Here is a 144,179-nt window from a genome sequence, read left to right as displayed (position 1 = left end):
CTAACTGCACATGATTTTGTTTCCTGAGAGTGTTCCCACTGAGACTGTGGTGACACTGTACTAAGGTTTGGGTGGATTGTAATAAAAATAGTAACATCCCATTAGTTACTATAAGCAATCATAAGATGGAGCTTAGTTCAAGTGGAACCATTAGGGAATGTCATGAAGTGTGAAGTTAGAGACTTGGAAGGCATACCTGTAGATATTAAACTGGGCAAATATACAGGTAGCAATATGACATAAGGGAATTGAACCATCAGTTTCATTAGGCTACAGTTACACACTCTTGCACCAGTCTGAAGCAGTTCCTCATGCATGTCAGTACAAATATGAGCAGTATAGTTTAGGGGTTCATTTGACATCAATCACACTCAAGTGAAGTAGCATGAGACTTCCTTACGTCTATTCTACTGAGCACTGTCCAGTGTAATGATCCATTTTACAAGGGTGTAAACTGTGCATTGCATTTCAGTCAGCTGCAATGTAACAATGGTCTGAAGACTGCCCATACCACTAGCAGCCATGGCTCACAGAAGACTGCAGAGTTGAAACGCTCTAGGAACTACCAACGCACTCAGATAGTTGCAATATAACAAGGGTTCGTGGATGTCAGTGCTAGATGGCAGATACTCGGGTAGCTGCAATACCTATTTTTTCCCTTATCTTTTAACTGAAAGATATTATCAATAAAATGGCAATCATCCAGAAGGTATGAACACAGTTTGTACCAATGATGGCAAAATTAACATTTCAACACTACAATTTGAATTTCCTTTTTAGGGAATGTGTCTGTAATCAGATCAGGTTTAGGGTAAAGGGGAAGAAGATTTTGAGGGGATTTGAGGAAGAAATTTTTCACCTAAGGGCTGGTTGAAACCTGGAATGCACTGCCTCAGTGGGTGATGGTGGCAGGTCCTCTCACAAAATGTAAGAAATGTTTAGATGAACATTTGAAACTCCATGACATAGAAGCTATGGGCAGAGTGCTGAGAAATAGGGTTAGTGATGGAAGGAACTTGATGGCCAGCAGAAACACGGTGGACCAAAAGGCCTGATCTTGTGCTATATGACTCTATGACTTTGGTTTCAAATTAACCTCTGCACCAAATAATAAAAACAACCACCACCACTGGGTTTGCTTTCAATTTTGTGAAATTGTGTAGCTTATGGTACATAAAAAAATGAACATAAATCTTCATTGAACAGTTTATTTAACTAAAACCAGGAAAAAAATCATCATATATAAAGGGAAAATTAGAGAAATAAATAACAGAAATATGTATAACTTGTGGTATAATGGTTCAAAAGTTTGGTGGCTCTTCTGCGGAAGTAGCATAACCCTGCTCAGCTCTCCCTCAGGTATCAGAATGGTCTATGAAGAAGAGCAATATCACCTCACTCTCCCATGTGGTGCAATGTATCATATTATGCCAAATAATAAGTGGCATGAAGTATATAGATATTGTTTAAATGCAGTGGCAATTGTGGCTCAATTACAACTTTCATCTCCAGTTCAGAAAGTTATGAGTTTATGTTTGGAGACTTCAGCAAAAAAATCAAGGCTGGCATGAAGTGCTGTAGAAAAGAAGTACTTTAGAGTTGTCCTCTATGAGATGAGACATTAAACCTTCCACTCTTGGGTGGTTATAAAAGGTTCAATTGTTCTATTTCGGTATTATCTCAGTACATGTGACAATAATAAGTCAATACCATCCTGAAGCCATTACATCCAAGGTCCTGCCTATATTTATCTCTTAGTCATTGCTGTTTGTTGGAGCTTGCCTCATGCACATTAACTACCATAAATCCTACATTACCGAAGCATAAAGCAAACAGGACCAAGGGGCCCCATAATAATCACCTAAAAAATGTGAGGATATGGACGTGTATATGCATTTGCCTCTAACATAAACGCATGAGTGTATAACCCCCAAAAGCAGGTAAATTTGAAACTTTGCACATGCCTCTATCACATTACACCCATCTTTACGTTGTAAAAGTACCTCATTGGTTACAAAGTTTTCTGAGACTTCCTGAGGTCATATAAACTGTAATATTGAAGCCAATCCTTTTTTTCGTTTTTTCAACCCACTTACTAAAATTGGTAAATTTAAAATTTGTAAATTGGTAAATTTGTAAGAGTTGTCAAATTAATAATGAAGAAAGGTTAAGGGTGATAGTTCATCACATGAATTCCCCCTTAGTTGGTCATATTATTTCTGAATCACAGTTCTGTGTTAAATGACAGGAGAAACAACCCTGCTGATCAGAATCCAGCTTTCAGCTGAAATCTGATCATGTGGGCCAAACCATTCTTCAGCCGCAAATTTAAAGCATTGTGCATTCTGTGCTCACATCTTCGCTATACGTGCCAAATAAGCAGTATTATGTGTTTTATATTGAAATAAATGAACTGCCTGGAAAGCAACAAAGTTACACATTATATTAATGTATCAGTGGGAAGCTAAGTGATTAACTCTTACAGTGCATATGATTAGGTATCAGCAGGTAGTGTAGTGGTTAGCGTAACGCTATTACAGCGCCAGCGACCCAGGTTCAATTCCGGCCGCAGTCTGTAAGGAGTTTGTACGTTCTCCCAGTGTCTGCGTGGGTTTCCTCTGGGTGCTCTGGTTTCCTCCGGGTGCTCTGGTTTCCTCCCACATTCCAAAGACGTATGGGTTAGGAAGTTGTGGGCATGCTATGTTGGCACCAGAAGCATGGCGACACTTGTGGGCTGCCCCCAGATCACGGTACACAAAAGGTGTATTTCACTGTATGCTTCGATGTACACGTGACTAACAAAGATATCTTTTATATATTATCTTATTCTGAAGTGGACAAAATCTAACACAAAGTATCCTGACTGTGGTTCTAAATCTTGTGGCAGACAGTATTGGAACATATAGCCTGCTTATCTAGGTGAGTTGCCATGTGAATACACTGTCTGCACCTGTTGTACAGAACACATACTGTTAGATATAATCAGGTTCATTAACAGGAATCATTGGAGATGAATTGGTCACGTGCTTGGATCATTTGTTTTTTTCAGATGTTCAAAGAAGCAGGTGCCCTGTGAACCGTAAATATTTTGGCCTCCCCATGTCTTGGCAGTAGAGACGCTAAAGAATTATTTTCAATCAAATAGACTGCAATACTTAAAAAATGCCAACATCTTTATGAACCGTAAATATTTTGGCCTCCCCATGTCTTGGCAGTAGAGACGCTAAAGAGTTGTTTTCAATCAAATAGACTGCAATACTTAAAACATGCCAACATCTTTAATTATTGCCAGGTCACTACATCTGGCAACAAGTAAAGGTGTTGGCATTGCTGAGCTTACCAGGTTATTGCAAATGCTGTTAACTAAAGGGCTGCTCCTCTTGAAAAGGTCATCAAATGAAACTACAATTCACAGTGGTAATGAAGTTTTGCATGTGATTCTTTTAACCCTTGGACACAGATCTGGAACTTTTTCTGAGGAGTTGTTCTCTTTCTGTTGTCACTGTGGCCTTGTTTTTAGTGCTCTTCCCTCACAGTCAGAAAGTTCTGTGTTCAGGCTAACAGTTGAAGTCAATTCTGTAACTAGAATAGTAATAAGATGGACAACTGAAGGTAAATGAAAATGAAACCGTCCTGAAACAACATGGCCAAGAGCTGTGAAAAACCTGGAGCACTGCTGAGAAACCACTTAAAGACTCATCAGAAATAGATAAGGATGGAAGAGCTTCACTGGTGTCTGAAGACTTTTGCGAATGATTGTATAGTGTTCAATTCCATTAGTAACTCATCAGCAAATGAAACAACCCATTCCAGCATGCAGCAACAATTCAGGCATGGGCTAATAAGTGGTAAATCACATTCATGTCCCAAACTGCTGGGCAATGACAATCCCCATTAGGAGAGAGTCTAACCATTCATCCTTGACATTCAATGGCAATGGCCTGGCATTAACCTCCTGGGGGTCATCGTTGACAAGAGTGTCAGTAGAACCAGCCAAATAAATACCATGGATACAAGAGGAGGTCAGAGGCTGAGTATCCTGCAGCAAGTGATTCACCTCCAGCTCTTTGTACCCAAAGGCATTTCCACCATCTACAAGGTTCAAGTCATTAATGTGGATGGAACACTCTCCTCCTGCCAGGAAAGAGCAGATCCAGAACTCTCAAAAGCTCAACACGATCCAAGCCAAAGCAACCTGATTCATCTGTAGCCCATACCATCTTAAACATTCATTCCTTCCACCATCAATGAACTGTGGCTGCAATATTTACCATCTACAAAAATCACTGTGGTTACTTGCCCAGACTACTCTTACAGTACCTTCCAAGCCCATGATTTCCACCACCAAGAAGGACAAAGGCATGAGCTTCACGCGAATACCATCACCTCCTAGTTCTGCTCCAACTCGCACACCATATTGACTTGGAAACATACTTCCAGTCTTCATCATTGGTGAGTCTAAATCCTGGGACTCCCTACCCAAAGACACAGTGGGAGTACTTTTGCCGAAGGACTACAGTAGTTCATTGACGGAGCTCACGACCGTCATCTCAAGGACGATTATAGGGATAGGCAATAAACACTGGTCTTGCCAGTGAAGTCCACATTCTGAAAATGAATTTAAAAAAAGACACCAGAGGCATTAATGGGTAGCATGTAAATGTAAAAATGCTCTTAGTGGTAATAACAAACTTGTTCTTAGAGACTTGCTGGCTCCTCCAACAAAATCAACCAACAAGACAAGGGACTACCTAAAACACTTGAATAAGGATCCCACTGTGCATCCCTTACTGTGAATCCAGCATATAACTCTTCTCAAACTCTGCAGTCATAAATACTAAGCATCCATCCAAGTATCAAAGGATGCATTTCCTGCCCAGCAGTTGCTCTTGAGGTACCATCTAAATTTAAAATCTTTCTAGTTCCAAAGGCCTAGTGAAAAGAGAACTAAATCCACAGGGAATTCTGGAAAAGTTAAACAACTTCAATATTCTGCCTGATATTTTTGCACTCTCAGGTAATCCTGCAATGGATTGGATTATTGATTATTCCAAGATATTTCACTTTGGGCTTCAGCTAAATGAAAAGAAAAACTTAATAACTCAAATAAAGAAGGTATTCACATTCCATACAACCTTCTAATAATGAGGTACAAGGACAGTTTTCCTAACTTTGCTTACTCATACCTTTGATCATTCAAATGCAAAAAGTAACCTTTGCATTGGTACAAAGGCTAAAAGAAGCAGAATGGAGATAATATCACTATGTATATATCTATCTAGGAACATTGCAAGGGAACTGAAGCCGTCAAGGTGTTAACATCTTGAAATAGTGAAAGTGAAAGAAAGGGAGAAGTGTAGTCAAACTTTAATCATTGGAGGAGAATTAAATCATAATCTAATTGATTTATGACTTTATCAGATGTGTCAAGGAGTGAGCTATTACTTCCACTGAAGTAATTACATTTCACCTTTGAAACAACTTTAATTGATTGTAACTTGTTTCAGAGCCAGTTATTTATCAGTATGTTGGCCATAGGTTTTGGACTTCACAGCAGTAACTAGGCTTCAAAACACTAGATTGTAAAATACTTTGGAAGGTCCTGTACTCATAAAAGAAACTATAGGATGCAAATTTCATTCATTTTCTGGTGTGTGTTAATCTAAATTTTCTTTATTAGCTGATGTTGTTTTGTACAATCATAATCTTTACCAGTAGATGTAGTATTTGTATTGTGTTGCTTCAGAACCTGCAGGGATATCAAAGCAGTTACACATTAGCTAGCATTTGGAAGTCCCATTTAATGCCAGACTTTCCCAGATGCTCTCTATATTTGGACTCCTCATGGAGCCCAGCAGCAGAGACTGAAGTTGCTGCAATTGCACTGGAGAATTTACCCAGAAAATCTTGGTTTAAAAAAAAACAGTTCATCCATTCATTTGAATGGAGTGGAATGGCTGAAAGAGGAATGATGTGTATTAACCAATTTATTTTTTTTATTTAATCTAATTGAGTTAATTGTTTTAAATAAATGACTTTGTGCCTTAATTGTGAAGCTTTTTACAAGAATGTAAGACAACATAACTAACAATGTTCACAGCAATGGATTATTAACTGGATGGAAATGTTCAGATATAATTTCAGATATGGTAAATATTTCTTTCACAGTTTCTAATTTCTTTGTGTACTATTTCTTAGTTTAAAATTTAGAATGAATAGATTTCCAAATGCTTTTTAGAAAGAAATGGTTTCACTTATCAGCAAAGGTATAGTTTAATTTCCATTGACACTGGGACCAGTGGCTTGGTTTTATCAGGTCTTGGGATTTACTGGTGTGAATGACCGATCTTTATAGCCTTATCCAAAACATTGCATCAGAGGAAGAGCCAAAACACAGCCTTCAAATGTATTCATTTACATCTTATGTTGTAAGATCATTTCAAAAATGTGCTTTAATTCTGTCACTTACAAAAGATAAACTCCTGAAGATGAACTCCATTTAATGATTTTCACAAAATTGTTATAAAGCCATGTGGTGATGCACATCAGTGAGTCAAACATGCCAAACTGTTGATGGTATAGTGATTTGGCTTGTTATTGACACCTTGCCAGATGGAACACAGTCTATAGTGCATTCCTTCAAATTAAAATACTGGGCTATACAACTCAGTTGATCTATCCTATTTAGGTTCCTTTGTTGCATCCTTTTGCAGTTATGCTTTAAGTTACTTCATAAATAATTCCATTCACTGGGATTGCTGCCCATTCTTTCTATTGTACCACTTTCTGAAATCAACAGAATAAAATCTGATTAAGTAATTTATGGAATGAATAACTCAACACACCTCTCAAATATAAGACTATAATTTACAACATAAGGTGTGTACCAGGTTTAAAATGTACTTTTCGATATTTATTATTATTGAGAATTTTTGGAATGGGATTTTTAAAAATATATAATTTGCGAATGTGAATAAAAGATACTAATATAGTGCTGCAGCAAGTATTTCACCAGTGTCTTGTGCCCACTAATAAATGTAACACAGCACATGACAAATTCAGGATTTTTCAGTACATTAAGGGAAATCTGATAGCAGTTTGTTGTCCTTAGTAAACAGGGAGAGATTGCAGGGTGAGTTATTCTTGCCCTTTTGATGCACCCCTTATCACATTTATGAGTCAGAGAGTGTGTGGGAAAACTAATAAGAGTGGGAAGATAATTGAGTAATGAAAGGAAAGGGATCATGGAAATAACACTACAAAGAAAACAAAATTTTGCATGAGATTCATAAAAGTAAATTTGGGTCATTAGTGCATTCAGAGCAGCATTCAGATGCTGATTTTGATTTCTGAAGCTTCAAATTTGGTAACTTCTATTTGGGACTATGGTGTTCTATCATCCACTACTACCAATAAAAAGTGGTCAAGCCAAGGTGGGAGGGAACACCAAACTACATTCATGACAACATTTTAGCCTCAGCAATATTAGCTGATTCTCTCACTGTTCCTGCATTTTTGATGTAAACATCCTGGTTTTGCCTTAGAAAAAAAAAATTTGCAATTCTAGTCCCTTTTATTTGGTTTGCAATAATTATACTGACAGGTGCAGAAAATAATTTTGCTATTGACCTTTCATTATTGAAGCATCAATAATGTGTTTTTAAAATATTACTTTATTCATAAAATTTGCATATGTATGACATTGAATATTCACATATCATCATTTTTAGTACAAGCCATGTCATTCCATTTAAGTCGGTGTGATATCAATTTTTCCTTTACATAAATTCCTTGAGAGTTTTTGTAGTTTCCAGCCCCTCAGTATGTAGTGGCAGTAGGGGCTTAAACTGTGGTCCTTCCACACAGAACCTTTGCAGCAGAAAGACCAGTGAGGTATGGGCAGCCCAAAGGGAATCTTTCACTGAGCTGCTGATCTTCAGGCTGCAGTTGGTATCTGTCTCCATATGTTCACCTTGGAACAGCCTATAGAGCACAGAGTCCTATGTAAGGCCTCTGTTTGGGATGAATCTTGACAAAGACTATAGCATATCTTTGCAGATCTTCTTGGCAAATGCACAATCCAGGATGTCTTCGACAGCCTACTTGGGACATCATTTGACTTGATCCATCATCATTTTTTTCTTTGAGAACATTCCGTACAGACCCTGATTGACTTGAAGTCCAAAGTATTCTTCTCAATGGAAACAGTCCACATGAAAGGAATGTTGCATGACACCATGGCCAAACCCATTCCTTCCACCATCAGGGACATAATAGTACCTTAGGATGTTGTGACACTAAGTGCTAGTATACTCAGGGTCTATGCATTACTTGACAAAGATAGCAATCAGGATGAAGGCCATATTGGGTACATGTTTCCCCACTTCCTCCAGAAATGTGTACATCATGATTTGTGTGCACAATCTAATTTCAATCTCCAGATAAAACTGGAAAATGGCTTGAGTGAACACTGCAGTGCAAGCACAAGGTATGAACCACGCCTGCACCACACACAGCAACTGTGAGATAACCTCACACCTGACGACCAGGAGGAAGTGTTGCTGCCAGAATCTCAATTTCTGGTTCACCATATCTATATACCCCACCCCCTGTTGGGTTCATGCTGAGTCAAGAGATATGGGATGAGTGCAGGGAAGTGGAACTGAAGTAAACAATCAGCCATGGTGTTATTGAACAGCAGAGCAGGTGAAAAGGCCTTCTTATTCTTCTATTTCTTTGTTCATATTTAAAATGTACACCCAGCAACCTCAGGTAATTGAACCTTAAGTTGAGAGGGGAGAGGTTTAGTAGGAAATTGAGGGAAAACTTTTTCACCTAGAGAGTGGTCATTATACGGAATGAGCTGCCAGAGGAAGTGGTTGAGGCAGGTACATTAACAACATTTAAAAGGTACTTGGATAGGTACATGGATAGGAGCGGTTTAGAGGGATATGGGCCAAATGTGGGCAAATGGGACTAGTTTAGATGGGAATCTTGGTCAGCATGGACCAGTTGGACCAAAGGGCCTGTTTCTGTGCTCTGTGACTCTATGACGGTGGTGGTAACATAGATTCGATAGGACCAGTTGCCCAAAGACACAGTCTTGGTTTCACTCTGGCTCCTGAGACCAGTTTGGACTAGTCACAGATGCTTATCAATCTGCAGACCGACAGTGGGTCCAAGCAGAAGACGTTGCCCATGTAAAGTGGGGCATTTACCTGAGCACCTCTGCTGCCAGGAATCATCACCCCATTTATGCTTGTACCCTTCCTGATGAACTTGGAACGTTCTGTAACTACAACACAAGAACAAGACATAAAAGAGGGAGTAACTTTGCATAACTCCATATTTGATTGGGATGATTTTTGTTTCATAATCATTAATTTGGACTGTCTTACTGATGTCTGTGTAGAGCAGTCATATCCAATTGCAGATCCCTTTCACAAACCCCATCATATACAAGTGTGATATTCTATCAAATATTTTCTCCTAGACCAAACTAATTAAGCAAAGATCCATCCCCATGTCTTGTCTCCTGTGCAGCTTCAGTTCTGGTGAGGTCTTCCCGCTGTGTGCAGTGCAGGTCTGATCTGGGTTAATCACCAGTTCCAGAGCCAAGTGAAGTCAATAAAATGACTTGCGTGCACAGAATGTTTCTTGGTGGTTAAGTGATGCCAGAAGACTAAACAATTGGAGAGCAAATAGATCAGCCAACATTCTTGTCACACACCCTGTGAGACCCTGTCATGCAGAGCCAGTCCTAGTTAGTACTTGGATAAAGGAATGCCTGCAGTAGGCTCTCTACTTGGGAAATAAAAGATCGAACCATCAGATCAATTCATCATTAAATCATCAAGTATTTAAAAAGTAAATGATCCGGAGTGTTAGAAAAGATGTGCCTAAACACAAAATTAACCTGGGTGGGATAGTTGAAGGTTTTCAAAGGTTTTCATGTAGTGAATCCCATTAGTTCCAATTCATTTCCAGCAAATATGCATTAACATATTTCACACACATTTTGAAATAATAAATAAATCTGGAATTTTTTAAAAATAGTTTCAGTAACTGTAACCATGAAATTACAATATTATTGCAAAAACACATCTAGTTCTCTAATGTCCTTTAGTGAAGGAAATCTGCTGTCCTTACCAAGCCTGTGAGTCCAAACCCACCAACATGTCCCCTCAGTACAGGTTCAGTCAGGGGTGAACAATAAATGCCACGTTACCAACGCCATCCACATCCCGTGAATGAATAAAAAATAATAATTTTATTCATACTTACCCAGTAGTGAATTTTTTGTAATTACTGAATAATTCTAATATTATTCCTATTGTAAATTGAATAATCAGGGCCAGTGATTTCTGATGCTGGGAGCTAACTTCTGAGACTTGTAAGTTTTCTAAACACTTTAAGTACTTTCTTCCACAGACTAAATGCGTCAGTAAAATGACTAAGTATGAAGTCCTCATGAATATATGTCAGTTTGTTATTACTCAATCACAAACAAAAGCAATCCACATTTGTAACCTCTGACACGTCAGTGGTAATACCATACAGTGTTGCCGTGTTGCACAGGACACAACAGAAAACAATCACAGCTGTCCTCAGCTGCAGAATGTGCTTTGACCTTCCATGGCCCGAACATTCTCTTCTCAGAATGCTTCATTTATAATTGCTCTCCATGTGGTAGTGCGTGCACTATTATGTTTCTTAGCTGGATTGAGAAGTTGAAACAAATAGTGTCTATTAAATGTCAAAGGGGGGTTGTTTTGTTTTCCAAAGAACCAGACACAGATTCACAACTTGATTTATTCATCAACCGTCCTCCAGTTATTTTTCAAATTCATTGCCTGGTTCAGAATTACAAGATGAAATAATGATGGTTACTGTCAAAGTAACTGATGGCTATGTATTTGACGAAGTTCCCTGCATTAAGATCCACCTGTACATTAACATTTCTTCAGTCCAGCTAACTGTTAAAACTGATATACCATTTACAACTGTTTTGAAAGTACCTGTAAATATTCAGACATTATTAAATTAACTTTCAGTCCTGAAGGCTACTTTCACCAAAGGAAATACCCATGGGTGTCAATCTATCAATCAATCAGTAATCTTCAGGCAACATTTCTACCACTTTACTCCGTGTTATGTCAGGTTCCCAATCTCCTCGCAACAGTCACAAGCAACAACTGCTCCATCAAAGCTCAGGACATTTATCCAGTGAGGTACCAACATGCCTAGTGCATTTAACATGGTAAAACATCTCAAGGAGTCCCATCAGGCTAAAACTGAGGGTGAATAAAAGCTGGTCACAGATGTGGGTTTTAAAATGTATCATAAAGGAGGGGGACAGGTGGAAAGGTTTGGGAGGGGAGTTGGGGGGTGGGGGGAGTCAGGAAGCCAGTATCTACACTGCAAACAATTGAAGACATGACCTTCAATTACTGAGGGGGCAGGGGTGAGGAAGTCAGGGATCTACTGACAGCCAGAAAAGATTTCTGGGAGATTATGTGCCTGGAGGTAATTAAAGAGATAGAAAGAAGTGAGGGTATAGAGGGATTTGAGCATAAGAACAGGAATTTACATTAATGCAGTTTGAGCAGGCATGGTGAACAGAACTTGGTGCCAACTAGTATGCATAGAGCAGAGTTTTGGATTAGTTCAAGTTTCAGAGGTTGGAAAATGAGAGGTCATTCATTAAACGTTATAGTAATTGAGTGTGGAGGTATTGAGTATATGGATGAGGGTTTCATCATCAGAGAGCAAGGGAATACTTTTGATCTAGAACCATTAATGAATGAAGAGATTTCGGCTGCAAATATGGCAGTAATGTTCCAAGTCCCATTACTAATAACCAGGACTATTTGGCTTGAATGGCTGCAAGTCCATACCCTGGAATTAATGCATATGCCTACTATAGCAATCGAAAACTTCCATCTAATTAATAGATGGTATTTGTAAGCAGATGTTCAGCTTCTGAAAGCAAAATCTTGTTCAAACAATTTCCAGCCCAAGTCAAAATTCTGCCTGCTTTCAATTTTGCCAATTGTTTTTTTGTGTGGAACTTAGTACAAGATCTTCTGGAAGCCAATAGAAGGGGCAGAATAAGTACAGATAGGAACAGAAAATGCAAAGGGATACAGACAGTCGAAGGGTGAGGGAAAATAATTGGAGATAGATTTTAAGGTGGGAAGGTGTGTGTGTACCCATAGGGGAGCCATTCACACCCTCAGTCACAAAAGATAAATTTGAAAAGTTGTTAAATAATGAGAGAGCAGATCAAAGAGATTTGTGAATACAAATACACAAGTCATTTAAAGCTAGTACACAGGTCAGAAATCAATCAAACATTTTACTGAAATGTGACCTTTATCTCCAGAGCACAGAAAGAAAGAGTTGGAATCTATGGCTCTCTTGCTTGAGCTGTGTAAACCCCAACTCGGGCTACTGGATGCAGCTCAGAGAGGCGTTGTTGGCCTTGGCTAATGTACCATGTCTCTGGCACTGAGGGTGTTAAATTATGTGACTAAAATAGTTCACATTCCTTTCAATGGAAAAGGTTGAAGCATTTAAAATATTAAAAGATTCAGGAATGAGGGAATGTAATGTTGGTTATTAGCAAGCCATTTGGAAGGAAATCAGGAAGTACCTTTTCTACACAAACAAAAGTAGAAATCTCCACACCTCGACCTGACAGGTTGTGGATGTTGGAACAACTGAGTTTTCAAGACTTTTGTTGAGTAACAGTACTAAGCTAGGCAAGGTAAATGGAGTTGACGGACAGATATCTGTAACCAGATGGAGTTGTGGAGGATGACTCACTCCATTTTCAAAAGGATTGGATTTTAGTTCTAAGGCGGGAGGTAGTAAGGAACTCTTTTGAAGCTGGGTAATCTGGAGTTAATGTTTCCCAAATGTCCTGAATTTGGATCCCACTGGGGTTCACTTGCTTGGCCAAGAGGAAACATATCCTCTCGTCCTGACCCTGATGCACAGCTGTAGAGGTGTTTGCTTAAAGGACTTAACCCTTCTCAACAAGGCCAGAAAAAAACAAAAATCGGATCACTGCAAATAAGATCGTGCACTCCCAATAAAATACACAATGACCTGCTGCCTTCTGTAACTGGATTCATTACCCAGCTTTTTCCTGCGTCAGCTAAAACCAGACATGGGGAATCCAAAGCAGGTTTAGTGTCTGTTTCAGATGTTTTGTTTTTTAACCTCCCCACCAAACCAAACCCAGCTATTTCTTGAGAATTAAAGCTCCTCCCTAGTTTACATTCTATCAGAGCAATACAACATAGATTCAATCCCTGATTTTCTCTTCTTCCCCCCTTCCCATCAGGCAGAAGATACAAAAAACCTGAAAGCATTTACATCAGACTCAAGGACAGCTTCTATCCAACTGTTATAAGACTATTGAATCAACCTCTCGTATGATAAACTGGGCTCTTGACCTCACAATCTACCTCATCGTGACCCTCCACCTTATTGTCTGCCTGCACTGCATTTTTCCTGTAACTGTAACACTTTGTTCTGCATTCTGTTATTGCTTTTCCCTTCTACTACCTCGATGTACTGATGTGGTGAAATGATCTGTATGGATGGCATGCAAGACAAAGTTTCTCACTGCACCTTGGTACATGTGACAATAATAAACCAATTACCAATTTTTAAGAACAAGTGACGTTACTTTAAAGTAAAAACTCTTTGCATTAAGCTTAATGCAATTTTATTGCAAGACTATTTTGAGAGGGCAGACACATCAATAGATCAATAAGAGTGAAATCACAGTAGAAAGTACTCATGAGGAGAGGGAAGAGATAATTGGGTGAAATCATTAGAGAAGAAAACATTTTACACTGGTGTAGATTCAACAGGGACAGGGATTTCACTGACATGGATTTGCCTGTGATATGCCAGATTAGAGGAATGGATTGATTTTACAATAAGAAAAGATGATGATGGGCCCAGTAACCCACTGAATTTCCCTTCATTCCCTCTCATACTAGGGAGTACATTGAGAGATAGCAGTGATCATGGGACAAGCTCACTCACCTAAAATTTCGATCATGGGTTCCTTTTCCTCACTCACACCTTTATTGAAGCCCTTGATATTTAAGGGTTCTCCTGTCCCCATTTAAATGAGACATATATTCCTGAATGTCTTGCTGGAAATACTATCTGTACTGTTCTGCTCCCCTTCCTAGACAATGGCTTGTGGAGATGTGACCTAGAGCCCACCCTAAATAAATAATCAACCCCACACAATCACAGCAGCCAGAATCCTATTCTGACATTCCTCCAGTGATGCAACCACCCCACAAATAAATTCACCCCTGTATCTCATAATCACCTGTTGTTACCCTATAATATGCTTTAAAAATGCTGGTACAGGCAACTTGACAGCCTTTTTGTACCAAATGTCTCCTCCTCTGAGTTTCATAAAAAGTTCCATCCCATTAACATCATGAATGGAAAATGCATTGTGGGTAGAATCTTCCATTCATGATGTCACAGGAAGGGAGAGCTCCACACAAAATGTCTGCTTCCAGCAATTCTAAAGTGTAAACCAGTTTACAAGAAGAGATTGTGGAACACCAGGAAGTGTACAGGTATTTTACAGAATTATAGTTAGCACTATGAGATATTTTAGGATGATAGAGTTTAAATAAAGCAAGTAATAATGGTAAAGAATTACTAAGGAAATTTATTTAACAGACCAATCTGTGAGAGCTATAATAATCCTGTTCTATTCAGTTAGAAGTAACAACTGGAGGATTAGATCAATATTAAAATATAAAAGTTAGCAATTTAGTTTGCTGTAATATGAGCTCTTAAGCTAGGTTTTTTTTTATTTCTTTAATGTTTTTTTTACATCTGTGGACTGCAAACTTACTCTGAGACACCAAAATCCACTCTGTGAGTTGGTTTAAACTCTGCCCCAGTCCAAAAGTTTAAGACGAATATGACTGGGTTCTTTTATCATATCTTCACATTCTTAGGGTGAACTTTATAACATGTAATGCTGCTTTATTAGGTTAAATCATCTTTAACCTGCTCCCTCACAACTCAGGGCTCTCCGAATGCTGTTGTATTGCTCTGAATATCTAGTGCTTTCCTCTATTCTTCCATGCCAATCATTCCATAGACTCACAGAAGAAGCCTGATGAAACCATTGCTCTTGACATTAGACACTTAAGCACTGCATTTCCCATGGCAGGCAGGCTAATGTTCTTTTTGGAGCAGGGGGTTGTGGGAAGTTAATTTTTTAAATGTGAAAAATACATCATATATCAGCCCACAGCATTTCATGGCAGTGGATATTGTGACATCTGAATGTTCTGCCATGAAGAGGCAAGAGATATCATTATCGTATTTAAACTGGCTTTTGCAGGGTAATTGGGAACCTGATTTAAAATTTACCACAGAGAAATGGGATGATGTAATAGAAAGGGTCCAGTGTGGGGGTAGGGGTTGAGGGAGTGGGTAGATGAAAAGCACTAGGAGTTAGTGGTTAGTGGCCAGGAGGAGCAGGGGTGCCACCTGCACCTTCTCATGCTAGGTTTTGGCTTTTCCCCACTCCTTTCATCAAGAGTTTTGTTTTCTACCTGTTGCAATCTCCAAATCCCCATTTTCCTCCTCCCATTTGCCAGGGACCATCCTCAATAACCCATGATAGCTCTAAGCTTGAGCAATGCCCTCTCTTGAGATCTTGTACTTCTACTCATGGCCTTGCACTCATTACTCTTGGCAAAATACTTTGATTTGAACTTTAAAAAAAAATAATAACTTGAAATAACCAATATAAATACATGTGGAAAGCAACAATTTAGTGCAAAAAGTTTAAAATATCAAATAATTTCTGTTGATTGGTATTAATATTTTTAATATGCGAGTGTTATGAGCCAATTTTTATTTTCTGTTACCTTTGAGAAAAGTGGAGCTGAGCATTCACTTTGGTACTCCCACTATGTTCTTAGGTCAAGAGTTGCCACTATTTCACCCAACGACAAAGAAACATCAGTGAAAAATGTCCAATCCCTCAGCTGTGTGACTTAAACAGGAACTTGTACATGATGTTGTTCCCATGCACTTGCTGTCCTTGTCCTTTTTAAGTTGTAGTGATTGCAGGTTTGGAATATACTATCAAACAAGCCTTTCCAAATTCCCAAGGGTAGTAAACACTGTTCTAAAAGCACAATATTTAAATGATTTGCCCAGAGAAGGATATTTTTTGATCAGGACCTTTTCTGTATTTGAAAAGCTTTCCATCTTCATGATGTTGATGCAGGCAGGTTTCAGTTCCTCATTGTTCCCCCTTCCCCTCATTTTAGGTGATAAGACATAAGTTTGCAATGGATTCTTTCCAGCTGATTCAACTTCTCTATGTTAGGGAACCATCCACTCTCTTGTATTGTATTGCTTTAAGTCTTGAGTTCTCTGACATCATTTTACCTGCAGCTTGCTAAGTTGATACAGAAGGGATTGCCATTCCAATTATTGATCATAAATATTTTTCAATGTTTAAAACCAATGCAAAGAAATAGGTATCAGGGGAGCATAAAAATTCTCCTTCAATGCAATAAATTAGACTACAAGCTGACCTCTCAATGTTTGTGCCATATTGAAGGTTATGCTGTGATGTGGGATTGGAAGATGTTTGCATGAAATTTGTTGGGAAAGAACTGATGGACAAAACTGAAATGAGTAGAAAACTGATGAAGAGGCACAAAACAGGGGTAGGGATGGTTCAGCTGAGGACCTGTCTCTGATGAATTTGCATGTGGTATTCATTGAGATTATGTCAAGGTATAAAGACTGCATACACAATACTTCTGTTGGGTGTCATCACCTTCATCCAAAGAGGAAAAATATCAGGGTATTTTCATAGGGTTGGGAGAATGTTGGAGAGGGGGTGTTGGTAGGAAACAATTTATGCAATTATTATTCCCATTGACAAGGAAGTAACCACGATCCATTAAATTGTTCAAATTGTCTCCTGACCACCGTAAGTCAGAACAGCAGGAAAATAAAGAAAATAGTCTGAGATCCCCAGGCAGAGATTTTGTAGTCACACTGTGTATATATGCATATCTACCCTTATGGTACAAACATAAATTTATCAGAAATTAGTGCTTTGTTCGCAAGAACTCTGGAAAATTGTCTAAATAGTACAATGAAAACTTAATTTCAAGATTAATATTAAGTTCTACCTATTTCTAGCAGAGACAATAAATGTGAATAAAGCTTAAAATGAGAATTGGAGAAAATCTAACCTTGTATTGTGAAATAGTCCTACCTACATAAAAATGTTAAAATTCAGGACTTCTAACTTGAATGACGGTACAGTTCTTTCAAGTGTAGGTTAATCATTAAAATAATTAAATCATTAAAATAATTAAAATTCAACAAAATCAATTTTGATTACATTCTAAAATTAAATGGATATTAAAGGCAAAATTTCAAACAGAAAAGTGTTACACACTTGATGAATGAAGACATTCAGTTTTAAACATGTAGATAGATAATGCTCTATTTATTAAACAAATGTAATCACTTAAATTATAATTTAAAAGATTAAGAAACTCATCTTTTGATTGTGCTGCTGCCATACAGAAAACATAGCCTGCAATTACTTAACTTAAAAAAAATTTCTCACTGGGTTTTTGTCAGCAGTGCTCAGTCCTCAGTTATTTCCATCAATGTCCAGGAATTTAGAAATGATGCAGGTTCACTAACAATTTGTTCCAGCTTGCAATGTAAACAAGTAAATAAATAACCGCAGGGCAGTTCAGTGGAGTTCTTGAAGGAAGTCATCTGTTTCACAGCTTTTTTAAATAAGAGATGTTATATATTATTCTGCGAATGTTCAATCACTGTGAAGTAATTTCAGACCCACTGGTCAGTCAGAGTTGTTTAGCCAGGTTGGAAAATGGTTGGCAGTTCTGAATATGGCTGAGAAGCACAGGGATTTTAATATAGCACCCACAGACATTGTGACATTCAAAAAGAGAGCTTCAATGAGGTGACTGCACATTGCAATCATATTATTTTTTTTATTAATATGAAGACAGACAGGTAATTTCATCCTGTATTAATTAAAGATCACATTCCCCAGCATCTCTCATATAATAGAGATATTGCTTTTCAATTTAGTGTGGTTAATTTCTACAATTCAGGCTTTTGCCCTTAAAGTGAGTTACTATTTGTATAATTAAATATTTCTTGCATATTGCCTTTGTAATTTGATGTCTGACACTTGCCATTACAGTCAGATCAACTGCCAGCAAGAAAATGATGGTATACAAGAAGTACCATTGGTACAGCCAGTGACTGTATCAACTAACAAAAAAAGTGAAAAAAATTAATTTATGTGGGAGCTTATCATTTCTCTCCAAATGGATGAAATTTCTTCATGTACAGCAAATAAGCCTGAAATTTGAAACAATAATGAAATTAGCCCTGTTAATTTAGTTTCACTTGTATGTATTTAGGAAGGCAAGTTTGGTGGGACACCAGAAGAATACCTCTGATTGTTGTCATGGGATTTCTGACATCTGCTTAGATCAGTGTAACAGGTGGCACATTAACGCACAGGTTAATCTCTCATTCAAAGCAAAGCATCTTTACATCCAAATTCAATTACCTCATCCAGATATAGTGCAACCGTGCACTCAACCAACCACCCTTAACCATATGATACTCTAATGAGGAAGAAAAAATACATCTGAAATAGTATGAAATGCAGAGCAATAAATTTGCATTGTGCTCTGTCTTCATTAGGGATTTAAGGCTTACCAAAATGTCTAATGTTGCTGATTATATTTTTCACGAGGATTACCATTTTCATTAAGTGACAAATGATAACTACAAGTAATTTACATATTCCAGTGTATAAATGTATTACCTACAGCAACCATCTTGATCCAAACTCCTACAAAATAATTTTCTTCAGATAGGATCTGTTGCCAATGATAGCTCCTTTTCTCAACCATCTTTAACAGATTTTATCTGAATTAGTGCTGCTGTGAATAAGCCATGATGGTGTAATATTCCATATCTTTGTTACTTATACGGATCATCCATCTTTAAATCTTATTTTCCATGTTTTTCTATCATTGACAAGGCTTCTCTTTTCATAGCACAAGCATGTCAATTTCCCCAATAAATGTCCTTCATGTTACAACTTTGACCCCCATCTCAATCAACTGCAATTTACGTGAGGTGATTTATTTTTTCTTTGCTTATGAGTTAATGTTAGCATGTGATGTATTAAAGGAGTATACATCAAAAGGAAACAAAGTACTAATGCACATAACATCTATAATCAGTGCACTGCACTAATATCTCAATAACTATTTGTCAAAAAATAGAACTATTGCAAAATAGAACAGAAATGCAATCAACCAAAAGCACCAGATTTGTACAATTACATTTTTGAAGTTGGTATAGTACAATTGTATGTGTCACCATACTTTGAAACAATTACTCACTGGGCAAAAAAAAAAGTTTGAACGTAGTAGCTACATTTTTTAAAATTTTCAGTGCAAATATATTTGAGAGGGTCTGTGTGAATCTCAATCAATTTAAAATCTACATTGCAAACAGCAGACATGGGATACTAGAATCTGGAGTAACAAATAATCTGCTGGAGGAACTCGGGTCAAACAGAATCTGTTGGGGGGGAAGCGGTCAAAACTCTACATCAAGACTGAGAGTGGAGAGGGAAGATGGCTGGTATAAAGAGGAGAGAGGGAGTGATGAGATGGGCTAGTAAGTGTTTGGTTGACCGAGGAGGGGTGAAGGATGATGGGCAGATGGAGCCAGGTAGGGGAGGGGGAGGAGTGGAGTTAGGAGACAGGAAAAGAGGCTGGTGGAGCTAGGTAGGAGGCAGGCAACAAAAAAAGTTAGATGGAGCTAGGTGGGGGAAGGGGAGGGTGAAGGTGCTGGAGGGTGATACTGGGAACACAAACGCTACCAGTGCTGGAATCTGATAAGTAAGGAAGTTGATAATGGGATCCATTGGTGGGGAGGGGATCTGGTGGGTGAAATGTGTGGGTCGTAGGTGGATGGAACCAGGGAGGGGAATGAAGATGGGGTGGTGGGGGGGGGGAAAAGGGGACAAAAATAGGACAAAAATAGGAGGACCAGAGGTGAATTGGAAGAAGAGAGAAAGGGGTGGGACATAGGAGATGCTCGTTACCAGAAATTGGAAAATTCAATGTTCATACCTTTGGGTTGTAGACTGCCCAGGAGAAAAATGAGCTGTTGTTCCTCTTGTTTGCATTGGGCCTCACCCTGGCAGTGGAGAAGGCAGATGGATAGATAGGTCAGTTTGGGAATGGGAAGGGTAACTGAAATGGCGCGCAACCGAAAGCTCGCGATAAAGAAGGCAGGGTGCAGGTGCTTGGCAAATCAGTCACCTCGTCTGCACTTGGTCTCAGTGATGTACATAAGGCCACATCAGGAACACTGAATGCAGTAGACGAGGTTGGGGGAGGTACATGTAAATTTTTGCCTCACCTGGAAGGGCTGTTTAGGTCCTTGGATGTTGTTGAGGGAGGAGGTGTAAGGACAAGTATTGCACTTCCTGTGGATGCAGGGGAAAGTGCCAGGGGTCAGGGAGGGGTGGGTGGGGAGGAATGAGCGGACCAGACAGTAATAGAGGGAGTGGTCCCTGCGGAAGGCAGAAAGGGGTGGGAGGAGATGATGTGGCTGGCGGTGGGATCTTGATGCATCTGGTAGAAATGACGAATGATGATGTGCTGGATGCAGAGGCCAGTCGGGTGAAAGGTGAGGGCTAGGGAAACTCTATCTCTGTTCTGTTTGGACAGAGATAAAGTGAGAGCAGAATACTTGGAAATGGAGAAAATTCAAGAGAGGGCTCCATCAACCACAGTAGAAGGGAAGCCACATTTCCTGAAAATTCCGATATCCTGTAATGGAAGGCCTCATCTGGAGAACAGATGCAGTTGAGACAGTGAGACTGAGGGAAAATAATGGCATCCTTTCAAGAGATGGTATGGAAGGCGGTTTAGTCTAGGGAGCTATGGAAGTCCGTGGGTTTATAGTAAATGTCAGTGGATAGTTTGTCTCCTGAGGTGGAGATGGAGAGATCCAGAAAAGGGAGTCAGAAATGGTCTGTGTGAATTTGAGAGCAGGGTTAATGTTAGTAGTGAAGGTGAGAAAATTGATGAGTTCCACACAGGTGCAGGAGGCAACATCTTTGCAATTATCAGATTGACATTAAGAATAATGTGTTAATATTATTAGAATAGTAATTGTAATAATTTCTAACTGCTCATGGTTTGGTTTTATTTAAATATGCTAGCATTTATGAAATTTTAATCAAATAGTGTTAAAAGTGCTTGTAAATTTTATGTGTTTGGTCAATGATTGGCATTTCTTCCTTTTCAAGATTCTGGTACATTCATAACATCTGTTATAAGTTCTAAAGTATCCTATATCTTTTACAAAATTTACAATTGTACATTTTTACCTAATAATACATTTGTAATGCAGCAAGACCTCTTCCAATAGAGAGACGTTATTTCAATGCAAGTTGTTATTTTTCTATTGCCCACTATTAGAATAGAAAGACAGTTATGAATCTGCAATTTCATCCTTCTCGCAATACAGTTGTTGTGTCCAACAAAGTTATTTTTCACGTTTTTTCAGAGGAGGATTCAAATTTAAAATATTTAAGCCATGGTCACAGTACTGAAGGAAGTGCCTAACTTTTTATGGAGAGACAAGAAAGACTGCAGATGCTGGAAATCCCAGTCCTGATGAAGGGTCTCGACCCAAAACGTTGACTGTCCACTTCCCTCTGTAGATGCTGCTTGACTTCCTCCAGCATGTTGTGTGTTGCACCTGACTTTTTTATGTTTTGTTTCAACATGATTGCAATTTACAGAAATTCTGAAGCCTTTGGATGTTTCCTATTAATAGTGGAGTAATTAATTCTTAGTGAAGGATGGACTTTTCAAAATAAGTTGTCAAAGCATAACAGAGGAATTTGCATATAGAGAAGTGCAATGAACAAAGCCTGTGCTAGACAGTTAATGCATCTCCACGTTAACAGTCAAGAACCGGAGGAGCTAATTGTTAGTTTCCATGATGTTATCCTAATGATGATCTCTTAAGTTTATTGAGTTTTGCATGGGTCAAGGGTCCCATTTCAGCTTTGCTTCTATATTTTCTATAGCAAATATGATGAAATAGCTAATCATCAATAGTATTCAAATATGTGAAATTAGAATGCAGAAAAATACAAAAGTAAATGAAAAATATCTTAGTAACTTTGACAATGATGAAATGTTCTGTTTGTAATAGGAATAGATTTTAGAAAGGTGTCTGGATTACATCATTTCTTGGCCAGGAAAATGAGAACTAACTCCAGTGGCACATAACTTGTATCTTAGTTACAGTTAAGATCAGATTTCTGGTCAGCAAAATATCAATAACAGTATGAACACTGGAATTAAAAAATGATTTTGATATGAATATTTCTGCTCTACTACACTGAGCTGTCTTTTAACTTTTATCAAAGAGGGAGGTAGCATGGGACTTTTACATAGAAAAACCTTCATTAACATGCATATGAATCATTTTCTCAATTCTTTGTACTTAAATCATTTGTGGACTTCCATGGTACTGTATTATCAGGAGGTTTATGTGCATTTTTTTTGCATTGTAAAGTATATTACATAATCAGCATCTTAGATTGGATTTTTATAAAGAGTATTATAAGATTCTTGTTTGATTCTTTTTTTCAGATTCATTTAGAATAGAGACGTGCATTTATTTAGTGTCTTTTCAGGATTTTTCAAAGTGCTTTGAAGTGAATGAAGAGCTTATGATTTGTATAGGAGATGCTGCAGCCAATTTGCACACAGCCTACATGTTTTAAACATGTCAAACAACATTTTAGTAATGTGGAATGAGGGATAAGTAATAGTCAGACCACAAGGGATAAGTAATAGTTGGTGTTCATCAAAATCATGCCAAGGGATCTTATAATGTGTGGAGTTTAATGCGCCACCTCCAACAGGGCAATACTGGAGTGCCACGGTAGATTTTTCTGCTCGAGTCTTGGAAGTGGGACTTCAACCCACAACATGCTGACTTAGAAGTGAAAGCACTACCCATTAAGCATGACAAATTTAAATCACACTAGGAGAGAGTGCATATTTAACAGAAACTGTTAAAAAGCCCTTGATTACCAAAAAACGCAGTTTATTTAGCAACTTAGATAATTTTATCTCCGTTTCTTTGAAAAGCAAAGCTTTAGGCTGGTCCTGGAAAACACTGTTCTAGTGTTTAGAATGAGGTTATGAGGTGCAGTTACAATTGGGGTTGGTGTGAGGGATCTGGAAAACCAGGAGGGGGTTTGTGGGAGGTGGGGTAAATGGAGAGGCAATTATGATAATTGAAAGCACTAGGAAGGGAAAGAGGTGGGGGAAGGATGCCTGTGTACCGTAGCATCTGAAGGTACTGTGTTGGGGTCTGGGGATCTAGCAACACTGGGAAGAGAGAGCTGAAATGGAGGACCATTGGAGAGATGGAGTTCCAGATTTGGAAGGATGATGCATGATACTATTGACAAAATTCTGTCAGTAAACATTTCCTCAGGCAAGACGCCAGGTGTGGGGTAAAAGACATCAATGTTGATGTACAGGGGGATCTTGGGGGTCCAAGTCCATAGCTCCCTGAAAGTAGCAACACAAATAGATAAGGTGGTAAAGAAGGTCTATGGCTCTGTTGTCTTCATCTGTTAGGGCATTGAGTACAAGAGTCAGGAAGTCATGTTGCAGCTGCATAAAACTTTGGTTACACCGCATTTGGAGTATTGTGTGCAGTTCTGGCCACCCCATTACAGGGTGTGGAGGCTTTGGTAAGAAGAGGTTTACCAGGATGCTGCCTGGATTAGAGGGTATGAGCTATGAGGAAAGGCTGGACAAACTTGGAGTGTTTTCTCTGGAGTGTTGGAGGTTGAGGGAGATCTGATCGAGGTTAATGAGAAGCATAGGGTAGACAGTCAGAGTCTTTTTCCCGGGGTAGTAATGTCAAATAGCAGAGGACATTGCTTTAAGGTAAGAGGGGGAAAGTTTAAAGGAGATGTGTGGGCTAAGTTTTTTTTACGCAGAGTAGTAAGTATCTGTAACATGCTGCCTGGTGTGGTGGTGGTGGAAGCAAACATGATAGTGGCGTTTAAAAGGCATTTAGACAGGCAGATAAACATGCAGGGAATGAAGGAATATGGATCATGTGCAGGCAGATGGGTTTAGTTTAATTTGGTATTCAGTATGAGTCAAAGGCCCTGTTCCTGTGCTGTACTGTACTGTACTGTGTTCTATGTTAGGTATAGGAGGATTGGAGAAATGGCAGATGACAGTAACTGATAGAACTGTGGTGAGTGAAAGTCAGTTGCAATAGAAGGGTGGAGTGGTATTTGATAATAGCTGAGGAGGTCTGAGTACATTCTTGAAGGGGTTTGGCTAGCAATAGTTAGGGAAAGCCTTCATTAAAGATAAATGTTGCTGATATCTCCACTCCCACTGCGGCCTGACCTGACCACAATCCCACAACAGATATCATCCATCATTTTCCCCTGCTCTTTACATAACTACTGCAGAATTCCTGCAAGCAAATCCCAACTCATTACTCTGAGCCTGTACCCCAAAGGCACTCAAGTACATTTCTTAACATATTTCTTAAAAAGTCTTACCAGATGCTGGCAGGATACAGCTTTCAATGTATTTGTGATGCCTTTAGTTTTCTGGAAAGACAAGAATCTTGGTTCTTGGGATTGTTAGTTGGTGCTTGGTAACTTGAAGCTTGGAATAGGGTCTGGCGCTCTGGGGAAAGGATCAGTTCACAGTGGACTGGCAATATCAGCTGGAGAAAATAACAAGCACGTCTTCTTGTGTGGGACACAGGAGCCATGAGATGTGGCAGCCAGGAGAGGGCAGTCATCACTGGGTCATAGGCCTGATGTTTAATTGCTTTAAAACATACAACATGTGGACCATTGGACCATAATACAATCTGACTTGGAAATGTAGAGAAGTAGCTTTCAGGTGAAAGCTACATCACCAGCTGCCTTGGAGGTCATGATAGAAATTCATGGCAGGAATATGAATGACAGCAAAGTGTTACACAAGATACATGTGACGATACTGAATATACAACTGCAACACATTAAATGATTCAGGCATCCCTTGTGTCTGCTACAAAAGCACTACCCCTCCTCAGCCATTCGTGGCACGTTTACTCATGAAACCACAAAGGGAAATCATTATATATTAAAAGCTATGTTTAGAAAAATATTTCATTTATCTCACTTTGTCATGCGTGATTCCTCATACTTCATTCATGTGGTCAGAGCTTTCTGGAAAGGCCAGCATTTATTACTGATTCCTACAGTCCCTTTGAACTAAGTGAGTTGCTCAGCCACTTCAAAGGATAGTTAGGGTAACGACAATGTTTCCTTCCTTAAAGTGTGTTGATGGACTAGATGGTTATCACTGCATATGGGTGGTTACCTGGCTGCCATTACTTATTCCAGACTTTTATTCCAGATTTACTAATTCAACTGAATTTAAGTTACCCAGTGGATTTGAACTTGTGTCCCTGGATCATTAGTTCTTGTCTCTGGATTACAACTTCAGTAACAAAACTGTTCTGTTACCCTAACTATAATATTGTGTGTTCAGAACCATTATATTAACAACAAAATTTAAATGTGCACTTCAATTGGTAACACCAAGAATAGACACTAAATAAATAGGTGTAAACTACTATAATTATTATTACCATGTAATAAATATGAGCAGTATGGCAAGAAGTTTTGATAAATATGACCACAGCAGAGGACAGGTAGGTCCGGTTAACCTCATATGCAACATGACCCTATTTCAGAAGAATCGTGCTGGATATTCAAAGCTTCCAGTTTAGGTGGATACAAGAGATTCTATAGTAGCATATTGCTCCCATGTCCAACGTGTTTGCTTTACCAATGCCATCAAAACCAGGTTCATTTGGTCTTTGTGGAAACTTTGAGTGCTTTTAACACAAAATAATTGCCAATACACCCAATCCACTGTAAACCACTTTGAGATCACCTGGGGATTTAATGAAAGTCCTCTTTAAATACAAGTCCTTTCCTTATCTGCTTTCATCACCTGCTAGGTAAAATGATCCTGTTTGATTTTTTTTCCAGTGCTGCCCAAAGCTGAGCCTATCATAATCCACTGCAACCAGTTGGAACAGACAACAAAATTCTTCTCTCTGTGACTGCAAAGGGGAACTGCTTTCTGGACACTTTCCTTGGTTGAACCCTTGGTATTCTCGCTACTTTAACTCTTGCATTTAATTAAATTCTGTTGCTATTTTTGTGGGGTCAATTGCGATCAATATGTGGATAATTTGTTTTTATTTTGCTCCTACTGAGACTGACTCCTTATCCTTCTTTCTGGTTTATGCATACGTATGACCTTTTCTTTTTATTGGAAAGTAAAACAATGAAAGCATATAGCCTTTAGCCATAAGAACACCGGCTTAGTTTCATCAATCAGATCTATAGAGGTCGTAAAAATTCAGACAAAATTGCACGTTGAAGTATTCTTATCATTATGAGGTTGTTTCAGGGGAGATATTATTTCTATTCCTCTGTCCTTTCTGCACATGACTGTTGAGGATTTGAAGCAATATTGGTCGTACAATATTTTCTTTTATGGATATTGCTATCAACAGTAAAATCACAAGAATTTGGAAGGTTATATAATAATTCATCATGAGGATTATGTCATCAAAATGAACAAATAATAGTACAAATAAATAAGTTATTTATTAAAACACTGAGTGGTCTTCAGATTTAAAGGGTATTTTACCCATATGTAGCTCTGTAAATGAAACATAACATGACATGCTGAGTTTAAAGGGGCAGCAATCAATACTAAATCATTCTAAACACTAATAATCCAAAAGCTAAAAAAAACACACAGTACTGGCTCCAGGTTAAGTACAATCAAATAGAATCTATTAAATGTGGCAGGTTCATAAATTCCAAGGCTTCTGATGAGAGGTCAGCAAATGTTTACTGAATATAAAAGCATAGTAGAGAAGATGATGGCTCCTAAATCATGTCAGGAAAGTTGGATGGCGGTACGTTCTTTAAAACTGTCTTAGAAGATTTGTAGTAAGATAAGAAAGTGGTATTCGAAAAACACTCCTTATCCCTCTTAAACTGCCAACTCTTCACCTGGTGGCCAGGCTGGCTGGCACATTTATAGTAAAACTCTTTGGCATACAGAGAGGCTAATCCATGTAAATCAAGTATTTCAATGGAGCAACATGATTATAATATAAACTAGACAAATATATGTTATCTTTCTGTTACTGAATCTTATATAAATTGTTATTTGTTGAATATACTTCCCATGTTTTATGTAAATTCAGCATTAAGTACGGTTATATGGGACAAATGAAGTGCTCTAAATGAAAAGATTTGGTTAGAAAATACTTGGCATCATGGAATTAGCCATAGTTTAGAAATTTTGGTAGTACGAGTCAAACTGTAAAATGATAACCTTGAAATTATGCTGTGCAAATATTACTTTAAAAATCATATTACAATTCCTTATCTAATCACTTAGTCAAAATATACAATTGCTTAATTTAAAACCAAACAGGAATGTCACACAGATGTATTTAGTATTTGCCCAAAGACTGTATTGTATTATAGAAGAATTTTAATTGTTTAATGCAAACAAAACATTCCAAAATGAAATGCAAATGGTGAAATTTCTATTTCATTTCACCTTTGAGTAAATCCTGGGTTGAACTTTCCTTGACTTGTAGCATATTTGAAAATATGTCACTGTTCCTTCTTTGTTGCTAGGTCAAACTCCTTGAAACTCCCTCCCTAAAGTATTGTTGGAGGACTTTATCACAAGGATTACAGTACATCAGTAAAGTGTCTCATCACCACCTTAAAGGGAATTGGGAATAGGCATTCAATGCTGCCTAGTCAGTACGATTGCTTCCTGTGGCTGAATAAAAACCACTCACGGGTACTCTTCACGTTTCCAAGCACTGACTTATTTCCATGACTAAGAAACAAATCTGCACAGGCCCTCTCTGTGGACTGCTGTGTAGGTGTGGAGCTGAAATGTTGACCACTGCTCCAGATCAGAAGGTCTTATGTAGAAATCTCAGTGAGAGATGGGGCTATGTGGCTGATGCTCTTTAATAAGAAGAGTACTGTGATAGATGCTTGACTGAGATCCTAGACAAAACGCAGGGTAAGGTGTCAGTCATTTAGGACAGAGAAGATGAGGAGCTTCTTTACTCAGAAGGTTCAGAACCCTTGAGATTCTCTACCACAGAGCTGATTGGTTAGTCATTGAATGCATTCGATTTCTGGCTACCAAAGGAATCAAGAAATTTGGGAAATTGGGCAAGAAAAATAGATGAGGAAGATGATCAATGAACAGATATATTAGTCCTAAAGTCATTCTGGCTGGGGCAAGGGAAACAACATAATTATTCAGAGGATCTATCCTGAGCCCAGTGCATTGATGCAATCACAAAGAAGGAATGCCAGCAGCTCTACTTCATTAGGAGTTTGAGGAGATTTGGTATGTCGCCAAAGACTCTTGCAAATTTCTACAGATAGACAGTGGGGAGCATTCTGATTGGTTGCGTCGCTGCCTGGCATGGAGGCTCCAATGTGCAGGATCAAAAGAGGTTGCAGAGGGTTGTAGACTCAGCCAGCCCCATCATGGACATAACCCTCCCCACCGTCAAGGACATCATCAAGAGGCGGTGCCTCTAGAAGGCAGCATCCATCATTAAGGACCTTCACCATCCAGGACCTGCTCTCTTTTCATTACTACCATCAGGGAGGAGATACAGGAGCCTGAAGCCACACACTCAACATTTTAGGAACAGCTTCTTCCCCTCCGCCATCAGATTTCTGAACGGTCCATGAACACTACCTCATTATTCCTCTTTTGCACTGTTTACTTATTTATAACTTATAGTAATTTTTGTCTTGCACTGTACTGCTGCCGCTGAACAACAAATTTCATGGCACATGTCAGTGATAATATATCTGATTCTGGTTGTTCTGTAGATATCTATGACATAGGAGGCCATTAATCCCATTATGTTGTCCAGATCAAACCTGAATTTTAAGTTAATTCTGCTTTCTAACTCTTTGTCCAAAAAAAAAGAAATAAATTGGTCTAAGAAATAACTTGTATAATACCAAGTGTTACCAATGTGTTGCATGGGACAGGGTGGAGCAGGGTGGGTGATGCGGAAGGCTAACCATGCTGCTGGCTGCTGGGTTCTTCTAACTTTCTGTCATGACGCACATATGAGGTGCTTCTAAAATATGAGGTGGCAAAACAACAAAGAAATCAGTGTAAGAAAAGCTTAGAAACTTGTTAGGAGTACTTCCAGTTTCCATCCATTCACAAAAGAAAATGTTAACAATAATTGTAAAACGTGGAATTAGCCTGATAAAGATCAGTAAATGAAAATCAGAAAAACTGGATGATAAAAATCTGAAATAAAAACACAAAATGCTGTAAAAACTCAGCAGGTCAAGTGGAAAAAAGAAGCAATTAACATTTTAGGGTCATAATTGTTGTAGATCCTAATAGCGTGGCCACATTAAAAAGCAGAGGTGATATTTTGGAAATATAGGCATCACCTTCAAATAAGGGCATGTTGCAAGCTCTACAATAACGTCATGTAAAAAAACCTACCCATATCTTAAATTTTGAAACAACGTCCAACAGTTTGTTTAATGAAATAGTTTGCTAAATGCTTTTCTAAACAAAGGGTCTTGCATGCATATTTGTTCAACACCAGGAAGCCACTTTTGGATCAGATATGTAAATTGGATGTAAAATGTCAGAGCAGTAAATTATTTGTAATTTCATTACAATAAAATTATTCCTATTCAGTGTTAGAATTCAATTTAATGGTGCTCAAAAGGGCACTTTTTAAAATCTCAAAACCCTGGCCTACGGTTTAATGCACAACCTGCGTACGTGGAAGCCCATGCATGCCTCCAAGTCAATGCACCTCCCTAATAAGCCTCAACCAAACCTTGCTCCTGCAAATTCACCCTTCCTGCCTCTGTTCGTTGCTCATTGGTTCCACGCTGATGATTGACACCAATTAGAATTAAACTCAAGGCAATGATTGTACAGAACCAAAGCAAATCATGCCGAGTAAGCTTGTGTGGCCCCTTTGCCACCAACACGCCTGCGTGATATCTCGGCCCAACTTGACGTCCCAAAGTGTCCGCCCTTTAGTCCGTCTATTGGGTCATCCTGGATGATGGACATCTACCTGATGCGGGAGTCTCCAGCGTTTATAGGTTGTTGGACGTGGCAATCATGGAAACCGGGCTATTATTGGGCAGCCGGTGATGTTAATCACAGTGATTAAGGTAGACAAGCGCAGCAAGTCCCCCCCCCTCGGCCAGCCTGGAGCCCAAAGACAGAGAGAATATTGGTTTGAACCGAGAGGGGTTGGTTTCATTTGATTTAATTCTTTGTTTGAAAGAAGAAGAAGAAGAAGAAAAACGGAGGGAGAGGAGAAAAATAATATTTCCAGAATTTTAAATAATCTCAAATTAATTTTTCCCATTTTTTGTGTGAAATTATATTTAAAAAAAGGAGGGAACAGTTTTGAAGAAGGGAAAGGCAGCGAAGGACAATGAAGAGGCGCAATGCTGATTGCAGCAAGATCAGGAGGCCGTTAAAACGGAACAGGATCACCGAAGGGATATACGGCAGGTAAAAGCAAAATGCAACACGCCAGGCATTGTTTATATAATTTAAATAAATCATTTGGCCCGGTTCGGGAGAGGGAAATGCCTGAGGGGCCGGCTGGGTGTGTTTCTGGTGGGCCTAGGCCGCAGAGAAGCCTGGGGCTCGCGTAGGGGGAAGTGTGTGTGGTGGTGATTGGGGGCTGGTGGTGTGATGAACAGCATTTTGAGGAGGGTTTCTGGAAACCTTTTTAATTAAAGAATTAAAATGTTTTTATATCTAAAAATAAAGATCTTTGCAAAGTGAATTGAGTGTCACTCTTTCTAATGACATTGTAATGAAAGCAGAGTGAGGCTGCTGCTCAGAGATACTTCAGGGAGAGCTGTCATAACGTGCTCTCAGAATTCCAGGGCGTCAGGTAAAGTTACTACCAGACGCTGCTGCGCTGAATTTTAGAATATTCTCAAACGATGTTATTTATATTCGGATGACTTTGGTTTTGGGAATTGCTTTGGGAAATATTCTGTATTTCTCCTTTTGTTTTGGAAGTAATAATATCCAGTAAAGGCGTAACAGAAAGGATTTGACAGGAAGGTAGGGAAGGAATGTCTTTGTTGTTAGAACCAATTTGCTTCCTTTCTGCTTGTTCTTTCTCCCTAGTTTTTGTTATGTTGTCACTTTCTCCAGCACCAAGTCGGGTTCTCTTTCACATAGGTTTGCATATAATTAATGATGTAGAATGTGTGTCATTGTTTATAATTGTCGGTGTTGTTAAATACTATAACTTTATGGAATTTTAATCTTTTGTTTGTGCAAAAGCATTTTTGTTTTAGTTTCTTTGGAATCTGCTCTTGTTTTCTTTAGTGGAGATGTGAAATGGAAAGTGTACCAAGAAATTTAGTCTATCTATGTAGATACTTGTTCAAATTAATAATTTTGTGAAGTTAAATCTTATAGCCATATTATGTTGGCTAAAGCATATGTTATTGTTCTATGTGTCTTGTAAAATTTAAGTTAATGCGTGGATTGAGAAATCCAGATTCTTTATCTTCTTGCATATCAAACAGAATAGTTATAATCAAACACATTTATACCTGGCTAACATGTAATGCCCCAAGGCTACATTATTGAATTTAAATAATTTAAATCCAATCAAGTACTGTTTAAACATTGTCATTGTTAAAATGCAATGAAACCAAATGAAACCAATTTGTTCACAGCTGATGTCTCTCCCCTCCCCGCCCCCCCCCCCCCACCAAGAGCAAACAGCATTAAGTAAATAACCAGATAATATATTTGTTTATATTGTGACATTATTTGAAAGAGAAATGTTGGGCTGACTACCAGAACTCTGTGTTTGTATTAGTACCATAGGCTCTTTTTATGTACAGCTAAGAGGGCTCATTGGAAAGGTGGTAGCTCTGATGTGTAATACTGCCTCAGAGTTACACTAGAATGTCAGTTTAGAAAAAAAACTTTCAGACTGAGGCTTAAAAAGGCATCCTTCTGTCTCAGGAGAGATTGCTACCACCAAGCTTAGCAAAACTTGCATTCTTTGAAACTGATTTGCACTTGTGGGGTAAGGCTTGAGGGGCTGTTATCAACAGAAAAAAGAATCTTCAGTTCATAACTTTTAATTGTGTTTCCTGTAGTTTAATATTTACAATACACATCTGATGTTCATGGTTGAGCCTTGAAAAGTCTTTGGTAATAGTAGTATGCAATTGTTGAAAGTGTGGGCTAATTACTTGATAATCTAGGAAGAAAGAAATTGTGTTAATGAGAAGCAAGTTTTACTTGGGGTCAGTAGAAACTGCAGCAAAGTATTGATACAGAAATTGGAAAGTTACTGTTAATCTTTCAGTGGCCCATTTTGATGCTTGAAAATAGCACTGAAAGTTTGACCTGTAGTTTAATAAGGTTCAAAGTGGTTCATGTTGAAAGTTGAAAATGTGCATACCTTTGTCATATGAGTGGTGGTCCAGTCCACTGGATCATTAGCATTCTCCAAATGGGAACAAACATGTCATCTCAAACTAGTATCAGAAAAGCTGTTCTTTCACACCCTGTGCCTGAACTATAGTCGATTATTTTTACTTTATGATCGCCATTGAGTGCTTGGTGCCCTGAGTTTCAAATGTGGGCTGGATTGAACTTTGATGTGGGCGGTGGTTCCATTGGGAACCCCAGCCAGTCTGACCTCTAATGTTTGACTTCTGTGACTAAGCGGCTGTTCTGGATCATACTGAATTGAGAGACTGGTTACAAGTTTGACCAAAATACTTGTGTGATGGCAGTAGTGTATAATTGTATAAACATTGTTTACATTTTTCCAAGTGTTTGCATTGAAAAACATTTATTAGATTGATTTACAAGTTCCTGAGAAAGTTGTAGTAAATTAGATATTTTTAATAAAGCTTGAAGCTAAAGTTAGCCAAAAGGAAACTCGATTCTAATTTTGGGAGAGAAAAAACAAGATTCCGAAAGCTTTCTAATTCTGTACTGATGACAAAGTGGTCAACTACTCTATATTGTTATTGTAATGCAGCTTTGGTTACTTTTAAAATTGAAACTCTGTGGTATGTATTGATGAAAAACATAATGCTGGAGGAACTCAGCAGGCCAGGCAGCATCTGTGGAGAAAAGCAGGCGGTCGATGTTTCAGGCCAGGACCCTTCTTCAGGACTGAAGACAGGAAAAGGGGAAGCCCAATATATAGGAGGGAAAAGCAGAGCAGTGATAGGTGGACAAAAGAGGGGAGGCAGGGTGGGCACAAGGTGATGATGGGCAGGGGCAGGGGAGGAGGGGAGACCAGATACACCGGGGGATGAGTCAGAGGTACGGAGGAAAAAAGGGGAGGTAGAAAAAAGAGAGGGGCTAGGAAAGGGAAGAAAAGAAGAGGCATAGTTTGGGGGTGGGGGTGGGGGGGAGAGTTGTGGGGATTACTTAGTGGGAGAATTCAATGTTCATGCCGTTAGGCTGCAAGGTTCCAAGACGGAAAATGAGGTGCTGTTCCTCCAGTTTGCACTTTGAATTCTCCTGGCAGTGGAGGAGGCCGAGGACTGACATATCTGTGATGGAGTGGGAGGGGGAGTTGAAGTGGCTGGCAACGGGAAGATGCAGGTTGCAGTTATGGGCGGAGCACAGGTGTTCTGCGAAACAGTTACCCAGTCTGCGTTTGAGTGCAGTAGATGATATTAAGGGAGGTGCAGGTAAATCTGTCTCACCTGACAGGACAGTTTGAATCCCTGGATGGAGGTGGTGTAGGGGCAGATGTTGCACATGTGACGGGGTATGTATTGACTTGTAAATTCACCTTCTAACAATGTTCTAACATTTTTAAATACAAAGGTGTTTAACTATTTTCATTGTAACAATTCTTATTTGACATTCTTATTCAAGCTATTTAACAATTGCATTTTCTGGGATTTCATGGCACTAGACTACTTACCTGCTTCATCTGTTAGTGAAAAAGTGTAAGTAGAGAAAAAAGCGATTTATTCCATGGTACATACTGTCATTCAGCACCAGTACAGATCATTTTCATTTTCCTCATGTCATGGCACAGATTTCATATTGTTACACTATTGGATCTTTGTTGATATTTAGCCTTCCTGAACTTCAATGTAAACATATGTTGAAACTTTTAACTTTGTAACATCACGCTGAAGTGAATTTCAATCGGTTGTGCTTCATGCTTGTAATGCTTTTGCATTCTGTTATGAATGTGAATTTTATGAAGGAATGTATGACAAAAATGTGGCCTATAGGCTGAATTTTGATTTATTCTCTGTGTAAATTTAAAAAATTAATTCCTGCTTATTTGGTCAATAGAAACACACCAGGATAGGAGTTCTTGTGATGACAAGCTGTTAGGAAAATTAGGTATATACATTTAGGCTAGCAAAAGATAACCATGTTAATGATGCATGCTTTTATTCACAAGCAAATCGGTTAGCAAATTCAGTGGATTACGAAATACAGCAAATGCTGTGAATTTCTTGAAGCTAGCAGCTGATATCTGCTGCTTCACCATAAACTTTGTGCAGATGATGTTTTGTCATGGACTCTTAATTTCAGGAACTTGCTGGGCTTATTGCACAAATGAGTGTAGTTTACTATGGAATTTCGAAAGAAAAGTAGTAATTTGATTAAAATTTTCATTATATTAAGGGTAACTGGTTAATTAGCAAGAAACTATTTCTGTTGGTTGGGGTAGAGAACAAGGTCTAAAATTCATTGGCAGACCTCTCAAGGGTGAAGTTAGGAAACATATTTGTACCTGGAGGGCAAAAGAAATTTGGAACTGTACTGCAAAGGGTGACTGGGTCAATTGTTTACTTTAAATTTGAGATTGATAGATTGTTAACTAAAGGTATTAAGGGATGTGAGGGAAAAGCCAGGAGGAGTTGGGTCACAGATCATATCCTGGTGTGATCTCAATCTTATGGCATGGCACAATAGGCTTGAGGGGTTACATGACGTGTTCCTGTTCACATGATTTGCACATTAATTTAACAATAAACATATCACAAAGTTAGAGTTGGAACTTTGCATAATTAGCTTTTATAACAATATAGTCAATGCATTGCCTAGAATAGTCTTTTTTTTAAACCCCTCTCTATCTGCTTTCACCCGGTGTCTTTCACAGTTTTTAAATGTTGTTAGTTGATAGGTACATCGTTGGTCAGCCATTCACTGAAACCCCAAATGCCTTGCCTGACATTTATAAATATGTACTTCCAGAGGAGATCAATAGACTTTTTGATATTAGAGGAGTCAAGAGTATGCAGATAGGGCAAATAAATGGTGTTGAGATTGAAGATTAGCTGTAACATTGTTGAATGGCAGAGTGAACTCAAAAGACCAAATAGCTCACTCTCTTATCTTCAGGATACGGGTAAACTTTTAACACTAACATCACCATGTTGTGAGGACACAGGTCCAGTAGCCTGAGTGGACATCTGGTCCAACATCTGAACTTCTGGATTGAATGTTTAAAGCTGTGAGAGAAGAGGGACACAATCTCAACCAGTCAGTTCAGCTGAATTACATGTCAGTATTCTTCTTTAAAAGTTGTAATACAACGTCTGAAGTGCATTTCATTCATGCATGAATATCACTGTTTTTCTCAGACCAACTGTTGAAAAAATACTGTGATTCTTTTTAAATTTGCACCGATACCTATTTTTAAAGTCCCTTGTATTTTTTTGACTTCTCTCACCCAAGTTCTCAAGCACATCATGAGATTTTTCATTTGTGAACCTACTGAGTGATGAACATCTGAACCATGAGAGAGATAGTTAACTCATTCCTGACATCACCAATCTTTCCAATTTGTTCATCTCTACAGATGTTGGCCTTCAACCAGTAAAGTGAATGATGTGACTTTCAGCTGACCATACAGTATAGAACAACTTCTGTGGTCCATAACACCATTGTGGCTCTGGCATGAAGATTTGTGGACTAAATGCATGTTCAAGTTCCCTGTCAAGTTATTCTATTGTAGTAGTGACGCTGGTCCCTACCCAACAATATATCACACACACAAAAAAAAGTTGTTGATCTTCAATTGGACAATTACTTTCTGGTTTCTTCGAAATCAACAGAATTATGAGAGGGAGCTTCAATAATCTAGCAAGATATTTAGTCACCAGTAACCTGGTAGTGCACAGTTTAGGGTTCCACGTGGACCTTTTTGGTCCAAACCTTTTCACAGCCTTAAATGAAACAGCTCTACTGGGCTCAGCACCCAGCACAAAGATGAAGAAAGCATGCCAGCATCTCTACATTATTAAGAGATTCAGGGTATCATTGAAGGCTCTAGAAAAAGTTCTGCAGATGTACGGTGGAAAGCATTCTGACTGGTTGCATCACAGTAGTATGGAAACTCCAATGCAAAGGAATGCAAGAGTCTACAGGGAGTGGTGGACTAGCTTAGTTGCATCACAGGTACAGCTCTCCCCACTGTCGAAGACATCTACAAGAGGTGATGTCTCAGGAAGGTGGCATCCATCATCAGGTACCCCCATCATCTGGGCTATGCCCTCTTTTTGCTTCCATCAGGGAGGAGGTACAGGAGCCTGAAGACCAAGGTTCAACAACAACTTCCTCCCCACTGCCATCAGGTTCTTGAATTGACCTGAAAAACCTTGACGCTACCTCAGACTATATAATTTTTTCTTTCTCTCAATCTTGCACTAGTGCTATTGTCATTATTTATTTTGCACACATAAATTATGTATAATTTATGTTAACTTCTGTCTGTCCCCATCTCGTACCTTGCTGTTGCTGCAAAAAGCTAGTTTTCATGGCATTTATCCCCTGCGTATGTATGCCTGTGATGATAATAAACTTGAACAATGCACATGAGGTTGAGATGAGTGACTGTCCACGGTATCAGTATAGCACTTAATTATGTACCAAGAAGATTAAGCATAATGAGATCAAGGGGGAATATTCTCCAGTCGTATTTGCCACAGCAAGTTTGCTGTGGTGTTTGGTGCCAAATGCTTGTGATCCCATTGGTGGTCATCCTTTGGGCAGTGCCTTCAGTCCAGTCATCATGAAATCCTTTTAGGACGCCAGGAACGAGCTATTTGTTCATGATTCCGTGACCCCATTGATAGCTCCTGAGGTAATTAAGTTAATCATCCCAACTTGCATCAAGTTTTGGCCAAAAGTCAAAGAAGGGTGAGTTGCAGATGAATTTTGTGTCACTTGAATGCCCATTGACTTTTTTTCTCTACTATAAGAGAGGCTGAGTAAACTCTGATGTTGAACGTTCTGAATCTGGCAGAGTCAGGTGTACTCAGCATTGCTCAAAAACAGAACTTTTACAAATTAAGTCAACATTGTGGAGATGTAGGAAAACGAGTTCTCCTGCCTGACCCAGCCCTCCCCACCCCCACCTCCACAAGATCTCTCCACTATTTACAAGGCCCAAGTCAGAAATGTTAAACAGTACTTGGGCATTCACCTGTTGGAATCCAACTGCAACAATAGTTTGTAAGCTTAACATCAATCAAGACTAACTGTCTGCTTCACTATTTTCCTTGCTAGTTGCCATTAACAGCAAATATGTTTTTCTAGCCTGTACCCCTTTTCTTAGGCCAGGGGATGCTAAATATACAAATGTTAGTTTGCAGCCCTAACATCTGCAAGACAAGTGTCCTCTACCAACTTGCCCCTGCTGTGCTGCGCTGTCCTACGATAATAAAGGTTTATGGTGAGACCCTGGGAAATGTGGACCATTTCGTCTCCCAGGAGCTACCTTTGGTATCATTCACCACTGTCCTCAATGTGCCAGTGCAGAGTTCTGGTTTATTTGAGGTAGAGAATATTAGAAGCTGAAGACCTCAGACATGACTCAAAACTCATCTTACCAAGCAGCACTGAGCCCTACCCTCTGAGATCTTTTGAGACCATCTACAGCTGGCATCTCAAAACATTGGAAAAATACTGCCAACAATGTCTTCACAGAATCCTTAAGTTACTGGAAGGAGAAATGAACAAATATCAGAGTCCCCTTCCAGGCCAACGTGCTCGTATTAATGCGTTTGTTACACTCAATCAACTACGAAGAATAGGCTATGTTCTCATTCCAGGCGTCTGACTTCTGTAACACACTCCCATGACAGCTGAGAATATATTATCAGGTGCCTGAAGGAGATGATTCAGTTCTGTGCTCAAAGCTTCCTTGAAGAAATGCAACATCCCCAATGGGAATCTGGCTGGCCCATGGCTGATCAAAGTGAGGAAGCAGCATTTGGAATGGTATTTAGAACTTTGAGGCCTTGCATCAGGAGCACACAGAGGCCCTGCGTAAGTAGCAGAGTGAGTGGACCACTTTCCAAGTACCCACCTGCCTGCCTGACCGACCATCACCTGTCCCATCTGTGGAAGAGCCTGTGGTTCCCATGTTAGCCTCATTAAGCACATCATAACCCACAAAATCAGAGTGGGAATAAGTCATCCTTGACCTTGAGGGATTGCCTAAAGAAGATTTTCAATGTATTTAAAAACTACTTAAAAGGGATAACTCCAGAAGCTGCAAATTTTTACAGCTGCAAGGTAGGCCTATTAATATTTCATCGTGGTTGTAATTTGAGAAGCTAATTGAAACAAAATATTATTAGCTGACTTTGCTGCTCTTGAAGCTCAAAGCTTTCCTTGACATTGTTTCGATACAAATGAATCCTTGTCTTGTTCCTTGATCTTTTAAATGCAAACTATGTGAATTTTCAGAGACATAATGGAGTTTTATTTTTACAAACCCCTGTTACTTAATTAGCTTCTATGAACAGCCAAATAAACTGGCGTTCTCTCCAAAATACACTTTAAAAGTGAGATAAATGTTCCCTTTCAAACTGGCTTTCAAGAAATTCAATTGTTGCATATTTGCATTTGTTCTTTACTGCCCCAGATGAAATGTGCCCCAGCTCTTCTCTCAGTTCTTTCATGTTTCCTTTTGATATTCATAAATAACTCTGCATTGCAATCCTTTTAGATTATGAAGATAAATTTGAGTTGTTTTTTTAATGACTGACTCATAGCTGTTAAATCCATCAAATATTGGCCAAACGTTTGAGTTGAGAATTTGGTTTTGATCCTCTTAAGTCAGCAACTTTTTTCATTCTATTGACTGTCCAGTATTTTAAATTGGTGAGAATTAAAATATATTGCTCTCCTGTAAGCATATCTATCTTTTGTGATTATATTGCATTTCAGTGCAAGACTTGTCCAAAACACAAATTTTGTCCTGTTGTACAGAACTTGATCAGAGGTATTGCCATCTATCCAGCCATGTCCTATTCATTAGCTGAGTTGTGCTCTTCTCTGTAGTTTTTGCTGTTTGTCCACTTTTTGTCACGTTGCATTTGATTTAGGTTGTCACTTGATTTATGTTAAAATAGCACAGCTGAAAATTGCCAAGCTCTTTGACTTGGCATAAGTTGTAGTACCAGTTTCACAACCATGAAAGCTTGAGCTTCCAGATGTCTGGCAGATTTTTAATTTTACCTTTGCAGACTGATACCTGACTTAATTCTTGGCCGACTGAAAGAGTGAATACTTAAGTCTAAACTAGTAATTATCCATTGCCCTGGCAAATCCATGCACCTGATTTTTTTTTAGATTTTTTTGGGTGTCGCTTCAAGTGTGGTCATCTGACTTTGACCAGTCCATTAATTGTAGGCAAGTCAGATAGCTTCTTTAATATAGCATAAACTATTTTGGAGATCTGATGCAAAGGTTTGCTTTGATTTAAAACTAAAATCCTAAAAGCTGAGTGCTTATAATTTTCCTTTCTATATATGATCAGAATATCGCTACAAATAATCAAACTCAACCATTACATCCGCATAGTAAGCAAATCATCCTGGATTGGATAAAGTATTGAGCCGGGCTGCACAACACTACCTAACGTGAATCTGCATGCTTTTCCAGAATATCTACCTCGCCTGAACCTGATGTATACCTCAGGAAGCAAATAAACCGTAGTTGTTGGCAGTCAAAAATAAAAACAAAGTGCTGAGGATACTCAATAAATCAGAAAGCATTTAAGGAGAACTCAGTCCTGACGAAGGGTCGTTGACCTGAAATGTTAACTGTTCTCTCTTCACAAATGCTGACTAATTTGCTGAGTATCCCCAGCATTTTCTGTTTTTATTATGTACAGTTGTGATTTGTTGGGTAGCAGGCTCTCAGCTGGAACTCCTGTAAAGATTGAGTACATTGCATTGGTCAACACTTGGTCTGAACCATCTTAGCAAGTTGTTGTGACACAATTTAAACATTCAGTTATGATTAATGAAGATGTTCACGTGTAATCCCTGGCTTTTCAAGGTGATAAATTGCTGTTTCTGCATCATTATCAGCCATTCCTGATGCTCTCTCTAGAATTATAGCCCACAGTCTTCTGCAGATTATTAAAGTGTATTAAATGATCCACTTCGCTTCATCAGTTCTTTCTTATCTGGCTTCATTAGGTAGTTTATTACAGTAGTATATGTTACAGAGCTCATTTTTGATGTTTTGGATCTCGGATACATTAGTGTCTAGCTATTTAGTTGGTTTAAAGAATGTTTCTTGTTGGGCTTGTTTCAATGGCAATCAGGCTAACTATTGTGCACTATGTTTCTTGCTGCTTGAACTATTGCATTGTCCCAATGTCAACGTTGTTCAGATGCCTGTAACCAAAGTATCCATTACAGGATAGACTTTGGTTATAATGTTTTCATACTTTGGCTTCTGAGAAAATATCTATTAGTAATATTGAAGTAGGAGGAAGTCACACTATATCTATTCTTTGCCATACTGATTCTATACCTCACGTTTGTGTTCCTGCGCAATTCCTGTATCTCTTGATCTCCTGTTGATCTCAGTCTTCAATATGTTCAACAATTCAGCATTTGCAGCTCTCCAGAGTTGAGAATTCCGTGGCAGCCATCTCCCTTCTTTTCACACTTCATTTCCCCATCATGCATTCTATTTCTTCTGGTGCACTGGAAGTGATGATGACTTTCATCATTAGCTGCCTTTGTTGAGGGTGTACCTCCCAGGGTATGGGAAATTTTCCATGTTTTCCGCAGACCTTAATGTCGGCAAGTGTTATTGTACAGTGGGGAAAGATTATTAGAGGACATTTGTTTAGTGAGCCTAAAGTGTAAGTAAAGCCCTTTCTCTCGCATGCTTTAGTGAATGAGTCAATAATATCTTGGAGTTTAGCCTTTGAATTTGAACATATGCAGCCATCATCTGTGTTTAAAGTTGGCATGCCCTTGGTTGTGGAATGGGGATGATGTCAGTTGAATGGTTTCCCATTTGTCTTACAGATTAGTCCCACTGAAAAGGGAAGCTTTTTGAGGTGAGATGTAGTGTGGCAGCGAGAAAGATTGAGAAAAATGTTAGGGATTGACACAGCTTTGCTCGAAACCAGTGTGCACTGAGATCTGATTTCTTGTGCACCAATTGACTCATTGCAGCCTGCATGCTATCATGTAGCAGATGTAAAGTGGATGTGAATTTATGTGCAGAGCCAATTTTGAGAAGGATGCTCTACAATCCCTCTTGATTGACTAAATCAAAGACTTTTGTGAAGTCAGGAAAAAAATCATGTATAGTAGTGGTTGCCACTTTCTGTATTTCTCGGAGTTGATGCGTGGCACAGATTGTCCATTTTGCCTCGGGATGGACAGAAAGATCTCTGATTCCAGGAGCGGTTTTGCAGGCACTGGAAGGACATGGTTGAGGGGGTTTTGCCATGATCTAGGGGATTTATCAGCTTTTAATCTCCTCTCATACTTCTATATTAGTTGTGAACAATTGCTGGTGTACTCTGTGTCTTTTACTGGAGAAATGGATGCAAAATATTTGGTTTGCATGTCAACCAATTCTCAAACTTTCTTTTGCCTCCTGCCTCCAAGGGCAGGGTAGTTACTTGTCTTGTTCTCTTTTTACACTGCTGAAACTTTACTCTCATTCGCTCAGTCTGCCATCTTTTGCCTATCAATTTAAGGCATCCCAATACTATCCTCCTCGGCAACGTTATAAGATTTTGTTAATCTAATGGTGTCCAGAGACATTACCGCTGACCATTTTGGCAGATGGAAAGCCAGTTCAGCTTGCTGTCAAATCATTTCTGGATCTGGCTATGGAAAGTTAGTCAGGGTAAAACGATGGGTGAGTGGGGAGGGAGCAAGTCAGTTTGCCAAGGCAGACTGGCCATAAACATCCCGCAGGCTGGATTTTTGTAACAGTTTTGGAGATCTCCTCCTCTCCAGGGATAAACTGTCTTTCTCTTCTGTTGCATGATGTCTCCTGTCGATATGTTGTAAAGGGGTCACAAGAGTCTTTGGAGGAAAATGAAAAAAATTCTGCACCTTTGGCAGACGCTTCATGTCCAGGATTTATGCACTCCACAGCTTGAGTTGTGCTGATCAGATTCAAACATTCTCAGTGTTTATACCATACATTTTCTTAGTGATTGAGCACATGATGAAGAGTCAGATGCTCTAGGATTTGAATATCTCTCTAACAGCTCAATTCCAGTGTTTGTTTTGAGGGTGTTTTAAGTACAAGGTTTTGTTTTGCAGTGTTGCCATTAAGATTTCAACATAATGTGTTTGTAACATCCTTGTGCTCAATATAAACTGGAACAAATATGCATTCATACTTTTAGATATATTTGCCAATGCATTTTTATCCCAGTGCTTTGGTTTGGGGACATGTCGACGATGAAAAATTCTACACTTCACTCTTTTCCCCATCCCACCTGTGCTCTTTTCCATGTCTCTCTGCTCGTTTCCATTCTAAAACATGAGAGGATGTGCCAAGTTGATATGTATGTGCAAACTGCCTAAGGCTGTGTATCATTAGCATCTTTGTTTTGCTATTTCAAGATCTCAATCGGGTGGGAATGTGTTTGCACTTCAGTGATGAAGGTTGTTTCTGAATCCATTTAGTCCATCTCATTGGGCTATAGTAATTACTTTTTTTTAAAAAAGTAATCTCTTTTCCAGCTGTTAGAAGGGATGGAGGGATTTCTGAAAGAGATCACCCTTTCAGTGCCTGCCTCACAAAATGAATGTTTAGCTGTTTTGTATGTTTGCAATAAACCTATAATATGCTTTACTATAAAATGGGAGCTATAATAGTTTTTTTTTGGAAGAGATTTTGATTTGCAAAAAAGCATTTAGTCCTATTCTATTGATCAGAACTGGATTTAGTAGCAACAAATATTGGTGTTTTAGTGTTCACATCTGGTTCTTGGCAGTAAAGATCTTGGAAAAGAGTACTGTCTGAATTAATGTTTGTCTGATACAAACTTCCTATTTGGCATAAAAAGCCTAGTTATTAATAATTGACTGTACAAACCTGATTGGAGCTTTGAGCATAAAGGCATTTGCCAAATGTCTTGGTATTTGACCTTTTCAGAAGGTTCAAGCTGGAATCATGAAAAGAGAATTTGCTGATCTCTTTCATGATTTCAAAAATAAATTGAAAAAAGCACTTCTCTGCCAATTTTTTTGCTTTCATTTCAATATTTATTTTTGACAATGTAACTCTTAACCCTTAACAATGTACAGTAAAACTCCATTAATTTGGCACACAGGACTTTGGTGCCAGACTGGCAGATTTTCCAGACCCTTGGATATAACTTCGATTAGTACTTCACACACTTTTAGTTCACTTTTCAAAAAAAAGTTTTATTTATGTAATAAATTCTCCAGTGAACCCAGCGAAAGGGACTGTGGGAACCAGGGCCCAGTGTATTCAGATACCAAGCCATCAGGATTGCAAACAATAGGATAATATTTTATTCAAGTTTTACTGTAGTTTTTGAGTAAGGTTGTTTCAGCCATTGATTATTGGAGTATCTTTAAACACTTTCCCTGCAGATTTAAAATTGTTTTATTGCCACAAGAGGTGATTTAGAACATAACAGCACAGTACAGGCCCTTCAGCCCACGATGTTGTACTGACCTTTTAGCCTACTCTAAGATCAATCTAACCATGCCCTCCCACCTACCCCTCCATTTTTTCTATTGTCTATGTGACCATCTTTGAGTCTCTTAAATCTCCCTAATATATCTGCCTCTACAGCACACCCTGGCAATGTGTTTCCACACACCCCCACTCTCTATGTGGAAAAAAAAAAAAAACTTGCCTCTGATATTCCCCCCCGCCCCCCCCCCCCCCCATACCTTCCTCCAATCACCTTAAAATTATGCCCCCTCGTATAAGCCATTTATGCCCTGGGAAAAAGTCCTCTGGCTGTCCCACTCGATTTATGTCTCTTATCATCTTGTACACCTCTATGAGGTCACCTCTCATCCTCTTCCGCTCCAAAGAGAAAAGCCCTAGCTCGCTCAACCTGTCCTCGTAAGACATGCTCTCCAATCCAGATAGCATCCTGGTAAATCTCCTCTGCACCCTTTCTAAAGCTTCCACATCCTTCCTATAGTGAGGCGACCAGAACTGAACACAATATTCTAAGTATGGTCTAACTTGGGTTTTATAGAGCTGCAGCATTACCTTGTGGCTCTTGAACTCAATCCCCCGACTATTGAAGGCCAATACGCCATACGCTTTCTTAACAACCCTGTCAACTTGTGTAGCATCTTTGAGGGATCTATGGACTTGGACCCCAAGATCCCTCTGTTCTTCCATACTGCTAAGAATCCTGCCCTAAACCCTGTATTCTGCCTTCAAATTCGACCTTCCAATGTGAATTGCTTCACACTCTTCCAGGTTGAACTCCATCTGCCACTTCTCTGCCCAGTTTTGCATTCTATCAATGTCCTGTTGTAACCCTCAACAACTTCCCTCAGTATCCACAACACCTCCAACCTTCATGTCATCTGCAAAACTTACCCACCCTTCCACTTCCTCATCCAAGTTAGTTATAAAAATCACAGAGCAGGGATCTCAGAACAGATCCCTGCGGAACACCACTGATCACCAGCCTCCAGGCAGAATACGCTCCATCTACAACCACCCTCTGCCTTCTATGGGCAGCCAATTCTGAATCCACACAGCCATGTTTCCCTGGATCCCATGCCTCCTGACCTTCTGAATGAGCCTATCATGGGGACCCTTATCAAACATCTTACTAAAGTCCACATACACCACATCCACTGCTTTACCCTCATCAGTGTGTTTTGTCACATCCTCAATTCAGTCAGGCTCATGAGGCATGACCTGCCCCTCACAAAGCTTCTCCAAATGCTCATAAATCCTGTCCCTAAGAATCTTTTCCAATAAGTAAGACTCACTGGTCTATAATTCCCAGGGTTATCCCTGCTCCCTTTCTTGAACAAAGGAATAACATTTGCTACCCTCCAATCATCTAGTACTACTCCTGTGGCTAGTGAGGACGGAAAGATCATCGCCAAGGGCTCGGAAATCTCTTCCCTTTCTTCCCATAGTATCCTGGGATATATCCCGTCCAGCCCTGGGGACTTATCCTAATGTTTTTCAAAAGTTCCAGCACAACTTTCTTCCTTATAACATCGACATGTTCTAATTTATCAGTCTGTTTTACGCTGTCTTCACAAACATCAAGGTCTCCTTCGCAGGTGAATACTGAAGCAAAGTATTCATTAAAGACCTCCCCTAACTCTTCCGACTCCAGGCACATGTTTCCTCTTTTATCCCTGATCTGTCCTACTTTCACTCTGGTCATCCTCCTATTCTTCACATACATGTAGAACACCTTGCGGTTTTCCTTAATCTGACTTGCCAAGGCCGCCTCATACCCCCTTCTAGCTCTCCTAAGTCCATTCTTAAGCTCCTTCCTGGCTACCTTGTAATTCTCTAGAGCCCTGTCTGATCCTTGCTTCCTGAACCTTAAGCTTTTTTTTCTGCCTCTTCACTAGATATTCCATATCTCTTGTCAACCATGGTTCCTTCACTCTACCATCCTTTTCCTGCCTCAGTGGGACAATCCTATCCAGAACCCTCGCAAATGATCTCTAAACAACCTCCATATTCCATTGTGCATTTACCTTGCATCTGCTCCCAATTTACGCTCCCAATTTACACTCTCAAGTTCCTGCCTAATAGCATCATAATTCCCCCTTCCCCCACTGTCTGCTCCTATCCCTCTCCAAGGTCACTGTCTCCGAAATGCTCACGCACCGAGAGATCCGACACCTGAACAGGTTCATTGCCTAGTACCAGATCCAGAATGGCCTCTCTAGTTAGCCTGTTGACGTATTGGGTCAGGAAGCCTTCCTGTACGCGCCTAACAAACTCCGTCCCATCTATTCCCTTTACACTAAGGAGGTGCCAATTAATATTAGGGAAGTTGAAATCACCCATGACAACAACCCTGTTATTTTTGCACCTCTCCAAAATCTGCCTCCCGATCTGCTCCTCAGCATCTCTGCTGCTATTGGGGGGTCTGTAGAATGCTCCCAATAGAGTGATTGCTCCCTTCCTGTTTCTTCCACCCACACTGACTCAGTGGATGATTCCTCTAGGACATCCTCCCTTTCTACAGCTGTGACACTATCCCTGATCAGCAATGTCACTCCCCCAGTTCTTTTACCTCCGCCCCTGTCCCTTTTGAAACATCTAAACCCTGGAACATCCAGTAGCCATTCCTGCCCTTGTGACAGCCAAGTATCTGTAATGGCCACAACATCGTAGTTCCATGTACTGCTCCATGCTCGAAGTTCATCACCCTTGTTCCTGATGCTTCTTGCGTTTAAAATAAACACACTTCAACCCATCCAACTGACTGCAATTTTGCCCAGTCAAATGCCTATCTTTGCTCACAGTCTCTCTACACGTTGCATCACCAACTGCCCCATCCTCTGACCTGTTACTTGGGTTCCCATCATCCTGGCAAACTAGATTAAACCCTCCCCAACAGCTGCTACAAACCTGCCCGCAAGGATATTGGTCGCCCTCCAGTTCAGGTGTTACCTGTCCCTTTTGTACAAGTCATACCTTCCCCAGAAGAGATCCCAATGATCCACACCTTTGAACCCCTGTCCCCCTGCACCAATTTCTCAGCCAGACATTCATCTGCCAAATCAACCTATTCTTGCCCTCGCTGGCATGTGGCACAGGCAGCAATCCAGAGATGACTACCCTTGAAGTCCTGCTTTTCAGCTTCCTATTTAGTTCCCCATATTCACTTTTCAGGAACTCATCCATTTTAGTTTAGTTAGTTATTTGTCACATGTACATCGCAACACACAGTGAAATGCGTCTTTTTGCGTTACTGAGAACGTGCTGGGGGCAGCCCGCAAGTGTTGCCATGCTTCCAGCGCTAATGTACCATGCCACAGCTCCTAACCTACGTATTTGGAATGTGGGAGGAAACCAGAGCACCCGGAGGAAACCCACACAGACACTGGGGGAATGTACAAACTCCTTACAGTGGTGGGAATTGAACCCGGGTCGCTGGCGCTGTAATAGTGTCACGCTAACTGCTGCACTACCGTGCTGCTACTGCCCTACCTACGTCATTGGTACCATGACTTCTGGCTGCTCACCCTCCCCCTTTTAGAATGCTGTGGACCTGACCTGAGACATCCCTGATCCTGGCACCTGGGAGGCAACATACTATCTGAGAGTCTCTTTCACGTCCACAGAATCTCCTGTCTGCTCCTATAACTACAGAGTCCCCTGTTACTATTGCTCTCTTCTTCTCCCTGCTCCCTGCTTCTCTTCTGAGCCACAGAGCCAGACTCAGTGCCAGCAACCTGACTGCTGTGGCTTTCCCTTGGTAGGTCGTTTTTCCTCTTCACCTCCCACCTCCCACCTCTTCCCCCCCCCCCCCCCCCCACCAAAAACAGTATCCAAAGCAGTATTATTTTGATGTTTTTGTTACTTGAAACTCATGGGAGGGGTGGGGAAAGTTTTATAATTATAGGTTTGAAAGAGTGGATTGTGTAGGCTGGTGGGGTGAAGATGGAAGAAAGACTTGAAGAAATGAGGTAATGTAGTCCAATTCCTGGTGGCATTATCCTTTAGCTGCTTGAGGGAAATACTTAAAAATGCAAAAACCACAGCATCATTTCTTTTATTTAAAAAAAATGACCTGTAAGCATTTTAGTATTATTAGTAGAACCACATCAATGTAATAACATACATTTCCGTTTATGGCAAGCTTTGGTAATCAACATTTGGGTGAGATATCTTCGATAGAGATGTTCTGAGACCTCTGTTGTTTGTGAACAGCGTACGCACGTTTATGTAGAGCATTGTAAACAGCTGGCAGAAATTAGCCTTGTTGGGTAAAGCCTTGAACTACTTTGGCCATTGACATCCAACTGTTTGTATTGTTTGATGTCATACTCACTCAAGACATTGTATAAATATTTATTTTCACAATTTTTGGTACTTCGAAAGTAGAATAGCTTAATAATTGCATGTCTATTAAAATAATTGTGGAAGAATTGTTTTAATAACTTGTTAATTCCTAGGTCTGAATTTTAGAATATTATTTTTATTGCTATCTTATTGAAATATCTACAACATATGGAATTGCAGGTATTTGGTGTGGGCATTTGGGCAGTGCAGTGAATTGTATATATTTGAAATTCTTGTCAACATTATATTGGTATAGGTTAATTGCAATGTAAATTATTACAGGCAAAATGTTCCCATCTTTTATTTTATCCCATCTTTTATTTTGTATTGCTTGTGTATTTTTTCTTTGTTGCAATATGTTTGTAATGACCCACATATTCTCTAACTTTTTCTTTTAACCATTGTTCCATGTTATTTCTCTTCAATTTTTTCAAAGACAGACTGTTTTATTAACTTAAGTAATCTGGTGATTAGGATAGACTAAGAAACTGAAAATGTAGAAAATCTTTGACCAAATTATCAATTAAGCTTTGATGTTTGAAGTAGTGTCCATGTGTCTAATTTGGTGCACTACTCATGTCCAATGATAATCAAATTAAGCCTGAAATGGTTAGCTAGTTTGATGCATTAGCTAAAAACCCTAATCTGAGAAGTTTGCGATTTAGTAAATTGAATGAATAGAGCAACTTCATAGGACCCAAATTCCAAACGTAACTTACCTATTAATACATTTTCAAAATAAGTATTCTAACTTCGACATTTTCAGAAAGAGATGTCAAGCAGATGAAATATCATTGTGTACTGGAGTAAGCTCCATTTGCTGGCCCTGAAAAGTTAATTTAAAATGGTATCTTATGAAACGTATTTGCATGTATTGTTGAAATTGGAAAATAGGCTGGTTTACAATACTGGCAAATTGGTCATATAAAGGAAACTGCTAATGCCAACTTTCCACATCTGAGGAAGGAGTTACATACATAATCTATATTTCAGGTACTAATGCAGCTAATATGTGTTTCAGAATATTTTATTTTTCTTGTGTACATCAGTTCCCCAAAAATACTAGAAAGCTCAAATACTGTGGCACATTAAGTTGAAATTTAAGGTTTCTGCACCAAAGCTAGACACAAGGCATTGGCACATAGAATGGCAAAGGATATGTGGTAAATATCCAAAACTTGCAATGCGTTTTAAATCTGATGTTTACAGAAGCTGCAATGTTATGTAAACTAAACCTTGTGTCTATGTATTTTCATCTTTCCAGAGTAGATATTTTGACATGAATATTAAAATGCAATATATTCATATTTTTCAGAATTACCGGTCTTTTTATAAAAAAAACCATTTTAAATGTAGACATATTGTAATTCTCAAACTACATAATAGTATGAAATACTAAACCCAGATGTTGAGAAATATTATCTTAATCAAAAGCTGCTTGTCTACATGTGAGTGCATTTATGTGTGCATACAAAATTTCTCAATTTTCAGTAATCAAGTACACGACCTCTGTACCAGGCAATCTATGTTGTCATTACTGGTTGAAATTAAAATACTGACATGATGGTATTGATTTTAGCTGTAACTGAAGTGCTTACAGGACATGATTAATCACATAACTTAGAAGGTATAGCTGCAGATGGGAAGTTAGAAAGCAAGTTTTGGATATGATGTCTTTGTAACTTGTAACAAAATTTGACCAACTTTTTTTAAGAGGTTGGAAATGACCTATTGTTAGTCAAAAGGTAAATGCTTTTCGTAGTCTCCGGTCTCCAAGTAGTTTCTCACTTCATGTCCAGAGACAAGTTAAGGACTTTGGACATGATTTTATGACTGAAATTGAGGATCTTTCACCACAGTCTAAAGTTTAGAAGAGTAAAAGTTCTGTTGGGAGCCTTTGACTTTTCAGAATGCATAAAATCTGACCGTTATTTATAAAAGCAAAAAAAACCCAACTTAAATCCATTTGAAAACTCAATTGATTAAGACCATTAGCAACTGGAATGTGAAAACTTAGGTCTTGTGTACATTTAGAATTAAAGTACAAGTGTGTAGAGGTTACAGAGTTCCTGATTGAATCACGTGTAGAGTACAGCATGCAGTTCTAGGCACTACGTGTTATATTGACCTTGTATCGTTTTTTTTTGAAGGATATGGGTTGGTAATTAAATTTTTCAAGATATTAAAAGGAATTAATAGCATAGATGTGGATAGATGCACATAAACTATTTCCATTGTTTAGCGAGTTGAAGGGGTATATTCTAAGCATTAGCACTGGGATTTCGGGAGTGAAGGTAAGGACTTCTGAACACAAAGGGTAGCAGAAGTTTAGAAATTAGAGTCTATTGTTAATTTTAAATCTGAGGTTGGTAGATTTTTGTAAACTAACTATAGAAGGAAGGACTATGTGGAGAAGGCAAAGAAAATTGATTTACTGAATGGTGGAATATTGTGTGTCCTGGAACACGCCAGCATGGGTTGATCAGTTTTAGTGAGTGGAGAGGGATGTTGAAAGATAATGTGCAGACTGGGAAGTTTTATCAATTAAATATGTGGAGAAATGAGGGAAATCAGTGTTTTCAAATTTTTGGAAGAGGCTAATGGCTATGATTTGTGTTGAAATGTATTAAGTTTATATTTGGTTCCGGTTATAACATTTTATATTTTGTCTTTGGCTTGGTAAGGGGGATGATGTGATGAAAGGAGTTAAGTTGTTCCCCTCGTACCTATTTTTTCAAACTGGATACACAGAGCATGCATTTATTTAAAAAAAACGCAAGATTCAATTTTTAAAAGTAGAGTGGAAAATGAGAAGTGGGCAGAAAAGAATTTGTTTTGGAACCAACTTCTCTCCTGGTAATTGGGTAACTACAATAAAATTCCACTTAATCTGATATCCGATTGTTCAGAAATCCTAGTTGTTCAGCATCTGACTTGCTGACTACACTCCCTTTGAACTTGGTCTGTCTAAAAAAAAATTCTAAAGTGTTAACAAAAAAAAATGATTTAAAAGTGCATTCGAGTATTAATAGAATAACACCTGATGATCTGGAAAATCTGCTTGTCCACCAACACTAAAGTCTTGAACATCCTAGATTAACAGAATTTTGCTGCATATGAAATTGTTTCTGAGTGAAGTAAATCCTCTTGCATAGAGCTTCAATAAAACTTTGTTCATGGGGTGAATTACTATTTTAAGCAGTCTCTAAAAGATGCATGGAAGCATTTGAGTGGCCAAACTGAAGTTTTATTAAGGTTTTTCTGCTTCATAGATGAAAAATAACTTGTTACTTCCTTGGTTCCGTTGGGAATGGAATTGATTTTTGTTCTAATGATGTAATGCGCTACAATTACATCTTGACTTTCCAGTGAAATGTTTTGCTTTTGGGTCCTGATGAACCTGTGCATATCATTTTTCTTGCTCAGTTATGTTATTCAATAACTGAAGTGTGTTGCCTAACCACTGGTTATCTGTAGGCTGCGTATGTGAAAACACTGGTTTAAGTAATTTGTTTACCTTGACGTGTTTTGTAAGAGAGAACTCTTTTTGACTGTTGTGGTTGCTTAAATCTCTAATTATTTCATTTGCTTTTCTTGTACCACATTAAGTTTGATGTGTTCTTGAATTTGTTTTAAGAATCTAGCGTTGATGTGAAAAATTAGTCATTAACTGGGAATTGGCTGAAAAATGTAATATACATGTTAAAACGTGTAATCACATTGGTAATCCTGTTTAAGGAGTTGCTTAATGTCTTGGCAGCTGCTAATCTCGTTTAACTCCCAATGGCTGACTATTTTAATAATTACATGAAGTAGTTGGGGATTGGCACAAAGAGTGGCATTTTTACTGGTGAAATAATTCTGATAGAAATCTGGTCGGCTTGTATGATATATTCTTCAATCTGCCTTGCTTCTGTGAAATTATTCAATCTTGTTAACTACAAAATTAAATTCACAGCATTGGAATCATGGCTCCAAATGTGAGAATCTTTACACCTTAACACAATTTTCTGACTACACTAGTTGCTCCTGTCACATTGACTAATGTAATTTAAAGTTTTTGCCTTGAACTATATAAATGCAAATACTTTCTTTTCATATCTAACTGGCATTCTAATATGGTTTGCAACCTAATAGACTACGGATATGAGCCAGATTTTTGTAGAGAAAAGTTCCACAAATGGAAATTTTCAGCATGCCTTATCAGTACAGCATAGCATTCATGGTTCATTGCTTTTAGCCAATTTTAAAATTGACCATTTGCGTTATGTAGCCCCTTTTAATACAATTAAACCCCCAAGGCATTTCATAGGAATATTATCAGTCTTTTGACACCAAATGTTAGGCGATACAGATGACTAGAATCTTGGTCAAAGAGGTAGCTCTAAAGGACAAGTGAGGCAGAGAATTTGAGGGAAGTTCCAGATCTTAGGACCTTTGCAGGATGAGGCACAGTTACTTGCAGTGGAGCAAATAGAATCAAAGATTAAGAGCCCAGTTATGGAGAAGGATTAGTAGTCTAAAATATAAGACTGTAATTGCAAAAGTGGAGAAACACAATGTCACAAGGGGATTTCAAAACTATGCTGAATTTTTAAAATTAATATACGTGTCAATAGTGTGGAGCCGGACTAAGGTTAGGTTCAGTTCAAACTCTGACATTTTAGCTACTGGGAGAGATGATGGGAAATTTTTATTTGTACATTTTCAGACTGCTTGTCCAACAGTAAATAATTTGCTGACAGTCTATGGATTGATAGAGATAGCCAGGAGGTGGAACTGAGTTCAGGTATTACTGAGGGCATTATGTAAATGAGAAAGGGCCAAGGATGAACCCTAGTAAGATACTTGAGTTAAGGGTTAAAGTTTAGGTAAGTACGTGTTGCAGGTGGTTCTCAAGCCACAATTGAATATTTATGAATGGAGCAAGTCTACAAAGTTCGAGAATGGTGGAAATGTGTTCAAGGAGGATGGTGCAGCTAACCTTGTCAAAAGCAGCAAATGGACCAAGGAAATGTGAATGGGAGGGATTTTTTTATTTGGAATTCTGTAAAACAGAATTGAGGTGGATTTGGGAAGTGACAGCATGTATAAAGACCTATGCAGTGGAAAAGGATGTTTGGGGATCATCAAGGGTCAAGTTCTTCTTTTCAAGGGAAGGGTTGAAGGAGTAGGGGATAATACCTGAGGAGAGATAATTGATGACTGATAATGTGGGACCGACAAAGGTATGTTGTGGCCAGCAATTTGATAGGTATGGAAGGAGGGTCGCATGGCGAAGAAGAGTTCAGAAGACTTGAGGGGAGATGGAGAAAGTAGAAGTCAGACAAAAGCAAAATTTTGGAAATCTGAAGTCAAAATAGGCAGGAAATACCTGGATCAACGGCATATGTGGAGAGGGAATAAATGATTTGGGTCAATGTTTCTTCTTTGCAGGCTGGGATTGAAGTCTAACCTTAAGAATTTCTGCCTGTGGGTTAGGGGAAAGGTTGGAAGCACTTGGAGGCAGCTGCCTAGATGTTCTAAGTCTTAATGGGGAAAAAAATCTCCATAAACTGTTTGCTTGTGGCCCTTTGTTTGACCTCCTAGGGGTAAAAAGTGACTATTCATATAATGTGAAGATTTTATTCTTCAACTACCACCTTCCACCCCCCCCCCCCCCACCCAAAGATGTTGCCCGATCTGCTGAGTTCCTCCAGCAGTCTCTGCTAAAATCTTTTCTCTGTTGTAATGCAGTCTTTCTTAGTGAAAACTGAATTGATATTTTGGACCTCTGTGTAAATCAAGCTAAAGTTTAAAGGTTTAATTTCTCCACTTATATTGTTTTCAGTGTGCTGGGGGTGAAGCTGGTGAATGCAGGTCAGGTATTATCAAGGTTGCATGTAGTATTTAGTTCAGCTGTGATAACCCTCTATCCTGTACTTTGGTAACTGGATTTTTGAATACATCTTGAATTGAACATTCAAGTTGCTTAAGTTTTATTTAATAAAATTAGCCAATTGAAATATTTAAACCTGTTTTCATTATTTAGGGTTTTGAACAGTGTAAGCTTATATGGCTGAATGGCCTAACCCTGCTCTTATTTCTCATGGACTTAATTCATTGAAGCATGCAAATCATCATGTTGATGAGGTAAAATGTAGGAAAAGGGAGCTGATCTCTCCAACTGTTGCAGGAAGATGCATCCACTTTCCTCATTGAAACAGTGTTCAAGTCTTCCTGTAACAATCTTAGATTTCTGATTCTGGCTGGGGAAGAACATTTCCATAATCTTTATTATTCCATCTTTGTCAACGTTTCAGGTGATTTGCTAATTCTTTTCATAGTTGAATGAAAAACCATGTATGATTCCAGAAGAATGGATTTTCAATGAATTGGAAGTTGTATGGCACGTTGAAGACATGCTGTCAAGGGCCTATGCCTGTTCTGTGTGGGGCTCCCGGTACCAATTCTGTTGTGCACAAGGACCAAAGCACCATTCGTGACAGATCGAACTTTGGGCACAAAGACCTTTCCTCCTCTATCTGCTTGACCAACTAAAATGGGATTACGGACTAAAGCTGAGGCTACCCAAGCTAAATCCTAATGCAACCAAATGAAGCTGTTTGAAAAACAAAGGCAAAATATAGATGCTAGAAATCTGAAATAAAAACAAGATGTTGGAAATAATCAGCAGATCAGGTAGCAATGGTGGAGAAAAAAATACAGTTAACATGAGATTGATCTTCAGATCCAGCAATGTCTGAATTCGAACTCTGCTTATACCACCACCTTTTGTCACTTGGCCTCTACCCAATCATTGACATTTCCTCTGTTCTTCCACCCCTTTCCCTCCCTGCAACTTAGAATATGTCTGATTTCAAACTTTCCCTAATTATGATGAAAGATGGTTAACCTGAAAACTTTTTCTTGTTCCACAGTCATTGCCTGATCTGCATTAAATATTAATTATTTTGTCTTTCTATGAGCACTTATTTAAAATTAGCTGAGGTAAATGGCAATTACAAAAAAATGACATTATGTGAATGGAAAGTTGATGGTTGTGGTATGCTAGAAAAGGATTTAACTGTGCCATTTTAATGTCTGTTTCTTCCATTGTGTTATAAGAAAATAGAAGCAGAAGGTGTTCTTGCCCCTCAAGCCTGCCCCATCATTCAATGTGATCATGGCTGAACTGCCCTAGGTCTTATCTCCTCTTCTGTGCCAGTTCCCCATGGCCCTCAATTCCCTGATCTTTCAAAAATGTATCTACTTCCTCTTTAAATACTTCCAATGATCTACCTTTCACAACCCTCCACAGTAGAGAATTCCAGAAATTCACTAATTTCTGTGAGAAGGTTCTCTCGTAACTCTCGGGGTCAAGAAATGCTCTCAGGCAGTTTCTTCACTGTGACAATGAAAACCTTTTGACATCAGTGTACAAAAAATGGACCCCTAATTACCCCGCAGTTTAAGACGATGAGTTGTATGAATAGTAAGATCTTGAATTTGATCCTAACCTTTGAGTTAATTTACTCAGCCGAAGCAGTAGTCATTTGCCCTTAGCAGTGCTGAACTGAAGAAAGGATTCCATTGGAATTGTGCATATTTGCAAATTTTGTCTTATTGATTATTTCTTGAAGTACAAACGTGGAAATTTTTTTGACGAAGAGATGGGGATCAATTACACAAGCATACAAGAGTAGGAGTAGGCTATACGGCCCCTCAAACCTGCTCTGCTCTTCCATTAAAGAAGGTCACAACTAATCATTAGTTTAATTGTAACCTTAACTCTGCAGTCTTGCCTGCCCCCAATAACCTTTCAGCCATTTGCTTATCAAGAATCTGTCTCTCTCCGCCTTGAGAAATATTCAGTGATTTTATTTCCCCCATCCCTTGACATAAATAACTCCAAAGGATCATAACTACCTTAAAATATGGGCAACAACGGTTTTTAACGGCAGTGATTACTATTCAAGTTGCTTAATGACTTTGGATACTTATTTTAAAACTAGTTTCTTTCCTACGTTGTCATTCTCTTCAAAATATTTAAATTCCAAGTTTATGATATTTCAGCTATTTTAATCATAGTTATATTGTCTTTATTTTGTGATTTGTAAAAATATTTAAAAAGTTAGTTTAAAATTGTCCTTTTGACTACTTGGTTTACTGCCTGAGAATGTCAATTTGATTGGCTGCTTTACGTGCTGGATGCCAAAGATTCCTAGAGCTAATGATTAGTTACAGCTATTGTAGAAAGAGATGAAATATATGCCGCACTGATTGTTATACCTTTGTGGACAGCTTTCTAAATGTTTAATAACCTTATTTTTTTAAAAAGTGAACCCTAGTTCTAGATTTTCACACGAGGAAGCATCCTTTCACAATCCATCAAGACCCTTTGTTCTTCTGTTACTTAGCTACACTAAGGGATATTTTACTAGCCCATTAACCCACTAGCACATCTTTGGGCTATGGAAGGATACAGGGGCACCCACGCAGTCACAAGAAGAAAGTGGAAATTCTACACAGACAGCAGCTAAGGTCAGGATTGAACCTGGGTCGCTGGGCCTTTGAGGCAGCAACACTGACTATGAACACTGCTTAGTACAAGCCCATCTGCCCAATGTCACACCACGTTACAACTTGCCAACCAGAAAAAGACCCATTAATACCTATTGCCAATCTTCTATATATGCTAATGTGTTACCTCCTGCACTGAGCATTTATTTTCCTCAATATCCACTGTTGTAGCACCTTATCAAATGCTTGCTAGAGTTAAAATACATTTCTTGTTGAGATTTGAAGTTTCCTTGTAAAATGGCAACAAGGGTGACCCGTGCTGGTTGAATTCTACTTAATGAAGAATATGTAACTTTTAAGAAATGAAGAAAAAGGCAGGGAAGTATCAAGAGGAAATACTGAATATTAAATGTTATTGTAATTCTTCAAAATTATTTGACTAATGAGAAATGATTTCCGGATTCGCATTTTACCTGAAGACCTGCCTATATCAGTTTTTGAGCTTAATCCTGTACTGCAGAGAGTTTAACTGGCTTATTAGTTTTTAACGTTTACCAACTAAATTACAATCTATCCCAAGAGAGAAATGTCAATGGTAATGTTTTTTTAAATATAAACAGTTGGAAAACTCAGTTTTATAGCAAGAGATATAAAACATAAAGATTAATGTTTGGAATGAGACCTTGAATGCAATATAATGTTGTTGGAAGGAGGTTAAGTCAAAGGAGATGGGACAGTGCAGATGCTTCCTTATGTAACTAGGAAGAATTAGCTGAATTTTGTGGTTATTTTCCTTCGAGTGTATGAAGAAATTATTGGTTTAGAAAGATTGTGTAGAAGGATTTATAAGTTTTACATTGACATGGCAAAATGGGGAGAGGTTGTCAAATTCCAGTAATTGAATGGTTGAGAACAGAGGCAAAACAAAACAAAAATATTATTTGTAATAAACTTAATAAAGGGAGCAGAAAAAGCTCCCTTTATTAAGTTTATTACAAATAGTGGTTATTTCACTGTAACCACTATTTCCTAATTATCAGAGACCATGCCCAGAATTTAAGAAAAAATTAGATGGGTAGTTGAAGGCAAGGGGATAGAGGAACAGGTTAGGCACCTGGGATAAAGCAATCACTTATGTAAATGATGAATGCCAAAGAAAACTGAGTGGACTAAATTTCTTAATTTTTATGTAATTCCATCATCTGGTCTGATTAAATGGATGACTTTCTAAGTTCTGAGTACTTGATAACAAAATCAAATTATGTAATTTGCAATTCAATGTCTAAATTGTTTTCTTTTTCCCATTTTGCAGCACTTTCTTGTACCTTAAATTCCTTGTTGTGTGGGCACTGGTGTTGCTGGCAGATTTTGTCCTCGAATTCCGCTTTGAATATCTTTGGCCTTTCTGGCTCTTCATCAGGAGTGTTTATGATTCCTTCAGATACCAGGGTCTGGTAAGTTGGTTAGAGAATTCTGATGGTTTATAAAATATACTAGTTTGGTCTGTTGTATGTTTGATACCCACTACTGCACTAATCTTCTGATTTAAGAAGCTGTGGTCAAAGCCCATTTTATCTTTAAATGATACATTTTTAATCAGTGTTAGAGAAGCCAGTGGGGATGGCAAGTCACGTAGAGAAGGTTGTTTTTTCAAAAGATGTGCAATGTCCTTTGCTTAATAAGGATAAACGTGCATTGGTTTGTCCTCACTGAAATTTAGACTGAGTGTTCATTGAGATGTATACAAGTCTGAGAAGGATCAATAGGATAATTGCTGAGAGGCTGGTTCAGCCATTTAGGACTGAGGTAAGTCATTTCTTTGTGTAGAGGAGTGTAAATTTTTGCAATTCCCTACCACAGCACTGCGGACATTTCAGTTGTTGAATATGTCCAATGCCAAGACATTAAATTTTTGGACATTAAGAATTGGTGGTGGCTGGGGGCTTTGTGGGGGGAGGGAAGGGAAATGTGGGTGTACAGGGATCGGGTCAGAAAGTGGTCTAGAGGTATATGATCAGCCATTATCTTTTTGAATGGCAGAGCAGGCTTGAGAGGCTGTACAGCCTACTCACTTTATTGCTAATGTCCTTAAGTTTTGCTAATAGAAGTGTACAGCACTAATTATGGCCCATTTAGAGTTGTCGACTCTGAGGGGGGCGGGGTTCAAGGCTTAAGAGACAATACAGAAAAAAATTATTAAAATAGTACTAGTTTAGCTGGTGCTATTTCCAAATTTTTGTGCCAGTTAGAGAATTGGTGGGAAGGGAAGGATGTGTGGGGTTGTTCTCCTTTTAGCCAAGAGATTTGCTGGAAGAATATCAAAATTCTGAATGGCTTTGATAAGAAAAGATCATTTTCTGTTCAGTTATGGAATGATCTATATCATGAGGACACAGAATTAGGCAATTGGCCAGAGAGGTGGTATGAGGAAGTAAACTTTGCAGAATGTTACAATTGTGAATGCATCAATAGGATAGTGGAATCAGACTGATTATTTTCAAAAAGGCATTGAGAAAGTAAGATTTGTGGAACCAATTGGCTGTCTCTTTTAAAGAGCCAGTGCAGACATCTTCCTCTATGCTGTGTCATTTGGAATGGATTTTTCTTAAAGTTTGAGGCAAGTTTTCTTAGTTTTTTATTGAAGAATTTCCAGTTAAAGCATTGTCTCATTTGTTTAGATTTTATAGTTAAATCTAGTGTGACTTTAAAATATGCAAATTGGTAAAGCAGGATCCACTATTGTTTCTTTCCTCGTATTCTACATTAATAACATGTTAAATTCAAATGTAAGTTTATTAAATTTGGACAAAAAAGATCATCATAGAATGACAGAAAGAGGACATTTGGCCTATTGTGCCCCTTTTGTGATTCTAGTGTCAATTGGAAGCATACACTGATTTTACTTCACTTCTGCATTTGTTTATATTATTTTCAAATTGTGATCAAGTCTTCTAGCAGTGCCATAATAGCCATTTGTTGTACAGGCATTCCAAGTCCACAAAAATATTTGGAAAATGTTCTTGATTATCTTTCGTTTATTTTTACTTGTTCTGTGTCTTGCCTCCTTGCTACCAAATTGGAAGCTTTCTTTCACTAATTATCCTTTCAGAACTTTGAAAAGCTTCTTTGGGTCCCATTTAATTCTATCTACTTTAGTAAAAGTCTTCTGTTTTTGAGACTTGCTTGAGAACTATTATATTCCTAACCATAATTCAAGCAAGTCTTTCTGTGCCTTCTCCCTCATTCTTGTCTCCTTAAAGTGTTATGCTAAGAGTGCTTATGACCACTATTAAGTCTTTATTTTATCCACATAATACCCATTTCCATACAAATTTTTCCACCTTCAAGTTTCACAAATCTTTGTTTTTGCCTGTTTAATTATGTCTTTCACAGATTCTGGTCACTTTTCTGTGGTCACTTCCCCTTCCACCCCACCCAGGTATGCTGAAGCTGTATTTCCAAAGTTTCTAAAGAACTAGAGAACTAGTCTGAACATATTGAACTTCATTAGTTCTTAATATGAAGATCAGGATCTGTTATGATTCATGGCTAGGGAAAATTGGTATAAATTTCTCTGTGCCTTTCAAATTCGCAAGTATGCACTTAAGTGGCATATGAAAATTAAAAAAAATATGGAAACTGGCATATACACATAGGCAATAAAAAAAATTACTTCGTAGGACAACGAGAGGATATGATTTTAAATGTGGAGTAAATTGAAATTCCATTAGAAAGAAGAAATTTGTAGAATAATTTCTCACAAACGTGCATGTAATCTCCAAAATGGGAATATCAGCATAACTGAGGAATAAATTTAAGCCTTGTATGCTTGTAATTTATGGTTGAGAATTTATAGTGGGGAAATAACATGCTATTAACACTCATCGTTATAATGGAGGAAATCTGGTGGCAGCTTCTGGAGTATACAAATTATAACCACAAAAAAAAGTCCACAGTTTTCCATCTGTAATCAATTGTCCTCTACAGAATCTACTGCTCTGCAAACTTTTCCAACATAATTTACTGGAAAAAAATAAACAAAACAGGATTCGGGTATTTGCAAACAATTCTCTCTTGGGGGAGAAAAACCCTAAACATTCAGTTTCATGAGGTGTAAGTAAGGTTTTTTAACAGCAGTGATTACAATTCAAGTCGCTTAATGACTTTGGACACTTATTTTAAAACTAGTTTCTTTCCTATGTTGTCATTCTCTTCATAATATCTAAATTCCAAGTTTATGATATTTCAGCTATTTTAATCATGGTTATATTGTCTTTATTTTGTGATTTGTAAAAATATTTAAAAAGTTAGTTTAAAATTGTCCTTTTGACTACTTGGTTTACTGCCTGAGAATGTCAATTTGATTGGCTGCTTTAAGTGCTGGATGCCAAAGATTCCTAGAGCTGATGATTAGTTACAGCTATTGTAGAAAGAGATGAAATATATGCCACACCGATTGTTATACCTTTGTGGACAGCTTTCTTTAAGAATAGTGGCAAATGCCATTTATTTCTGTGGATTTGCTACAGCCAAAATCTGAGCCATTGCATTTGCAGTTACATGAATAACACTTGAGGGCAGGTGCATTGAAATCCAGAGGGTTCAGGTTAGACAGTGTCAAGACAGTGTCAGTGTCAACTTGCTGATTGGACGAAGCAATTACAAAAGCTATGACACAGAAGTTTCTGCCAGAATTGGTTGAGTCCTGATGAAAATGGATGTTAGATTTTGCAAGTGCCAAATGGTGACATAACTGATGTGGAGCTGATCTGTCCAATGTCTTCTTTACCATCTTGGTATTACAGACCTTTTCCCATCAAAGCATAACGTGGGAATGACTGCCACACAGCCATTTTGAAAGCATAATATTTTTACTATAAAGCTACCCTCCAATGTGCACATCCATATTATCACTGTTAAATGGAGCAGATTAGACAGGACATTAGCTGCCTTGTGGGTCTTAAAGCTGTGATTCGTATGCTGTTAAAATCTGTAATCTCCTAGCCTGACCCAAAGCTTGTTGATGATAAAAGTAAATAGTAACACCAATTGAACATTTAGACTGTACAATTGGACTCTTCTAGCAGCAGGATCACATGTGAGCATGAGGTCCTAGCACAGTGCTCCTTGCATGTGGAGCATGAACTAGACACCTGAGCTGTGTTGTAATCAACCAAAGACCTATAAGTGTCAACATATCCTTTTGAAGGAAAGAAATTAGGCCAAAGTAACTCGCCTATAAGCATTTTAATCCAAAAGTGCCAGATAGATGAAACCACAACTCCATGCTGTGATTTCCACCACTATCATTGTCACTTTCTTGTTAGTTAATCTCATTCTATCTGCGTGGTATTAAAGCATGAAGAATTGGCTGTGGCAAATGAAATGGGCTACAAAATATCACTATTGTTATGTTCAAGACCTCTGTACCAGATCTTGGAGCTTTTCCAACAGAGCTGTTTCGTTGACATTGATGTCTTCCCAGCATTGCGGAAAATTGTCAGTTTTTCATAAATCTAGACAATATTTGTTCATCCAGCCAACTTTTCCCTTAATGCTCTTCCTGATTATTTATTGAAAGGTTGAAGGGATCACTTTACCAAACCTGTTCATTGGCTCTACCAGAATCACCCAGCTCCTGAATTTATCTTGATTCAAGTATGCACATTAGTTTGAAAGCCAAACAATGTATGAATAACTATCCTTGAAATCAAGGCAGAATTTCACTGAGTGAGACAATGACGGATGTTAAGATCAATTGATTCAATTGATAGAGCTATGCAACAAGAGGATAGCTGCTGGAAGCCTGTTGTTGTAGCATACTTATTACAAAGATTTCTCAGGGTGATGAGTTTAGACTATTTGCAATATTTTCTGCTGCAGGATTGGCTGCAACAAATCATCCAAGCTTATTTTGACAGTGCTTCCTAATCTTGCATCCTCTGCCATCAAAGCATGGAGTGGCAAGAAGATCCTAGAAACGGGTGAAAATCGAAGAATATTGCAGGTGCTGGAAATCTGAAATAAAAACAGAAAATGTTGGGGGGGGGGGGGGGAAATAAGCTCCAGGTCAGGCAGTTGAGAAATAGTTAATATTTCAGGTTAAAGATTTCAGAACTAAGAAAGAGAGGGTGAGTCTAAGTAGCAGAGGTGGGGGAAGGCAATGGGTGGAACAAAGGGAATGTCTATAACGAGGGTGAAATAACATGTCCATTAAATGGACATTTAAGCTTTCTTTGTGCATTGTGTTTCTAATGTTGTGCAGTCTGGGTGATATCTAGTCTGGCATAATGGCATGTGCCCAGCAGAACAAAATATATCATCTATTTCCTGCACCTCTGCTCTCACCCCTTTTTGACATTTTGACATCTTCACCTTCCACCCCACCAGCCTGTGCATTTCAAAGGACCGTCTTTCGCAATTTCCACCAGCTCAACCAAGATTCCACCATGAGAAACATATTCCCTTCCTCTCTCTCAGCATTTCGAAGAGATCAATCCCTTTGCATCTCCCTAGTCCACTCTTCCAACCCCATCTATTATCCTGTGTCATAGGCATAGGAGGTCCAATTACCTGTCCTTTCACCTCTTCCCTTCCCATCATCCAAGGACCCAAACAATTTTTCCACGTAGGCCATTTCTTCCAATGTGGAAACTTCTTCCAATGTGTTCACAATGTGACCTCTACACTGGAGAAACCAAATGTAGTTTGTGTGATCACTTTGTGGAGCAACTGCACTCATTCTGCAGGAGTGACCCTGAGCTTCTGTTTGCCTGCTGCTTTAATTCACTATCCCAATCTGACCTCTCTGTCAGTGGCCTCCTACGCTGTCTCAGAAATGACCAACATAACCTCAAGGAACAACATCTCAGTTTTCTTCTGGGCATGTTGCAGCCTGATGGACTTGATGTTGAATTCTACAACTGCAGATAATTTGCTCCTTTCGGATTGGTCATTTGTGTTGTCATTCCTCACTACCTTTCATTTGTATATTCTGGTCTGCTGGGCACATCCCAGTAGGCCAGACTGTACAGTATTGCCCAGACTTCACAACGTTAGCAATGCATTACACAGACAAAATACCTTAACTGTCCATTTAATGGCAACATTCTTTCAGCCAATTGCAGATATCCCCTTTATGCTCTTTGCCCCTCCCCCCTCATCTTATCTGCTACTTAGACTAACTTGCTTTCTCTCTCACTCTCAGTTCTGATGAAGGATTCTTCAACCTGAAACATTAACTGTTTCTCTTTACACAGATGCTGCCTGACCTGCTGAGTTTTTCCAACATCTTGCTTTTATTATAGAAACATGGGAGCAGGAGTAGGCCATTTGGTCTTTGGGGCCTGCTCCACCTTTCAACATCATCCTCTTCAATACTCTGTTCTTCCCTTTTCTCTGTATCCTTTGATATTTTTAACTTAAAGGAATATATCTACCTCCTTTTTGAATTTATACTTGTGCTGTACTACCTTCTGTATTAGTAAATGCCAGAAGTTCACAACTCGCTGGGTGAAGAAATATCTCCTAATCTTGTTTTTAAATGGCATACCTCACATCCTGAAGTTGTGACCCTTGATTCTGGACTCTTGCCATCTAGAATATTCTCCCTGTATCAAGTCTGTCTTGTCCTTTTAGAATTTGACAGGTTTCTGAAATCAAGATCTCTTTCCTATTCCCCTCCAAGTCATGTACTGTATTACCTAAGATATGACTTTAGCTGTTCATTGTCAGTAGTTCAAAATACAGAATTGCCAATATGTCAGTATGAGAATTGCAACACCTCCAAGAAAAGGTCTATAACCACCCATGAGTAGAAATGAACAAAACTTTATTCATGCAGGGATTATGCATATTTTAACCAACTGTAACATGAATATTTATTTTGCAAATTGTACATCAGGAAAATTATAAACAGGAATTTGCATCCAAACTATGTCCTTAAGATTTACTTCCCTGTCCATTTTTTATTTACTTGATCCAATAAATGGGCTGAGAGAGAGAGAGCGACATGCCTTAAGAGAAACTGGTCTTAAAATAGAAGAAATTACAAAGCTTCCTGAATGTACTTTTTCAAAAAAAAATTTAGAAAAATATTTCTTGCTGAAACTCTATACTTTTGACCAAACTACTTGTACATATTTTGTGCTGCTCTTGTGCTAATGCAACACTATTTTTATTTTTTGTTTGCTTCCATTGTTCCTTCACTGCTTGGGTATTATAGGATTTGACACTAACCATTTCAATTCCTTAAACAAAATAACTCAATATAGACTTGGAAATTGAGTGGATGAGTGTGCTACATCTCATTGCTCTATATATTAAAGTCTTCTGCAAAATATGGCAATAGTTCTGTAGTTTTGAAATATTTTAGGAACAGCAAAAGAAATAGAAGTAGCATTGGGCCTTGCAGTTTTTCAAACCTGCTCTGCCATTCAATAAGATGGTGGATGATCCCCTTAGTCTGTATTCCCATATCCCTTGTTTTGGTTGATATCCAAAAATCGATTGATTGCTGTCTTGAATAAACTAGAAGCAATAGCTTCTGGGATAATGTATTGCAAAAATTTTGCAAACTTCTACATAGAAGAAATTTCTTCATTTCTCAACTTAAACTGTCAACTACTTATCCTGAAACTTTGTCTAGTTTAATTCTCCAGCCGGAGGAAACTACATTTCAGTATCTATTCTGTCAGAACCTCGTACATTTAGTACATCTATGCTTCATTACTTCATGGAAACCAAAACTGCATAGTAGTGCAGATGTGGTTTCACTAAAGCCCTTTACAACTACAACCAGGCTTGTTTAATTTTACACCCTAACTTCCTTGCAACATTCACCATTCTATTTGCTGTATTTGCTTAACCAAAACACTACTGTATATCAACATTTTCTAATTTCTTACTATTTTTTTATTCTTTCTACAAAAGTGAAAATTGGTACTATAACTTATTAGTACTGGAAAATCTGATGTACAATTTGCACAATTACATTTACAAATACAGTTGAGACCTGCATATGGGTGACTGTGAAATCAGCTTGTATGGTAATTGCACTGCTTGTACATTGTATTTCTGTTGATTTTTGCAATCTAATCCAGATGTACTTTGCCTTAACTTTCTGGCCAGAATAGTTGGTTGTTGCAGGTATTTGTTGCTAGGAAAGTAAAGGAAAATGGTGGAATGTTTGTTAAATTCTGTAATCTTTCTGCTTTCAATTAAATTTAGGAATTGAGTGTTCTATTTTAAAATTCCACAATAGATATGTGTAAAATTTTGCTTGTGGGATCTTTGTCCAGTTTTATTCCATACCCAACTTTGCAAACCCATCTTGAATATGTATTTTGCAGTTGCATACTAATTGCAACAGTAGTATTGGTTTATTATTGTCACTTGTACCGAGGTATGGTGAAAAGCTTGTCTTACAACTCGATCGTACAGGTCAATTCATTACACAGTGCAGTTACATTGAGTCAGTACAGAGTGCATTGATGTAGTACAGGTTAAAAACAATAACAGTACAGAGTAAAGTGTCACAGCTACAGAGAAAGTGCAGTGCAATAAGGTGCAATGTCACAACAAGGTAGATCGTGAGGTCATAGTCCGTCTCATTGTACGAGGGAACTGTTCAATAATCTTATCACAGTGGGGTAGAAGCTGTCCTTAAGTCTGGTGGTACATGCCTTCAGGCTCCTGTATCTTCTACCTGATGGAAGAGGAGAGAAGAGAGAATGTCCCGGGTGGGTGGGGTCTTTGATTATGCTGGCTGCTTCACCAAGACACTGAGAGGTAAAGACAGAGTCCAAGGAGGGGGGGCTGGTGTCCATAATGTGCTCGGCTGTGTCCACAACTCTCTGCAGTTTCTTGCAGTCCTGGGCAGAGCAGTTGCCATACCAAGCCGTGATACATCCAGATAGGATGCTTTCTGTGGTGCATCGGTAAAAGTTGGTGAGAGTCAAAGGGGACAAACCAAATTTCTTTAGCCTCCTGAGGAAGTAGAGGTGCTGGTGAGCTTTCTTGGCCGTGGCTTCTATGTGATTTGACCAGGACAGGCTGTTGGTGATGTTTACTCCCAGGAACTTGAAGCTCTCAACCCTCTCGACTTCAGCATCATTGATGGAGACAGGTGCATGTACACTGCCCCCTTTCCTGAAGTCAATGACCAGCTCTTTTGTTTGAGAATAATCGTGCCAGAGGTACTGCTGCCTATCCTCACTGATTGCGGTCTGTTTGTTAGAAAGTCAAGGATCAAGTTACAGAGGGAGGTGTTGAGTCCTAGGTGTCGGAGTTTGGTGACAAGCTTACTTGGGATTATTGTATTGAAGGCAGAGCTGTAGTCAATAAACAATAGTCTAACATAGGTGTCTTTACTGTCCAGATGCTCCACAGCTGAGTGTAGGGCCAGGGAGATGGCATCCGCTGTAGACCTGTTTCAGCGATAGGCGAATTACAATGGGTCCAGATTGTCTGGTAGGCTCAACACAAGTAATGAATAAATTGAAAAATCTTGCAGTCAGTTGCAAATTGACTGCACTACTTGCCTTGAAAGCTGCCCACAATAGAACAATTTCTTTTGCCTTTGCCAATTTAAAATTACCTTTTGTCATCAATAATAAAGGATCTATGATGTCCAGCAATGATGATCTCATCAAGTAGGCTATGCAGAAAGTTATATTTAAGAATTCCCTCATGGCAAACTTGGAAGTAAAGTGCTGTAATTTTTAAATAACTTTTTCCATGTTTTACAGAGAACAAAAATAAGCAATTGTTTTTATTATTTGTTCATTTTTCAGGATCTGAGCAAGGCTGACAAGGCCAACATTTATTACTTATACTTAATTGCCCTTGAGAAGGTTATGTTGAACTGATGTATTGGGGCATGCACGTGGCAATTGAGATATTAATGTTAAAAAAAATTAATAAACATGGTATTTTAAAATAATTAAAGCAATTAGATTCTGCACATAAAATTTTATTTCAAGGCCAGAGGGCTTGTTCAGTAATTATATCTTGGCATGCCACTTAAAATCTCAGTTGCATTTTGTTCAACAAGGCTTAACTTGTTGAGGAGATTTTTGTTAAATCACAACAAGAGCATTGCATCAAATGTTGAAGTAGTTGTCAGTTAAGTTTAAAAGATTTCTTATCTGCAAAGACTTCAGCTGGGCACCCTTTAGAGGAGCTGGATCTCACATCAATTTTGGGGTTTTCATGTTTCAGTATGCAACTGTTGACAATTTTACCATCACATCTGTAAAATCAGGCCCAGTAGTTCAAGGGTTTCATAAATCTGTGCAGTCAGGCCCATTATAGCCTTTTGGAACTGATCTGCACTTAGCAGTGTAGAGTTGTATGTCAGCTGTGCTAGGGAATCTTCTCGGTAACAGTTGCATTGGAATGATTCCAGGTACAGTGTTGCTGTATATATGATTGCAGAGTGCTGTAAAATTTACTTAAACTGTAGGAAATTTGACAGAGAGATGCTTGTTTTAAAATGAGGACAGTGTTGCTCTTTGGAAGAGAATGTTTGAGGCAGGCACTTGACTAGTCCTTCATTGAGTTGAACAAAAAAACCTTGCTAGTTGCAAAATTTGGCCAGCTCTACCATCTTGCAAGGCATGTAAATTTCTCACTGTCACCTTACTTCATGGGTCCCCTGCTTCTTTCAAAGTTGTGCTTTTGGAGCCTGAACTCATTCTGCAGTCATATAAACTGTACCTTCAGTGAGATTAATTTTAGCAGGATATTCATCTGCTGTAAAGATCTGTAATAATTTAGTTAATCACAGTTTAGAATGAAGGGAGTGTAACAACTAGCCTCTCCCCTCAGCACACTCTGCCATGGAATAATTAAAGGTATACTTCTGAAACCTTTCCTTTAATTCTGGGGCTGTGGTCAGGACAATTTGGCAAACAGAACTTTGTGGTAGCCTTATTTGATGAGAAATTTGGTAAAAATATAAGTTGGGAAAACATTTATAGCAATTAAATTAAATATTGTCATGTATTACAGTAATTCCAAGTCCAATATATAAAGGTGCAAAGAAGAAATAGTGAAACTAAATGGGAACATTTCTAATATTTGATTGAACAAATATAATTTACAGTGTAAAATAGCCAAAGTGGTGAAATCTACTTTTGAATACATTCCTTGAAGGAAATGGCATCTTTTGTGATAAATACCTGCTTCCTTCTATTTTAAATTTCATATGAATCCTCTTTGGGAACAAACTGTCACTAGAAATATCTTGTGAGACATTTCACTCACCACCTTGTTTTCATCTGACTCAAGGGAAAGTGTATGTGAAAATGATTCATTGTAAATCAAACCATAATCATTTTCATTGGAAAATTTGTCTGATAAAATATCTTTAATCCTTTATTGGTTTCTTCCACTCTAGCCATTTCAAATGAAGGTATTTGTCTAAATTAATGACAGGCCCTCATGAAGTCCACGTACTTTGCTGTTCAACAAGGACACATTGTTGATTAATGTACAGCTGTCATGTTTTAGTATTTGGCTGAGGTATTAATTTCTTCTAAACTGCACCCATTTCCAAGAAAATGTCCATTTTTGACACTTTTAACTAAATGCTCAAACCTAAAGCAGCAATTTACCTTGTGAAATTGCTTTATGAAGGTTCTATCGGCTTGTATCGACATAAAGTATATGATCCCATGAAATGTCACTTTGCTACAGAGAATCTGCTCTGAAAGTGATTTAATGATTTCATCTATTGAATAGAAAAATGGAAGGGGGAAATGAATACTACCCTTTTCAACCTACATTACTTTACTTTATATTGCAGGTACCTTTTTACCATCCCTCTTTGTAATGATCTCCTTTGATACAAAATCCTGTTTAACAATTTCCTTTGTCCCTAGGAAATTAGAATTGGTCTTCAGGAAGCTCAATGTATTAATTTGAAAGACTTCATGGATTGAGCTTGTAATGCATTCCTTTGCTCTGTTTTTCTTGCAGGCTTTTTCAGTATTTTTTGTTTGTGTAGCATTCACATCAGATATAATATGCCTACTCTTCATACCAGTGCAGTGGCTTTTCTTTGCTGCCAGTACTTATGTATGGGTTCAGTACGTCTGGCACACAGGTATGTTCAAGTTTTTTCCAACAGATGTTGTCTTTATACTTAAAGAAAAGTAACCTGTAGGATTATAAAACTTAAGACTTGATTTAAATCAATGTTGAATGATTGAAATATATAAGTTTTTCTTTAACCTTACTGCCATGGTGATCCATTGCCATATTTCTGCATTGTCATGAGAAGGAAGGTCCCTCCCAAGAGAAAAATAGAATAACTCCATTTTGCATTTACAATACACTTTTTCTCAAAAAAATTAACTTTAACTATTGGATTGATTATGTAAGTAAGAATCAGCATTCTTGCAATATTGATCCTGCTTAAGATGAGTGACATCTTGGTGGCTTTGACTTAAATGCTAACGAACTTATCAATTCATTTTTTTCTTCCCTGTTCTGATTGCATGTCTTTGCAGAACTGAATGAACATACAAATATATTGTCATTAGCCATTTAAGATGTGCTTATAACCCTAATGTTCCATGCAAACCAATATTATATATGTGTTGGACCATTAACTACAGCAATTCATGCAAAATGGGAATAAAACCATTACTGCTGTGAACTGAAAAGAACACTTTTTAAGATTTATGCTTGATCAGATAGTAATAATTTTAAAAACGTGCTGCATAGGGTTTTGGTATTACATGTTAGAGCGTGAAAAGCAAGCTTTTTGTATAGACAATGTATTTTGCTTTATCAGTGTAAAGCCATAGCCTTGCCTGAATGCTGCCAATTGGAGCTTTGATATTCATTGACAATTTTTGTGAAAAATGTCAACTTTGAAAACTGCTTCATTATTCAAACTGAAGCACAATGTTAATATTTTTCAGCTTTGAATTTCAAATTCAAAACCACATAGAAACATTTTGAAATGTGCAAAAGTTTTCTGGCTTTTTTTATATTTCTTCCATTTTTCTTCCTGCCCCGCGCCCACCCCCTCCCCCTTCTACTCTCAATTCCTTTTGTGGATTGCCTCCCCGCAAGACATTTTCTTCTTCAGTCAAAAGTGGGTTGAGTTGTTTAGGGCGTGTCCTGGCTGAAACAAAAGCATAAAATGCCAGAAGTACTGAACAGATCAGGCAACATCTGTGAAGAGAGAAATGGTGGAGGGTTATTGACCTGAAATGTAGATTCTCTTTCTGCACAGATGCTGCCTGACTTGCTGAGTACTTATGTTTTCTGTTTCTACTTTGGATTTGCATTTTCTGAATTGTTACCTCTGAGCTCTTGGTTAACTTCCTTCCTGTGTGGAAGAATTTAATTCCCCTTGTTATCTTTTTCCATTTACTTTTGCACAGTGCCACTAATAGTCTTAAATTTTCTGTTAGTGTTTTAAAATAGTGATCTGTAAAAGAGCAGCCATTTTTCCAACTGATGGACTAAGTGGTCACTCATTCATAAATGTCAGTGATGTAGATGTAGTTTTACACGTTTGCTGCTCTGTACCTTGCAATCCACTTCATTGAATCACAGCAGAAGATCACAGTGTTGACAACCTTCAGTCATAATGTCCAATCACAACTTGAAGGATTTACTGGGCTTACTGGGTTAATGCTGTAGCGTGAACTTTGATTCATTGTCCTGGTTAACTTGGGTCGGCTGTCCAGTTTATTCCATGTGTTTCTGTATTTCATGGTTTTGCTCGTTCTGTTGTAACTGGGGTATCAAAATTGTGTTTCACTGATATTTTGGGATATATTCTAGTCCCTATTACTATAACAGTAATACATAGGTTTAGTGTTTGATAATGAAACCTGGGCTCCTTAGTTTAGTTCCTTACGAATGTGAAGGTGAAATATAAAAGGCAATTAACTTGAATGGATTGTATAACCTTGGAAGTGATGCCAATTTGTCCTCAACAGCAATTATTTAATAATTTATAAAATCCATTGTTATTTTAGTCACTTGCATTGATAAAATCATGAGGGGCATAGGGCGAATGTACACAATCATTTTCCCAGGAAAAGGGAATCAAAAACTGGAGGGCATAGGTTTAAGATGAGAGGGAAAAGACTTAAAAGGGACCCAAGGATGACAACTTCACACAGGGTGTGTATGGAACGAGCTGCCAGCGAAGTTGGTTGAGGCAGGTCTAAAAACATTTAAAAGACATTTAGACAGGTACATGGATGGGAAAGGTTTTAGAGGGATATGGACCAAACACTGGCAAATGAGACTAGCTTAGATGGGCATTTTAGTTGGAAGTGGGCCCTGCGGAGTTGGGCTGTGGGATCTGTTTCCATGCTGTATTACTCTATGACTCTATCATAAAATGCTAACTTTTAATGGAACAAAAACCTATTAGATGTGCTGAATTTCATTGACACAGGTTTTCTGGCTAACCAGGTAAGTTCTTCCTTCAGCTTGTGAAATGAGTTGCTAGCTCTAGCTTGGACATGGAATACTAAAAATACTAAACATTTCAGTTAACATCAGAGAAATTTATTGTAGGGCAAAGCTTTACCAATTGAATACACAATTTGCAATCCAAAACAGATTTTGAATAACATTTTTGCCATACAAGAAAAAGGATCTAATATTGTGTTATCCACCTTTTACTTCATTTAATGCCACAATATTGGATCCCTTATTCTGTATTGTCCAGTAACAGCTTTCCATTGAGGCAAGGGTCCCTGATTAAGAAATTTTAATTTACAAATTGGGTTTGGGCTGAATGGAAAAAGGCAAAACAAAAATGGAAGGTAGGTTTTAAATTTATGATTGGCACAGCTTCTTTCCTGAGCACCTGAATGCACTGTTTAAAATGTTGCTTATTCCCCCCCATCATTTTAGCAAGTTGTATGCCCAGTGCAATGCTAGAATGTGATAAAGCCTTAGGTTGTCCCAAGGTTCTGTGATTATAAGGCTGTTAATTTCAACTAATTCACCTGGGAAAACACTGCACTGAGGCAAGCTGTTACTCCTGAAAGGATCACGAAGGATAAATCCGGCTGAATCACTTTTAATCTTTTCACTTTTTTGACTGCTAGGGAAATTAAGTTTTGTGCATAGATTGCCGGGTGTATATAAGGGTAGGTAATACAAAGGAGGAGTATAAATTTCCAAAGTTGTGATGTGAACTAAATAATTTCACACTTGCTTATAACTTATTAATTACAGATGTATCTGCAATAAAAAATAAGAACATGAGAGAATAGTCAGTTTTGAACTTTGACCGTATGTCATATTACATTTCCCCATTTAAGCCCCTTTGAGTGAGTAGGCTAATTTGTGCTGAATGGCTTGCAGATTAATTCACAAATATCAGAGTTAAGATCGAACCTTCTTAAAACAAAACAATTAAAATAGAAACGATACAACCTACATAGAGAAAAGGCTTCAGTATCATCTCAACAATCACAACTGAGATGTATTGATATATGGTCTTTCTTTATATCATCCATTACCTTTTATTTGATTTTTAATGAACTTCGGCAAGTTGCCTAAAAAAAAGGATAGGTAATTTTCTTTACTTCCCTTAACTTGTTTGCTGTGCACTAGAATAACAGTGCCTTTTGCAATTTTTCACATTCTAATTGCTGAATTCCGAGATAGATGTCATCTTAGGAATCATACTATTAGAGGAAATGGGAACAAATAAAAGTTTATTAAAAGTAAATGTCCTAATGTGTGAAGAATTGAAACTGTTCACAACTCCTTTATTTGATGCCTTCAGTTTCTGAAATTTAAATTCAGATTTTCATCTGTTGCTGTTAATCTGATCCAAACTCATTTTGGCGTGGAGCACATCAAGAAACACCTTTTTAAGACATGCTGCAAATTCAGATTTTCCTACATTGGAATCTAATTTTCCAACTTGCATCAAGTTGTGGTTGATATATTTTGTAAATAAGTGGAAGCTACCTTTATTCCTTTTTGCTTTTATTTGTATGTTGATAGACCATTGTTTTATAGTTAATTTTTGGTGATGAGATGATACTTTTTTTCTTTTTCAGAAAGGGGAGTTTGTTTACCAACTGTATCACTATGGATATTATTTGTTTATATAGAAGCAGCAATCAGATTTAAAGATTTAAAAAATTTTCATGTGGACCTTTGTCGTCCTTTTGCTGCACACTGGTAAGTTGTCATTTTTCATAGCATCCACTGATGAAGGTATTTTTAATTTGCGATCTTTTCAGGATCTATGATTCATTCAGTAATGTGAACCCAATATCCCTGAATGATTGATTTGCGTAAGCTTGTCATTTATTACTGTTTATTCTAGCACCACCTCCCCTGCCATTATATACCACAAAAGCAAGCACTACAATACAAATGTTGGTTCCTTTAAGCAAAATAACACTGTCTGAAACACTTGGGATTCCATCAGCTTTCACAACTGCAGCACTGGTTATGATATTTGTAATGCCACAACATCTAGGTGTGCTACTCTATGTAAGGTATTTGTTTCTACCATTGTGATAGTTCCAGCAAATTATGATTTTTACACACAAGTATTTTGTTCTTGCTTGAGCGTGGTATGTTATTCATATTATCCAGATTGGTAGGAGAATCAATTTATTTGAGAATTGGGCGAAAGAGATATTAAAATTTCCAATGGTAACTCGAGCTCAAATAACACTTGCATGTTTATTTGGGAGATGAGTAAATTAACGCTAATTACTCCACAGGAGAAATAAAGCTATCATTTGGCATAGTAGTTGAGAGTACCTCAAACCAGTCTCCTAGCAAAAGTTAGTAATTAATTCAAAATGAGGATAGTAAACGTCTGGGTGGAAATGGAATTGGAGACAAAATATCAAAGACTGGGCTGATAAAATTCCAAATGGACACAGTAAGGGCAATAAATCAGATTTGGTTAGTGGAGGAAAATCAAAATAAGTTCTGATGGAGAGTAATCCATGCAGACCAAGATTCCCATCTAAGCTAGTCCCATTTGCCCATGTTTGGCCCATATCCCTCTAAACCTTTCCTATCCATGTACCTGCCCAAGTACCTTTTTTAAGTGTTGATGTACCTGCCTCAACCACTTCCTCCGGCAGCTCATTCCATATACTGACCACTCTGGGTGAAAAGGTTGCCCCTCAGGTTCCTATTAAATCTCTCCCCTCTCACCTTAAACCTATGCCCTCTAGTTCTTGATTTCCCCAACCCTGGGAAAAAGACTATACATTCACCTTATCTATGCCTCTCATGATTTTATACACCTCTAAAAGATCACCCCTCATTCTCCAACGGTCCAATGGAAAATGTCCCAACTGCTCAATCTCTCTTCATAGCTCAGTTCCTCAAGTTTGGGCAACATCCTTGTAAATCTCCTCTACTCTTTTCAGCTTAATAGCATCTTTCCTATAGCAAGGCTAATTCCAAATGTGGCCTCGCCAACATCTTGTACAACTGCAACATAACATCCCTACTTCTATACTCGATCCCCTGACTGATGAAGGCCAGCATGCCAAAAGCCTTCACTACCCTGTCTACTGGCAATGCCACTTTTGGGGAACCATGTACTTGTACTCTCTCGTCCCTTCTGTTCTCCAACACTCCCCAGGGCCCTACCATTGGCTGTGAATGTCCTACCCTGAGTTGTCTTCCCAAAATGCAACACCCTGCACTTATCCAAATTAAACTCCATTTGCCATTCATCGGCCCACTTGCCCAGCTGATCAAGATCCCTATATAAATCTGATAACCATCCTCACTGTCAACACCACCACCTATTTTAGTGTCATCTACAAATTTATTAATTATGCCTTGTACATTCTCATCCAAATCATTGATATTGATGGCAAGTAGTAATGGGCACTGACCCCTGGGGAACACCACTAGTCACAGGCTTCAGTGTAGAGAATTTTTAAAAAAATGGGATTAGTGTAAATGGATGTTTGATGGTTGGCATAGACTTGGCAGGCAGATTAATTTTGTAACTTCGTAATGTTGTAGCTTGGGTGTATTCTGAGTGGTGATAACTTTAGTTTTAACAAAACTCCTGGAGCTATTTAAGTTCCTAATACTATCATTTGATTATTTTTCCAAAAGTCTATGATATTGGACTTAATTTGAGGGATCAAACAAATATATTTTGTGTGACATGGTGAACCACACAGTCCAAAAAATTGTCAAGCTAAATCTTATTCGTAGTTAATATAGTGCTGATGACTTCAGTATCTTCAGAGAAGGCAGAAGCTGGAGAAGGATTCTCTCTTGCCATAACCTATTAACTCCTACTGAAAAGTACATATGAGAATGATTGCTTGTGGTATTTCTTGTGGATGTGCAAGTATACCCCAGGAAGAATTGGTATCTTTAGTAGAGGAGAAATTGGAGGATGGTGGAAAATTACTTCATAGATCCTAGATTTATTTATTATCCAGCTCTGCTTCTGTACTTGCTGGATTGCATAATTAGTTCTAAGTAGCTTCCCTGCATTGCTGAGATGTGTATCTTACAAGGTTTTAATAAAAAGGAGTTTGAGATGTACTCTTCACAGATTTCTTATGCTGAAAAAGTAATAGAAATTTAAATCCATTCCATCAATTTTATGGAAAAGTGAATAGAAGTAAGTGAAAATTGTTTTCACTGATCTGATTTTAAAAGATGATAACTTACCTGCTTGATGATTGAGATTTCAGAATTTATTTGTTTAGATAATTGACTTCTTCTTATCCTATAAATAAAGCATTGGCTATCCTGTGGTGACGCTGGGATTTGGCTTCAAAAGTTATGTAAGCTACAAAATGCGATTAAGAAAACAGAAGGAAGTCCAGAAGGAGAATGAGTTCTACATGCAGCTCCTGCAGCAGGCCTTGCCGCCAGAGCAACAGATGCTACAGAGGCAAGAAAGAGAAGCTGAAGAAGGTAAGCATTTATTGAGGTAATGCTTGTGGACAGTGTATTAATTAATACTGAAGTTCTTTGGAATTGTGTGCACTATAAAACGGGTTAGCAAGCTTTCTAGTTCAGTGACCTTAAGGAGGCAAGGTTAAAAGATGCCTCTTTCCAATTCCATCACGCAGAAGTGGCATATCAGCTGTATAAACCCCTATTTAGCCAAAACACCACTCCTCATCATCTCGCCTCTCCAGCCTCTGATTCCTAGTACAATGAATTACATGTTTTTATTTCTTTGAGAAAAAGTAATCTGTTAGTGTTCTTGGGAGCATAGATGTGTCATTGAACTTCCAAACAATACTACAAATTTGAGGGGATAAGCTAAGTGAGTGTTTACTGAAATTGTGAAAAGTATTGTGAAAGCCTGCAGTACTTAATGAAAAAGAATTGAAACCATGGCAGAAATTCTTTAATTATTTATCATTGAAATCAGTAAAGGGTATCCTCTCAAACAATTTAAATCTGTCATTTGACACATTAGAAAGAGTGGATGAGGGTACTCCATAAATAGTATCCTAGCAAAAGTTACGAATTAATTTACAGTGAAGATGGCAGAGATTTTTGTTGTTCATTAGTGATACAAGTTATTTATTAGCAAAAGTCATTAAACCAGAATTGGTCCCAAAAATTCATCTTGTTTTGCATCTACATTAACTGAGAAATTTTGGTCAGGAGCATGTTGCAGTGTCCTGATGTTTTTTTTAGTAAACTGCAATATGCTCCTGACCAACTTGTTGTTTTGTGCATTTAAAATGAAAGTATGATTAAAGCTATTATTTTACTACCACTTATCTTGGCACAAGAATGAATGAACTGTGTGACGTCTTCAGATTTTTTATTATTGGCTTGAGTGTAGGCTAGTTATTAGGTTATTTTCTAATTGTATTCTTTTCAATTATTGTACCAGAATTTCGTCCTTTTCAGTTTTGTCATTGCAAAGCTTTGAAGTGGTTTCTATCTCGCTGGCAATTACAGAAAGCCACACATGGCCTGGTTGATGGTGTAAAGTTCTCCTTATGAAAACTTGGGCACTTGTGACTGGCCTTGTAATTAAAGCTCACAGCCTAACATAGTCATACTCACCAACAGAATCTCATCTTTCAAGCAGTGTTCCAGAATCCTGTACTGAGATCTCCAGATGTATTTTATCTTACCAGCAGGGTCAACCTTTCATAGGGGATTTCAGCTGTATACACTAGAGTAGGAATGTCTCTGGGAGTCCGCAATGTTGCCTCTGGAGCACATGAAGTTAGGCATAGACATGGAAATCTCCTGCTAATTACCAGTATACAACTAGCTCAAGAAACTGTACTCCATGTTGAGCACTACTTGGGTTGAGGGTAGCAGTGACATAAAATGTATTCTGTGTGGAGGGGCACCAAGTGTCTCAGTGTATAACTGCTGGCTCTTTCTTGAAGGCTGTAACTGTTGAACAGAGTCTAGATCTGCTGTAAGTGGTAGGAGAATTGAGCCAATTAATCTACCTGCACAAATGCATCTGCCCATCATTTATATTGCTCAAAGTGATCCTTTCACCGCCTTGTCTGCGCACTCAGGGCACCCTCCATTATGTTGTATGGCACTAACACCGTGCTAATTGGGATAATTTCAAAGCAGATGTAGCAGCTCAAAACTGGGCAACCATGAACGGCTTTGAGTCACCAGGACCGTAATCAACTACAGATTGTAACCTCTCAGCATGGCATATTTGTCACTCTGTCATTAATATCTTACTGGAGGACCAATCCTGTTCAGTGAAAGCACGCCAGCAACAGTATCAGACATACCAAAAAATAAGGTGCCAACCTAGTGAAACTGCAGTGAGGAGCTGTGGCGATAGAATGCTGTAGATAGAACTAAGTGCTCCCACACCAATAAACAGTCTTGGTTGATGTATAGTTATGTGATATATGTTGCTTCCCCTATGAGTGCCAAGAAATATTTGCCCCACCAAGAGAGAGGCTTGCCATCTCTGGCTAGGTTTCATTAGCACAGTGTTACTGAATCTCACGCTATCATCCTGGGGTAATCATTAACAGAAGCCTAGAATAAAATAATGTGACTGCAGGAGTTCTTCAGAAGTTCGTTATTCTGTGGTGATTGACTCCCTAAAGTTGGTTTGCTATCTGCAAGGTACAAGGCAGGAGACTGATTAATTGACTCCCTTCCAGTCCTCTGAGCTTCATACCAAACAGGACAAAACACTCCCTTACAAGTATGCTAAGGTAATGTCTTGCACCGTGTGCAAGATGTTTTTGTAGTGACTCACCAAGACTTAGTTGATAGCACCTCCTAAGCATGTGACTGATACCACATAGAAGAGCGAGAACAGCAGACACATTGGAACGTCACCACCTGCAAATTCCTATCTCAAGAAACATGCAATCCTGATGCATTGATTCCTCATTGTTGGTGGATCAAATTCCTGCAGCATTCCACCTGACAGTGCTCTTGAAGTACCTTCACAATTAGGACTGCAGTAATTGAAGAAGATGGTGAACAATCTTTGGGGATTCGCTCACCACTGTCTTCTCAGTAGCGATTGGAAATGACTAATAATAGCTGGTTTTGCTAATAGTGATATCCACATCCTGTAAATGAATTAAAAAAGAAAATGGACTGAAGTAATTTGCAATTAATTTCTGAAATAAGCTACATATTAAACACATTTCTAAGTGGATGGTAGAGAATTCACTGTCATTTGTGTACTGTACCAGAATAATATTGGCGCTTCAGTTTAAATTACGAGCATGGATTGCACGAACTTGTGTGCTTGAGGACTGAAGATAGAGAAATGATCTGATTGCAGTGTTTAAAATGTTGAAAGGGTGTTCATGAACTGTTTGTGGGGAAATTATATTCTCAGTTCCCTCAAAAGATAGAGGGTATAAAGTTATAATTGGGCTTTATTCAAATATCAAATACCCCTTATTGAACATGCAATAATTTGCAATTTGTTTTTGTTTTAAACATAGCTGGAATGGCAGTAAAATTTTTAACTAATAGTAATAGCTGTTGTGGTAAACATTTTAAAAGTTTCCTCAATTAGGGTTGAAAGAACATAATGTTTCACTTATTAGAAATGAGATGGGTCTCATGCAAGCTTGCTTTTCTTTCGTTGGTGCCCTCACTTTTTTTTTCTCCCTCTCAGCTGCTACAGCCAAAGGAATCACAGATATGGATTCTGCACAACTCCCTCAACACAATGGAGGAATTCCAGCAGGTAGAAAATTGGCGACAGCTTTACCAGAACTAGAATACAAAGAAAAAGGGAAAGATAAGGACAAAGAAGCCAAAAAACCCAACCTTGGGATTAACAATAATATTTTGCAACCTGTAGACTCAAAAATACAAGAAATTGAGTACATGGAAAATCATATCAATAAAAGATTGAATAATGAGCTTGTAGGAAGCACAGAGAATCTCTTGAAAGAGGACTCATTTACGGCTTCTTCAAAAAATTACAAGAACGCTACTGGGGGAGTAAATTCTTCACCCAGAAGTCACTGCACGTCCAATGGCAGCATTCCTTCCTCCTCTTCTGCTAAGAATGAAAAGAAGCAAAAATGCACTAGCAAGAGCATGAGTACACACAAGGAAATAATGGAAAATTGTATACCTAATAATCAGCTCAGCAAGCCAGACACATTATTAAGGTAATATCTTTATTTTAATATTTGGAACTTATTTATGTTCTCTTTGTGTGACTGTATTACTTATTCAAAGAATAGTTGGTATCACAATTTGCTAGATGTATGTCAGACTACTATTGCAAAACAGCACAAATGATAATCAAAATAAAGCAAGGGTGTGCATGGACATTACTTATATTTTTTGGTATCGGCCATCAAGTGATTTTTGTTTTCAGATTGTCTATTGCTACTAAAGTGGTTATTTTATTTGTAGCAGATATTTAACATATATTGTTTTGTGACCAGGTATCATTGAGGTTAAGCAGAGCCATGTTTGTAATTGGGTATTTCTTAAGATATCTTCTACATCTTAATTGTGATGGATTAGATTTGAGTTCTTTGGAAGGACCTTATCAAATAAGCCATTAAATAAACTGTTCAAGACCATCAATATTTCTTTCATGTCTATTTTCCTTTTTTTCCCAGAAAAAAAGGAAGTTTTAAGCTAATAACCATTTCCTGATTTTTGTTATTAGTAAATTGATATTCTCAATGATTTGCATAATGTTGAAATAATGTTTCTGGTTGCTGGTGTAAAATTGTCAGCCATTTGTTTTGTTTTGAAATATCTTTTTTTCCCATTTAAAGCTGACAAATGTCTTCATAATCTGTCCTTTTGAATGTGAAATGTCTTATACAAAAATCAAAATAGATGCTGCTGAGTGAAATAGTTTCAAAGAGTTTCATAAATGTGTTCTGATCCAAAGGTACTGCTGGGAACAACCTCCTACTTTAAGTATTAATATCTCCCTTGAATTCGGAATTTATCTGTTACGGAGGACTTTATCAAATTTTCTGCTTTAGCAGACATGTAGCATGCTGAAGTTTTTCAAGTAAGTTTGTCTGGTTTGAGGGCAGTTGGCTCTGGTTTATTTTTCTGCTGAACTGATCAAAAGACAATGACGGTACTGCATATGGTTTTAAGATAAATGATTCTATGTTTTCTGTTCATTTCAAACAATGTAAACTTGTTAACATGCATTCTTTTTTTGCCTTGCTTTTTAAAGGTCTGTTGTCATACTGTTTCCAGCTACTGAATAGTGAAATGCAATTGTTCCATTGTGCTTTTGTACTTGGAGATTAGAAATGGCAAAGTTTGTGACCATTAATACTGGAAATTTACCTAATACCACTTTGGCATGGTGCTTATATACCAGTTATCTTTTTTGGAAATAAAATGAGAAGATCAGCTGCCGGCCATTTAAAATATTTCAATGTTAGACTTTATCCTTCGTAATTTTTGGCTCCTTTTATGTATGTTTAGATCATGTAAATTTAAAAAAAATTAAAAGAATGCGCTCTTAATGGATAAGTGGCAAAGGGAAGTGACATTATATACAAAGGTATGCAAGAGACTGGGCATGATTGGGGATTTAAAGAGTTGAAAATCTTTTTAAGTGGAAGTAAAAAGTTCTCAAGGGAGAAGGAAACAAAAGAATAGGTAGTTCATGACTTGGAATTGATGCATGCCTCTGTGTTTAGAGATGGTGTTTTTGTTAAAAATTATTGTGATTATATTTGGACAGAAGCTATACAAAGTAGTGTATGTTGGATTTTACTATTTTATTTGTTTTGCCGCTAAATTTGATTGCAAAATTGTAGATGTTTGGCAAACTGTTTTTTCAGTAAATTGCATTGCTAATAAATGTTAAAGCTCTGATGCAGTTCATCCAGACTTCCATTAAGTCATCTTAAAACTTCACATGAAATCTTTCTATAGTGGATATATGGAAATATTTTAAAACCAGTAAGGAATTGGCTGAAAGATACGAGAACGGATACAATTTATTGCTGCTGAACACTGTTCCTTCACTGATCAATCTATTCTTGTACCTATAATGCAACTTTGCCAGATATGTAGATGAAACTAACCTTGCGGAGAAGAGATTGCAATTCATCCTAATACAGGTAAAGAACTGTAGAAGAATGTGGTCAAAATTAACATGGTAAGAATTACAAACTGCAAAGCTCTTCCAAGCTGAATGCAAACTGTTGCACTTCATAAGAAGTAATTGGGAGATCTTTTTCAATGAAATGAAATAGCTGGGACTGAATGGAGGATTTGTTTCGTATTGGATTTGACCTTTTTTTCGTATTCTTCAAATACTGAGCTTTGCAATCCTTCTTATTTTGGTATAAAATGGTAGAAATTGGAAGTCAATGGTAGAAAGAAAATGAATTCAATAATTTGATTTAAGCAACGTGGCTAAAATGGTAAGTTTTGCTCCAAATACAAATTAACAGATATTTGAGTTAGGCAGATTTGGCTTCAGAGTTTTGTCCCATTTGATTCCATATTCTAAAGCTCCTATAGTGCTCTGTCAGGTAGACTTAAGTACTGTGATGTGCAAAACTTTAATGTGGAAGTGGTACAAAATAGAGGCATTATGATGCTCTACATTGCTGGAAGACTGACTTTTGTCCTTTGAAAGGAAGTAAATGAGTTGACCTTTTTGTCAGAGGTTTATTATAACTAAAGTTCTTAATGTAAACTGCTCATCACTGCATAATCAAATGTGTTATCCTGTGAGTGAGAAATTATGAAGGTTTCATCTTGCTGTCTATTGGATGTAAAGGATTTGAAAATGCTCAACAGGGAAAAGCAGTTCGCCACAGTCACAGGGAGAACATGCAAACTCCACACAGCACATGAAATGTGGATCAAACACAGATCTCTGGCACTGTGAAGCAGCACCACTACAAACCGCACCACTGTGTCACCCTAATGGATCAAATTGCATCCTTTAGTTTAAGAACTTGAATGGATGCAAAATTTGCAAAGATGCTTAGTGGATATTCATAGTAGATATATTGGTTGATCAAGAGCAACGCCAATGAATCAGTAGCTCCTGTCCAATATTAACTGGCTTTACAACTCTTCTTGTCAGCAATTTTAGAAATCCAAACAGCATTTGTAGCCTCCTTCACAATATTGAAAAATATTGACTTTTGGTTACATTTAGGAAAATAATAGCAAAATGTAAATTCAAGGCATGTGTGGTGAACTTATAACAATAGCTTGCATTTATATAGTGCCTCAGGTAATTCACACAATGAAGGTAGAACAATGGAGCCAATGAAGATAACGTGAAGGGTGGTTAAAAGATATAAGGACCTTACAGAAGAAAGAAACTGGAGAGGCTTAACCACTTAGAGGGAATTGCAGAAGTTTCTGAAAGGATGGTAAGATGGAGGAATTTGAACAGAAGGCTGAAACATTTAAATTTCCAAGTGTGGCGAGTTACAGAAATGGAATGAAAACATCAAAGTTTTTGAATATGGTGTGTTTAAAAGAACTAAAGGGTAGTGATTGGTCAGGAAAACATTTGAATAATTGAGTGTGGGAAAGAAGTTTCTGCAGTAGTTTGGCTGAGTTGGAGCAGCTTTAGGTCTTTGCTAGTTTTTTTTTGTTTAGTATAGAATAAGTTTTCCTTGTCCTTTAGGATGTTTCTGTGTTAAAGGCAAAATGTTAATGCATATGTGGTTGATCTGGTCATATACCCTTGATTTTGTAATGTCAGTGGCTATTTTAAATCTGTGCTCTGACATTTATATAACTATATGTAATCTGAAACTGCATGTCCTACTATATATTAGTTATTTAGGTATACTTCAATTGCTTTTGTTCCCAAAATATATTTTACATTTATCTCTAGCTAGTATTTCCCCACTTGTTTCCTCTAGGCTATTGATGTCAAGTTGTAACCTGTGTTTTTGAACATGTATGTACAGTGCTCCAGTGCCCATAGTTAGGAATACCAGATTTTTTTCTTTTTTCTCTCACTAGTCCTTGACAATAGGGATGTTGTACCATGCAGTTACATTTTATTATATTTAAGAATGACAGTGAGACATCACAGAACAATGCTAATAAACTAAGCCATTTAATATCCTAACCAGCTGGTTCCCAACTTTGGGTGTTCAGCCCCCTCATGATTCTGTGTTTATTATGATAGAAATGCAGGTTTTGTTGAATCAAGCTGAGACAATTTTAATCAGTTCTTGAAATGGCATTCATGTGGCACAATAGTCTCTGTACCAAAGCACTGTATCTCTTAGTGTTTGTGTTCTTGTTTGTGATTCCATATGTCATCTATGGTTCTGCTGGTAGCACTGAGTCAGAGCTTCTAGGGTGATCCACAGCTACTCCAAAGATTTGAGCGCACAAATCTAGGTGTTACTGAGGAAGTGCTGTTTTCAAAGGTGCTATCTCCCCATCTGCGTTCTTGGCTGGGGACAAAAAGATTCCATTTTCCTATTTTGAAAATGAGTAGGGGGTTCATTAACAATCCCCTTGCCAATATTTATTCCTCATTCAGATTCCTAAATATTGTGCAAATTGGCAGATGTGTTTCCTGCATTACAAAAGTTTCTATTTTTCAAAAGTGCTACATTGTCAATTGTTTTTAAAGTCCTGACAAATCATAAGATTCTTATGGAAAGTTCTTGCTCTTGGTAATGTTATCATGGAATCCTGGAAAATTGAAGCCCAAATAGTTTCAATAGCAAGGGCCTTCACTTGCCATAATCAAAATATTATATGAATTACTCATGTATGAAGGGTGCAGACAAATGTAACATCTTTTGAAATGTGGAATGAAAAATTCACCACCAGTGTGAAAAATGAGTTTCTTATGGTATCATCGATTTTTCTGATGCAGCATTTCTCCATTCTACTTTACTGTGTTCAATGTCAGGAGTAGAGACCAAGCTTTTGAAGTTAATAGATATTGGAAATGCACTGCTAACTGATCATTACTTGAATGCTACTGTAACCTTATCTTGTGGAAAGTATTTGCTGAATTTGCTAACATGTAACACAGCCTATACAGACAAACATTGTGTACTTGAGATGTGAAAAGTGATAAGCAATCATTAACCTAGCAACAATTTGCTTAAGCTTCTCTCCCTGTCTCTTGTGTCTTGCTTTCACCAGCAAGTACAAGAAGGTTACAGCAATTATATTGATAAAGTTTTTGTTGCTTCACTTCCCTCCCATGGTTCACTGGGCCAACTTCCTCATTGCCTTGGACTTGCAACTTTCTCTAGTATCTCATCTATGTCTGTCTTTAAATAGCTGAACATGCCCATGAGACGTGACAAGTGTTTCTCTAAGGCTATACCCAGAAAACTGACCACTCACTTTCCATTTCTTATATCCTGGTTAGCTAATGTTTATTAGTACCCTCTCCTTGGAAAATTTTATTTTCATCCACTTCTCACACATTTACCCCAGCCCTATCCTTCAAACCTGGATGCGTTTCAGCTCCACCAATCTTCCACCTTCCATGCCGGCCTGGTTCCATTCTTTTCTGTCCAAAAGTCTTGCCTGTCTATGATGACTTCTCTTCCAGAAGTAGTTCCATCACCTCTGCCATCCCCAGGGATCTATCTTTGACTCTATCTACATTCTACATTTCCATATGAAAACAGGATATCAGTTTCCATACATGTTGACAATGCGCAGCTCTGCCACATCACCACCTCTTTAGACTTCTCTCCTGTGTCTCAGTTGGCAGACCATTTGTCCATCATCCAGTACTGGATGTACAAAAACTTCCCATGTATTGGGAAGACTAGCCACTTCCACAAGCTCTTCCCTGGAACGCAACTCCATTCCTTTACTTGCCATGTCTGCGAGGTTGAACCACTTTGCTACCTTGCCGAGATGAGCATCTGATCTTTAATTCACTAAGGTGGTCTTGTAACACCTTTCTTTAAAAAAAACAAAAAAATTACCCAGATCTACCCCTGCTTCAGCTAGTTTCTTCTTATGCATTTGAGTGTTGCTGGCAAGGCAAATGTTCCTTGCACATCCATAATCGTCCTGGAAAGAGGAAAAAGTAGGAAAGATGGTGGGAAATCTACATCTTCAACTGCTTCTGTCCATCTGTTGAAGGTGTATTATCACAATGCTCAATGTAAGAAGTCCCAAGACTTGGATCCAGCAGAAATCTGAAACCCTCAGAAATGCCTTTTGTTATCATTTAGACTTGACTATTTCTATGCAATTCTAGCCTCCTAAAATTGATTTCATCCCAAAACTTTCCTGATTGTATAAAGTTCTGCTCACTCATCACTACTTTGCTCATTGACTTACATTTGGTTCTAGTTTTAAAAAAAACTTTATATTAAAATTTTCAGTTCTGTTTTCAAATTCTTCCATTGCTTTTGGCCTTTCCTGTTTCTAGCTCTACACCATTGGTGTCCCTACCCAACTGCCTCCTAGAATTTCATGTTCCTTCAACTGTGGCATTCCTTGTTTCTTTTTTTGCTCTGCCTTTGGTAGCTCACTCTCTAGTTGCCTTGGTCCTAAGGACCCTAGAGTTATCTCCCTAAACCTTTGTGCCTCTGCTCTTTCCTCCTGCAATATTTTCCTCATAACCTATCTTGTTGCGCCTAATTTCTCAAAAGCAGCCTTTCTTCTTTAACAATGCTTCATAAAAGAAAGTTGTTGCTAACAGTTCATACTCAATATTTGAGAAATTTCTTAAGGGCATATTCAACAAGCACAAGGTTCTACCAGTAAGCAGAAAAGGTTCCTATTGATTCCTATGGACTTCTAATACCTGAAATTTCTAACAGTGTGTAATTACTCTTTGATGAAAGCCGGCTGAATATCTTAGCTGAACGATGTGTTGCACATGTACTTATTGTAGTAGGCACAATTTACAAATTGTTTCTGTGCAGATATCTTTTCATACTCCCATTGTCGAACTGCTGTATTTGCATGGATGCTGTCAGCCTTGAACTTTAACTCTGCACGTTCCTCCCCATACGCAACAGTTTTGGTGTAATTTGTTAGAATGATTAAAAGAAAATACTTTGCATGCCATTTTAATAACTTATGGCTGCAGTACCTTGTCCTAGAAGAGTGTTACAAACTATATGTTGTTCTGCATTTTGTTGAAGTATTTTGATGGCTGTTGATGTATTTGCAAGAGCAATCTGATTTTTAATCTTGATTATGGATGCTGAAGAGCAAAGTCACTAGCTTTCTTTAATATAAAAGATTGTATTTTGAACTCTTAAACTCGTGGGAGGATGATGAAAGCTCCAGTTGGGTCACAAAAATCAGCTTGAACAGTGTCTGTTATAGGTGAGCTTGCAGCAGCCATGGTCAGCTGTGGGGCCTGGTGGTATTAATAGCAACAGGGAATTAGAACCAGTTAAAGCAGTGGGCCTTTCAAAAAAAATATATATTTTAAATCCACTTGGTTAACAGTAGCACATGAGAACTAAGTTATGCACAGACAAAAAAAATAAGTGTGAAATATTTTGGAAACGAATTGATTCTAGCACCATCACTTGATTAGTAATCTGGAGCTTTAAAGTTTCTTTAAAGCAAGCCAAATGTAGACACTGGTTTACATGAGGAAATGGGATGGCAAAGTGAGTTGCCAAACCAACTCATTATCCAGCATTTTGGTTTGAATACAATTGGACCTGACAAGCTTAAAACTTGTCCAGCCATTTATGGGCGTATGGTGGATGTGAGCAGTTCGGTATGTGTGCTTTTACTCTGGTGTCTTCCTGCTGATAGAGAAGAAGGATCACCACTTTCTTAAAAGGCAAGGTTTTGCTTGTGCACTCCAGTGTATGTGTTTGGAATATTAAAGAGCTCTACTTATGATCTAAGTAAATAGAATTATATTTATGTAAAAATAGTTAATCCTTAGGAATGATTTCTGGCTAAGTAATTGCCAGAAACAATGCATTTAATTTCTTGCTGAATTTAAAGGGACAAATTTAAAAAAAAATTGACTCTGAAATTTTGCAAATATTTTGTGTTGATCACTCATTGGCACATTTTGTACTGTGTGGAGTTGGGGGGGAGGGGGGGGAAATTAATGAATGTAATCCAGTGCAGAACATGGCTGATATCAGGTGAATGGGGAAATATCCACCTTTTCTGAAAATGTTCTTCTGTTCAATGTTCTTATTCGTTCTTCGGGTTGCAGGTGTCACTGGCATTGCCAGCACTTATTGTCCTTGAGAGCGGTCATAAACCACCTTGAACTGCTGTAGTCTTTCTGGTGAAGGTACCCCCACGATACTATTTGGTAGGGAGTTCCAGCATTTTGACCCAGAGTTGAAGAAGGGATGATAATTTATTTCCAAGTCGAGATGGTGTGTGACTTGAAGAGAACCTGTAGGTGGTGGTGTTCTCATGCACCTGCTGCTCTTGTCCTTGGTGAAGATCGTGGTTTGAGAGATGCTTTTGGAGTAGGTTTTGTACCGAATTAAAGTATATTCTACAGATAGTACACAGTGCAGCCATGTCATGCTGGTGGCAGAGGGCATGCATGATTAGGTTGATACCCATCTATTAGACTGTTTTGTTCTGGATGGTGTTGAGTTTTTTTGAGTGTAATTAAGAGCTGCACTCATCCAGGCAAATGGGGAGTATTACATCCTGCTTCTGATTGTGATTGGTGGATGTCCTTTGGAGTATCAAGATTTGGATCACTTGCTGCAGTAGAACTACCCTCTAACCTCCTGTTGCCTTTGTATTTGTGACTCATTGAGTTGTGTTTCTGGTCAGCAGCGAACCCCATGTTGACAGTTGGGGTGTCGACAGTGGTAATAGCATTGAGTGTCAGCAGTATGTAGTTTGATTCTCTCATTGGAGATGTTCTTCCTGTGCCTTGGTTGTTATCTATGTCTGCTAGGTGCATGCATGGACAACTACATTTTCTGAGGAGTTGTGCAGTCATCAGCAAACATCCCCTTCTCTGAACATATGATGGAAGATCATTGTTAAAACAGCTGAAAGTGGTTGGGGCCAGGGCTTTGCCCTGAGGAACCCCCCTGGAACAATGTTCTGGGGCTGGGATGATTGACTTCCAGCAGCCAAAGCAGTCTTCTAGTTTTTTTTTGCAAGGTATGATTCCAACCATTGAACTATTTTCCTAGTGATGTACATTGACTTTCGTTTCTCTAGGGCTCCTTGATGCCACTCTTTGTCAAATATTACCTGATGTCAAAGATGGTCGCTTAGTTGCTCTCACTTCTCTAGAATTTAACTCTGGTCCGTGTTTGGACCAAAGCTGTGATACGGTTTGGAGTGAAGAGGCTCTGCAAAAGCTAAATTGGGCAACTTATTGGAGAGTGATGCCATTTGATAGCACTGTCAATGACACCTTCCCTCATTTTGCTAATGATTGAGAACAGATAATTGGGCAGTAGTGAGATTTGTACTAATTGGATTTGTCGTACTTGTTATGAACTGGACATACCCAGGCACTTTTCCGTGGTGTTAGATGGTAACAGTTATGTACGGATCCAGTCTGGTCACAGATATGGTGAATTCTGGAGTGAAAATGTTTGATGCTACAGTTGTCTGGTCTCCTCATTTTTGCTGTATCCAATGTACTTAGACATTTGTTGATATCAAGTAGAGTGAATTGAATTGGCTGAAGACTGGCCCCTATGAAGGCGATTTTAGGAGGAAGATTGATCCACTTGGCACTTCAGGCTGAAGAACATGGTTGCAAATAATTCATATGCTCGGTCCTGCCACCATTAAAAATGGGAATGTTCTTGGAACCTCATCCCACCCCCACCCCTGTTAACTAATTGTCAGCTACCATTCACAATTAGATTTGACAAAATTTTAAGAGCTTTGATCTGACGTAGTGATTGTTGGATCACCTAGCTGCTTGCTGTTTTTGTTGTCCATGTAATCCTGTGAGGCTGTGAAAGATTGGCAGTCGTTCCCTTGGCACTCTCATCTGTGCTTCTCATTGAACCAGGTTTCTTCCCTTGGCGTGATTATAGTGCCAGGTCATAAGATTACAGATTATGGTGGAGTACAGTGCCTCCATAGTCCTGTTTTGAACTTCCAGATTTTTCTTGGTCTATCTAATTTAACACATTGCTATTGCCACACAACATCATAAGATAAGATTTTTTTTATCAGTCACATATACATTGAAACACACAGTGAAATGCATCTTTTGCGCAGTGTGTTCTGGGGGCAGCCCACAAGTGTCGCCACGCTTCTGGCACCAACATAGCATGCCCACAACTTCCTTTTTCAATCTTTTTATTAATTTTCAAATTAATACAGATTAATACACATAACATTGGTAATTATACACATAATACAAAGAGATCGAGAGGACAATCATGACATATATAGTCATAAAGAATTAAAAAAATATATTCTAGGCCCCACGTTTTCTTAGTAAATTCACATATTACAAAAAAAAAGAAAAAGATTTATTATATAAAAAAATACCCAAATCAAAAAAAAAGTTGTAAGTAATAAAACGAAACAAACTTTAAAAAAAAAATTTCAAAAGGAAAAAAAAACTGGACTGATATTTCTCGATGAACAAAGAGCATTATTATGTCGTCAACTCCGCTCTTCTAAGTTCAAAGATTATTGAAAAGGGATCTATATCATATGAAAATATTGAATGAATGGACTCCAAACTTCCTCAAATTTAAGCGAGGAATCAACAGTGCCACTCCTAATTTTTTCTAAGTTTAAACATGATATAGTTTGAGAAAACCATTGAAAAGTAGTGGGAGGTATTGGATCCTTCCATTTTAACAAAATGGATCGCTTGGCCATTAATGTAACAAAGGCAATCATACGACAAGCAGCAGCAGATAAGTGGCTAGATTCCATCATTGGTAGCCCAAAAATTGCAGTGATTGGGTGAGGTTGTAAATCAATACTCAATACAGTTGAAATAATGTTTAAAAATGTCTTTCCAATATTTCTCCAAAAGAGGACAGGACCAAAACATATGTGTCAGGGAAACCACCTCCGAATTCCCACAACTTCCTAACCCGTACATCTTTGGAATGTGGGAGGAAACCTCAGCACCCGGAGGAAACCCATGCAGACATGGGGAGAATGTACAAACTCCTTACAGACAGTTGGCGGGATTGAACCCGGGTTGCTGGCACTGTAATAGCATTACGCTAACCACTACACTACAGTGCCTGCCTGATGGAGGGTGTACTTGGTTTATTTACGTGGTGCCTTTAACATAGTAAAGAAGATTAAATATTTATGTAACTTGTGCTGAAGCAGCATACTTGTAGATATGTTACTTTTGAGTTTCTTTGTTTTGTGAACATGCACGTAGCCTGTAAAAAAAAAGAAAAAGAAAAAGGATACTGAATTTTTATTTGGAAAGCAAGTGGTGGCCTGTCTATTTCTGTTCCTTGCTAATCATATGATATTGGTCACATCATAACATAGTGGCCTTGAATTTATGGTTGTAATAAGGAGAACCTCTCAGTGCCCCTAAGAAGATTATAAACACAGGAAAAATTCCTACTGTTCCTCAAATCTGATCTTGGTTGATATGATCTTTGGCCTTAACATTTTCCTACTTAATATCCATAAACCTTGATTATGCCAAATATCCTTCTATCTTAACCTTGAATATATTTAATGTCTGAGCATCCACTGTCCTGAGGAGTAGCCCTCTAATGAAAATGTAAAACCTTGGTTGTAACTAAGTTTTTAATGGTTTGCAAAGTCTTAATTATGACTGAATAAACCCTCAACCATAAATATTTTAGAAGCTAGGAGTGTCCCAAAAGAACATTTTAAAATTTCACACCCTTCAGAAAAATTCTAAAGATTATTGTATGATATTTAAGCCTTTCCTCTCCCTTAACCTTTCATACATCCCACTTTTTATTTCACTTTCTTCAGAGTTATTTAAATATTACTTATATTCCCAGCTATTTAACTTCCTGCTTTATCTCGGAAGTAGTTGATCAGCTTGGCCTGCTGCTCAGATGAAACCATATTCAAAGTGACTTTGGAAATTAGGCAGTCTAGAGTGTTGATTTCCTAAGTTTTTGTGGGAGACATTCCCCTCCCTCCCCCGCCCCCAGGTCAGTGCCAAGTGCTGTTCTTAGGCTCGATTTTGAAATCAGCAGTATATTTTCCCCATTACTTTTGACAGCCATTATTACAGACATGATGCAGTGAAGTTACCTGAACTCAAGGACCATTCAAATGTGTGCAACTGAGTAACCTGCAGAGCCGAAGCAGTGCCTGTGCATTCACTCTGGTGTGGATATGGGAAAGCAGAGACTGAATTAACCAATTTCATATATACTGATCCTTTTGAATTTTTCTTTAACTTGGCTCAAATGAGCAGAATCAGCACTCGACATGGATGATGCCTGTTCAGCATAAATCTCTCATTCTTGCTTTATAAGCAACACTGCAGAAATTTTGTACTAATGATTTTGCTTTCTTTAGGTTGGAACAGGACATTAAGAAGCTGAAAGCAGACTTGCAGGCAAGCAGACAGTGCGAACAGGAATTGCGCAGTCAGATCAACTCTCTGACCAGCACTGAGCGTAGTATCCGTTCAGAAGTAGGTCAGCTCCGACAGGAGAATGAGCTACTACAGAACAAGTAAGGAATGGAAGATATGTCTGTGAAAATTGTGGACATTTTTTTACCTAATTTCTCAAATATTCTGATCAGCACTACCATAATCTTGTTAATATTTTGTAAACTTAAAGACGCCCTTGTACTTTCAGTAGGTTAAATCCTACAAGTTGGAATCTGTTAGCTTTATTTTTGGCACATTTTCCTAGATAATTGGCCAATCCCTTGTATGTCTGCAAGTTGGTGGGTAATAAAAATCTGTTTGCCTAAATTGTGAAAGTATTTTGAATATAATTTATAAAACAAGACATATTTGTGTACTGCAGTAAAAGTGAAAACAAGCTTGGCAGTGTAGCACTTTAAGCACTATGGAGCTACTTCTGTAGAGATCCCATTTTCAGTGGAAAAGTTGAGCAGGATTAGATTGGACTCCTCAACTACTACAGTTTGAGCTCATTATTTTTTTTAAACCAGATTACATACTGCAGTGCAAGCCAAACAGAAGGACAAACAAACAATCAGCCAGTTAGAGAAGAAACTCAAAGCAGAACAAGAGGCAAAGACTTCTCTTGAAAAACAATTGATGGAAGAAAAGAAGAGGAAGAAGCTGGAAGAGGCATCAGCAGCTCGAGCTGTGGCACTTGCTGCAGCCACTAGGTAATAATAGCACACTTTCCACAAGGCATATCAATTATTGGATAATAAATACACAGATCTTTACACTTGTGTTTAATATGCAGTCCTTTGAAGCTACTCGAGCCACCCTATTGCTCAGCGTATTAATCATTCAGTTTTTTTGGCTACTTTAAATCTGTCATTTGCACAATGATGTAATTACAATGCATAATTACTATTTTTTTGTAATTTGAATATCATGATCCTGTCCTATGTTACAAGGGTCAAGTGGCAAGTTCAGAAGTGGAGAAATGGGCATTAAAGTGACTCTTATACATTGGGTCACAGATGGTGAGCTTTCGATTGGATAATTCCAGTAGCATAGATAGGAACAGAGACTTGGATGCATGTTTGTCATCCTCAATGCACTGTGCAGAGGTGCCTGAACTTCAGTACTTATTTCTAGTAGCCAAGACTACACTGACTTGATGCATCACTTAGATGCTGTATGGGAGATAGGTCAAAAAATTTCAATGTAACAGAGAATGGTTGTCTCCAAGTGTGATTGAGACCATGATGTGGAGAAAATCCTTTATCTTTAATTTGACCTACAAAGTACCTGAAAGCTGAATAATTTATTGTCTATTCATAAAGGATGAGAAAATTGTTTACTCCCTTACCATCAACAGTGCACAGATTCATTTCTGAAAACATTGTTTAAACTTTGTACTGTACTATGAAGAAGGAACAAGATTTTTTTATAATGAAATAAACAATGGGTGATTGCTAAGTTCAAAGCTCTACTGACACAATATAATGTAGCTGAAAAAACATAGAATGTCATCTTGAAGATGTGAGATATTAATTTCCATGTATCATCAAAGATTTGTATTTATGCAGAAAGTGAAGAATTTAACATTTTGTATTTTTAAGAGGGGAATGTACAGAAACTCTAAGAACTCGTATTCGAGACCTGGAGACAGAGTGTAAAAAGTTAACAATGGACATGAAAGTCAAAGAAGACCAAATCCGTGAGCTAGAGATGAAAGTACAGGTAAATCTGCAGTTCAAAATGCATATTATTAGGTTGACAATCAGAAACTAGAAATAATTAATAGTATTGTAGATACTCAAACTGAAGTTTCCTATCAGTCTCAATGTATTAAGAGTTGGTATCATCTAAATTTATGGCTTCATGGTCACGGTGTTAGAGAGCCGCTAGTGTCCGTGCAGCAATATGAAATTAGCAAAGTTTGCTGGTTTCAAGGGAGGAATTAAATTTAATTAAAATTTTACATTTAGCCAAAAATGTACACTTGCATGAAGCAAAATACTGAGAACATGTTGGGTTTAAAGTGTTATTTTTACATTCTTCATGGCATTTTTTTCACTTATTCAATAAAGGAACTGCGCAAATATAAAGAAAATGAAAAAGACACAGAAGTATTGATGTCGGCACTTTCAGCCATGCAAGATAAAACACAACACTTAGAGAATAGTCTGAGTGCTGAAACTCGGATTAAGTTGGATCTCTTCTCTGCACTAGGAGATGCCAAACGGCAGCTGGAAATTGCACAGGGTAAGAAACTGGTTGGTGGGTTGTTTGGTTTAATTCTAAACACTCTGCATTAATTCTGTAATTTGCACAACTTTTTGCACTTTCTGCAGTTGAGTCAGCATCCTAGTAGTTTGCATGCGTAATGAATAGGTTGACTGGAAACACAGGCATTGGAGGGCTTGATCCATGCTTAAAGCTACAGCTTGCAGCTAAAATGCAGGCTTTTCCACCAATACTTTTATGTTCAGAATAAAATGGTAATTTCATATATAGACCAAGTTTTCTGTGATCCAAAATAATTATGGTACTCATGCCTAGTTAGCTGTGAGGTTGTGAATCGGCACAGTGCATAATCCCAAAATTGATTCAGCCACAAAGACTTAAAGTAACCATTTTAGAATGGACATCTTAAAATTCAATAGGCTGTAGGACTGTTGGATGAAATACTTTCATCCAACTTTCATGATGCAGTACTGTATTGTAAGTGAAGCGAATTTTGATTCATCTGAGGAGATCGTATCTCTACCTGTAGAATTAGAACAGCCTGGATCGTGCTTGGGAAAAGCCTCTATGATTTGAGAAGAAATAAAAGTGTGGATGCTGGACATTTTAAAAACAAAATGCTGGAAACTCAGACAGCTTCTGTGGAAGGAAAACAAAGTTTAAGATTTCATCAGAATTAGAAAAAGTAAATGTGGTAGATACTGGGGTATGGTAATTTCTAATCAGATTGATTTTGTGAAGTCTGAACACTATTCTTTTATTAAAATAAGAGATTTTTGTTTTAATCCCTCAGCTCTTAGAATATTCTCATTGTTAGCACTCTGTCAATTTCCTATTGACATTTTAAGATGCTTGACCTGACATTAAGTCACTTATGTGATGTAACATTTGTGCAGGGCCTAGGTATTCCTCTTGAACGGATTGATAATTCTGAACAGTTAGTATCTTGCTATACTGGTTATGTAGTGAGATTTCTTTAGTTCATCACTGATTGCAACAATTTAAAAATGTTATCCAATCAATATTTAATTTTATAACCTTTCTTTGTCAGATTAAAATGTGAACTGTTATTTCTGACTTAAAATTTAAAATTGTCTTTTCATTATATTGTTTATGTATTTGATTGCTTGGGGAGCAAATGAAGAATCCAAGTAGGTTCTTGATACATAAAACAAATTTTATTTCATTCTAGTTTTAAGTTTTTTCACAAGTATTTGTTTAATAATTTTATCATTTTCCTCAGCTTTTAAACTTGCTGTGGTTTGAGCAGTATCATTGGAATGATGCTGACTTTTTCTCTCGCACTTACTCCTTCTTTGCCTCATTTCCCATCATTATAATACAGCCTTTTCACCCTTTCTGGCCCCACCAACACTTAAGCCCATGTTATTTAGATACTTGTTCATTGATTGGCATTGTACAGATGTTGTCTCTCTAAGGCCAGAAATTTCTATAGCTGTTTTGTGAAGTATCTTGTGCTGTGCCAACCTTGAGGATGTACAGTGTCTATTTACTGCTTTGCTCCTATTCAGTAAAATTGAACATTTCAGAATGTGGAATAGTGGGTATAACTTTTCAACATTTTAATCCTGATTTCTTTAACCAGTAAGCTTTCACACCTGCCTACCCTTCTGTGAATAACTTGCAAGTTTTTTTATGTCAATGGAATGTTAACATATATCAGTGGATCTTGAATTAAAAGTTTTGATTCTCATTGGAATCTTTTCAAAAATTGTTGTTATCATGTATGCCAGGAAACGTTTTGGATGTCCAAATATTAAGACATTTTCCGACTTTAATTTTGTGCATGTTGTCTTTTCTAGGGCAAAGCATCCAGAAGGATCAGGAGATCAAGGAGTTGAAACAGAAAATTGCAGAAGTCATGGCTGTTATGCCCAGTATTGCCTACACAGCAGCAACCAGCACTCTGAGCCCTGTGACGCCACATTATTCCTCCAAATTTGTGGAGACTAGCCCTTCAGGACTTGATCCCAATGCCTCAGTTTATCAGCCCATGAAGAAGTGACTGCGCGCCTCTTTCTCCTGTCCTTCCTATTCCTCCCCATCCTTTCCTGAACTTTATCGATGTGGTGACATCATGCAAGAGTGTTCTGCAGTCAAGATGACAATGTAACGTGTGACTGTACGTACTAGTTGTAGTCAAAAAAAAAAACAAAAATACAAAAAATGACATCATGGTGTCGACTAGAACTGCCCGATGGCTGCTTCTTTTCCTGTAAATTTTTAGAAAAATCCCAGAACTTTGCAGTTTCTTTTTGGAAAGTCTGGTCAGTGCATTGTGACTTCTCCTAGGTTTTTTCTTTCTTTTTACTTTCATTTGGTTTCCTCTTGGAGAATTTTTTTTAGAAAAAAACAGATCTGCGAACCCACATTCATGCATAATGACAGGGTTGGAAACTCGGCAATAAATTTTAGATTGATTTTGACTCATTGTTGCTGACTAACTCTTTCACTGATGGCCCATTTAATCTGTTGAATACCATGTCACCTGTTCTACCACAAGTGCAGGAGTTCAGAGTTTTGAGTAAATTTCCTCCAACAATTTCATGTGCATCGGTCACCTGAATTGAACTGTTTAACCTCAGCCCCTCCAAGATTAGTGCTAACTTACATTTCTAGCTCTAAACCTATCTGGTGCTGTTAAGTATTGTAAAAATATATACATTTTAACAGTGAATGTCTCACTACATGCTGGAAATTAAATGTGTTTTGGTTCCACTTTGAAGAAGACTGCAGAGTTCAAATGGAAAGGGGATGCACTTAGTTCATGTGTTAGGAATATATACAGTGCCAATTAGACATGGGAATAGAAAATTAAATCTGTTAATTAAGTTGTGAGATGTGATTTGTTTATATCCAACTTCTAGGTCCTGCTTTCAATTAGAGTTAATCCAAAATAGGACTAAAGACATCCAGAGAGATATGAAAGCCTTTTCTAGTAAAATACTGAGTAAAATATTAATGCTCTCTCCTCTTATGACTTAATTTAAAATGATTATATTTTACACAACAGTAACATAAACTAAACACTCAACAAGTTACTGAAAGGTGAATTTATTTGTGTGAGGAGACTTAACACTCACATCTGCAAGTTATGGTTTCTCTCCTTCCCCAGCTCTTATCCACAAAATGTGCATACTTTTCTGAGATTAAGTTTGTAATTAATGGCATCCTAACAATATATTAATGAAGCTAATATCATTGCAGTTGGAAAAACTCATTAGAGTGCCACTTATGAATAATTTCATGTCAAGACATTTCTACAATGTCCAAGCAGTTGAAAATGACTAAGGTGGAAAATGAGTGGCGTGGTTTGGATGCAGAATTAAGTTTGATACCACATTTGACTGTTTTGGTATGATGCTTCATTGAACACCTGAGTATTTTTCCAAAAGAGGCTTCAGTAACTGGGATATAAATGCATTAATACCATTTTATAGAAATCTATTATTTCACTTGTGTAACTGGATAATGTGAAAGGCTAATTGATTATTTACACAACTGGTTAAGCTAAAATTACCCATATAATTCTATATATGACAAAGGCATAATTTTATTTTGACAAAAAAAGTCATAATGCTATAGAATGCCAAGTTTATTATGATGTTGTAAAATTTGCATTATACCTTGGCAATTGGTTAACAGAATAAGGAAGGGGGAGGGGAGGGTCACATGATTTGTTTTACAGTAAAATTTAATGAGAAAGCTAATCCATAAAGATGCCATTCCTTAATCAGTGGGAGAATCATTAAGGTATGCATTTGTAAGTAACTGATTAAAGTACCACCAAATTACTATGTAATGATACTGTTCTTGAAAGTATGACTACTACTTTTCTACCACGCAAACACTGCTGTGGTTATCATATTAACAACAAAATTCAGTTTTAGTGATTTCTTTTCCAGTATTCTAGGATATTTTGCATGTTACCATTTAAGACCATACAACCCTATACTTCAGGACAAATTGGAGTTCAAAGTATAATTGCAGGCTTTAATGGGTAACAACTTTCAACAAAGCCTCATAATTAAGCAAAATGTTTTCCTTTGATTTTTTAAAAAAGTAATCATAGTGCCTTCAAATTTGTAGCCAGAGGAAACCACATTTTCAATAATGCACTCATTCTTTTCCTTTGTCGTGTTCAAGGGTTTAAGTCAAATTTTCAAGTATCTCCATTCAAGACTACTTGACACATTTGAAACTAAAGTGTTGTGCTTTATATAACCTTAAGTTATTGACACAGCTATCTTCATGTATACTTGACGTCACTGCCTCAATTTTAAGAAGTATTACAGTTTTTTGTATTTTTTGCACAGGTCAGCCGCAAAGTTTTTGTATATTGTCTCTCTCAGTTACCACTTGGTATTTGTTCAGGAGTGTTTATTTGTCCCCTTATTTTTCAATTTAAATATTTTTGATTTTACAAAAATTGGACTGTGCTAGATCTGAAGAATTAATTAGTTTAAATGATCATGATTCATCAGTTAAGGACAGGTGTTAATTAAAACTGTTGATTAAAGACTGACCTCTATTTTCTATTAGATATTTACTGTACTACACAGCTTGGTGCAGAAGATAATATACAGACCAAATGGAATGTATGTTTATCCAGAAGGAAGGAGACTTTCCAGTGTATATCCTGACCTGATGCAAAGATCCAGTTTAAGTTCTTCACAGCTAGATACCTAACTTTCTTCCCATGAGGCATCTACATTGTCATTACCTGAACAGTATGTGATTGTTATGGGTGGAGTAGGGGAAGGAGAAATTAATTTTGTAGGAAGAATAGTTTATAAAACAAGGTATGGATTTACCAGTGAACGCTTTGTTTCAAATAATTTTTATGTTGGGCTTGAACATAATCTGATTTGATTTGAGATCATTCCTGTCATCGAAAGCATCATTTGTTTTATATAATGCCATAAAAGGCTTTTGCTTAAGTTTTGAGAGAATTTTGTTACTGAAGTACACAAAATGAGTTTTTACTTTGAAATGGTTACTAGTGCTTCATAGGTGGGTAAAATGAAATATATTTGTTTTTGGATGAATGTAAGAAAGTGATTGGACTGAAGTGATGAAAAGTCCATCTTGCATCCATCCAATCATCCCAGCCCAAAATTAAAGGCTTTGGCCATGTGATCTTGTGTATAAAAGTTGACTCTTAATCCTTTTTTTCTGTCCTATAAGATATGTCTTCTAGCCACACACGATAGACCCAAACAATTGCCTCTTGCAGTTCACTTTCCAGTCCAGTGTTTATTCAACTTAATGAAATATACTTTTGAGAGCAAATGAATATCTGACAGATCTTTACCATGTGGTATTGTGAAACTAGAATTCTGTTCAAATCCCCTAGCAATTTTTGTTTTGCAGTTATGATTCCTTTTTTCTTACTGATTATCAAAAAAATACTCCTCCATGTAGTCCAGTGGTCCATATCTTGTAGATTTCTCTCCCATAATTCTGAAGTACAACCATATAGTGCCAGGGAAGACTATTCCATTGTAGCAGGCATGTTCATATATCAAGTTGTCTTGGAATTCCAAACTCGTAATCATATAGGTGGGAAGTAGCTATTCAGCTGTTCCCATGAAATGATCATTGGCCTTGGTAAGTTACAATGTGATACATTTACTTTTTCAAAAATGCGGCATTTGATATTTTAAACAGTGTTCTACAATATCGAGTATTGATTATACTGTGATACTGTCCCAATATAATCCAAAGGAACTTCGAGCAATGTCTCCACAAGGCATATTTAAGTGGTTTAAATAAAATTGTTTCAAGTGCATCCAAATAAAATTTTCCAGTCAGGAGCTAACTTTTTAACATCGTACTTGTCCATCTATACAGATGTGTTACCTTTTATAACCTTGGAAAACTGAGTATATAGTTTTGTAAGCTAAACTAGTAGCACTGCTGCTCTGTTTTAAGATTTTGAAGTCTACAGAAGTATGCAGTGATTCTTAATGTCTAAATGTCACCTTCCCCACCCACATTCCTCTCTTGATTTGGATGCCTATTTTGCATCTTGAACTATTAAAAGAGCACTTCGTATGCTTGCAGTAGACTCCAAATGGGTTAGCAATTTCCAGATTTGTTTTTTCAAAAATTTTTGTTTGATATTTATCCCTTGGTTCAAAATGAAGACCCTGTTTAAATGACAAATTAGTTTTTTTTTGAAAGGACAGGACTCTGTTGCAACCAGCAAATATTGCTAAGTTATTTTTCTTTGACTGAGTACTAGCTTAAGCCAGATCAGAGTGGCTTTGGCTGTCATTTTCGATTTTTGGATCACCTTGTATAATTGTCACCATAAAAATGTTGCAGAAAATTGTCTCATGGATTCTTTGAGCATTGTGCAGAACATGGAGTATTGTCACTGACTTTTTTGTGTTGAAGTTAACAACCCCGTCTCCCCTTGTTGCCACTTTGGCACTTTTCTTTATATAACTTGTCTTGGCTGCATTCTCTTTCTGTGGGGTTTACAAGGAATAAACGTTTTTCTTGCAGATGGATTCTGCTGTGTTTCATTAATTGCAAAATTCATGTCTGAGTTCATTCACACCAATTGGTGCAAGAGAAATGACATACACAGATGACTAAATACCATTCATACCAAGAGCAACACTATTTGACTAAAAACAACAGTGACTTAATTTCTAGTTTTGCAAAAACTTTCCCATTCCATAATTATAAATAATCAGTGTTTTCTCAAGGTAGAGTATTTTGGTTTTGTCTTGGGTCAGGGTTATGCACTCTGAAGCCTGAATTTAATTCTTGATAGAAGTTAATCTGGTTTGTTTGGTTTCTGTGACAAGCCAGGTATCATGTGCCATATTCAGTTAGCATTAACTTGCAAAGCATTTATCTTGAATTCCAAACTGTTGAGATATTACAATTACAATCTGCTTTAATTAAAACACAATTGCCTTAATATAAATATAAATATAAATATTCTGCTAAATATCCAGTTTTATAAACTGGAAATAGTGTTGGAAATACTCAGCATGTCAGGCCATATTTGTGGGAAGAAACGGTTAACATTTCATTTCATCCATAGTTTCCAGTTGGGGAACACTCGAATTGACCACCTTGGTATGCAGTGTTCTACACACTTCCTGATGAAGTCTGTGATGACAGTGGCATATTCATTTAGACTGGCCACTGAGTCTTTGAATATGGACAAGTCCACTGACTCGAAGCAGTCGCGTAGAAGCTCATCTATTTCCTCAGACCAGCACTGTACAACTTTCTGTACGTATGAGTTCCCCAAGTTTCAGTTTCTGTTTGTAAGCAAGGAGAAGGAACACAGCCTGATGGTCTGAAATAGGAAATGGAAGCAGGATTAGCCATATGACACTCAGTTTAGCTCTTCATTCAATACAATTATAGCCAGTCCTATATATTATGCAGTTTCCTGATAGATCCCCCATAATCTGGTTTTTAGCTTGTCCATAAACCTATCATTGCCTTGACTACTGAGTGGCTGAGCAGGCATAGCCCAGTGGGCCAAAGACTTCTAACCCTTTTAAGTAAAGAAATTTATTTATAATAATTAATAATGAATCAATCCTGTGAGACCTTCCAGCCTGGGGGTGGGGTGGGGGAAGGTTTTTCTCTGTGTCTCCTCCCTTCAACTTTTCAGAATCTTCCATCTTTCAGTGAGGTCATCTTTTTCTCAAAACTTGGCTGAATTTAGGATGCTCTTTATGCCCAGTTCTTTATTTCTGTTCATTACATGTGTAATGTCTTCATGCCTTCACTTGAGCATGAATATCTACCTATAGTGTGATGAAGTAGCATCAGGTAAAAATATATTATCTTTTTTAAAGATTGCATCACACCCCATCAACTTGCTAACTTTTTGTGCAACAGGGCATCAACTTCACAATCTCGCACATTTATCCATGTTGTAGTTAGGAGAGTGTTGTACATGACTGTTGTAGTTGGAGAGTGAAGGTTGCCATCTAGTGATGTATGTAATGTATTGCAGGGAACAGCTGAAGGTTTTAATCCAAAATTCTGCAGGCATTCCAGTCAGTTATTGGGTGGGTTGGAAATCAATTTTCCTGGTATAATCTTTATGTGAAGCATGGTTCAGTTGTGCTGCATGGTGGTATTTTTTGTGATGAAAACCAATCATAAAAATTATCCACCATTAATAAAAATCCATACTTGTACATGCTTTGGATTTTTCAACAAAATTAGCTTGACTTTGAGCAAAAATCAAAAAAATAAGATTATTTAGAACTCATGAAAAAGAAAAGTAAGAAAGATGGACTGAATTAGGAATAAGCATTTTCTTGTAGGATTTTCTGGTTTTGAATAGTTAATCTTGAATTCACAATTTTTGAATCATCAACTCTTATGTAGAAGGAAATTTGAGCATAACAATTTAAAGAAAGTAAACGAACTTCTGAGCAAATCGGTTTCGTACTGAGGAAAATAAGGGAGCCATGGTTCATACATGGAAACAGGCCCTTCAGCCCAACTGGTCCATACAGATCAAGATTCCCATCCAAGCTAGTCCCATTTGGCCCATATCCTTCTAAACCTTTCCTATCCACCTTACCTGTCCAACTGTCAAAAGTGTAGTTCTTTATTTTCACTGGAATGCCAACCTGTGAATAACAATGTGTAGTGTAGAGCAATTGATAACAACAGAAATCATAAGGAAGCATGGTTAATCTGGTACATTCCTGGTTTAATAGGCTTGGTGAACGCTCATTGAAAGGGTGCCCTTGAGGTTATTATTTAAATCTATTTGCTTTGCTAAGCAAATATGCTTGGAAAAAGAATTATGATTTATTTGATTGTTATACAAGTATGTAGCTTAAAGTGTCATTTGGTGCTTTTTGCCTCAAATTTGGTGCAAGTTAAGGCAAGGTGTGAAGAATGTAACATATGAATTAACGATCTACAACGTGCTGAGAAACTAGAGAACCTAAAGTTGTTTCTTTTGAATATTTAAAATTACATTAAGTACTATATTAATAAATATTGCATTAAAGTTGGAACTGGGAATAAATGAAAAACAAAATTCCCAAATTATTTTGAGTAATATATAAAATGTACCTTAACACAACATTTCACTTTATAGAAGCATTTTTCATTGCACTTTGCTAAGAAGTAATTATGCAGGATTTTAATTTCTGATTTATTTTGGAAAACTGCATGTACTGTGTGTGTGTGCGCACCAGTACACACACATGGCTGAGGGGACTTGACTATGATGTATACTGGGTCGAATGGCCTGTTTTCTTTGATGTAATATGTTAAGTCTTGCCCTTGGATCAGTCTGTTAGTTCAGCCAATGGTTTCCCAAGATGCTGAGTGGAAAAATGTGGTGCCTCCAGCAACTAATCTTAATGAGCAGGTTGATGTGACATTTCCTGTGGTGAAGGGATAAAGCGTCATCCTGCATCTTCCACTTGTGGAGCAGATACCTGTGGGTGTGTGAACTCAGGGCTGTCCAGTCTCCCCTGACCGAAGCCAAGATTGTCTGCTGTGAGGTGGAAACAGAAAATGTTGGTAATACTCTGCAGACCAGGCCACGTGGGGAGTTAAAATTTCAGGTTGAAAGGGTATTTCTGATAGGATAAACCCGAGGCAACCATGGGGATTAGCTTTAAACATGATTATCTGGTCAGTGAGTGAATGGGAGCAGTTAGTGAGTGAGATCGTGGGCAAAAGAATGTTGGAGTTGTGAAATGCAGAACAGGAAGACTTTCCTGGCAAGTCAGGCTGGGCATGCCCTCCACTTAGAACATAGAACAATTACAGCACAATTCAGGCCCTTCGGCCCACAAAGCTGTGTCGAACATGTCCCTAACCTAGAAATTACTAGGCTTACCCTAGAAATTACTAGGCTTACCCATAGCCCTCTATTTTACTCAGCTCCATATACCTATCTAACAGTCTCTTGAAAGACCCTATCGTATCAGCCTCCACCACCATTTCCAGCAGCCCATTCCACACACTCACCACTCTCTGAGTAAAAAACTTACCCCTGACATCTCCTTTATATCTACTCCCCAGCACCTTAAGCCTATGTCCTCTTGTGGCCACCAATTCAGCCCTGGGGAAAAGCCTCTGACTATCTACCCTATCAATACCTCTCATCATCTTATACACCTCAATCAGGTCCCCCCTCATCCTCCGTCGCTCCAAGAAGAAAAGGCCGAGTTCCCTCAACCTGCTTTCAGGAGGCATGCTCCGCATTCCAGGCAGCATCCTTTTAAATCTCCTCTGCACCCTCTCTATGGCTTCCACATCTTTCCTGTAGTGAGGTGACCAGAACTGAGAACAATACTCCAAGTGGGGTCTGACCAGGGACCCACATAGCTGCAACAATACCTCACGGCTCCTAAATTCAATTCCCCGATTGATGAAGGACAATACACCATATGCCTTCTTAACCACAGAGTCAACCTGCACCGCCACCTTGAGCGTCCTATGGACTCGGACCCCAAGATTCCTCTGATCCTCCACACTGCCAAGAGTCCTACCATTAAGACTATATTCCGCCAACATATTTGACCTACCAAAATAAACCACTTCACACTTATCTGGGTTGAACTGCATCTGCCACTTCTCAGCCCAACTCTGCATCCTATCTATATCGCTCTGTAATTTCTGACAGCCCTCCAAACTATCCACAACACCCCCAACCTTAGTGTCATCCGCAAACTTACTAACCCACCCCTCCACTTCCTCATCCAGGTCATTTATAAAAATCACAAATAGTAAGGGTCCCAGTACAGATCCCTGAGGTACACCACTGGTCACCGACCTCCACGCAGAATATGACCCTTCAACAACCACTCTTTGCCTTCTGTGGGCCAGCCAGTTCTGGATCCACACTGCAATGTCCCCTTGGATCCCATGTCTTCCAGAGGAAACGAAAAGTATATAAAAGGAGGCAATGGAAAAAGGAACAAGCTGAGCCAATATCACAGATGCAGGCAGAGAAATCATTACCTGAAGTTTATGAAATTTCAGCTATCTTAAGTCATGCACAACTGAAATTTATATTTTTATATAAGTTGATACTGCACTTGAGATTATTAATTAAACTTAAAAGAAAATTAGCTGAGTTGGAAGTTTGCACATTTATTTTTGATTTTTACATCTTGCACAATTAACTGCTGCTAAAATTCTCCTTGGGTAAAGTCAGAATTATTTGTCACGATCATGGCTAGAATTATGTATGCATTGTCAAGATTGAAAATACCTAGGATGTGAATTTAATTAATTTGCAGGAAGAGGGCATCACGAGACTATTTATTGCTCATTCATAACTTCCTTGCAAGTGGTGATGAGCCACTACCTTGAATCAGTGCTGTCCTTTTGGTGAGGTTATTCCTGCAATGTTTTTGGGTGGGGAGTTCCAAGGTCTGGACCTAGGGAATTGAAGTCACAATGACGTGTCTGGGAGGGAATATGCAAGTGGCTGTGTTCCCTGTACATGTTCTCTCTCAGTAGAGGTTGAGAGGTTATGAGATGAAGTCAAAATCACCTTGGCAAGTCATTAGAATGCATTTTGTAGTTGACACACGTGCAGCAAGAGCGTGCTTGTGATGGAGAAAGTAAACATTTAACTGGTGGCATTGCACTGGATGATATCAATCCTCTTGTGCTGTTGGGACTTGCACTGATTCAGGCAAGTGAAAAGTATTCTATCACAATTCTGACTAATATCTTGAAGGTGAAGGAAGCATTATAGGGAATTGAGTCACTTGCCCCAGGGCACCCAGCCTCTGATCTCCTGTAGTCAAAGTATTTATTTGGCAAGCCCAGTTAAGTTTCTAGTCAATGGCAACTCTCAGCACATTGTTGGTGTTGTCTTGGCAATAGTGATTTTATTGAATGTTAAGGATAGATGGTTCGACTCTTTTGTTGGAGATGGCCATTGCCTGACTCCTGTAATGGCATAAATGTTACTGCCATTCATTAATTCATGCCTTAAAAATTCTCTAGGACTTGCTGCATGCTTCATTTTCTGAGGAGCTGCAAACAAAATTGAAAATTGTGCATCAGATGACCTTGTGGAAGGAAGGTTATTGATAAAGCAGCTGAAGGTAATTGGGGCCAGGACATCGCCCTGAGAAACTCCTTCACAATGACCTGGCATTGGAACAATTGAACTCCAACAACTTAAGTTGTTTATTGGTTTATTATTGTCACTTGTACAAGGTACAGTAAAAAAAAACTTGTTTTGCATACAGTTCATACAGATCATTACACGGTGCATTGAGGTAGTACAACGTAAAACAATACAGAATGCAGAATAAAGTGTAACAGTTACAGAGAAAGTGCACTGCAGGTAGACAATAAGGTCATAACGAGGTAGATTGTGAGTTCAGGAGTCCATTTTATCGTTCTAGGGAACCGTTCAATAATCTTATAACAGTGGGATAGAAGCTGTCCTTGAGCCTGGTGGTATGTGCTTTCAGGTTTTTGTATCTTCAGCCTGATGGGAGAGGGGAGAAGAGAGAATGCCCCATGTGAGTGGGGTCTTTGATTATCCTGGCTGCTTTACAAAGGCAGTGAGAAGTATAGACAGAGCCCGTGGAGGAGAGGCTGGTTTCCGTGATGTGTTGAGCTGTTTCACAACTCTCTGCAGTTTCTTGTGGTTTCGGGCAGAGCAGTTGCCATACCAAACCGTGATGCATCCAGGTAGGATGCTTTTTATAAAAGTTGGTGAGTGCCAAAGGGGACATGCCAAATTTCTTTAGCTTCCTGGGGAAGTAGAGGTGCCTGGTGAGCTTTCTTGGCCATGGCGTCTACGTGGTTGGACCAGGACAGGCTATTGGTGATGTTCACTCCTAGGAACTTAAAGCTCTCAACCCTCTCGACCTCAGCACTGTTGATGTAGACAGGTGCATGTGCACCGCCCCCTTCCCTGAAGTCAATGACCAGTTCTTTTGTTTTGCTGACATTGAGGGAAAGGTTTACCTTTTATGCAAGGTATGGTAGTAGACACCAGAAAGTTACACATTTGATTCCCACTGACCTCATTTTTTCTGAATGAGTAACCATGCGTATAAGGAATGAGTTGGAAGAGGCCTTTGAGCCTTTTGTACCAATTCTGACGGTGAATAAGACCATCACTGATTGTCTACCTCCACTCTGTTTCTGGCATGGTACCTATGTCCATTGATTCTGTTAGTATCCAAAGTTTATCTCTCTCATGTTCTTGTATCCACAACTCTCTGGGGCAGAGCTTCAGAAGATTTGAATGACCTGAAACCTTTCCTCAGCTCTGACCTATTACTCTGAGACCGTGAACCCGAGATCTCAATTTCCCAGCCAGGGATAACATCTCCCTTGCATGTTACTTGTAAAAACATGAAAAAAAATAATTCAATGAGATCGGATCAGTTTCTGCAAATGCAAGGGAAATAGGAATAGCTTATTCAGTCTTAGCTCAAAGGACTCCCTATCTCAACTTTCCAGGAATCTATTGAGCAAATATTTCTTGGAGTCTCTCCAAGACAAATAGTGATGCATTTGAAGAGAAGAAGGTACTTAAAACAAAACAGATTAAGTAATTAATACACTATTTAAAATTGAACTAAAGCCCTTTTCCAGGTTTTGACCTTGGTTTCCCTTTCATTCTTCTAGACTAAGCTTTTATGTTGGGATTTGACAAGCCTTCAGCCTCTTTCTTACCACCATTGATTTTTCCCCTCCCCTCTCCACCCCCACCCCCACCTCCAACACACCTTCCAACAGTTGGCCGGTGTCAGTCACAGATTCTATAACCACACAGTCCCTCTCACTGTATAGCACTTCTTGTACCTCATTAATGTGAAATGTCTAATTCTTAAGCATCAGGAGCTCTAAAATTAATTCTTCAGGAGTCAAGTAGGGAGGTGGGTATGCTGAGAAAAGCTTGCCTTTTAAGTGCTGAAACAGTACAAGTAGCATACAAGCCAAAACACCTGTCTACATCAACAGTGCTGAGGTCGAGAGGTTTGAGAGCTTCAAGTTCCTAGGAGTGAACGTCACCAGTAGCTTGTCCAACCACGTAGATGCCACAGCCAGGAAAGCTCATCAGTGCCTCTACTTCCTCAGGAGGCTAAAGAAATTCTGCATGTCCCTGTCGACCCTCACTAATTTTTTTGAATGCACCATAGAAAGCATCCTATCCAGATGCATCATGGCTTGGTATGATAACTGCTCTGCTCAACACTGCAAGAAACTTCAGAGCGTTGTGGACACAGCTCTGCACATCACAAAAACCAGCCTCCCTCCCATGGACCCTGTCTATACTTCTCACTGCCTCAGAAAGGCAGCCAACATAATCAAAGACCCCTCCTACCACACTCTCTCTCTCTCCCTCCTACCACACTCTCTCTCTCTCCCTCCTACCACACTCTCTCTCTCTCCCTCCTACCACACTCTCTCTCTCTCCCTCCTACCACACTCTCTCTCTCTCCCTCCTACCACACTCTCTCTCTCTCCCTCCTACCACACTCTCTCTCTCTCTCCCTCCTACCACACTCTCTCTCTCTCTCCCTCCTACCACACTCTCTCTCTCTCCCTCCCCCACACTCTCTCTCCCTCTCCCACACTCTCTCTCTCTCTCTCTCTCCCTCCCCCACACTCTCTCTCTCTCTCTCCCTCCCCCACACTCTCTCTCTCCCACACACACACACCCTCTCTCCCCCCCCCTCTCTCTCTCTGCCCCCACCCATTGGGGTGAAGATGCAAAAGCATGTACCACCTGGCTCAAGGACAGCTTCTATCCCACTGTTATAAGACAAGTGAACAGATTTCTTGTATGTTAAGATGGACTCTTGACTGCACAATCTACCTCGTCAAGGCCTGATACCTTATTGTCTGCCTGCATTGCAGTTTCTCTGTAACTGTAACACTTTATTTTGCATTCTGTTATTGCTTTTTTCCCTTGTACTACCTTGGTGTACAGATGTGATGAAATGATCTGTATGGATAGCATGCAAAACAGTTTTTCACTGTACCTCGGTACATGTTACAATAATAAATATACCAATTATTAAACTAGTCAACAATACTCCATAATTTCCAAAGGTTTTTGAGCTGCCATTTGGTCCTAGACAATGTTTTTACTGTCTACAATGTTGTTATAGGTGAGCTCTCTGACATCTTCAGCAGTGTCAACAACATTGCTTTAGGGTAAGTTCATTAACAGTGCAACAAATTACCTGTGCTGACAGGGCGAGGGCTTCATTACTTGTATTGATGATTCAGCAGTTATTTGAGTGCTATCACCCACAGCTGGAGAGACTGCAAGATTTACACTACAGTATCAGGATGGCAGTAAATGTTGTGTAAGCAAGTCTTAATGCTTACTCTAAACAACATTTCACCGCCTTTAAATATGTTCTCTTCGGATACTGATGTAATAACAATGTTAAGGGCCTTTTCCATTAAATAGTTTAATAGAGGACATCCATTGCTCAAATCTCTATCAAGGATTACAGTGCTGTTGATAGATTATCAGCAGCACTGTAATCTTCAATAGAGATTTGAGCAATGGGTGGGATGATCACTGAAATAATCAATGCTTCAGAAACAGCTTCTTCTCTTCTCCACTGCCGTCAGATTTCTCCGGTCCATGAACACTACCTCATTATTGCTTTTTTTTGGACTATTTATTTATTTTTGTAATTTATAGTCATTTTATGCCTTTACACTGTACTGCTGCTGCAAAACAACAAATTTCACATCATTTAAGTCAGTGATAATAAATCTGATTCATTGAAGGTCCATATCTTTCAATGCCTTGGTGATTCAAATGCTCATCAAGATACTTAAATGTCGGTTCACTAAATTTAGCTTTTTTTCTCCCAGAGACCAACAATATCACTGAGTTCCTTTTGGTCAATTCCTACGATTCAGTAGATAAATGTATCTACTGATTTGCCCCCATGATTATGCGGCCTATCAAAGCCCTTTGTTTAAACCAATGTCTTTAGCTTCTGTGGAGCTATTATATCTGAGCCATGTTGGTGGCAGGTACCATCTCTGTTACGAGGCTGAGGGGAAGGAAAATCAGGCCAGATTACTGCACCTGACTGCATTCAAGAACAACTAATGTTCCAATGTGAGTGGTGCACCTGCCTGTCGAGGAAGTGCTTGCAGAACAGGCATTTGGGGAAGGTATCAGGGGACTGGGTTTCTACAGGACCATATTGTTGGCTGCTACTTTAAAAGTGAAGTACGATGAGGAAGGGAACACTAACCCCTGCACAAAAAAGTCAAAGTCGAGTTTATTGTCACATGCAGAAGTGCACATATGCACAGGTGCAATGAAAAACTTGCTTGCAGCAGCAGTGCAGGCATGTAGCATCTGTCTGGTAATATTCACTGAAAAAACTGCAGGCAGTGCAATATCATGGAGGAAGAGAAAAACTAAACTGCGCAACAATTGTTTAAGCTCAAGATTTCAGGACATTTAACTCGATTGGAATGTATGTTTTCTGCACCTTGTTGAAATTTCCATTCAAGTGAGACAAGTTCACTTACTTTTCAATAGCTGGAATGAATATTACCACTGTTCAAGCCTTGGGTAAAATATCCCATGTGTAACAGTGAAAGCTGTGAATCTGGGGTAATTTCAGGCTTGCGGCTGCTGCAGGCTCATAACTGACCTCTCGCACTGACCCTTGGTATCATTTGTACAACTCTGTGGCTCCAGATTGACAGGGCAGCAGGGTGTCATCTGTTTACTATCCAGATATACTTTCATTTTCCTGCAATTAGAGTCACAGATCATACAGCACAGAAACAGGCCATTTGGCCAGCCAGGCCCATGCTGACCATCAAGCATCCATCTATACTAATGGTATTTTCCCACACTTGGTCCATATCTTTCTATGCCTTGGTGATTCAAGTGCTCATTTGGGTATTTAGATGCTGTGAGAGTGTCTGCCTTCACCATCTCCATGGGAAGATTCCAACCATCCACTGCATGAAGAGAAAATTCTTCCTCAGGTCCCCTTTAAATCTCCTACCCCTTGCTTTAAACCTATGACCTCTGGGTTTAGATACCTCTGCGATGAGAAAAAGTTTCCTACTATTTACTCTGCCTGTGTCCCTCATAATTGTTTACACCTCAATCAAGTATCCCAGTCTCTCCTTGTTATTGAAATGGTTCATCCTAGGCAACATCCTGGAGAATCTCCCCTGTTCCCTTTCCAGTGCAACTATGTCTCCCCAAAACTGTGGTGACCTGAACAGCACACAGTGCTCCTGGCCTAAACAATGTTTTATTAAGTTGTGCCATAATCTGCCTGCTCCTGTATTCTATATCCCAGCTAATGAAGGCAATGTACCCTACCTCTGTCACCCTCCGCATCCCCCCATCAGGAAGGTCTTAGGGCCCTCTGCTTCTTTCTGGAACTTAGATCTAACTAATTCCCCTCTACCAACACTCTCCTCTGCCTTGTGGAACTTGCTCTTACCCTGAATGACTTCTGTTTTGATTCCTCCTACTTTCTTCAAATCAAAGGTATAGCCATGGGCACTCGCGTGGACCCGAGCTCTGGCTACCTTTTTCTTTTGTTACATGGAACAGTTCTTGTTCCAAACCTACTCTGACAGCCCTCCCCATCTCATTCTCACTATATCGCCCACTGCATTGTGCTACCTCCTGCAAGCAGAGAACTCGCCAATTTTATAAACTTAGCTATTAACTTCAACCCTGTCTTTAAATTCACTTGGACTGTTTTTGCCACTTTCTCTCCCCTTTCCAGATCTCTGTCCCCAATCCAGGAGAGAAATCATCCACTGAAGGATGTGGAAGCCATAGAGAGGGTGCAGAGGAGATTTACAAGGATGCTGCCTGGAATGTGGAGCATGCCTTATGAAAGCAGGTTGAAGGAACTTGGCCTTTTCTCCTCGGAGCAACGGAGGATGAGGGGGGACCTAATAGAGGTATATAAGATAATGAGAGGTATTGATAGGGTAGATAGTCAGAGGCTTTTCCCCAGGGCTGAAATGGTGGCCACAAGAGGACATAGGTTTAAGGTGCTGGGGAGTAGGTATAGAGGAGACGTCAGGGGTAAGTTTTTCACTCAGAGAATGGTGAGTGTGTGGAATGGGCTGCCGGCAACGGTGGTGGAGGTGGATACGATAGGGTCTTTTAAGAGACTGTTGGATAGGTACATGGAGCTGAGAAAAATAGGGGGCTATGGGTAAGCCTAGTAATTTCTAGGGTAGGGACATGTTTGGCACAGCTTTGTGGGCCGAAGGGCCTGAATTCGGCTGTAGTTTTTCTATGTTCTATGTTCTATATTTACCATAAACCCACTGACTCCCACAGCTACCTAGACTGTACTTCCTCCCACCGTGTCTCTTGTAAGGACACAATCCCTTTCTCTCAGTTACTCCATCTCCATCACATCTGTTCTCGAGACCAGGCTTTCTACTACATCTGAAATGTTCTCCTTTTGCAGGACGCATGGCTTCCATCCTACTGTAGTTGATGGAGCCCTCACCCACCTCTCCTCTATTTTCCGAATTTCTCCTCTCACTCCACCTATTTTCCCCACCCCCACCCCCACCCACCTGCCTCAAGACAGAATAGAGACAGAGGTCCTTACCTTTCACTCCACTAGCCTCCGCATCCAGCACATCATTTCTTGATACTTCCGCCAGCTGAACACGACCCCACCACCAGTCGCATCTCCCCCTCCCCAACCCTTTCTGCTTTCCACAGGGATCACTCTCTCCATGAGTGTCAGGTTCGTTCATCCCTCCCCACCCATCCCTTCCCCTCGATAAACTCCCCCAATAAACATGACTTTCAACTTTCCCATACAAACCATAGAACCATAGAAAAATTACAGCGCAGAAAACAGGCCATTCGGCCCTTCTAGTCTGTGCCAAAACATTATTCGGCTAGTCCCATTTACCTGCCCCCAGCCCATACCCCTCCAGACCTCTCCCGTCCATGTATCTATCCAATTTACTCTTAAAAGTTAAGAGCGAGCCCGCATTTACCACATCAGATGGCAGCCCATTCCACACTCCCACCACTCTTTGACTGAAGAAGTTCCCTCTAATGTTCCCCCTAAACCTTTCCCCTTTCACCCTAAAGCCATGTCCTCTCGTACTTATCTCTCCCAATCTAGGTGGAAAGAGCCTACTTGCATTAACCCTGTCTATGCCCCTCATCATTTTATAAACCTCTATTATATCTCCCCTCATTCTTCTCCGCTCCAAGGAATAAAGTCCTAACATACTCAGTCTTTCCTTATAACTCAACTCCTGAAGACCCGGCAACATTCTTGTAAATCTCCTCTGCACTCTTTCAATCTCACTGACATCCTTCCTGTAGTTCGGCGACCAGAACTGCACACAATATTCTAAATTTAGTCTCACCAATGACTTATACAACCTCACCAAAACATTCCAACTCCTATATTCAATACTTTGATTTATAAATGCCAGGATGCCAAAAGCCTTTTTTACAACCCTGTCTACCTGTGACTCCACTTTCAAGGAATTATGTATCTGAACTCCCAGATCCCTTTGTTCCTCCGCACTCCTCAGTGCCCTACCATTTACTGTGTATGTCCTCCCTTGATTTGTCCTTCCAAAGTACAACACCTCACACTTGTCTGCATTAAAGTCCATCAGCCATTTTCTGGACCAATTTTCCATTTGGTCCAGATCCCTCTGCAAGCTTTGAAAGCCTTCCTCACTGTCCACAACACCTCCAATCTTAGTGTCATCCGCAAATTTACTAATCCAATTTACCACATTATCGTCTAGATCATTGATATATACAACAAACAACAATGGCCCCAGCACAGATCCCTGAGGCACACCACTAGTCACAGGCCTCCAATCTGAGAAACAACCATCCACAACCACTCTCTGTCTTTGCCCACTCAGCCAATTTCGAATCCAGTTTGCAACCTTTCCATGGATACCCATTGACTGAACTAATCTGAACTAATCTCCCATGTGGGACCTTGTCAAAGGCCTTACTAAAGTCCATGTAGACAACATCCACAGCCTTACCTTCATCCACTTTCTTAGTGACCTCCTCAAAAAACTCCACAAGATTCGTTAAACACTATCTACCGCGCACAAAGCCATGCTGACTATCCTTAATCAACCCTTGGCTGTCCAAATACTTATATGTCCTATCTCTCACAACACCTTCCAATAATTTACCCACTACTGATGTCAGGCTCACTGGCCTGTAATTACCCGGTTTACTCTTCGAGCCTTTCTTAAACAATGGAACAACATGAGCTATCCTCCAGTCCTCCATCACCGCACCCGTGGCTAAGGACATTTTAAATATATCTGCTAGGGCCCCTGCAATTTCTACACTAGTCTCTCTCAAGGTCCAAGGAAATATCTTGTCAGGCCCTGGGGATTTTATCTACCTTTATTCGCTGTAAAGCATCAAGTACCTCCTTTTTAATCTCTATACGTTCCATGACACTACTGCTTGCTTCCCCTCCTTCCATATCCACGATGCCAGTTTCCTGAGTAAATAAACGTAGCAGGTGCAACTCCTGTCCCTACACCACCTCCCTCACCACCATCCAGAGACCTAAACAACCATTCCAAGTGAGGCAAAGATTCGCGTGCACCTCCTCCAACCTTGTCTATTGCATCTGGTGCTCTCGATGTGGCCTCTACATCAGTGAGACCAAGAGTAGTCTAGGTGACACTTTGCCCAGCACCCGCGCTCTGTTCGCAATGGCCATCTTGAGGTCCCAGATCCATCCATTTCACCTCCCCTTCCCATTCACACTGCCCTATCTTTCCTTAACCTTCTCCACTGCCAGGGAGAAGCAAACAAGAAGTACCTTGTGCTCTGCCTGGGTAGTCCACAACCCGACGGCATGGACATTGAATTTTTCAATTTCAATTAATCCGTACCCACAGTGCTCCTTTTTCTCTCCTCCTGACCCACCCAGGTCCTCTCACCAGCATCCCCCACCGCCCTCCCCCCCCCCCCCCCCACTTATCACCTTCCTAACTTACCTGATTCCAGAATCTGAAGCCCCTTGTCTCCACTTATCTCCTTCCAGATGCTGCCTCCACCTCTGCTCTGCTCTACCCTCCCCTGGCCTGGCTCCATCTGCCCAGCACCAGCCTAGAATTCCTAGAAACGTTCAATTGCATTTATTCTAAGTTTTAAAAAAAACAAGTCACATTTCCTTTCCTCATATTCCGCCTTGGTAGCCTCCAACTTGACGGCCTCAATATCGATTTCTCTACCTTCCAGTAACCCCTCCCTTCCTTCCTCCCCCCCCCCTTTTGTCTTCCCTCATTCCTGTGGCCCCCTCACCCCTTCTCTTTCCCCTCCCTCACCCTCATGTCCTGCCCATCTATTCCCCTCCTCCTTCTCTTTATTCTATGGTCTACTGCCCTCTCCTACCGGTTTCCTCCTCCTTTAGCCCTTTGCCTCTTCTACCGGTCACCTCTCAGCTTCTCACATCACTCCCTTTCATTCCCCCTCCCCCACCCACCTACCTTCCCCCTCTCACCTGGACTCACCCATCACCCGTCAGCCTGTGGTCCTCCCCTTCCCTGACCTCCTTATTCTGGCTTCTGCCCTCTTCCTTTCTGGTCCCGATGAAGGGTCTCGACCCGAAACGTCAACTGTTTATTTCCCTCCGTAGATGCTGCCTGACCTGCTGAGTTCCTCCAGCACTTTTTGTGTATTGCTCCAGATTCCAGCATCTGCAGAATCTCTTGCGTTTCCTTTCCTAATCATTTTGTACAATTCCTAAATCTAATGCATGTTGATTTTAATATTTCATAACTCTGAAACACTTTGCTATCTAATACTTTATTCCGGCCATCTTGTGAAATGGCATCAAACCAGTGGTACCAAGTATAATGCTGGTCTTCAATTCCTAAGTTTTGTAATTTATAAGGAGATGCAAGAGGCTGGAATCTGGAGCAAAAAAACAAATTGCTGGAGGAACTCAGTGGGTCAGGCAGCATCTGTGGAGGCAAAGGGATGGTCAACATTTTGGGTCAAGACGCTGCAGCATTTTATGTGTTACCCATTGACCGAGTTTTTAGTTTCTACTGCTTCATTGTTTGTGAGAGAGAGCAGCTGAGCTACACTGATCAGTGAAGTCCCAGGTTCAGTCAGAGGTCTAATTTAGCAGATCTCAGCAAAAACATTCCAGTAGGGAGAAACTGCATCAATCTAGCGGCACAGCTAGCAGAGCTGCTGTCTCACAGTGCCAGAGACCCGAGCTCAATCCTGACCTTTGTCTGTGTGGTGCTTCCACATTTTCCCTGTGACCTTGTGGGTTTTCTCCAGCTTCCTCCCACATCCAAAGGTGGGTAAGTTAATTAGATGCTGTGTGTTTTTGAGTGGCAGAAGGAATTGCTAAGAATGTGGGGAGAATAAAATGGGATTAATGGAGGTTTAGCGTAAATGGATGGTTTTATAGTTGGTACAGGCTCGATGGGCTAAAGGGCCTGTTCCAAGCTGTATCTCGATATCAATGTGTCTCACGAAATAGAAGAGTGTTTCAATGTTGATGACCACTGGTAGAACTGAATCAGGATGGACCTTGGGCCTGGGTAGGAGGTAGAAGTAAATTCCATGTAGTTGTCCTTCATTAAATCATGTGTTGATGAACATGGCCAATGCTTGTGCAAGCACCTGATGTATGGTAAAAAAGATGAACAAAATAGTTGATGAAGATTGCATGCAAATGAAAGTGCAGTTAATGAAAAATTCCTGTAAGATCAAGACTCTAGAAGGATCAATGTTAAGGTTGCATCTTCTATTACTATTGTGTACACTGCAAATATTTTTTATAAGTAAAGCAGTTACCAACTCGAGTGAAGAAGTGTTTATACTTTTCTCTGGGGAAAATATAAATATATAAAACTGTGAATCTCGGTCCTTTACTTACATATCTATATAATAGTTAAAAGTTTAGCTTATTCTTAAATGTACATTTAGTCTGTCCCATATTGTTGCAAAACTGCATCATGATGCCCACTTTGCCAGAGCCTTGTAATGTTCTAGGAGAGGTGGTACATCATATCAACATGTCCAAAACTAAGTGCCTAAGGGCTAAGAAACTTGGCAAGCAGGAGGCTTAAGTTGTGGTAACTGAGATGATTGTAGATAAGGGTCACCAAGGCCTTTATTCATCTGTACAGAAATTCTAACAGCCCCACTTTCTCATTTTTGCATTTCTTTCTTAATGAGACACAATTTTTGCCCCCACTACTCTTGGTGCTGAATGAATACTACAAATAAAAGTAATATCTGATCATCTGTAACTGGTTTGAACCTCCCTAGTTATCCTACTGTAACCTAAAGCCGCCTTTAAGTAACCATCCTTTGGATGTTTGATAAAAAGGCCATGTTTACACCTCCAGATGGGCAACAAAGGTCCTAAGGTAGAAATCCAGTGTCAAAGGCTAATTTAGTACAACCAAAAACAGGCCATTTGTTTTTTGTGAGATTTTGTTGTGGGGAGATTAGCTGTTACATTTACCTCAAAAAGTAAATAATTACTGTGAAAAACATTGAAACCTCCTGTATGTGAAGTATGTAATAAAGAAAACCAGTTCTTTCTTTCATTCCGGATTATTTGAATAACAACAGCAGCATTAAGGAAGTGCGGAGCATAGAAATGGTTGGAAGGAAATTAATGTGTCAGTAATAATAATAGTAAGGACAATAAATTAGTCAGCCTGAGCTTGTTTTTACAATCCATCTTCCCAGTGAGTGAGATTCCATGTTGGTAACTGTCACTCATAATGTTACAAGCAACAGTGTACTCTTTCATTTAGTCATTTGCCTTGCTCTCAGTTATTACGCAATTATTTTCATGTTATAAGCCTAGACATGCTTATTTGGTCAAATCTGTGGTTGAAGTCTGTTAGTGTTAGCTAACTTTCCATCCACGAATCCCTTCAATATTGATGTGAGAAAAAAATTCTATTATGGAGCGTTCTCATGTTAGTGGGAATTGTTACGGTGAAAAGAACTTTCCCTTTTTATTGTACGAGACCCATTTTAGCCTTGAAACCTTGCAACTTTTAGATAGAAGGCTTAAAGAACAAAATAAAAATGTAAGGCTCCTAATAGCCTGAGGCAGATCTCTATCCCATGGGACAAATGACTTCACAAACAAATCTATGTCTAATAAGCCAGTTTATCACTGAAATCTAAGGATATTGAATGGGTTAAGGACATCATGGAAGAAAGAGTTTGAGATAAATTAACTATTTGTGTGCTGGGAAATATAGTATGGAAGCTTCTTACCAACAGGTGATCCCTTACAATGGCTTTTTGTGGAAAAGAGTAACTACCCATTCAGTTTGCAAAGGTATTAAAGGGAGAGGAATACATAGAGCTGAGGATTGTATAGATTAGTGAGGCATCTATGCCATCAAATATTTTCAACTGAAACATTTCTCACGTGATGTAATTTAATACAAATTGACTATTACTTAACACAAAGTACGGCTACAAAATGTAAAACAAAAGTCCGATTACCGAGAGCAAATCTATACTGAATCTCATGGGCCACAGAGAATTAAAGGTCTTGTTAGTATACCTAAAGTTGTAGCATGGAAGCAGACCTTGGGCACACTGAGTCCATGCTGACCATCAGCCACCCATTTAAACTAATCTCATATTGATCCCATTTTATTGTCTCCATATTCTCAATAAGCTCCCCCCCACAGACTCTGGCACTTACACACTAGGAGAAATTTACAGTCATCAGGTGACTTACCAACCCATACATCTTTAGGATAGAACAGTGCAGCACAATACAGGCCCTTCAGCCCACAATGTTGTGCCGACCTTTAAACCTCACCTAAGATTATCTAACCCCTTCCTCCCACATATCCCTCTAATTTAAATTCCTCCATATGCTTATCTGCTAAGGAAGAGGAGCACTTCCTCTTGCGGCTCGGTCCATACACTGACCACCCTCTGTGTGTAAAAGTTGCCCCTTTGGTCCCCATTAATTCTTTCCCCTCTCACCTTAAACCTGTGCCCTCTAGTTTTGGACCTCCGTACTCTGGGCGGGGGTTGGGTGTGGTGGGGGGGGAAGAGAAGACTGTGACCCCCACCTTATCTACATCCCTCACGATTTTATAAACCTCTACAAGGTCACCCCTCAGCCTCTTACACTCAGCTCTCCAATCTCTCCTCGTAACTCGAGCCTTCCAGTCCTGGTAACATCCTTTTTCCTGCACACTCTCCAGCGTAATGACATCCTTCCTGTAGCTGGGAGAGCAGGACTGCACACAACTCTCCAAGTTGCGGCCTCGCCAACGTCCTGCACAGCTGCAACACGACATCCCAGTCCCTGTGCTCAGTGCCCCGTCCAATGAAGGCTAGTGCGCCAAACGCAGCCTTCACCACCCCATCTACCTGCATCGCAGTGTTGAGGGAACAATGTTATTGTACCTCCAAGGTCTCTGTTCGCCAACATTCTCCAAGTCCTACCCTAGTTCAACTTCCCAAATTGCAGCACTCTACTCTTAACCATCTCACTTTCACCTTGGAGATACAGGATGTTGGTTCGCCCACAGCTGAATTGAGCCACCCTTTCAGAAGGATCTGATAGTGTTGGAGAGGGTGTGGGTGAGGCCCACCAGTACAAGGAGTTGTTGGAGGAAACCCACGCAGTCACAGGGAGAACATGCAAGCTCCACACAGACAGTGCCTGAGGATTGAACCCGGGTCTCTGGTACTGTGAGGCAATGACTCCATTAGCTGCGCACTGTGTCGCTCTGAACACCCCTGTACAGAAATTACTGAATGTAGTATGGGCAGATTATATTGCAATATAATTTCTCACTGTGGTATATTTTATTTATGTAGTCACTTTATCATCCCAAAGAATTTCTCTGGTGTGTTATCAAACAAAATCTGATACAGGAACATATAAGAAGAAGACATTAGAAGGGCAGCACTGTAGTGCAGGTAGTAGAGCTCCTGCTTCACAGTGCCAGAGACACCGGTTCAATCTTGACCTTGGGTGCTGTCTGTGTAGAGTTTGCACATTCTCCCTGTGATTGCAATGGGTCACTCCGGGTGGTCTTATTTCATCCCCCATCTCAAAGATGTTTGGAATGGTAGATAAATTGGTGGCTGTAAATTGTCCCTAGTGTGTAGGTGAGTGGTAGAATCTGGGCGGGAGTTGATGAAGATGTGTTGTTTGTGTATGATTAGTATAAATGCGTGGTTGATGGTTGGCACAGGCTAGGTGGGCCGAAGGGCCTCTAAGGACTATTGTGAAATAGAAGAAGTTAGTAGCTGAGAAGATAGAACTGTTGATGATATTTAACAATAAAAGCAGCACTTAATGAATGCAATTTTACTATTAGCATCTTGAATGATTGCCAGCTTACCATCAACCTTCTATCTTTGATATAAAAGTGCATTTAGAAGTGTTATTTTTGTCCAAAAATCTATCCTATTTCATTTTCAAGTAATAAAATACTTTATGAATTAGCACAAGTGAAAATTTGTGAAAGCCACCTTTTTATAACGACTATCTTTTGTTTTCAAAATCTTTCACTAACTTTCTGATATGCAGCCAATGCAAGGTTCAGTTTAGTCCTGCTGCCTTCTGTGAAGTACAATTTTCATCTGAGATCTTGTTATATTTTAGTGGACACTGAGACAAGAGGTTATTTGGAAATGATTACTGGCAATGTAGGCATGGCAGTGAGTTTGTTTTATTGTTTTCATGTATTTGTGAAAAGAAAAGTATAGAAATTCACTTGTTCTCAGAGGCCCTATGCTTTGGTAATGACTGTTTCAGTAGTGGGCCTGATGCTTAAAATTTCAGTGCATCCCAAGGCATTTGGCACTAAATCAGTCTAAAATGAGGGCAAGACCTTCCTATTGCACACTTGTGGGAGGTAGTGTCTGATTCACCAGATTAGCAGTACAGAAGCTGCAATGAACAATCCGAGACCAAAGTTCCTGTGTATCCAAAGCAACTGTGTATCTTAAATTTGGATAATCATTTTTTTTTTAAACATAGCCATAAGCTTCAGTAATAATGACCATGGAATTACTATAAAAGTCCACCTGGTTCACTCCAAGCAGGAGAATCTGCCACCCTTACTCAATCTGGCCCAGATCTGATTCCAGATTTGTGGTTGACTTTGAAATGGCCTAGCAAGCCAGTGTCTTCAGGTGCAGTTAGGAGGGGCACTAAGTGCTACTGTTGCCCATATACTGAAAGATAAATAAGAAGAAACACGAGTTGAGTGCAGTACATGCAGTTAGGTCTTGGTCTGGTTTCAGGGGTTCATATTAGAGAGAGGCTGGAGGATCAAGGCGAGGGTTGGCCAGCCATAATGGTTGGTGGTGCGTTGGGGGTTGCCAGGTTGAAGAGCCAACCTTTGGAGGGCGGTACGGGTTGCTGAGTCAGTGAGCTGTGACTGGGGAGAGGAAGGTCAGTATTGGATGGAGGTTAGGGAGTTGGATGAAGAACGGTGAGTCAGGGTGGGTGGGTGTTGGCTGATGATTAGTGGACCTCCAGTCAGTAACCGGGGATCAGGTTGGGTGAGGGAGCCTGGGGTTGGTGATCAAGGCCTGGTGGGCATGAGGTAGATGCATGAATATTGAGTGAGGTGTCTTGAACTTTTATGAGGCAGTGGGGGGTGAGAACAGTCGAGGTCGCTATGGTGTCTTGGCAATGGTTAGATTCCACATGGATTAGTAATTATATTAAAGAGAATCTTTGTACCTTGATCTCCAGCACTGGGCTATGTTCTGTGCAGGGAAAGCAGTGCAATGAAAACCTAATTAGCTGAGATTTCCCAGCAACAGGGGATCTTCAGAAAACTGTGAATTAAATTCACCCAATGACCCCATTAATGAGCGCAGCATGGGAAATGCTATTGTTGTGTCTGTGTCCAGGGACATCATTGCATCACTGGCAAAAGCATAAATTATGACTGGAAGGGTCTACTCAAATTTACAGAGTAGCACATTAAGAACCGGAAGCCATCCTAATTGCTATGGAAAAACGAGAAGATTGGTTTTCAGTTATATGATGTTGAGATAAGGAGCACCATGCACCCTTGCAATCAAATATTAGAGGCAAAAATCATAAAGTAGCCAGTTTAATCCATGTTTAAAGTGTCTTCACACTAATAAGTCATTTATTCATTCAACACATTTCCCTCTGGTTTGTGAAGTGTGCAGTTTCCAGCAAATTAGTGAACATCTGGTAAGGACATTCTATACACTTGTTTACAATTTCAACCCATATCGGTCAACCCACCCCACCCCCCTCCACCACCAATCTGATGTTTCAAAGAATATGGATCGAAATTGAAATATATTTCCTAAGAATATTATATCTCTAGCCTGTGGTATTCAGTGCTAGTTTTCTTGGTGATTTTGCTTTGAGTTTTGGAGCACAAATTTACCGTTGACATACTAAGTGACAGTTCAAAAGACGAACAATTATTTGCACCTTGGTTTATGTTCATTTACAATGGAAAGTGTTCTAGAGGCAAAAGCGCAGATTCCATACAGTTAGGTAAAACATGCAGCACTGTCCGTTCCACACATCCACTGCTGTCTTCTCCTATCCTCCCTCCTCTAATTCGATTAGGCTAGCCCTCTATTCTTATATTCTTCACACATTTCTCAGCTTTTCCTAAGATATTTGATTCTATTCAACTCAACCACTCCCTGTGGCTGTGAGTTCTATATTCACTCCAATCCTTGGGTAAAGTTTTTATTGAATTCTCAATTTGATCTCTAGGTGGTCTATCTGTGACCTCTACTTTTACCCACAAGCAGAAATAGTATTTTCATGTCCATTATACAGAGGGTGGTGGGTATTTGGAATGAACTGTCAGAGGAGGCAGTAGAGGCGGTACAACTACAATGTTTAAAAACACTTGGACGGGTACATGGATAGGAAAGGCCTAGAGGGATATGGGCCAAGCACAGGCAAAATCAATTAGTTTAGAGAGGCATCTTGGTGGGCAAGGATGAATTGGGCCAAAGGGCCTGTTTCCATGCTGTATAACTCTATGAATCTATTAATGTGTTTCTGTAATTTTAAAGACCTCTCTAGTCAACCATCGACCTTCTCTTTTTGTGGGAAATGACACCCAATCTGTTCTAACTATCTGATTGGTATAAACTTCATGCTCCAGTATTCTAAGCCATGTTTTGACCCTTTGCCTTTTTATGCATTTAATAATGTGGCAACCAGAACTGTACACAATAGTTCACGAATGGCTTAACTAATGCCTAACTTCTGTACTTTTTCAAGCTATCCCTTCTAAAATAAATTATATTGCTTGCTTTTCCTTTTAAAGTCTTATTAACATACATAATTACTTTTAGTCTCTGCACTTTTCTGAAATTTGATTTCTATCCCACTATTCATGCCACAGTTGTAAGTTGCTAGTGAAATGAAGCTTCCTTTGTACTGCCCTAGAATCATCAATGTTTACACCTTGTTTAGTTGGATTGTTGGGTAAATCACATACAAGAATAAGTCAAGGGCGCAATGTTAAATTATGGAGCTGGAATACAAAAATTAGAACAATTCTCCTCGGAGGGAAAATATAGCAGGAAATAAACTGATACTTTTTAGTTAATCTAAATATTTAAAATGCAGAAAAGAAATGGATATTATAATTTAAAAGACATTTGAACAGAGACATAGATGGGAAAGGTTCAGAGGGATATGGGCCAAATGCAGACAGCTCAGGTAGGCCCCTTGGTTGGCATGGACAAGTTGGGCTGAAGGTCCTGTTTCTGTGCTGTCTAACTCTATGACTGTATAAACGTCACCTCAGCTCAAATGTGATTGAAGCAATAAAGAGTGTAGCACAAAACTAAAGTGAAAGATTTGGAAGCCTCTCTCTCTGGCAAAAGTAATCAATGAGAAAAAAAGTTAAGCAAATATCTGAGATGGAAATATTTAAAGGAATTTTGTAAAATATTCTTTGTTGATGCTATCACTGCCACTAGACCTAAGTCCTTCAACTCCTTACCCAAAAGAACCGTGGGAGTACCTTCACCAGAAGGACTGCAGTGATCCAAGAAGGCGGCTCACCACAGCTTAGGGACATGCAATAAATGCTGGCTGTGTAACAGACATGCACATCAGGTAAATATTTTTTCAAATAAAATACCTTCTGTGGACTACAGCCTGATGTTATGTAAATGCCTTATGTGCCCATTGAAATTAATATGTGATTTACCAAATGGTTTTTGCTTATCCTCTAAGGAAGATAAACGAATGACCATATGGGAGCAATTTGTGTTTGGCCACAGGCACTGAACATGTGAGGACTTTTGGCAGCTTGTAGTACTCGCTTCCATTGAGGCAAAAACAACTGCCAGGTGCTAAAGACAAATTTCTCCATCTCACCCCCACTGCCCTCCCCACACCTCCAAGTAGAGGATTGCAAAATAATTGATCTGGCAAATATTTAACACTGACAATGTCTTTAATTTACTGTTTGTTAAACTGATGATTTTTAGTTATTCACATTCCCACTCAGTCTGATGATCCAAGGGTCAAGAGGTCCTAGTGTAGTTCTGATCAGTTGAAATAGAGAGAATTGGTGTCCTTTGAGGCAGCAAGTTGAAGGAGGCAACTTTGACATCTGCATTGTAATCTTGTAACTACAAAAACAGACAAATTGGCTTAATCTTTCTAAAATCTACTGAGAGAAAAAAACAGGATTAAAATTACAAATGTAAATGCTTTCTCTCAAACTTTTTCTGCCATCTTGCTCAAAAAAATTAAGCTAATAAATTTCCACCATTAATACTGTTTCTTGGATGACCTTCCAGACAACATCTGGTACTTGAAGGATGCCAAAAAGCATCCTCCCAGAGATGATGTAACAAAGAAAGAAAAACTCGGCCTTCCAGGAGAAGCTTGGGAAGAGAGTACATTCAGGGAACTAATCTCTGGATCAAAGGTTCAAAATATGTTATATATAGTATTGTCCATAGACTTCCTTGATAATGTACTTTGGACAAATGCATACTCCAGAGCATTCTGTTATTTTCATTTATTGTGTAACTGCAGAATCATAGAATCATGCAAAAGCAAAGCAGGCCATTTGGCCCATTGTTCCCATGCTAGCTCTTTGGAAAAACTTCAGTTTATCTGATATTTTCCTCCAATTTTCATTTGAGTTTCTTGCATCTGTTGTTGGAGATGAGGCTAAATGAACTGGTGGAGAAGAGCTTAAAGAAGACTGCTTGCAGTAAAGAGAAGAAGCTAGGACCTACCTTTGCTTTCAGGGATGATCCTGTGATGGTGAGCAGTATGGCCACTCTGTGTAAAGTCTGTCACAGGCTTATGTAGATACTGTACATCAGGAGACAGTGACCCCCCTTAGAGCAGGTACTTCTGGAGTCCAGGGAGTAGATAGAAGGGTGACTGTCAGGGAAGAGAAAAGGAAAAAGAAAATGAACAGGCAGATAGTGGAGAGGACCCCATAGGCTGTTCCCCTCAGTAACAGGTTTTCCGCTTTGGAAGCTGTTGGGGGGGATGACCTGCTGGGGCCTAGCAGCAGTAGCCAGGTCTCTGGCACTGGGACCGGTCCTGCTGCTCAGAAGTGAAGGGAGAAAAAGAGGAAGACTGTAGTGATAGGGGACTCGATAGTCAGGGAAACAGATAGGAGGTTCTGTGGCAGTGAGCATGAATCCCAGATGGTATGTTGCCTCTCAGGTGCCAGGGTCCGGGATGTCTCTGATCGGGTCCACAGGATTTTTTGAGCGGGAGGGAGAACAGCCAGAAGTCTTGGTTCATGTTGGTACCAACGACATAGGTAGGAAGAGGGATGAAGTCCTGAAAAGTGAGTTTAGGGAGCTAGGCAGAAAGCTGAAGAACAGGACCTCAAGGGTAGCAATCTCGGGATTGCTGCCAGTGCCACACAATAGTGGAGGTAGGAATAGGAGGAGATGGCAAATAAATGTGTGGCTGAGAAGCTGGTGCAGGAGGGAGGGTTTTAGATTTTTGGATCATTGGGATCTCTTCTGGGGAAGGTGGGACCTGTACAGAGAGGACGGGTTACACCCGAACCTGAGGGGGCGGCCAATATCCTTGCACCCAGGTTTGCTAGGGTGGTTTGGGAGGGTTTAAACTAGTTTGCCGGGGGATGGGAACTGGAGGAGTAGGTCAGAGGAAGAAGGGGATGGGGAAAAGTCAGGTCTAACAGGTAGTGAAGCTTTGAGGAAGGAGAAGCAGAGTACAGGCTATAGAAGTAGTAAGGCGGATGGGCTAAAGTGCATTTACTTAAATGCAAGAAGCATCAGGAATAAGGGGGATGAACTGAGAGCTTGGATAAGTACATGGGACTACGTTATTGTGGCTATCACAGAGACATGGCTGACATCAGGGCAGGAATGGATATTGAATATTCCTGGTTTTCAGTGTTTTAAAAGGGATAGGGAGGGGGGGAGAAGAGGAGGAGGGGTGGCGATACTGGTCAGGGACACTTACAGCGGCAAAAAGGGTGGATAATGTAGAAGGATCCTCTCTAGAGTCAATATGGGTGGAAGTTAAGAACAAAAAAGGAGCAGTTACTCTACTGGGAGTATTCTATAGGCCCCCTGGTAGCAGTAGGGATGCTGAGGAGCAGATTTGGAGGCAGATTTTGGAAAGGTGTGAAAATAACAGGGTTATTATAGTGGGAGACTTCAACTTCCCAAATATTGATTGGCACCTGCTTACTGCCAAAGGTTTAGATGGGGCGGAGTTTGTTAAGCGTGTACAGGATGGATTCCTGTCACAGTATGTTGACAGGCCGACTAGAGGGAATGCCATATTAGATCTAGTTTCAGGTGAAAGATCTATCGGTGGGTGAGAATTTGGGGGACAGTGACCACTGCTCCATAACCTTTAGAATTGTCATGGACAGGGGTAGGAGCAAAGAGGGCGGGAAGATATTTAATTGGGGAAAGGCGAATTATGGGGCTATAAGACGAGAACTTGAGAGTGGAAACTGGGGTGATATTTTTGAGGGGAAATGTACTATAGAGATGTGGTCGATGTTCAGGGATCTCTTGCAGGATGTTAGGGATAAATTTGTCCCAGTGAGGCAGAGAAGGAATGGCAGAGTGAATGAACCATGGGCGACAAGGGAGGTGGAACAACTAGTTAGGAAGAAGGCAGCAGCATACATAAGGTGTAAGCAGCAAGGATCAGCCAGGGCTCGTGAGGAATATAGAGTAGCAAGGAGGGAACTTAAGAAGGGGCTGAGGAGAGCGAGAAGGGGACATGAAAAGGCTTTGGCAAGTAGGGTTAAGGAGAATCCCAAGGCTTTTTACTCGTATGTGAAGAGCACAAGGATGGCTAGACTAAAGGTGGGTCCAATTAAAGACAAAGGTGGGAAGATGTGTCTGGAAGCTGTGGTGGTGGGGTTCTCAATGAATACTTCTCTTCAGTGTTCACCAAAAAGAGGGGTCTTGGTGACGCTGAGGACAGTGTTGTTAAGGGTAATGTTCTAGAGTATGTAGGTATCAAAAGAGAGGATGTGTTGGAGCTGTTAGAAAATATTAGGACAGATAAGTCCCGAGGGCCTGACGGAATATTCCCCAGGCTGCTTCGTGAGGCGAGGGAGGAGATTGCTGAACCGTTGGCTAGGATCTTTGAGTCCTTGTTGTCCACGGGGATGGTACCGGAGGATTGGAGGGTGGCGAATGTTGTCCCCTTATTCAAAAAAGGTAGTAGGGATAGTCCAAGGAATTACAGACCAATAAGCCTTACGTCTGTGGTGGATAAGCTGTTGGAAAGGATTCTTAGAGATAGAATCTATGAGCATTTAGAGAATCAAGGACTGATTAGGGACAGCCAGCATGGATTTGTGAAGGGAAGATCTTGCTTCACTTGCCTGATCGGCTTCTTTGAGGAGGTGACCAGGAAGATTGAGTGTAGTGCAGTAGATGTGGTCTACGTGGTTGTTAATAAGGTGTTTGACAAGGTTCCACATGGTAGGCTTCTTCAGAAGGTCAGAGGGCAAGGGATCCAGGGAGGCTTGGCCGTGTGGATTCAGAATTGGCTTGCCTGTAGAAAGCAGAGGGTTGTGGTGGAGGGAGTGCATTCGGATTGGAGGGCTGTGACCAATAGTGTCCCACAGGGATCAGTTCTGGGACCTCTACTTTTTGTGATATTTATTAATGACTTAGATGAGGGGGTGGAAGGGTGGGTTAGCAAGTTTGCAGATGACACAAAGATCGGTGATGTTGTGGATAGTGTGGAGGGCTGTCAAAGCTTACAGAGGGATATTGATAGGATGCAGAGCTGGGCTGACAAGTGGCGGATGGAGTTTAATCCAGAGAAGTGTGAGGTGGTACACTTTGGAAGGACAAACTCCAAGGCGGAGTACAAGGCTAATGGCAGGATTCTGGGAAGTGTGGAGGAGCAGAGGGATCTGGGGGTTCATATCCACAGATTGCTGAAAGTTGCCACACAGGTGGATAGGGTAGTTAAGAAAGCTTATGGGATGTTAGCTTTCATAAATCGTGGGATTGAGTTTAAGAGCCGCGAAGTGATGACGCAGCTTTACAAAACTCTGGTTAGACCACACTTAGAGTACTGTGTCCAGTTCTGGTCGTCTCATTATAGGAAGGATGTGGAGGCGTTGGAGAGGGTGCAGAGGAGATTTACCAGGATGCTGCCTGGATTAGAGAGTATGGATTATGAGGAGAGACTAAAGGAGCTAGGGCTTTACTCATTGGAGAGAAGGAGGATGAGGGGAGACATGATAGAGGTATACAAAATATTAAGAGGAATAGATAGAGTGGACAGCCAGCGCCTCTTTCCCAGGGCACCAATGCTCAATACAAGAGGACGTGGCTCTAAGGTAATGGGTGGGAAGTTCAAGGGAGATGTCAGAGGGAGGTTTCTCACCCAGAGAGTGGTTGGTACATGGAATGCGCTGCCTGGGGTGGTGGTGGAGGCTGATATGTTGGGCAAGTTCAAGAGATTGTTAGATAAGCATATGGAGGAATTTAAGATAGAGGGATATGTGGGAGGAAGGGGTTAGATGGTCTTAGGAGTGGTTTGAAGGTCGGCACAACATGGTGGGCCGAAGGGCCTGTAATGTGCTGCATTGTTCTATGGTAACGCTTCATGTGGTCAGCCCATTGTGAATGGCTAAACTGGTGGATCTCCATACTCGTTCAAACTTGAGTCTCCCAGATTAAAGATTGCAGTGATGTGAGCCAGTTGCAGGGGAGCAACCAGGGTGTGAGAGAATAATGGTTTTTGTGGGCACTCAGGCAACAAAGGATATGCTAATACAGACCAGTAACTGCAAAGTTGTTTCAGTGAGTGGAGGGTGTAAGGTTAGATTGCTGAAATTTTGGAAGTGCATTTGCAAGAGAATTGAGAGCTGGGCATCATCATCTGGGCAGACACAGAAAGGAGTTAGATTGAGAATGTGGCTATAGAGAAGATCAATAAAATGACTGGAGATGCAGTAGTCCTAAATGTGATTAAAACAAAGGGAATGAATAAGGCCATGCTTATTCAGCAAGATCACAGGTATTGGATCTGGAGATGATATTGTCCAGAAGGTTCTTCAGAAGTCAAGAATGAGGCACAAACCTTGTGGTTACAGCCATTTTATTAGGTGTTCATCAAAGAACAGGTCAAGCAGTGTCAACTTGAAACAGCAGGTAACACAAAGTAAGAGCAGGCAAGTAACAGTAAGAAGCAGCAAGGAACAGCAAGTAACAAAGAGCCTGTCCTTCGTGCTTCCTCTTTTTCTGCAAACTAGTTTAATCTGGTTGGGTAAGGGAGCCTTCTCTGATAAGGACAATCTGTGAACAATGAGGACCATCTTTGAACAAGTACTACTTGATTAACGCTGCCATGACAACTCAGGCTTATAGACAAAGAAACTTAAAAAAATCTAAGAAAAATTTACAGACAAACGGGTGATTATACAAATTTATAAGCAAGCATAAAGAAAGTTAAAACTACAAGAAAAATAACAATTTAAATAGCAATTTAGACCCTAATCCAACATAGGACTGACAGTGAAAGTTAATCAGGAGTTTGTTTGGAGGAATGGATTAAGGAAGCAGGGCAAGAACTTCGAGCAGAGACAAAACAGTTATGAGATGGATGAAGTCATCAGTGATGAGAGGTTGTTTGATGCAGAGACAGAGGGAGGAAATTGCAAGGAACGTGCTTCACTAAGGAAACATTTATGGTATTTGCATGGGTGACAATTTATATTATTGGCATCGAATGGAACAAGGTGAGACATTTGAGTGAGAAGAAGAGCTTGGTAAGTTTGGTGATAAGAGCCACATAGTCACTGGTGGTCTTTTCAGGTCAAGCAGTGGAGGGTGCAACCACCTCGAGAAGATTCACCTAGGGTGAGAATGCCATTGACGTAAATCTGGCTGAGGAAACAGAGCATTGCAATGCCCATAATGAGCTCGCAATTGGCAAGGGCTTGATCACAAATACATGGATGTTCTGGAGGAGAAGGGTGGAGATACCTAATCCATTGGGTGAGCTTTCATAGCTACTGACATGAGGTGTGCATTGGTCAGGAAGGAAACTGGGGAGATTAACGCTCAGCAGGCGTGATGTGTGTGGCTGGGCAATAGTAAGATGGTGCAGTTGAGGCAGGTGCTCACAATGAGGCAGCAATATATGGTCCAAGGAGTCACAGAAGGAATCTACAGTTTATCCAAGAGAGAGTCTAACCTGGGAATGCAGCAGGAGATCAAGAAAGGTGAAGGGAATTGAAAACTGTTTAATTTATGTTTTTCTCGTGAATGCTGCTTATCTGATGCCATGTGCCTGTGATGCTGCTGCAAGTAAGTTTTTCATTGCACCTGTGCATACATGTACTTGTGCATCTGACAGTACACTCGACTTTGATTTGGAGTAGTGATTTTGGAGGGCAGAGTTATTGAAAGGTGGGGGTGAGGAGACTTAGAAGGAGGTGTGACAACAGGAGAGAGGTATCAAGCTGTGGGTTCTGAAAAAAATAAGGGCAGAGAAAAGTTGAATTAGAAATGATTGGCTGGGATCCAGATCAGCAGCTGAATTAGTCTGTGAAAGGACATGGAAATCTCAAGGCCTGGTGAGTGAAGCTTATCAGACAACACATATCCTGGCTGTATTAGAAGTGTTGTTGGATAGAAACCATAAGACCCTTAGTTTGATCTTGGAAAGATTACTTGGTGTCCCTCTTCTCTGGAGGTAACTCTCATCTACATCCTCTCTGATACCTCACCATCCTTCCAGTGATCCTATAAACAGCCACAAAACTCCAGCTGCTTATAAGGATTTAATATAACTTCCTTACTTTTGTACTCCACCACTCTGTTTATAGACAACAATCCCATGTGCCCTTTTTAGCAGCCTTCTCAATATGTCCTCCCACCTGAAATATTTTATGCACATCCACCCACATGTCTCTCACTTCCTGCATCCCTTTTAAATTTTTCTTTTAGCATACATTTCCTTTCTGCATTCTCATATCAAACTTCAAGACCTGGGCCTCTGTACTTCCCTCTGCAAGTAGATACTCGATTTTCTCAATCAGTGAGGATTGGCAACAAAATCTCCTCCTCACTGATCATCAACACAAATGCACCTCAAGGCAGCGTGCTTATCTCCCTGCTCTACTCTCTATACACACGTGATTGTGTGGCTAAGCTTAGCTCCAATGCCATCTTCACATTCGCTGATGACACTACTGTTGTTGGACGAATCACAGTTGGCGATGAGTCAGCTTACCAGAGCGAGATAGGACACCTGGTTGAGTGGTGCCACAACCTCTTGCTCAACGTCAGCAAAACTAAAGAGCTGATTGTTGACTTCAGGAAGGGGAAGGAGAGCAAACATACGCCAGTATACATTGGGGGATTGGCGGTGGAGAGAGTCAGAAGCTTTAAATTTCTGGACATTAATACATTGGATGACCTGTCCTGGACCCAGCACACAGATGCAATCATAAGGAAAGCATGCCAGTGTCTCTACTTTCTTAGAAGGTTAAAGAGGTTCAGCTTGTCACCAAACACTCTAACAAGCTTCTACAGATGTACTGTTGAAAGTATCCTGACTGATTGCACCATGGTCTGGTACAGCAATTTGAATGTGCAGAAATGTAAGAAGCTACAGAGAGCAGTGGATTCTGCCCAATACACTGGCACGTCCCTCCCCACCATCGGTAGCATCTACAGGAGGTGCTGCCTCAAGAAGGCAACATCCATCACCAAAGGTCTCCACCATCTTGGCCATGCAGCTACCATCGAGCAGGAGGCACCAAAGCCTGAAGTCCCACACCACCAGGTTCAAGAACAGCTACTTCCCTTCAGCCACTGGGTTCTTGAACCAACCAGCAAAACCCTAATCACCACTACAGTTTAGCAACACTATGACCACTTTGACCATTTTGCTCTAAAATGGACTTTGCTTTTTTTATTCTAATTGTGTTCTTTCTTGTATAAAAGAACGTGTACAATTTATGTTTAATTTATATTTTTTCTTGTGACCGTTGCTTGTCTGATGCTATGTGCCTGTGATGCTGCTGCAAGTAAGTTTTTCATTGCACCTGTACATACATGTACTTGTGTATGTGACAATAAACTCAACTTTGAAAACTGTGTCACTTTACACTTCTCTGTATGAAATGTAACTTGGTGTGAGTCTGTTCCTCCATGTCCCCTGAGGTCTATTACTATCTCATTCTTTTCTAAGCTTCATGTTACCTACAAACAGTTATCTAAGTCTAGGTCATTAACATAAAATGGAAACTCCAGTGCTCCCAACCGAACAACGGAGAACATGACTGTACAAGTCCCACCCTTCAGTCTGAGAATAAACCTCTCACCAAGAAATTCTATCCTCTAGCTTATGTCATATCTATATATCACTGCCTTTCATTCTATTTTCCCAACGTTCATGAAATTTCTCCATTAATTCAACAAATAATTCCATCAAGTTAGTCAATCCCAATTTACTCTTCATTAATCTATGCTGGGGTTTTCATCTATTTACCTTTTAATTTTCTAAATACTAATTAATTTTGTCCCACATTATTGACTCTAGAAATTTCCCCAGCACAGATGATAGATAGATTGGCCTATAATTATCAGGCAGATCCCTCTCCTCTTTTTGTGTAGTATTTGGAGTCTTCTACAACTACTACCATATCTAATGACGACTGGAAGACTGTGGCCAGTGTTCTGTGATACCCATCCCTTTCCCTTCAGCAACCAGGATGTGTGCCATCTAGACCAGGTGACTTTTCTACCCTTTCTCTTTGAATACTAACAACCTTTTAACTAGACTATCTAATATCTTCATTGCCTCCTCCTTCACTGGTATTAGCAGATCCACTTCTCTTGTGAAGACTGGGCCAAAGAACTCAATTAGTTCCTCAGCCTTGCTCTTTTTCTTTACGGGAAGACTCTGTTTCTAGAACATAATCACCTATCTTTCCCCTAACCACTTATTTACTATTTATATCTTGAGGTTCCCTTTTATGTTGAGCAGTGTTCTATTTTCTTGCATTCACTTTACTCCTCTTATTTCCTTTTTAATAATACATTAGAGAACTAAGCCAAAAAAACAACTGAGCTGTATTTGGTCTGGTTCTCCATTGGGTAATGAACCTTACATTTGTCATAAACCTCCTCTCTTCAGATTTTTTGGGACTGATGATCGAAGGACTGTTATGCACAAAGGCGTTGTGTCACTAAGAGGAAAATCACAACTTTGTTAAGATAAGTGCCATTGGTTTCTTTTTCTTTTTTAATGTCCCTGAAGAGGCCCCATTATTATTCCTTTATTGTGCAAAGATGACACAAGCTCTTAAATATACCAGACACTTCTTGATTTTCTGTGCCTGTATAATGGTTTCTCCTTTAACTGTCAATACAATGTTTTAAAATCTTCTATAGAGCTTTGTTGCAGAAGTGCTTCCTCTGACAACTTCCTACCCACTAATTGACACATTGTTGATTTGTGCTCTGTCTGTAATGCCAGAAGCCAGATCTCTCTCAGTCCGTCTGATCCGCACATGCAGCTGGAGATGCTGAACTCCTTATTGCTGCCTTTTAGCTATTAGTTTATAGACAAGAGGCCATTCAGGACTGAGATGAGAAGAACATTTTTCAGGGTAGTGAATTGAAGAAGGCTGTGGAAGGTCAGTCACTGATTGTATTTAAGACAGAGCACGAAAGATCCTTTTATCTTAAAGGAATCAAGGGGATATGGGGTTAGTGACTGAAAGTGGCACTGAGATAAGAGAGCAGCCATGATCTAGAGCAGGCATGAGGGGCCAAAGAACCTACAGCTTCTGTTTCTGACCTTGCGTTCTTCTGTCTCACTTATCGTGACTCACTAACCTCCCCACTGGTACCAATCCATCTGTCTGTTGTGTTCCTGATTTCTCTTGGTATGTTTTCTAATGGCTTGAGTTAATTTTGCTTGCCATTTAGTCAGCTGTTTTCAGTATTTTATAGAGTTTCTTTCTTCTTGTGCCTACGCATTGTCCCTTCTCATTTTCCTTTAATGCATCTGTCCATCTATAATCTGTTCCAAAGTTGACAAAGTGCCCTCATCTAAAACATCACCTCTCACAAATGCTACCTAAGCTGCAGTATTCCCAATGTGTTTTGTTTTTGATTCAATCTTTTTCTTATATTCTTAAAATAATATCCCTCAAATAATAAACTTTTAGTCAGCCATGGACTATTTTGCCTATTCTTTGCAAATTGAACTACCTGCCAACACCTCTCTGAGAGCAATAGCTCTGACTACATACATTAGAGTACACAAGTGTTAACATCATGATACAACTGAATATTGTGTGTATATTTTAATGCTTCCTTTCATAAATTCCACAGGTTGATAAGGAACAAATGCAATTATCAGCCTGGGTTCTTGTACATCTTTTTGCCATTACTTGTGGTATCTCACAATAAAATTACACCAATAAGGTGTAGTTTTATTGCTATTTACCCTGGCAGAATGTTGCACTGCCTCACAAGTCCAGGGCCCTGGGTTTAATTCTGACCTCTGGTGCTGTGTAGGTGGTGTTTCCCTCTGGTCCACAAGTTTCTTCCTATGTCCCAAAGATGCCCTTGTTGGTAGGTTAATTGCCGCTAGTGTAAGTGAATGGCAAGAGAATTGGGGATGCTGATGGGCACGTGAGAGAGAATGGTTTCCAGAAAAATAACTGGGACTAATGGGATTGCTCTGAGAGCTGGCATAGCCCTGATGGGCCAAATGGCTTTGTTCCATGTCATTAATGAAATATGTTGTTCCTCCAAGGTCAACATCTGTTTTAACAAATGATGGTGCAGTATGGAAAAAGTTGCAGTCTGATCTAACGTGCGCACATAGAAGATTCCATATTTGGGCATACGCAACAAGAAATTCTCAAGAGGCACAAACATTTTCAGGACACTGTGGCTGTGCCTCCATCATCCAAGGTAGGGTGGTACAGTATCCATCATCTCACCTCTCCTAGCCTTGAGAGAAAAGGTAAAGGAAGGTTACATATTCACATTTTGCATGTGGTGTCAACCTTTAGGCTCTTTCTTGGTGAGCTGGATCTTGGCATGCTAAAGCAAGCTGGGTAGCTTTACTCTGGAAATACTGATGTGTGGCCAGTACTGCAAAGGCACTGCTTGACTCTGGGAATAGAGGATGGTTGGCAACTGTTCAATAACTGTGACTGCTCTCAGAATAAAATAAGCCCATCTTCAGGAAAAGTTCAGAGGGCACTCATTAAATCAAGTTATGCAATACCAGAAGCAAAGTTACATACCATCTTCAAATCTTCTGGGTTTTCTTTGCTAATCGAGTTCTGAACCTGTGCCAGCAACAATCGCAAAGACAGGACTTATTGCAACAGAGCTAAACATGATCTCTGTGCACAGGTTCTGGCCTGCCAATCTTGCTGTTTCAGCATTGCTTTTTGTTTAATTTTTATGATGTATATATTTTATTCATACTTAGCATATGAATCGGCTTCCCTGGCAAGTCCAACATTTATTGCTTAATCTAAATTATTTCTATTTCATCATTTTTGCTATGGCAACTCTAACAGCCATTTTCGTCATTTGTACGTGTTTCCAGAACCAACAATGAAAATAAACTAGAGACACCCTCCAATGAACTAATGTTCCAATTAAGCCATCAAAACTAAGTATAAACAAAGTGCATGCAATGGCATATTCTCATGACAAGGAGTTAGTTGTTTAAGATTAAGAAAAGTATCATGTCTGTATGTTGCTGCAAGCATGGGTCATCAGACAGCAGTAAAGCTTTCAAAAGAACATCCTTGAAGGCCATAATCTTCAACTCAGCAGTAATGTCTGGTTCAATAAAGTCATACCACATACCATATTTAGTTCTCAAAGATATACTTGTATGCACAACGGTAAGGAGACATTTCTTTCCTCAGCTGGTTGGGAATTCTCTACCCAGAGGTCTATGATTTTGACTAACTACGAGGCCAATGGATTTTTTGCCACACAAGAGGAATAACAATTTGCTAAAAGAGTGGATGATGTACATGATCAGCTATGATCTTATTGAATGACAAAACAAGATCAGATGGTTATTTGGTCTCATTCCTATTCCTTATGTTCAAACAGTTACTTAGCACAGCAATGCAGGCTGGTATCTCTCCCTTAACCAGCACAGCTGAAAGTTAAATGAGGCAATGCAACCATCTCCCAAGCATCCAAGAATCAATTTGTGGGTCCATCTGGAGTTGATACCAATGATTTCAAAAATAAATATTTCTCAGCTTTTATATTGTAAAATGACTGAAATAACAATATTGGCTGATGACTACTTGTTTGACTACTGGTGTGTGAAGTGTAACCAAAAGGTTAACTCAGCAGTTTTTGGTGAGATTTGTGTCAGCCCCTGAAGTTAATAAATCCTGGGGAGTTCACTTGCTGGCCAGCTGAGCAAAAACCTGAGGATCAGGATCAACCACAAGCAAGGGTTTCACATGTCATAAGTGCTAACAACAGCAGCATTGTTCACTGCCGTCTGCTTTTATGGAACAATGCAGACTTCCAATCTCTAGCATCTGTAACCAGTTTGGGCTGGCCTCAGGGGCCAGAGTCAGTGGCAGGAAGAACAAGGCTATGCTCTTTGGCAACTAGCCTGACCAATGCTCCATTCCCTTCACCGTCAAATCAGACCACGTGAAGGTGCTGGGGATCTGGTTTGGAGGAGCCAGCGTGTACGGCAAAAATTGGCTGGAGTGGATAGTAAGAAACTGAGAACATGGGAGCGATGCTCCCTCTCAATGGTGGGCAAGAACCTGGTCATCAGGAGCGAGGTACTCTTGGTGTTGCTGTAGGTGGCACAGGTATGGCCTGTACACCACTCCTCCATTGTAGCAGTCATTGAAGTCATCTTCCATTTCATCTGGGGATCCAAGATGCAGCCAGTCCAATGTATACATCTCCAGAGAATGGGAGAATAAATATACCCAACATGACCTTGTCCTGATGACCACCTTTGTGTGCGGCTGCATCAAGCTGTGCGTTGAACTATGTTCTGAGGTTCTACCTGTCCCTGGTGTTGTGAAGGATGGGCTTGGCCTTGTTACCATGCAATTCTCTATTCAGTTGGACTTTGCTACACTACCTGTCCTTCACAGGAAAGCACCTTTGACCACAGGTCCATTGGTCAGTGCTCAACGCTGAACATCCTTCAGGCATTTCGGGAAAAGGACATGGTGGATCCTGTGGAATGGTTTCCCAAGCAGCCTGTCACCAACAAACACCAAAACCTTGCTTGGATAACAATGAGAGGGATCCTCGCCGTCAGATCCTTCCTGCACAGTCGGAGTCTGACTCCCAATAGACACTGCCCCCCAAACAGATGCAATGAGGATAAAATAGTAACCTGTTTCTTTGTGGACTGTGCGTTTGTGAAAAAGTTCTGGAAAAAGATGCAAGGGGTTTCTCAAGGTCCATCCCAAGCAGATATGTAACAGAGGAGTCTGATCCATGGGCTGTTCCCAGGGATGTATACTGAGACAAACATCAAGTGGTGCTGGAACATCATCAGCTTGGTGAAAGACACACTTTGATCTGCCCGAAACTCATGGATCTTACAGTGCAAGGAGATGTTTATAAGTGAATGTTTCCACCTAACACATTCCAAGCTGCAGGAGTACGTGCTGAGGGATGTGCCAAATCTTAATGCAGCCAATGTAAAGGCTTTGTGGGGAAGGACTGCAGTCTAAGGTCCTGCTGCCACTGGGCATTGAGGGGCTGGATTCTGTGTAAAAGCCCTGAAAGCATGTGAAGGGTGCATCGTCCAAAGCAGTCACATGAGTGACTTTGGTGCTTTGTACGTAGAATGTATTAATTTGATGACACAACAAATATATTGACTTGGCAACGTATGAATATACAGACTGGATGACACCATGAATGTAAAGAAAGTCATGTACTGTTTTGTATTTCTTATATTTTGTGAATAAACCTTATTTTTGCAATGGAAAGAAAATCTAGCTTGTTCTGAAGACTTTCCCTGATCAATATAGTTCAAGAACAGTATCACAAAAGGTGTGTTTAATACGCATCAGATTCCCTAAAAGAGAGATCTTTCATAACCTCAAGTTGTCCTAAAGCAGTTTACAGCCAATTAAGTATTTTTGAAGTGTTATCACTGTTGTCTTGTCAGAGATGCAGCAGCTAATTTGGACATAGATAATGCCCACAAACAATAATTAGATAATAAATTTTATAATGTTCACCTGCTTTTGTGATTTTATATATTGATAACAAAGCTATCTCTCCTGTTCCTCTTTGAAGTAAGTGAGATGGGAACCTTTAAGCCACCTGAGTAGGCAGAGAGGGCCTTGAAGCAGGAACCCATAACACACACCCTTTTCTCAGTTCTACATTGAAGAGTCAGCTTGGAGCCTCTACTCAAATGAAAGGTGAGGATGTTACTATAACAACTGATTTACAGTTATCTTCCTTTCTTGGGAAGAATATTGGTTCATGTTTTTCAATGAAAACTACATTTGGCATCTATTAAAACAGCGTGATAGAGAGAGATTTCCATGATTCTAAGAGCATTAGAAATAACAGGAATGGGTTAAATGTCCTATCAAACCTGTTCTGCTATTCTGAAAAATTGTGGCTGATGATATATTCTGTCCACATTTCTGCCAGATCCCATGTTCCTTATGCCACAGCCCTCTGAGGTAGAAAATTCCACAGATCTACAAGCCTCTGTGTATAGAAATTCTTAATGTCTGATCGCTTATTCAGAGACTCTGCCCCCTTGTTTCAGATTCTCTGTCTTGAGGATACAGCTTGTCAACATTTATTCTCTCAATTCCTTTCAACTGAAGAAGTAAACTATTAAAATTATTGAGGGTAAGTATTTTATTTAATATTTCTGGATAGGTTACCATTCTCATTTCCTTTAACACCCACATAGACCATATGAATAATAATATAAAATAGAGTTACTATAAAACATAGATGTGTTGTAGGGAATTATACCATAAAAACAAATTTGAAGTTTGTAAAATTCTTTCAGCTTCACATTACTTGTAGTCTTCAGGGTTTGGTATTGGTTTATTATTGTCATTTATACCGAGGTACAGTGAAAAACTTGTCTTGCATACCGATGGTACAGGTCAATTCATTACACAGTGCAGTTACATTGAGTTAGTACAGAGTCCATTGACGTAGTACAGGTAAAAACAATAACAGTACAGAGTAAAGTGTCACAGCTACAGAGAAAGTGCAGTGCAATAAGGTGCAAGGTCACAACAAAGTAGATCATGAGGTCATAGTCCATCTCATTGTTTAAGGGAACTGTTCAATAGTCTATCACAGTGGGGTAGAAGCTGTCCTTAAGTCTGGTGGTACATGCCCTCAGGCTCCTGTATCTTCTACCTGATGGAAGAGGAGAGAAGAGAGAATGTCCCGGGTGGGTGGGGTCTTTGATTATGCTGGCTGCTTCACCAAGACAACGAGAGGTAAAGACAGAGTCCAAGAAGGGGAGGCTGTTGTCTGTGATGTGCTGGGTCGTGTCCTCAACTCTCTGCAGTTCCTTGCAGTCCTGGGCAGAGCAGTTGCCATACCAAGCCGTGATACATCCAGATAGGATGCTTTCTATGGTACATCGGTAAAAGTTGGTGACAGTCAAAGGGGACAAACCAAATTTCTTTAGCCTCCTGAGGAAGTAGAGGCGCTGGTGAGCTTTCTTGACCGTGGCATCTATGTGATTTGACCAGGACAGGCTGTTGGTGATGTTCACTCCCAGGAACTTGAAGATCTCAACCCTCTCGACCTCAGCACCATTGATGTAGACAGGTGCATGTACACTGTCCCCTTTCCTGAAGTCAATGACCAGCTCTTTTGTTTTGTTGACATTGAGAGACAGGTTGTTGTCATGACACCATTCCACTAAGCTCTCTATCTCCTACCTGTACTCTGCCTCATCGCTGTTTGAGATACGGCCTACAACGGTGGTATCATCTGCAAACTTGTAGGTGGAGTTAGAGCAGAATCTGGCCACACAGTCGTGAGTGTATAGGGAGTAGAGTAGAGGACTGAGGACGCTGCCCTGTGGGGCACCAGTGTTGAGAATAATCGTGCCAGAGGTATTGCTGCCTTTCCTCACTGATTGCAGTCTGTTTGTTAGAAAGTCAAGGATCCAATTACAGAGGGAGGTGTTGAGTCCCAGGTCTCGTGGTTTAGTGACAAGCTTCCTTGGGATTATTGTATTGAAGGCAGAGCTGTAGTCAACAAACACTAGTCTAACATAGGTGTCTTTACTGTCCAGATGCTCCAGAGCTGAGTGTAGGCCCAGGGAGAGGTCATCCGCTGTAGACCTGTTTTGGCGATAGGCGAATTGCAGTGGGTCAAGATTGTCCGGGAGGCTGGAGTTGATGTGTGCCATGACCAACCTCTCAAAGCACTTCATGATGGCGGATGTCAGAGCCACTGGTCGGTAGTCATTGAGGCATGTTACCTTGCTTTTCTTCGGTACCGGGATGATAGTGGTCTTCGTAAAACAGGTGGGAACCTGAGATTGAAGCAGGGAGAGGTTAAATATGTCCGCAAATACTTCTGCCAGCTGATCAGCACAAGATCTGAGCACATGGCCCGGGACACCATCTGGGCCAGGTGCTTTCCTCGTGTTCACTCTCCGGAAGACTGATCTTACGTCCTCAACTGTGATCACAGGTTCAGCTGCATTGGAGGCTGTCAGGGTGGATGGTGACAATCCACTTCCCTTCTGTTCAAAATGCGCATAGAATGCCTTCATCAGGAAGGGATGCGCTGTTGTTAACTATGCAGCCCATTTTCAACCATGCGATGACCAGCAGAAGTTAGCTTTATGATGGTGCACTGAAAAGCAAAAAAAACTGCAGATGCTGGAAATCTGACATAAAGTCAGAAATGGCTGGAAACACAAAGCCAGTCAGGCAGCATCTGTGGAAAGAGAAAAAGTTGCAGTTGTATCACATTTTGGTTAGGCTACTTTTAGACTATCGTGTGCAGTTCTGCAGTTTTTCTAACATTAGGAGAATATTCAGTGTGTTGAAGATGTGAGTGAGATTTTTATTGAAACATTAATGGAAACAAATTTGAACCAAAGAAGAAATTTTCTTTGAACTAATTTAAATCAAGATAAGCGAAGCATAATCCGGCAAGGTGTATATTGCAACCGAGCAATGGTGTGTGCTTGTTATGCATGTTATGAAGTGGTTCCATTCGTAATGTTAGCACAATATCACAATCCCGTGTTATGTTGTAATTCAAAACTCATTAGATCATTGCCTCCACTACCAGGCACTTCCAAAATTTGTGTTTGTTAAAATTTTAACTGGAATTTTAACCAGGTTTCAGTGGAAACAATTATAAATGTGTATTTTTTCTACATTTGATACAAAACAGAATACATCAAATCTCCCAAAGCTCAGATACATCTTAAAAATTATTCTGCTTTACAAGTATGGTTGCAAAATGAAGAGATGAATTCATCACCATGAAAATAAAATTTACCATAAGAAAGCACTGGCAAAAGCAGTCTAAAATTTTGCTTCAGTGTAACTGTCAAGTGCATCAAATTTCACCTGAAATGGTCATGGAAACAAATTATAGCTTAAAAAAGCTTTAAAATTTATTTACACATGTTTATACTGGTGTAAACTGGTGGAACTGTGTGTAACAATGTTAACTATTTGTGATGTCTCTGGGCTTCTTTAGATAGAAGATTTCAATGATGCAAGAGTGTGGGGCAAGAAGACAGTTCAGACCAGACTAGTGTTGATGTCAATACAGTGCCACCGTTGTTATTGCACAAAAGAATTGGCATTTGAGAAAGAACTTCAGGAGGTTGAAAGCAAGAAAAGCAGAGCCAGTGGACAACTTCAGCCATCCTGCTCCAACCATCCAACCTGTAAATCTTTGCCCATGTTACAGCAGAGTCTGCAACCCTGGATTTCCCTTGTAACACATCTTTGGATTCACACATCAAGCACAACTTGTATCCCAAGTATCCCTTTTATGAATGATCACCAGTGTGCATTTCCATGCACCTGCACATACTTTCAGCAGCAGTTAATGATGTTCAGCTGGGGGCTAACCCCCAGCCTTCCTTACGGGCAAGATATCAGGATCAATTATAATGCTTCAAGCACCATTCTAATTTATATTAGTGAGGTGTTCTGATTAAACTTCATCAACTTGAGATGTCAACCGTTCCTCTTTCCATAGATGCTGCCTAACCTGCTGAGTATTTCTCGCATTTTCTGTTTTTATTTGAATGAGGTGAATGCAGACTAGGTAAATATTTGCAGGT

General features: G+C 39.3%; 1 protein-coding gene across 1 annotated transcript; it reads left to right on the top strand.

The window, feature by feature from the left end:
- The first annotated feature begins 30,494 nt into the window (after nucleotides 1–30,494).
- maco1b (macoilin 1b) lies at nucleotides 30,495–101,850 on the top strand. Its single transcript, XM_052036450.1, has 12 exons — nucleotides 30,495–30,562; nucleotides 30,711–30,830; nucleotides 58,447–58,588; nucleotides 70,116–70,242; nucleotides 74,192–74,315; nucleotides 76,879–77,057; nucleotides 80,242–80,746; nucleotides 93,024–93,182; nucleotides 93,633–93,815; nucleotides 94,707–94,827; nucleotides 95,178–95,352; nucleotides 97,158–101,850. The coding sequence occupies exons 2-12, from the start codon at nucleotides 30,751–30,753 to the stop codon at nucleotides 97,358–97,360; spliced, it is 1,998 nt and encodes a 665-aa protein (XP_051892410.1). The 5' UTR covers nucleotides 30,495–30,562; nucleotides 30,711–30,750; the 3' UTR covers nucleotides 97,361–101,850.
- Nucleotides 101,851–144,179: the final 42,329 nt, after the last annotated feature.

This window comes from Pristis pectinata, chromosome 22 (assembly GCF_009764475.1).
Source record: "Pristis pectinata isolate sPriPec2 chromosome 22, sPriPec2.1.pri, whole genome shotgun sequence".
NCBI lineage: Eukaryota > Metazoa > Chordata > Chondrichthyes > Rhinopristiformes > Pristidae > Pristis > Pristis pectinata.
Note: the sequence above shows the minus strand (reverse complement) of the source record. Positions and strands in the feature narration are given on the sequence as shown.

Bases quoted from the DNA above. Each gene is read 5' to 3' on its own strand.
- maco1b (XM_052036450.1), top strand. From the start codon at position 30,751: ATGAAGAGGCGCAATGCTGATTGCAGCAAGATCAGGAGGCCGTTAAAA. The intron at 30,831-58,446 runs GTAAAAGCAAAA...CCCATTTTGCAG, and splicing joins ACCGAAGGGATATACGGCAG to CACTTTCTTGTACCTTAAAT. The intron at 77,058-80,241 runs GTAAGCATTTAT...TCTCCCTCTCAG, and splicing joins AGAAAGAGAAGCTGAAGAAG to CTGCTACAGCCAAAGGAATC.